This window comes from Anas platyrhynchos, chromosome 8 (assembly GCF_047663525.1).
Source record: "Anas platyrhynchos isolate ZD024472 breed Pekin duck chromosome 8, IASCAAS_PekinDuck_T2T, whole genome shotgun sequence".
NCBI classification, from domain to species: Eukaryota; Metazoa; Chordata; class Aves; order Anseriformes; family Anatidae; genus Anas; species Anas platyrhynchos.
Genome location: NC_092594.1, coordinates 30,688,348 through 30,816,549, shown reverse-complemented (window position 1 = coordinate 30,816,549; position 128,202 = coordinate 30,688,348). Strand labels below are relative to the sequence as shown.

Genomic DNA, 128,202 nt, shown 5'->3' with positions numbered 1-128,202 from the left:
CCAGCTGAAACCCAAACCGTGTTGCAGGTGACGTGGGCTTTGCCTTCTCTCAAGACAACACCATTGCTCAATGATCAAAAGTTGATTGGAAATGGAAACAAATCCACCTGGAAAAAAAAAATCAGACTTTTTTCCACCTCACATGCTTTGAAGCTGTTCCCTCTTCTATTATTTTCATCATTAATTGAAGTTATTGTTATTTTAGGAAACCTTTTGAAACGTGCCTTTTGGTGAGAAAATGTAGGGTCTGGCCAATAAAAGAATTACTACCGGGATTTCACATTTCATATTAAAAAGTCAACTCTAATTTCATTAAAAATACAATAATATAATTAATATTAAAATAGTTTCATAAAAAATAATTTTAAAATAGCTTTAATAATTTTTTTTTGGTATGTAAAACATCATAGACCTTCAGGTCATCGTGCTACGTGCTACAGTGTGGGATTTTTGCCACTCTCAGCCCCTGGCAAGCAGCACCAAAGGGACTTCTTCACTGTGGGGTCCGTTTGGACTGCCTGGCTCAGTGGGCTGTGCTGGACACATCCCCTCTGGCTTTGTCTCATTTGAAGTTCTCACTCTCATGTGGTTTGTGCTCAGCAAAGCAACCCATATTCTTCTTTCCCTGTGTGGAATATGAATGGCAAAATCCTCTGTGAACACAGTGGATGTTCAACCAAAGTGAGCAAAAGCATGACCAGCCCTGAGATTTTAGCGTGTGTAATAAGCCATACATAGAGTCAGAGCAGAGGTAGTCCAAAAGATGTTTTTGCCCCTTCCAAACCCTCACGGGGTCTCTTCCAAAGGCGCCAGGCTCCAGCCAGCCATCTCCACCAGCTCTCTCTTCCAAGAGGCCAGAGACACCTGTAGGAACTGATGCAGCAAGGATTGTCCATCTACAGACACCCCAGGAGATAACAGCATCCTCCTTAATTTATGCCACCTCCTGACTGTGAGCTCAGCCCCCACAGGGTCATTTGTATGGGCTGGGAGCTACAGCACACGCATGACCTGCAGCACAGCCTCACATGGCCACCAGCCCAGGCCCTTGACCAAAAAACCTAGGCTATGTTGGTGCCTTGAACTGCTTCTCTGTGGCTCTCAGGCATCTCCATTTTCTCCTCCTCCTTATTACACCAACTCTCCCCAAACACACCTTCCTTCATACTAAAGCCCAAGCCTTTACCAGGGTTTGGTATGAATACCATGGTTGGGCTCCTTCATCACCTCCGGCTTGGAGGATGCCAGTGAGGAAAGTGAGATCCCTGCCAGGGATGGGGACTGCCCGGCCAGGGATGCTCCTCTCGGTCCCTGGAGATGGGGGCCTGGGACACGGGGACACACAGGGAACAAGGGGCCAAGAGAATTGGACATGGCCTGGGAGAGTGCCCCACGGCCCGCCCCAAGCACGTCCACCCCGTCCCCACCTCAGCAAGCCGGAGATGAATTACTGGGGACAGCTGAGACGGGAGGCAAATGGCATTGCACTGAAGCCGAACAAGGCCTGTGACTGCACGCTGTGGGATCCTAAATATTTTGAGAGCAAAGGTCAGGAGAACAGGACACTCCTCAGCGGTGATTTTCCTCCCACCCCCGCCAGGCTGCAATGCCTGGAATGACCTCAGGCATTGGCCAGAGCCAGCGGTGGGGCACCAGGGCTGGTGGTACCCACGGGCAGGCCCTCAACCTCCACTACCAGCACCCAAAATGATGCCCACATGTATTTATGAAGGTCCCGATGCCGTGCAGCCCAAAGCCTGGAGAAAAGCACCCTCCGGCCGGCCACACCCTCAGCAGGAGGTGGTGGGAGCCGATCTGCCCCACCACGTCCCTGCAGCCTGCTGGCCAGGCCTCCAGCCACTGCCAAAATAAACACTCGGGCACGGCGGTGCTGACATTTGCTGTCCGACAGCAGGCACCAGGCGAAGGAGGCAGCCGCGGTATTTTCTGCAGGCTGGTCACGAGGCAGGAGACAAGCTGCTCGGCACAGGGTGTCCAGGATCACAGCCGTCCCCGTGACTTTGTGGCCATCCCCAGCACACTGCTGGCCACCTCCACACGGCTCTCAGTCCCCTCCGTGCCGCATGTGATGGCACCAGGTGTCTCCATGGGGCTGAGCATCTCTTGCCAGGCTTTGCCCTCCTCATGCTGGCACCTTCAAGGGAGCTGGCAGCTCCTTGCTGGCTCTTTGCGTGCTCAGGGGTAAAAAGGCATCTGGGGGGTGATTAAAGGGATGAAGAAGGTGATGGTGGGAGCCCCAAGGGCCCTGTGGAGGATGGGAGGGATAGGTCGATCAGCTCAGCAAGCAAAGTTTCTCTGCGGATTTGCTGCTGAGCTGTCAGGAGGATGAGCAAGGCCAGCTGGGCGGAGGGGAGGCAGGCCTGGCACTCCTTGTCTGCGCAGACGTCACCCCACAAGCTGCCTCACAGCTCCTGTCCTCCCACGCAGGCCAGAGATGAGCAAGGAGAAGATGCCAAGGTGCTCACATCCCAGCTGGCTGCAGAAACAGGCCACCACCAGATGTCCGATGGAGGAGCAGGGGACAGCACAGGGGACAGGGAGAGGTTCCTACAAGGACCCCCAGCCCAGGGTGCTGGCTGAAGCCGCAGCCTTTCTCCTACGTCCCAGTTCCCTACCCCCATCCTGGCTGGGAATTTGGGAACCAGGTAAGGTCTAATGGTGGAGCACCGGCATCCCTGGGATTTCCCCCGGAGGGATGGCTGGGGACACAGGGGAGTCCCCGGGAATGCGGTGCCAGTCGGTTTTGTTCTGGGAGAGAAGCCAGAGCTGAGCACAGCTGCCGAAACACGGGCTTTCCTCACGAGCAGGCTGCTGTCCACCGCCCCTGCCTGCTGCCAGGGGGAGATTTGCCACATCCACCTCAAAACCCCGCACATCAGGGAGAGGAACCTGCCACGGTCCCAAATGCCCAGGGTCTAATTACCCAGATAATTCAGCTTGGTGTGAAATCAAGGGGGCTATTTTGTGGTTATTGCACTGAACAGGTTAAGGCATCCAGAAACAACTTCATCGATTACTTGTTCTCCCTCGGAGTCAGGGGGCTGCACATTTTTGAGCTGAACTGAGCGTAAAACAAGTTGCAGCCAGTGACTTAAAAAGCACATCCTTATATTGACACTCAGAGAACACAGCAGAAATGGTCAGCACGCCTGGGGTGTAAAAGGGAAACTGAGACACGGAGCAACAAAGCATCACCCCAGGAACTGAGCACACCCCCACACCCCAGCCCCAGGATCACCCCAACACCCCTTCGGTGCCCATCCTGTCTCCAGCTCAGGGGGGCACAGGCGAGGAGGGCTGGGGGCACCGAGGGCACAGCCCTGGCACACAGCGGAACAGGCAAATGCCTTGAAGCCGCTGGATGCTTCTCGCAGCTGCAGAACAAATTCAATAACAATAACACGAGCGATGCCTTTTTAATAGGCGCGGGGTGAAAAGAACCCAGCGAGTCAATATTTGCGGACGAAAACAAAATAAGCCGAGCTGTTAGCGCAGAGGAATGCAAGGGAGGCCGGGATGCGGCCGGGGTAATTATTATTTCATCTGCCAGAGAGCCGTGGTCCTGCCCGGACACGGGGCAGGGGAGAGGCGAGGGCAGGCAGCTGGGGCAGAAAAGAGCAAATGTTTTCACTGCGGCAGCAGCAGGCGTGCGGCTGGGGATGGATGGCTCAGCGCTCCGTCTGCCGGAGGTTTAGCGCTGCCCTGGCCCAAGTATTTAATGTCAGCGGCTGGAATGTGCTTAACACAACATTTTACAAGGCAACATTAGTCAAGCATCTGCACTGACAGAGCGGGGCAACGATAAGGAGCCGGCGCATGGGAGCTGTGGGGGGACGGCTCCGGTTTCAGGCTCAGGGAGGGAGCGCGGTGACGGAGGGCAGAGCTGCGGAGCTGGTGCTGAGGGGGCACAGCGTGGGACACAGAGCCCTGAGGTCGGTTTGTCCCTCCTGCCAGGCATCATACGGGGTGGCAGTGCCATGCCGACAGCAGGGTCCCGCTTCCTTCACCCCCCAGGTACCGCATTTGCTGCCTCATGTTGTATGAGCTGGGAGCCTTCCTCCAAACCACCTGCAAGGTGGGATTTGGGGAACTGTCCCAAAGCCATTCCCTGTCACTCTATGGCCCTTGTTTGCAGGTGTAGCAGCTTGTGGCTGCCCCTGGGTACTAGGTGCAGGCAGGTGCTTTGTGCAGCTCAGGCTTTGTTCCTCTGCAGCAGGGGCTCTCCAGACCTGAGGCAGCACAAGAGCGGTGAAGGCAGCCCCAGTAAAGGAGTGTCTGCCCCTAAGCAGCGAGAGGGAGATGTGCCACAGCCTGGAAGTCTCCCAGAAACCGGGTTCGGGAACCATTAGTCAGCTTTGCCTGCGACCTGCAAACAGCACCACCCTCCATCTATTCCTGGAGCTATCCCTGTTCATTAGCCTTCTTGGCCCCCGGGCTTTAAAAAAAATCCCCCGGTGTCATGACTCCTTAATAAGATGTCATCTTCAGCCATGACAAACACGAGCGCTTGGTAAATAATAGCCCTGCCACGTAACGTCACGCCTCTCCCATCTGCCGGAGGATGGCTGCGCCTCTCACCCGCTCCCGGCTGCTCCTCCACGCCAGCCAAGCCAGCACTGCCCGGCCACAGCTCAGCCACCCACCACCTCCTTGGCCCCGGGCAGCTGCTGGGCTCCATCTGGGGGCAGGCAGGGGCTCGGGGGGCTCTGCTGGGGAGGAAATGTGCTTTGACACAGCTTGGACCCACACAGGGAGATTGTGAGCGTGCGTCCTGCAGCCACAGGGCTTCCTCTCCTTCTCCTCTGTCCTCTTGTTTTCTTTTCTCTATTTTTCTTTTTCTCTTCCTTTTTTTTTTCTTACTATCTTATTTTCCTTTCCTTTCCTTTCCTTTCCTTTCCTTTCCTTTCCTTTCCTTTCCTTTCCTTTCCTTTCCTTTCCTTTCCTTTCCTTTCCTTTCCTTTCCTTTCCTTTCCTTTCCTTTCCTTTCCTTTCCTTTCCTTTCCTTTCCTCTCTGTACCCACCTGCAAACCTGTCCCAGTGACCCAGAGCAGCCCTGCTGCCATGGGACTGAGCATCCCACACTGGTCAGCTGTTGGCCCTTAACTCCTGCTCCCCAAAAACCTGTGTCCCCTGAGCCATGGAGAGGAGACACCACTGCACCACTATTAAAAACTGACGTGCACTGATGGAAGCTGTCTCTAGGCAGGGGAGGGATTTCAGGACGCATAACGCCCTCCGCCAGAAGTGGCTGCAGACGCTGCCTCTACGAGATGTCTTCTTTTACCCCTCCCTCTCCTGTGAAACTTGGGTTACACCAAGTGCGTGAGGGACAGCGGGACATGGCATCGCTTCTTGCCGTGAAAACTAATAGGGCCGAGGCTGCTTTCATCGGGAGTGTAATCAGAGCCCCGGATAATGTTTTAAAAGGCACAGCAGCTTCAAGTGCAAGCAGGGATTTATTAGTGGAAACGAAACCAGGCTCGAGCCCTTGCGAGCCTTATTTTAAGAGCCTGGCCAAGAAGGGAGTGGGCTGGCGGCGTGGCTTTGCACCTGGGGGGCTAGCACAGCCTTGGCTGCCCCACTCAGCCTCACTGGGCTTCAGCTCTGCACCCACACGGGGTGAGAAGATCCCCCCCTGCTGCTGGGGGCACGCTTCTGTAAAAAGAAAGGGTCACTTCCAACCTCTGCAGTCCCCTTGGGGTCCCAGCAGGACTCAATGGGGTGGCCAAGGGGCCCCAAGGATCCCACAGGCTCAGAGAGCAGCTCTGGGACTTTCTGCAGCTCCAGCATCACCTCTACCTCTCTTTTGGAGAGAGGAGGAAACCTGCAAAGAAGCGAGCAGCTTTGCACAAAGCCTGTTGGAGGGGCTTTCCTGGCCTCAGGTGCCCCTGCCATCTGCGCACATAAGAAACCCTTCATAAGGTTCTCATTTCCTCTTTACCTTTTTTATATAGCCCATAATAAGATCCCTAATTTTAATGGACTGTATGGATCTCAGCAGCAGGGAAAGGCTCCAGCAGAGAGGCTTTAACCCTCAGTTTCATCACCATCAGCAGCTTGGCACAGGCAGGTGCTGGTGGGGTTCCTGCGGCCACCTCCACCCAGGCCCTCCCTGGCTGCCAGGAGATGCTCAATGTGGGTGCCCTGTGTAGTGCTGATGGGAACTTGCTCCTCTCCCTCAAATTCCTATGAAAAAGTGCAATAAAAATTGCGAATACATTGCCAAATCGGAGGCATTGGGTGTGTTGGGATGCAGGGGGAGCTGGGCTTGTTCAGCCAAAGATGAAGACGTGACCCTGGGGGACTGCAAGCGGTGTCCTGGCAGGGCACCAGGCCAGGTGTGGATATGTGTGCTTAAATCCACGGGGCAGAGGCAGGGCAGAGCCCAGCCCAGCCTGGAAGTGGTGCTGGTGTCCCTTGTGTGGGGCACAGCTCCCCCAGGATGCCAGCAGCCCAGCTGGGACCTCAGCGCACAGGAGCTGGTGGAGCCACAGTGCATTACGGCCAAGGACGGGGAGCAAAGGCAGGCAGCAGAGATGCAAGGAGCACGTGTCAGGGGATCTGGTCTGCCTGCTGACAGCTCCCTTCTCCCGGAGCTCCTGGACAGGAGACAAAACGTGATTTCTTGCTCCTTCCACTCAAAGGCGGCTGTGAAAGTCTGATTTATGCTGAACGCTCTGGAAAAGAAAAAAGCTTGGCTGTGGAACCAAGCACAGCTCCCAGCCAGGAAAACCTTGTATGGGATCAACACGTTTTAACCATGCAAATCGAATTTGGGTCCAAACAGAGCCCTGTTTCATGACTCCTGCCTCTCCCTTTCTTGCTGCATGGGGCCAGGCTGCCTCTTCCCCAGACAAGCCCCCACATCCACTCCCGGGGGCAGGGACACACGGGGATGCTGCAGACAACTCCTTTTGTCTTTTTTCTTTTCTTTCCTTTTCCAAGGTGCAGCCAAACGTGTCACAGCTCCATCTTTCACTGAGATGATTTCCAGCTGCTGAAATGCCCTGGATGAGGTCCACCTGCCCGGGAGCCTGTCACTGAGCAAGGTCTTGTGCCGTGCGACCCCAGCAGCACAGAGCAGTGCACCCAGGGGGCTCAGGAGGCCCAGGACCTGGTGTCCCTGCCAGAACCCCCCCTGAAGCACATCCCCAATGATCTGGCTCACAAGGCAGGTACAGCAGGGCCTGAATAAGCCCCTGATGCCCCTTGACACCCACCAGCATTCAAGGTGCACAGCGACAGAAGGCGTGGCAATGAACACAAGCTGCAGAAGGAGAAGATTTGTAGGCAGAGGGGAATGGAGAGGTGGGCACCTCCCTCCTTGGGGACATTTGGAACTTGGCTGCACAAAGCCCTGGGCAAGCTGACCCTAGCTGGCTCTGCTTTGAGGGTTGTTGGACCAGAGACCTTCAGAGGCTCCTTCCAACCTAAATCATCCTGTGCTCTATACCCACAGCACTACCCGAGACGCTCTTGCATCATCTGGAGTTCTACAAGCCTGCCCAGGTATCCTTCCTGCCTCTAAATCAGCAGGATCCTAATCTTCCCTCGTGATTTTATTCCTTAATTCGTTTACCATAATCCCATAGTATGCGGCTGGAGGAAAAGGAAACGACACAGCAAAGCAAACAGAGAAATGCAAGCAGTGCCCCTGAGAATAGTATATTACTCCTCTTCTTTCCTGTTTGCCTTCCTGCCGTTCCGCTTTCATGAGCATTTGTGGGATTTCATCCAAAGCTCCAGTATCTCCTCTCCAGCCGTGGCTGGTGATGGATGCTTAGAAAGAAAACATCAGAAACGGTGAGCCCAGAGCAATCCTTTCCCCACTGCGCCCTGGCAGCCACTGGCAGCCGTGGCTTCAAGGGCATCTGGCACTAAAAGCCGCCTCGTGTGCTTGGTGGTTACCCAGAGAGCCACCGGCTGGAAACCCCATCCCAACCCACCTCTCTTTTGGGGCTGAGAAGCTGCTGGTGGAGTGAGAGGCACAGCAGAGTGAGTTTTATGGGGTGCCCCGGGGAAAGGCATTTCCCTTCCCCTTGTGAAGTGGGCTGCGTGCTGGGAAGGGACCAGCATCACCGGAGCTCTGCCCACTGCTGCGGACGCAGAGCCCGAGGGGTTTGTGCCTCTTCTCCCCGTCCTCTTTTCTTTCCTGCAACCCCCGGTCCCACCCTGATCTCAGGAATTCACTAAGAAAAGCCATCTCGGAGGTAAAACCCAAACCCCTTCCCCTGCCAGGCAGCGCTGGGACGCCTCTCGGCAGCGCGGTGACTCAGCCCGAGCCTTTGTTCGCCCACAGAAGTGCCACGCGTCTCCGCCGCGCGTGTTCAAGTTGAAGAGCCCTTTGTAGGCAATTTATCCCCCCAAGCCAGAATGGGAGCGTTTTACACTTTGCTCTCCCATTGTGCTGCCGGGAGAGAGTTCCACACATGCACACGCGTGTGTACACACACACACACACGGGGCAGAGCCTGCAGGAGCAGCCAAGGGTGCTGAGCACCCTGTCCCCGAGCCAGGGTGCTGGGGGACGGGACGTGGGCACGCACGGTGAAGGGAGGCAGTGACATGCAGGGAGTCCTGGTTCTGGGGGGGCTGATGGAGATGCTCCAGGTGAGTGCTTGGTCCAACCCTGTGTGTGTCCATGCCATTCAGTCACAGTCATGTGTGCCAACAGAGTGGGCTGAAGTGAAGCTTGGCGGAGGAAAATAAACCCCACGCATGCTCACCACCACAGCCACTGGTGGAGCACGTGGTGGCCATGAGAATCCCCCTCCATGGCCTTTTTGGGTACACGGAGCTCATAGGGGAGCCGAGGATGCCTCCGTACCCCTGCTCTGACACGCGGGGCTGGCTTAGACCTCGGTGGAGCCTTGAGAAGAGGTAGAAATATGTATTTCCCCAATAATCTGAACACTTCAGCAAATGTTTTCCCTCAGTGGGACGTAGCTGTGGAATCTGGGGACCGTGGCTGCTGCCAGCCGATCTGAGAGCAGAGCGTGGGAAGCCAGGCCAAGTGCAACAACTGCCAGGACAAGAAAGGGATCTGGAGGGGTCCGGGGGTAGGAGAGGATTTTTTAATTTCTTTGTCTCTTTGATGTCGTTTCTTTATTAATATTTACATGTCAGACCCAGCAAAGCACACCTCCAGATCGCACACAGGATCTTTTCCTCCTTACTTGGGCAGCCGACCACGCGGGCCTGGCAGTTGTGCAAACCAAGAGGTGTGCCAAGCCCACCGCGCCGCCGGGAAGGAGAAAAAACTCCGGTTATTTGAAACACGTGTTCCAACAGAGGGGTTCGCCTCTCCCCTGCGCTGGGTGGAAAACCCTGCTGGAGTACCAGGCTAGCCCCAGCCCTGTACCACCCTGAGCCACCCATTGTCACCTGCACTGTCACCTCCACCACCACCCCCACCTCTGTTCCCCCTTTCTAATGCATTTACAAGGTTTCAGCCTGAATTTTTGAGGTTCTCAGTTTAGGATTAAACGCTGCATTCCCATCATGGTGCTTTGTGAGGGGATGGAGGGGAGCTCGGGACAGCAAAGGGCTCGGCCACCCGGCCCCTGAGCCCAGCCTGGCGTTGCCCCTGCAGCCCAAACCCCAGTGCCAGCCCTGCCTGGGACCCCCCCCCATCTCCCAGGGGATTTGGCAAGGTGATGTGTGCACCTCAGCTCGCAGCGAGGAGAGAGAGCAACGCGGGGCCGCGGGAGGTAACGGGAGCCAGGAGATCTTCCCGACTGCTCCGAGGGCAGAGCCAAGTCCTTCAAATGAAAGCTCTTGAGGGAGAAGAGAGGATCTTCCCTCGAGTGTCAGGCGCATTTCAGCACCTTATAAATACTGACGACCTCCCTCCTGGCTGCGTCCTCAGCCCCGCGCGGAGCTGAGCACCGCAGCTGGACTTGGCCAGGGGAAGGCAGGATCCAGCCTCAGGTGTGCGGGTGGCTTCAGAGCCTCCTCCTGCTGCCATCCCTTGGCTCAGCCGGCCCAGAGCAGCACAGCCCCAGGTTAACCCTGGCCCTTGCTCAGAGCTGAATAGGAAAGGGGATGAGGTGTCCCCAGTGGCCGGTGACCCCCACAGATTGGGGGGGCTTAAGGCTGGTCTCACCTTCGCCAAGAAACAGGAGGATTTTAGCAGCACCACCACCTCCTGCCAGCTGGGCTCACGGCTAGTAAAAGCGTCTGTGTTTAGAAAGGGAGTAAATAGAAAGCTCCTCGGGCTATTTGGCACACGGGTCGGGGAGAGGGGGTGAGCACAGGCATTTTCCTGAGCAGCCCCAATACCTCCGGCCTCCCCGCGGGGCTCTAGGAAGGAGAGGCACTTGCTGGTGGTGGTGCACATCCAGGCTGCATCCCCCGCCCTGCTCGGCCCTCCTGGCTCCTGGCACCTGCCAGGAAAGGTTAAACCTGGCTGAGAAATCCTAGCCTGCTTGTGAAGCACCTGGGACCAGTGCTGCTGGTTTCCACCGGGATCCAAGCCTGCCTTTCCCCTGGGTCCACCCCCCTTTTAAAGCTGGGGGATGCCCCAAAAGGTGTGCGAAGTTTGGGGGCTGCTGGATTGATCCCTTCCCTCCTGGGAAGGAAAGGGGCATCGTAGGAGGGAGGTGAGGGGAGTCAGATCCCACCTGGGAATCCTTTTGGATACCCCCGGGGTGGTTTTTGGGGTGGACCCAGCAGAGATCCCAAAACTGGGGGTGCCAGAGGGTGGCAGGGGGTGGTGGGATGTGACTCAGGGGGCGCAGACTGCAAGAATCCCCCGGGGGGGGGCATGGGCTGAGGCTGAGCACCCTGCCCATTCCCACGGACCGAAGATGGGCAGCGCTGCTGGATGGATTTGGAAAGGGGAGGGGGGGATCGCAGCCCCTGCGCCCTGATTCCTCCTTCCCAATATTACCGAGGGGTCAGGTTACACCAAACTAATGGGGAAGCAAGGCAAAATCGGGGGGGAAAAAATAGAAAAAAATACGAAGAGGGGAGCAAGGAGGGAGATTTCCAAGCCCTGTGCCAATGCCCCTGGCACAGTGATCGGCTGGGGACGAGGTTTGGGGTCGCTGCTCCCCGCTCCGGGCGCGGGGGTTTCTTAGGGCAAGTCTGCAAAAGCCATTAGGACTTTTGTGCCGGGGCACTAGAAAAGCAACGCAGACACCACTCACTTTTCTAAATAAACATTAGTCTTAAAAAGTTTGCACTGCTGACCCCCGCAGCTCTGATTACTTGTAATTCTCTGAACCATATTTTAAGACTTCAAACTCTTTTTTTTTTTTTTCCTTTTCTTTTTCTGCTGGGGAGGGGCGAGAGGATTTGGTCGGTTTTGCCCGCACCCGTGCCACAGATGTGCTGCTGGTGCTGCCTGCTCCGGGGGCGGGGGTCCTCCCTTTTTCTTTTTTTCTTCTTTTTTTTTTCTTTTTTTCCTTTTTTTTTTTTATTTTGGAAGGATTGAGACCACCTTCGCGATGCGGCTGCGGCGATGCTGAGCTCCCCTCGGGCTCCCCAGGAGGCTGCGGCCCCATCCCCGCCGGGCTGTGCCCCCCCGGCCGCCCCCAAACCCCCCCCCCCGGCACCCTTTTTCCCCCCTTTCCCCATACCCCCAAAGCAGCCACATCTCCTTGGCGCGGCGGAGGCAGCTGCAGCGAGGTATCATCAGTCTAATTGGAAGGGGTCACATGTTAAACCCTCGCTGTTGTTCGCGGTAATGTAGCTGTGTCCCTCGGTTGCACATTTCCTGATTTCTCTCAAACCAACCATTGTCACCAGGTTCACTCCACGAGGAGTGATCCGATGGGTTGCCACGGCAACTATAATGACATTAAAATAGAGGCGGCCACCGCCGCGGCGAGCAGCGGGGATGCGGCGCCCCCGGGGGCTCCTCTCCGAATCCCTCGACCCCCCCAGCTCCCAAAAAAAAAAAAAAATAATAATAATAAATGGGAGCAGTCCCGGCAAAAAAAAAAATAAACCCGCAGCGCTCCGGATGCCCCGAAAATCGTAGCGGTAACCCGCTGCCCCCCCCCCCGCCAGCGGAGCCGGGAGGGCGGTTTGGGTTTCCTTCAGCCTTCCCCTAGAAAGCGGCTGAATTAAAGCAAAATAAACCCGGTCGGAGCAAGGCGAAGAGTAAAGAAAATGGTACTCGGGGTTGTAATTTTTTTTTCCTTTTTTTTTTTTATTTCTTTTTTTTTTTCAGAGCAAACGGTACAAACGTGCCGGTGACCAAGCCCCCGCACGGCACCTGCGGGTCGGGTGGTGGGTGCCTCTCCCTCGGGCCAGCCCCGCTCTAAAACTCACTTTCTGCAACTTCTTTTTCAGGGAAACGATCGTTTCCAATCGTTTTGCCACGATCAGTTCCCTTCGGCGCTGCCTCGCCGCTTTTCCCCATTTTTCCCCCTCGAAAGCGGGGTGAGAGGAGCTGCCTAAAGAAGGCCCCGCGATCCCAACCAGCACAAGTCACCCGCACGTCCCCACAAATATTTCCCAGTTGTTCCGTCCCGGGCGCATCAACCAGCGCTGCGGCGAGCGGGCTGCGAGATAGGAGAAGGGAAATTCTGGGAAGAGCAGCTCCAACATCGCCTGCTTCTGGCGGGTGGTCCCGGTGCGGGTGTTTGGCGTGGAGGAGGATGCTCTCTGCTCCTCTGCTCCTCTGCTCCTCTGCTCCTCTTCCCTCCCCACCAGCAGCGCCCGGCCCCGGGATTTCAGCGCCGCTCCCCAGCCCCGAGCGTTTTTCCCCGGGCAGGAAGAAAGGAGAAGAGGAGAGAGCTCCGCTCCGAGCTGCGCTTTCATTTCCTCCGCCAACATGTGCCTGGCACCTGCCTGCGGTCGGGGGAGGGGGGCAAAACCCACCTCCGGGCAGCCCCCGGGTTAGTGGGGGGCGGTTTGGGGCCGGTATTTGCTTTTGCGGCTTTTGTTTTCCGCGGTGGTTTTCTCTGTCCCCGAAATCTGCAGCGTGCCCTGAGCTGGCAAGGAAAGAAAAAAAAAAAAAAAGAAAAGAAAAGAAAAGAAAAAAAGGGGAAAAATGGGAAAGGGGTCGGAGAGGGGGGGATTTGGGTGCAAACCTCCCCGGAGCCGTCGGGGCTGAGACCCCGAGAGGGGCTGCGGGGCCCGGAGCTCGGGGAATGCGGGCTCCGGGAGGACACCGCTCCTTAAGGGCTGCAGCCAGCTCCGGAGCTGCCTCCCTGGGCCAGAAATGGGCCAGAAATGCCCTCACGACCACCCGCCCCCCGAGCTGGAGGGCCGTCAGAAAGGTCCCTCCGAGCTGATCCTCTTGGCACAGGCTTATTGGAAGAGAGACACGGAGAGGGAGAGTGCCCGAGGGGAGGTGTGAGCCCTGCGTGGCAGGGGAAAAATGAAAATAAAATCGAATTTAGGAGGTGACAGAGAGGGAAAGGTGGGAAACGAAATTATCCTCCTTGGGAAAACGTGTCAGGCTTCTTCGGAGCAACTGCAGAAGGGAGGCCTTTCCACCAGGGTGGATAAATTTACTCGTGTCCCACATGACCGAGGGTGGGGGGACCTGGGAGGGGGGGTAGAGAAAGGTCATGGGACTGGGATTTGGGTTGTAAGTCACAGAGGAGACGTGGATTTCAGTGCCGGGATCCGCGTTAGGTGACTCGGGTTTTGCAAGAGGAACAATTAAACCCCCCAAAAAATTAAAAAAAAAAAGGGGGGGGGGGGAAGCAGCGGGAAAGGGCATTTAAAAATAACCCCAGGAAAATCTCGGGGGCTCAGCCGTGGGAAGGTGCCTTTAGGAACTGCAGCTTTGGGAGACCCCAGCCCAGGGAAGAGGTTGGGGCCCCCCCAACGCCAGCCAGGGCCGGCCGGGGGTGCTCGGCGCTGCTCATGGCCCCCCCAGCCCGGCCGAGCCGCAGTGCCCCCGCTGCTCCTCGTCCCCATCCTCCTGTCCCCTTGTCCCCGCCGGGCGGCCCAGGCAGCGCGGGGAGCGTGAGGTCCGCGGGGCAGGACCCTGGCATTTTTGGCCCCATCCCCAGATGGGGAATTTTTCCCTTCTCCACCAATTTTGTTTAAATTTAAAGCGGCGGTGGCGGCCCCCCCCCGTCCCCGGCACGCCTGGGGTCCGTCCCGCAGGGACACCGAGCGCGGAGCTGGCACCGCATTCCCTGCACCCGGGGATTTGTCCCCCGTTCCCTCTGCCAAGGGATGGGGGGCACAGGGTGGGAGAAATACGAAATCCTCCCCCCTGCTCCCGCTCCGGGCAGGGCGCAGCGCTGCTCCCTGGCAGCCCCGTGGGCAGGATCCGGCCGCCGGGGACCACGGGGGGGGCTGAGCCCGAAGCGCAGCGGCCACCCCGGTTCCCCGAGCTGAAACGAGATCGAAAGAGATCGATCGCTTCCTCCCGTCCCCTTCAAACAGGCACCGGCTCCTCGGAAAGGAGGCGAGGGGCCGGGTACAGCCACCCCGGGGGGACCTTTTCTGTCCCCGGGTAATCTCGTCCGGGGGAAGGAAAAAAAAATTCCCACGGATTTTGCAGGGAGTCCAGCTGGAAATAAGCACGGTCCTGTGCCCAGCACAAGACTTCGACTGCTGAGGAGTGATTTTGGTGGGGAAATGCGGGGATCGCTCAGGTTAAATGGGATTTTCGAGGAGTCTCTGCTCGCCTTCCTCTGCAGGAAAAGTAAAATGAAAATAAAAAAATTAAAGAAAAAAAAAAAAAAAAAGAAAGAAAGGAAAGAAAAAAAAAAAAAGTGGAATTTCTGGGAATTTTGCGGGAATGAAAGGAATCGCCGCTGTTGGTTTAGCACGTTTAAAATCCCCGGCACTAACGAATGAGGAATGTAATGTCACTTAAATGGCGAGTTAAAGCGGGGAAATCGAAATCTAATCGAAACGGACAGCGGCTGCCCCAAAAAGCGCTTCCCTGCCACCCTCCGCCTCGGAGCCCGAACCTCGCTATTCAGAAACGACCGGGGACGGGGAGAAAAAGCAGCAAACAACTAATTAGAAATATCGTGATGCGCCGACACGGAGCCTCCCCGGTAGGAACAGGGACGCCCAAACTCATTACACCGCTTTCGGCTCCCTCCCGACCCCTCGACGGGGAGCCGGCAGGTTTGAATTCGGTTTTTCGAGACCTGCTTTGGCACCCGGAGAGGAACATTTCTTTATTCACCACTCCTTGTACCCACACGGAGCTGGGCAGCGAGGTGCCCGCCGGGTCGTGCCTGGGAAAGGCCATCGGGGCCGCGCTCCGGGCTGCCCGGGGCCGCCTGCCCGGCAGAGCCGAGCCGAGCCGGGCCGGGCCGGGCCGGGAGAACCCGATCGCGGGCAGCGGGAGGGAGCAGCCCCGGCTCTGCCCCAGGGGACCGTCCATCCGAGGAGAGCATTAGGATGTGGATGATGAGGAAGGGTTGGAAACGTGCGATCAGACCCTGCGGGAATGGTTTTTTTTTCGCCCGTCCCGGCTCGCAGTGTCACCTGTTGCTGCCAAGGGCTTGGGGAACCGGGGTGCGCCTTATTTAATAGCACAACGCGATCTGGTGGGAGAGGAGCCGCCCGGGGGGCTGGTGCTGCCCGCAGCCCCCAGTGGCCCCCCACGGGCGCTCTCCCGGCCCGGGGACGCTGCCTCCCGCCCCCTCCTGCTCCCCCCCGCCGGTACAAGGAGCCAGGGGCCGGTCAATGGGAAGGACGGAGCCCGCGGGGAGGCTGCACCCGCACGGGAAAGCCCCGCAAAGGCGGCGTGGGGGGCAGCGCGGGTGGGAGGGAGAGCCGCGGGTGGGCTGGGGCGCGGGCGGCGGAGGTGAGGGCTGGGGACCCGAGCACAGCTTTGGAGGTCGCTTTTTTGGGGAAGCGGGAGGCACCTGGGACTTCTCCAGGGCTGTTTGCACTGCGTGTGGCCTGATGGCAAAAGCTGGTAGGGCCAAGGAAGGCACATATGCCCCGGGGGAACCGGCAGCCCGGGACAGGGTGCTGGGCTCTGGGCAGGAACTGGGCCACAATCCTGCAGGGCAGAGGAACCGCGGAGCCCGGGGGGTCCTCGCTGCTTTCTTCCCGGGGAAGAGGGGAGACCCCCCCGGTGCGGCTGGGCGGGCAATCCCCGGGGTCCGACGGGAGGGGGACAGAGCTGGAAAAACCCTGGGGAGAACGGCAAAGCGGCTCCCGATGACCACGAGATGAAGCTGGTGAGACTGGAGAGACTGAGGCAGAGAAAAGTAAAGAGGGAAAGAGGGAGGAAAGAAAAAGAAAGAGGGAAAGAGGAAAAGAGGAAAAGAGGAAAAGAGGGAGTAAGGGTGATAAACAGGAAAACAGAAAGGGAGGAAGAGAGAGAAACAAGAGAGGACAAAGTGAGAGATGAAGAAACGAAAAAAAAAGGAAAGAGAAATAGAATGAAAGAGAAATCAGTAAGTGAGAGGAAGAAGGAAAGAGAGAAAGAGAGAGAAAGAGAGAGAGGGAGAGAGAAAGGAAAGAAAGAGAGAGAGAGAGAGAAAGAGAGAAAGAAAAAAGAGAGAGAGAAAGAAAAAAGAGAAAGAGAAGAAAGAGAAAGAGAAGAAAGAGAGAAAGAGAGAGAGAGAGAGAGAGAGAGAAAGAAAGAAAGAAAGAAAGAAAGAAAGAAAGAAAGAAAGAAAGAAAGAAAGAAAGAAAGAAAGAAAGAAAGAAAGAAAGAAAGAAAGAAAGAAAGAAAGTAACATATAGAGAAAAAAAAAATGGAAAGAAAGAAAGAAAAACAACTAGAGGACAAGAATGAGGAAAGAGGAGGAAGAAAGAGAAGCGCGGTGCCCCCCGGTGCGGGCTCTCCCGGCCGCGGCCGCCCCACGCAGCGGCCCCGGCAGCGTCCCCTGGGCCGAGGGGCAGCCGGAGGGGCGAGCGCGGGGCCCGTCCCCACCGCAGGCATCTCCGGGCGTGTTCCGAAAGCACAGACTTCATTTCCAGGGCAATTTTGCTGCGGCTGAGTCGGCTGCTACAGCTTCTCCCGCCCTCCCCGTGTTGGAAACCGAGATTTTCTTAAAAACCTCGTTTCTCTGCTTTCTGAGCCGGGAAATGAAAGAAACGAAAGGGAGATGGGGAAGGGAAGAAGATGCTGGTGGCGGCTATTTCCCAAAGTTAGGAGGCGGGAAAGTGTTTTTAGGTCGGACGCCGGGGCACGGGGAGACTGGGTGTTATTATTAAATCTTAAATCCACCGTGAAAACGAGAGTTTCTCCGCAGTAACAGCGAAACGGCCCGGCCGGCAACGGAGAAAGCACCGAGCTAGGGGATGAGATGCTCTTAGTACTCAAAGGTAGTTTCTACAATCCAGGTTCATTTATTTTCATTCGGGGCTGCGAGGAACTCGAAAGAGAAAACCAAAAAAGCTACCGGGGAAAGGAATAGGATCTTGACCTTCCCTAATTCTGCCGATCGGCAGTGATGGAGAGCAGAAGGTGCCAGGGGAGGAGGCAGGAGGCGAGGGGACGAGGGGTCCCGGCACCCCGCACCCGGCGGCTCGGAGCCGGTCTCAACACGGGCTTGGCTGAGTGAAAAGAGAAAAAGAAATTGTCCCCCGTCCTGGCGGGAATATTCCGGGCCGGGATAGTTTTTTTCTGCCTAGATAATCAGAGGAGAGCCCCCTGATTTTTCCGCCCAGCCGTGCCCGCTCCATACTCTGCGCACACGCGGAAAGCTGCGGCGGGATGAACACGCGCAGAGCACCGCGGTTTCGCTACAAGCCCTTCGCAGGACGCACAGAAAGGAGAGGGAACACGTTAAAAATACATAAATAAATTCCTCGGATGTACGAGCAAGGCCGGCGAGAAAAGGGGGTGGGAGCCGCATCCCCCCCAAGCCCTGCTCGAGAACAGCGAGAAGGGGAGAAGGGAAAAACCCAAACTGGCGGCAAAGGATCGGGCCCTGCGGCCGGTGCGGAGCCTCTGCCGGCCAGGCTTTGCTTGGGTTTTTCACGGGCAAATATCCACCGAAAGCAACAGCAAGAACCGGAGGGATTCGCCTGCATCCTACGGAGGGGAGGGAAGGGAAATGCCAGGTCGCCTTTTTGGCCAGGGACCCCCAAAGCAGCGACTGCAAGAGCTAATTATTTTCCTTTCAGTGCTCGGTTATTGCTGGTGTCCTCCACGCCTCCCCCAGTAAATAAATAAAGCCCTCCTTTAGGCAGCGAGGCGTGAAAAATGATCCTCGCTGAACGCTTAAAAATAATGTCCCGTGAAGATCGGAGCTGCGGAGCCAGCCAGCCCCGTAATTAGGAGCCATTATCCGGCCTGCCTCGCCGAGGCAATATTTTCCCTGCACAACTGAGCCGAGCCGGGCGAAGAGTTCCCGGCCCCCCAGGAGCCGTCCCGGGCCCTTTCCTGCCGCCCCCGGCTCCGGGGGGAGCGTTTTTGGGGGAATTCCCATCGATGCCCCCCTCCCCGGCTCGCCACTCAAGGCAGATATTTGCAGGCGGCGTCGTTTTGTCAGGAAGGGGGGCACGCAACGAGCTCGGGTGCTTTTAGGGGAATTTAGGGAGGGGTGAAAAATAAACTAAAATCAAAACACCGCCTAAAGTTAGAGCCGCTTGGGGATGTCCCCCACCACTACCAAACAACGGCGCCGGCGCTTGCAGATCTCCCGCGGGCCCGGCAGAGCCAAGCCGAGCCCGGGGGGGTCCTCCCGGGGGTCTCCTGGTTCGGGGGGAGATGCCCCTGGACCCCCCTCCTCCCAGCTCAGCGCCCACCCTGGCCGGCGATCGCATCTCCCAAACCCGCAAATGGCTCCGCAGCGGCGGCGCCCGGGGAAGGTGTCCCAGCCCCAAAACCACCGAGCCCCCTCCCCGTCCGTGTGGGGCAGGGGGATCTCCGGGGAAACAGCGGTTCCCTGCCGAGAGCCTCCCCCCCCCCGGCTCCTCCAAAAGACGAGACCACCGGCTTGGAGGACCCCTGCGAGCCCTGCTTGGGCGAGCCGCGGAGTTTTCGTGCCCACGGGCGCCGGCTGCGATTTCTTATCCCCTTCCTCGCACCCCCGGCTCATCTTCCTCCCGCACACGCTCAGCGAACGAATAGGCCCCAAAAAAATAAATAAAGGGGAAAAAAAAATCGCTACTTTATATTAAAATGTGCCACCCCCGCCTCCAGCCGCACAGCAACCACCCAGCCTCAGTGCACATCGCTTTCTTCCCTCGGCTCCCGTCTCCTCAAAGCAGGCTCGGTTATTAAAGGAGGCTGAACAAAGATAGCCGAGAGCAGCTATCAGCGCATTTTAACTTCATCAAAGACTTCGGGGGAGAGGGAGAGGAGGGGTCTGGCACCTTCTAGTAATGAGCTTGTCAGGAACACCCCTGCCAGAGCAATTGAACAATTTGCGCGCAGCAAAAGAAAAGGAGCCGGGAGGGAGGGAGGAAGGGGAAATGCTACAAAAGCCCCTTCAATTTCCAACCATGTGCTTGGCAATCTGGAAAATAGATTCATTGGCCTCCTCTTTTCTCCCATGTCGAGTCTTGTAGCCCCTTTTGTAGGAGCTGGACATGAAAGGGAGACAACCAAGTGCCGGACACGAAGATCGCTTTTCAAAAGCAAATGTGTGTGAAGCGGAGATGTGAGACCGCTCGCTGCGGGGAGGCGGCACGCTCGGGAACAACATCAACAAACTGCGCGGAGCTTCGGGGTGGCACAGACAGGGGAAGGGGGAGAAAAAAGGAGGGGGGGAGAGAGAAAAGCAACGCCGCCCCCCCCCCCCTCCCACAACCGGCGCACACCGCCCGGCTCCTGCCTGCGCCCGGCGGGCCCCGCACCGAGCCCCGCAGCGGCTCCGTGCCCCGCTCCCCGCCTCGGACGGCTCCGCTTTGCTCTGCCTCCTTCTCCTCCAGCTCTCTCGCTCGCTGCTGGGGCTGAAAGGCCTCGGATTCGTTAGCTCGGGGTCCCTGCCAACAGCCAAACCGAACGGCGTTTGGTCCCTGTAAATAAATAAAAAAAAAAAAAAGGGGGGGGGGGAGCGCTTAAAGATGTTTATTTACTTTGTAAGTCGTTGCAAAATTTAGGCGGAGATCAAGTTGCATTCGGTCATTCAAATGCTGCAGGCCCGAGGGGGACGTGTGTACATGGAGGGGGGGGGGGGAATCCTCCAACTTCTTTTCTCCTGGGTCAACTTTTCCAAAGAAAATAAAGGGACGCGGAGCGGGGAGAGAAGGGGTTAGGAACCTTCCTCCCGGCCCCCACCGCCTCCCCCGGCAAAGGCATGGAAAGGAGCAGGGCTTCAGCGAGCAGCGGTGCGATGGGGGGGGAAACCAAAAAGCGACCAAAGAAATAAAACCAAATCCAAAATCTGGGGGGGGGGAGCCCTTCCTCGCCGCCCGCGGAGAGGGACCTAAAGCGGGACCCCCCCTTCGGCAGCCGGAGCAGCGAAACTCGCTGAATTTCGCCAAAACCTGGGAGCCCCTCGCTTCCCCGAGGCCCGAGCGGGGCTCTCGGCTCTCAGCGTGACAAAGGACATCGCAAAGAACCATTGGGATTTTTTTTTTTCATTTTTTCATTTTTTTTTTTTTTAACCAGGTCACAAACATTTATTAATTTACACCACCGGCGGACAAAATTCTGTTGCCTTTTCCACATCAAATTATTCACAGATTCTCTCAATAAAATAAGATATGACGGATGCACAACCAGTGAAGGGTAAACTGGACTCCGCTCATTAGCTCCCGAATAATCTATATACAAATAATTACCGATACACCAAAAACCCACGCGTGGAGGAGGTGGGAAAAGGGGGATAAGAAAAAAAAAAAAAAAAAAAAAAAAAAAAACAGTACGGGAATTCTCCTAACTTCCTGACGGATCAGATTTTCATTTAAACGTGCATTTGAATGTCTCATTGAAAAATAATTAAAAAAAAAAACGCAGTCCTGAGTTTCACCGACTTTTCTTTTCCTTAAAAATAAAGAAACCCTAAACAGTGCCTTTTAAAACCAAAGCTTCAAAGAAACTGCAAAATAAGATGGAGCCGTTCAAACGTTTTCCTTGAGAGAAGGGGCAGGAGGGACACCCCTGGCAAAGCCGCCAGGGAGAGGGGCTGAGGGCACCGAAAGCGGGCACGTCCCAAAGTCCCCCCGCGGGCTGCATCTGGGGACCTGGCAGAAAAGCCCCGCAGCTCTCAAAGAAAATATTTCGGACCCTAAAACCTTTCTTTTCTCACCCCCAGACCCCTTCTTCCCTCCCTCCCCCTGCAAGACGTTGCTCGCTCAGGTCCCAGCTTATGTTACGGCCACTTTCTGAATACGCTTTGGCGCTTGCGGGATGAAATATTGTTATTTTCCCCCTCCCGATTTTTCTTTTTCATTTTTCTTTCTCTTTTTTTTTTCTCCGAGGAAAGAGACACAAACAGATTTGGATGCCACAGAGCCTGGAAATAAAGTTAAAAAAAAAAAAAAAAAAAAGAGGAAATATTTCCTACCTTAAAACACAACAGGAGGAGGTTGGGGGGAAGGGGGAGAGCGGGGCAGAGGGAAGGGGAGCAGATTGGCGAGGAGAGCTGGGAAGGGGCCGTTTGGTTTGCGCCTCTCCCCCCCCCCCCCCCCCCACCTCCTCCCCTTCCCCTTTTCTCCTGGCCGGAGCCCGCTTTAAAAATGACAGCTGCTAAGGTTTGTGATTTTACTGGAAAAGTTCTGCGCGGGCTGCAGGAGCGGCTCGTGTGCCAGGCCGACCTGGGGCTGCGCCGGGGCCAAGGCGGGGCTGAGCATGGCCAGGACCGGCGCCGGGGGGCCCGCCTGGCCGGCGGGGTAGGGCGCGGCGGGCGCGGCGCTGGGGTTGGTGCTGGGCGGCGGGGGCACGGCCCCCCCGATGATGTTGTCTATGGAAAAAGAGGGCCGGGAGGGGTTACCGCCACCACCGCCGCCGCCACCGCCGCCGCCGCCACCCGTGCCACCGCCACCGGTGGGCGAGGGGTCCGGCTTGAGGGTCTGCAGCAGGGCGGCGGGCAGGGCGCTGGGGCTGAGCTGGGGGTGGTAGAAGGATTTCCTGCAGTTCAGCTCGCCGCCCAGGAACGAGGGCAGCCCCGAGGCGGCGGAGAAGACGGAGGCGGCGGGAGGCGGCGGAGCCGGTAACGGGCAGTGCGGAGCCGGGAAGGGGAAAGCGCCCGGGGCGCCGCCGCCGGCGGGGTGGTGGTGATGGGGCGGGGGGTAGCCCTGCAGCTGCAGGCCGTAGTTGTAGCCGTAGTGTCCGTAGGCGAAACCGGGCAGGAAAGCGGCGGGGTCGGCGGCCCCGGCCCGCAGCAGCAGCTCGGGGTGCGGCGGGTGCAGCTGCTGCTGCCGCTTGAAGCGCTTCCTCCGGCGCAGGAAGCTGCCGTTGTCGAACATGTCGGCGGACTCGGGGTCCAGCGTCCAGTAGTTGCCCTTGCCGGGGTTGCCGGGCTCCCGGGGGATCTTGACGAAGCAGTCGTTGAGCGAGAGGTTGTGGCGGATGCTGTTCTGCCAGGCGGGGAACTTCTCCCGGTAGTAGGGGAAGCGGCCGCTGATGAACTCGCAGATCTCGCTCAGCGTCAGCCGCTTCTTGGGGCTCTGCAGGATGGCCATGGTGATGAGGGCGATGTACGAGTAGGGCGGCTTCACCAGCGGGTTCTTCCCCCCGCCGCCGCCTCCTCCGCTGCCTCCCCCGCCGCCTCCCCCTCCGCCGCCGCCGCCGGCCGTCGCCTTGTCCCCGGGCGCGGTGCCGCGGGCGCACGCCGGCTCCGAGCCGCCGGCGGGGGACAGGCGCTCCGGGGACCCCCCCATGCGCCCCTTGGCGGCCCCGCTCCGCGGCAGGGCGAGCCCCAGCGGATCGCCCTCGTCCTCCTCGTCGTCCTCCTCGTCGTCGTCGTCGTCCTCCTCCTCCTCGTCCTCCTCGTCCTCGCTGTACTTGCCCCCGTCCTGGGGCGGGCCCACCACGTCGATATCCGCGTCCTCCACCTCGGAGAGCGGCTCTTCCTCCGGGGAGCGCTCGGACATGATCCCGCAGCCGCCGCCGCCTCCTCCGCTGCTGCTGCCCAAAGTCATTGTTGGGAGGCCGGGGAGGGAGGCCGGGCTCCCCCCCCCACCTAGCGGCGGTTCCCGGGATGGGCCCGGGGCCGTGCCGGAGGGGCTGCGGCCGCCGCCGGGACACCGAGCCCCGCTTCGCCGCCGCTCCGAGCCCCGCTTGGCCGCGCCGCCGCTGCTGGCGGGGCCCCGGCACGGCTGCGGGGTGGTGGCTGCCGAGGGAGGGGCGGCCGAAAAGGGGGAGGGGGGGGGGGAGAGACGCGGGGCAGGGGGAGGAGGAGGAGGGACGGGCCGGGACGCCCGGGGGCCGGGCAGGGAGCTGGAGAGCGGCGGTAATAAATAATAGCGATAATGATGATAAAAGGAGAGAGGGAGAGACGGGGGAAAGGGGGGGGAAAAAATAATCTGTGTGTGTAAAGTGGGGGGGGGGCGGCGGGTCTTTGGGAGGGCTGGGGGGGGCAGGGAGGGAGGGGAGGGGGGCGGGGGAAGAGGGAGGGGGGAGGGCAGAAGTTGGGAAGGCGGCTCCCCCCCTCCCCACCCCTCCCGAGCCGGGACCCGGTGGAAACGCTCCCACTCTGCGCCTCCTGCGAGCGCTCCCCAGGCCTTTATAGGGCCGCCCCGGCATCACGTGGAGCCCGCAGCCCCGGGGGGGGCCGCGAGGGGCTCCCGGCCCTGCCCGGACCCCCCCCCGGTGGGGATGCTTTCGAGGAAAGGCGCTGCCCGCCCCCCCCGGGACCCCGGTCACGGCTGGCCGGGATAGGGGCTGTGGGACGTAGAGCCCCCCCCGCCCCACACCTCCAGCCGTGCCGGAGGCTCGCAGGGTCCTTTAGGGCCGCCTCCCTCCCTCGCCCCCTCGACGGCTGCCCGCTCCCGGGGCTGGGGGCTGTGCCGCTGGGACCCTCTGGGGGGGACCACGAATGAATCTGGGGGTCCCCGCTCCCCTTCTCCTCGGTCTGACGTCAGAGACACGTCAGAGACACGTCACCGAGCACCCAGCACGCCGCCTCCCCCGGGGGGGTCGGGGGGAGATGCCGGGACCCGGCAGGTGCGAGGAGCAGCCCCCGGCGACCTCTCGCCCCGGGCGGTAGCCACGGGTGCCCGCAGGGTGCTGGGACGGTGCCCGAGCTCCGCAGCCCCTCCCGACGGGGGCTCCCCGGCCCGGTGCCGCTGTTCCCCCCAGGCACCCCGGGGGAGGGCAAACCCCCCCTTCCCATCCTTCTCCTCTTCCCCGGCCTCCCAAAGCCTCTCCGCTGCCTCCCTGCCTCCGCTCGCCCGAGCTGCAGCATCCCCATGAGGGCAAGGCCCCTGCGGCCACCCCTGGGGGTCACGGCCACTGTCACCCACCGGAGGGGACTTGGGGGGGGGGCGTGCCAGCCTCCTGTCCCCGTCTCGCACGGGGTGTTGCTCGAAGAGGCTCTGCGAGCACGGAGCCTCGCTGCTTTTTCGGGGGTCTCCGTCCCCCGGATTGGGGGGATGCGCGGGGAATTGAGAGAGGGGACAGGGCTGCCAAAAAGGGGATGCCAAAAAGTCCTTCGGGTACCACCTCGGAGGGGAGGAGGCCGGGTGGGTGCTCCGTTTTCTGCTCCTTCTTTCTGCCAGCAGCAACAGGCAGCTCCGTTCAGCCCTTGCAGCCGGGGGGCTGGTGGTTGAGGAGGGGGGGTCTGTGCCGCTCCGCCTCCCCCCCCCACCCCAAGGCCGCGCTCAGCACTGTGAGAATCTGCGGTGATGGATTGCCAGGCGCTGCTGTTAACAGGTGCGAGCATTTGGTGATAAAATCTCCAGCACTAATACCGGGGAGCCGGGCCAAACAGCTGCGCGGCCCCGCTTCCAAATGCCGGTCACAATTACTCAAAGCCTAACGACTCGGTGCGCCGGGGAACCCCCGCGAGCGGGCACCCGCACCCCTCCCGCACCCCTCCCGCACCCCTCCCGCAATCCTCCCGCTCCGGAGCCGCGGCCCCGGCCGCATCCTCCTCCCTCGCTGCGATCGGGGCAGGATTTCCCTGAACGGCCGGAGAAATCGGTGAAGAAGCGGGCGAAGCGGGCTGGGGGAGCTGCTTCCCCGAGTCCTTTCACTTTTATACCCTTCTCCAGCCGACAACCTGCACACGCATCCCCCTCTCCTCTCCACGCGTGTGTGCAAGCGGCTCTGTTCATCCTCTCTCAGCCAGCCCGGAGAAACGCTCCGGCTCCTCTCCATCTCTCCCACCGCCGCTGCTCAAGCTCCCCGTTAGCCAGCCCGGCGGCGAGGCGATGGGAAGAACAAATGGAAGAGGGGAGGGAAAAAAAAAAAAGCCGAGCCCGTTTCCATTTTTATTAAGTAAAATAATAGTTATGACTCCCCTACATAAACGAAAGTGTCATAAAAAATTCCGAAGCAGCTGCCAGAGATTTCGACCACACACACAAGCGGGCGATTGAATTTCCACTCGGTGCGTTTCGGGGCAGAAAGGAACCGCCGGGAGCTGCGCCTTGTGCCTCTGCGAGGGGAGGGCAGGGGACAGCGAAGGGACCAGAGGCTGGGGACAGCAAAAGGACCGGCGGCAGGGGACAGCGGGCACCGGGGACAGCGGCACCGCCACCCCCCGCGACCCCCGTGCCCCTCAGGGTGGCTGCCACCAAAGCGCCCTGCCCCGAGGCTGGCCCCGCCAGGAAAGCGGGGCTCGAAGCGAAACCAACGGGGGGGCTGTTCCGGGGCCCCCCCGCACCCTGCCCGGTCCCCATCCCCTCCCAGGAGGGCAGCTCCGGGGGCAGCCCCCGGGAAATGGGGGCTCGGGGGGAGCCGTGCGCCCCTGAGCGCCTCCGCGTCCACTCCGAAACTCCTCATGGGGCCGGGGGGGGTGCATTAAAGGGAGTTTTTTGGGGGATGCTACCGGTGCCTTGCACCGCTCCCCCCGGCCCGCCCCCCTCCGGCAAGGCGCATCCCGAGCCGCAGCCGCTCGGGGAGCAGCACGTCCCCAGCAGCCGCTCCTGAGCCTATTTCGGAGTGTTTTTAGGGGAAATGTGAGCCCCAGCTGAGGTGGGGGGGCCCAAAGCGAAGTGACAGCGGCAGAGCCCCCGTGCCCCCATCTGTCCCCATCTGCCAGCGGCTTCTGCTCGCCGAGCGGCCGCTAGCTGCGGCTTCGTCCCGCAAGATCGGCTGCAGAAACGAATCAAAACGAGAAAAAGTACCTAAAACCCAACCGCCCTGAAACGATTCGGGAAAGGGAAACCCTGGAGTGAACCACACCAGGCGGCCGGGTCCCATACGCACAGGCTGCCGGCCGTGCCGCCGGCCCTACAGACGGCCGCGGGTACCGGGGTCAGCGCTAATCCCGGGTCCACACACGGGGTGCGAAACGATGTGGGCTCCCGGAACAGCCCCACAACCGATCGACCCGAAAAGATCGGCTTTGCCATCTCCCCCCTGCTCCCAGCCGCGCAGGGGCAGGAGGGGAGCGTTTGTTCTTAAGGGGAATTTTTAATTTTTTTCTGCGCTCCTGTCTGGGATATTTCGTTACGGGCAGCCTCCCTTCCACCTCCCAGCCGCTTTAACCCGGCTCTGCGATACATTTCACGGGGAGCTGCGCCATCAAAAGTGACTGGCGGGGCTCAGGGTCTCCAAAAAGTCTCAATAGCGAAAAAAAATAAAATAAAAAGACGGGGGGCATCAGCCGAACAGCATTTTAATTTTAACCTTTAAGGGGACTTTCAAATCCCACCTGTCTGTCGGAGGTATTCCTATGCCCTCCACCTCCCTCGGGCAGGGGGCTCCGGGCCGGCCGCAGCCTCCCCAGGGGCTCCCCGTGTCCTCCCCGGGGGCTCCACGCCGCCCCCGAGCCCGGAGCCCCCCACATGCTGCAAAACGCCCCCCGACGAGGCACTGATTTTTTTTTTCCACGGGGAAAATCTCTGTCCCTGCCTGCCCAGCTGCTTTTTGCCCGAGGCTGGAGGGGAGGGAAGCAAGAAAGATGCCGCAGCAGCCCCCGGAGTTGGGGTTTATGGGGAGCAGAGCCCCCGGCCCCGCACCCTGCCCCCAGCTCCTCGCAGAGGACCGGCTGGGTTTGCGAGGCAGAGCCGTTGTTGTTTCCTCTGCCGGGCAGCATCTAAAGTCGTTTATTCTGATGAGAACCGCATCCACAAGTCCCCCAAGGCTCAGTGATGGATTTTCTGTATTACCTCGTTATCAAGCTCGGCTGACCTCTAACTTCTCTGAAAACACGAACAAGACAGACCTGCTGCTGCCTGGGCTGCCCCAGGGGGCTCTTTTTCCACTTATGTGATTTCCTTTGATATTATTTCTCTTCTTTCCATATCCAAGGCTCAGACCTTCAGTGCTCCCTGCAGTTCAGTCCCGTTTTTTGTTTTTTTTTTTTTTTTTCCAGCCCCTTATTGCCAGCTCCCAGTTTGCGGAGCTCACTCGGCTCGCCAGGAGCTCCTGGCACAGGCAGGTGGCTGGGAACGGTGGTGCCGGGTAGTGCAGGATGCACGAAATTCCCAGTTTGGAGACCACCGATGTCAAGTACCTTTAGCTGTCCCTGCAGCGTTCAAATGTTGGATATCTCTGCTTGGTTGACTTGCATTTTCAAACCCAGATGTCCCAAAATCCACACCAAAAAAGGCCAGGATTTCAGGTGAAGGTTTCCCCAGGTGTCCCCATGCTCAAGGCTGAACCTCCTCATCACACACACACACATTTAGGTACTGGGATCTAAGTTTAGGACCTCAGCTTTGGACGTGCAGTTCAACAGCTCTGCCTGCTGCTCCGTATTCATTACCGATCCCATCCCACATGGACCTGAAGCCCACCAGGCAAGCTCACATGCAGCTTAACACTCAACTGATTAACTCTGGCTTGGCGTAAGCTTTTTTTCATGCCGTTCTTCAGCAATCTGACATGAAAAGAGACACACACACACTTCCATGACTCAGAGGAAGGCAGTGATTTCAAGCCATAAAGCACCAGGTGCACTTTTGAGACTCACCAAATCCAGCTCTCCTGGTTGCCATAAAAAACACATTAGCCAAAGGCTGATGCATGTGGAAGGCAATTACGCTCTGGCACATGGCAACATGTACAGAACAGCCTGGTAACACTGCCTACCACACGAGGAAAAATATCCCTGTGAAAACAAGCCTGCTAAATCACTTCATTCTTCCCTGAATCCCCTGAAAATAAAAGGGAGGATTTGGGGGAGGAGGGGGACCCCTGAGGGAGGGAGTTTCCCAAATGTAGGTGCACCGTGCAAGACCTGATGTAAACGAATGGGTTCCTGCAGATGCAAGAAGCTGTGAGGAGGTCTCCTAGTCCAGGTTTCCACACCAGCACCTGACCATGCTCAGGTAGCTCCTGCTGCTGAGTGCTCTGCAGTCAGCAGCCCCAGTGCCTGCCTCACCCACCGGGTCCACAGAAGCCCACCTCTGCCATGAACGCCAGCTGAGGACCCTCAACATGGGGACAGGAGCAAGCAGAGAGAAGGTCTTCAAAGGAAGAAATTTCAGAGAAGGTGGAAGATTACTGAAACGTGGCTTGATTGGGAGAAAAAAAATGCTTGACTCTTTTTTTTTTTTTTATTCCTGCATGGAGTAAATGGCTGAGGATGGCATTCTTTGTGGCTGGAAGTATCCAGCAGTCTCCAGGTGGGGATGGTGTTGAGGTGACTCTTGTAAAAGATTAGTCCTGCACACACGTGCTGATATCTACAGATGTGCCTGCAAAGAGGCTTGTAGATATATTTTGCCTCTTGGCTTCAAATAAAACTGTGCTTCAGTCAGCTGGTGATTGTGATGTTCCCCCTGCACAGGAATAATGCCCAGGGTCCCTTTCCTCTACTCCCACCTCGGGAAGGAGCTGGATAAACAGCTGGAAAAAGTCTGTGACCTGAAGGCTGGTGAGGGAGGGGAAGTATCTCACTATCTCACCCAGTGCTGTGCAGAGAAGCAGAGGCAGAGCCAAACACCCTAACCCCTGGCCCCTCACCCAGCAGAGGACACCAGGTAGAAAAGAGGCTGTGAGGATGGTGAACATTTCATCTGGGTCAAATACCATTAAGCAAAAATACCAAGCTGGGAAGCACAAAAACAGCATCAGCTGAAGGTCTGCAGTGGGATGAATCTCCAGCACTTCCACACCTTCAGCTCTGGGAACCGAAGCTAAACCTTGCTTTGATGTGGGACTTTATGGCTGCGCCCGTGTGGCTGCAGGGGGCAGTTCTGCAGTCCTATAAAATAGGTGCACAGTAGGTAAAAGGGACGCGCCAGATAAAAGGGACGCACGCAAGAAACCCATCCCTGGCACTCTAGAGGGGCGTGAGCTTCTCCTGCACTTTTCTTGAAGCCACCAGAAGCACTCGCTGCCCTGAGCTGCACGGAGGATGCGAGAGGGGAAGCCTGTCAACGCGCAGATTAAAATTAATGCTCGTCCTGGCTGAGACGAGGGAGCTGCACCGCTCGGGTGGAAGATGCAGCACCAGGGAGTGCAGGAGGAAGGGCAGGGCTGGCGTTTCACCTCTGGGTTTGCATTTCTTGGATAGACCCGACCTGTGCGGGGTGGGTGCGCGGCGTTACCCAGCCAGCCGCATCCCACCGACGCTTAATTTGAAATTCCTTTGTTAAAAATTATTTTTATTACCATTTTCCAGACCTCGATGCCGAGTTCTGGCAGCAATACGGGGCCGGGAGGTGTCGGGGCACACCGTCTGCTCCCTGCTGCTGGGACGCGGGCAGGCTGAGCGCTGCGCCCGTGCTTCTGGCTCCCCAGCAGGCTGCCGGGGCTCCCTTCCCTCCCAGCGCAGAGATAAGCGTGCCACCTAGAGGAAATCCCCTTCACTGCCAGCACCGGCAGCTGAAAATTATCCAATAAAGAATAATTAACCTCTGGCTTGGGAGAAAATCCTCCTCCCGTGCCCTGCAGCAGCTCCGGGCTGCTGCGCAGGCACGTCGCGGAGGGATGGCGATGCACCGAGGTGCCCCAGTGAGCGCTGTGGGGCCAGTCCGTGGCTTCCCATATCCCATGCTCTGCCATCCCTGCCTCTGAGAAACAGGCTGCACGTACCACGGGGCGAGGGGACTGTATATATCATATAATGCCCTCCAGTGGCAGCTAGCAGCAGTCCCAAGCCCACAGGTGTGAAGGTGAAGGGGGACGGTGGCGGTGTCACCTCCTGGCCCAGCAGCTCCCACCCCGTGGGGCCCGGGCAGTGCTGGGGATGGAGCTGTGGCCCCACAGAGGGCAGATCCACGTCTGCACATTGTTCCTGAGAAAAATCTCCTTTGTGCTTGACTCGCCACGGGCACCCTCACCAACCCACCAGGCACCCGCGGGGCCAGAAGATGCAATGTGGGAGCAGGTGGGGCAGCAGGTGCCACAAACCTGGTGTCCTCTAGGATTTTTCCCTGCACCTCTCCTGCCCGCACTGCTCCTCACCACCTCGTGGCTGCTGTCCCAATGCTGGTGTCCCTGCGGCTGGGCACGGTGCTCGTACAGAGCAAAGGGCTTCACGGCACCACGCGGGAAGCTCGCGCGCTTTGCAGGCCTTTTATTTCCTGCCATGGCCGAGAGGAGCCTAGTTGTAATAAAAATCTGGGCTCCGATCCTACAAACACTTATGCCTAAGCTTAACTCTAAGCACGTGAGCCGTCAAAGGGGACTATTCATGTGCTTAAAATTTAAGCATGTGCTTAAGCGTCTGCAGGCCTGGAGTCTGTCAGTGCGGGGATTTGTGTGCTAAGCCCATATTCTGGGTCATTATCCTTTTCATGTCTTCTCTGGCATTTCAGAAGATGCTTCAAAGGGGAATTTTCAAGTTCTTCAATAAACTTTGCCTTCCCAAGCAGCCTGGATTCTTGCCTATTCTATGGGGCGATTCTCCTCCGCTGCACCCCCTCCCCCTGTCAGCGATAATCCTGTGCTATTTCATGCTTGGCCAGACAATTAAGCCCTCTTGCTGCTTGGCTCTGTCTTTGTTATGTATAATTGTTCCAAATAATTAGCCACTATTGCACGCTACTCTGAAACTACTTTGTATTGCAATTATACTTAGAGGGCGAGCATCAGCTGAGGGAGAACCCAAGCAGCAGACAGCCTGCAAAGAAAGGGCCGGGGGGAGACGGATGCGCGCCTAAAGCAGCACCGCAGGGCGGCCGAGGGTTGGGAATAGATAAATGGTGCTTGGGGATGGTCTGCAGATGGTGGGGTCTGTCCAGAGAGCTGAGGGTGGGCTGTGGGACCTCGTCCTGGGCGTCACCTGGCTGCCACCTCGTGGTGCTGGCTCTGGAGCAGCAGGTAACACTGCGGTGAGCGCGTTGGCCATCTCTGTGTGATGGGAATGCAAAGCTGCTCTGGGATGTTTAGGGGCTGGCAGCAAAATGGTCCCTACTTGTGTCTGTGGGTACTTTTGGGGGGTGAAACGTGTGGTTCCCAAGGGTCCGGCAGCTTTCTGTTTGCTCACCAGCAAGCTCGTCGCACAGTGGACAAGCACCAGGCGGGATGCTCAGAAGAGTTACACCTCCACGTGAAGCACCTTTTTTTAGATGAAAATGCTGTGGTGCAGCACGGGCACCTTATTATTACTCAGTCTCTGGTATTTCAAGCAGGGAACATCTGAGAAGGATATAACCAGGCACCTGGGTTGGTGTGAGCTGTGCTGGTCAGTTAATTCCTCTGCTGAAACCTGGGGCCTGCCCTGAGCAAGGGCACTTCAGCAGTCCCAGTGCACAGACTGTGTCCCGCAGCAAATACTTCGAAAAAGGGTAAAGGAGAGTGTATCCTGAGAGATCCTTTCCCAGATTTGATAAATGGTGCTTTGGGAGTTTCCCAACCTGACGTGTTTAGTGGTGACCCTCCCTGAGCAAACCCCATCTCCTCCTGGTCTCGGCCGTGCCCCAAACCCCAACGGGCCACACACGGAGCCCCCCCGTGTCCCCTTGCCCATTGTGGGGACGACGAGGACGATCCGGGTGCCCCCTGAGCCCCCCCGGTCGCCGGCCGGGAGCGGCTTCCCAGGGCTTTCCACTGGAGGTCAGTGTTGGCCCGAGCACGGCGGCTGCCACCCCGGCCACCTCGCCCCTGCCACCGCGGGGGACAGACCCCCTGTCCCCACAGCCGGCGCTGTGTCCCCTGTTCTACTTCGTTAGGAATTCACCATCGGCCGGCGGAGCACATTTCTGCTGGTCCCACTGCACTCATCACTCCATCACCGGGTGGCCCTAATGGCTGAGTCCTGACCTTTTGGTTCCTTTGGGTCCCTTTGGGTCCCTTTGGGTTCCTTTGGGTCCCTTTGGGACCAAAACTTCTGTCCGTCTCCAAGTGGTGCATGTGCACAGGACAAAGCATCACCTGGAATAAAACTTCCTTCTGATCTACAATTTCCAGCACCGGGACTGCCAGCGGACACCTGGCAGCATCCAGCCAGAACCCAACCCTACCGGAGGGACCGACCAATCCTCCAGGAAACGTGCTTCTAAAATTTCAGCTCATGTGTTTGTTTGCACCCAAGTGGAAAAACGCTATTTGTAGCTTGGGAATAGCACCTGAAAAGAGCACTCGGCGTTGCTTGTTTTAACCTGTGGGGAAGCAGCAGGAATTTGGGGCACGCATGAGACGAGCAGAACGCCGCCGTACGCAGGCACCCGCGGCAGCCTGGCCAGATCTCCCCGGGCAGCTGCTGTTTCTGAGAGAAAAAATGCTTTAGCTGTCAATGGGAGCAAAGCTTGGGTACAAGGCTCCCAACATCCAGGCTGAGCGACCTGAATCCTGCCCAATTTACCACGGCATCCTCCGAGAAGCCATCTGCCCGGATCTCCAGACAAACCTCTCTGGCACATCTGATCCCAAAGGACCACGCTCATTCCACCATGGAGAAGAGCAAACAAAGTTTAGCCTCTGGCTTTCTGGAGTAAGATGAGGACGGCTCTGACTGCCACTACTTAATATCACCTGAACTCTCCGGCTGCTGCTAAATAAAGAGGGGAGGATTTCAAAGGAGACTTGGTTTCACAGCCAAAATCTGGGTGATAATTGCTCCCGTTTCATTCAAAATCCCTCTTATTCACTGAGTAGGGACACTGAAAAGACACTAAAACAGACAAAGGGCGCAGGTATAAACTTTACAAAGCTTAAAACTACTCTGTCCCAGCAAGGCTTATGCTTTACATGACACTTTAATCCTACTCATTTGCTAGATTCACCCTAACTGTAAACAAAGCTTTGAAACGAAAGCTTAAGAGCCTAGTTGGGATACATTAAGTTAACCAAGAAGACACTCTTAAGGCATTAGTTTAATGACAATCCCAATACGAGTGCCAGAGGTTTGTGCATGTGGGGATTAATATCTGTAGGGAGAAGAAAAGGGGTTTGTTCCCCGTGCTTTCAGCCTCTTTGGCAACACAGGGCCCACTGCCTGCTGCCTGCAGGCGATCCGACAGCATTGAAAACCTTTTCTGACACCCACTGCTCACCCTGCAAGGCTCTGGGGGGACTGGGTTGGAGCAGGGGGCCAGATATCCTAGCACCAAGCCCGGGGAGCTTCAGCATCACCTGCCCACCCCCGCCACCCAGCACCCATTCCCTTTTGCACCAGTGCCGGGCTGTGCCCCGCTGTGCGCCGCGTACAGGACAGCACTTTGCAGGCTTTCTGGAGGTAAAAAATCTCTACCCATAGACAGCTTTTATAGAAAGCAGAAATATTTTCAGGGGAAAAGTTTTCTCACCCAGCCCTTTCCGAGCAGGGCTATCAGTAAGCGAGAAGCACAGAAGCTGCTGCTGGGAGCAGCGGGGGAGCTGAAAGGAGAAACCAGACAAAGCAGGAGCAGACCAGAGCCAGGAGGTTTTTACAGACAGGTGAATCCCCATTTTTAAGGAGACCGAGAAAAGAAAAGCCCCGACAGTGCCCTGCACACAGCTTTTGGTCACAGACAGCAGTCGGGGGATGAGATGCTCGGGTCTGCACCGCCACCCCAGTGACACCCAGCTCCTCCTTAAGGGCTGTGGGAACCGCTCTGCTTCAGAGCACTCCCTGCAGTGATGGGGGAAATCAGTTGCTTTTACCTGGAGGGTGTTTAGACAAGAAAAGCTGAATCCAGCAACCAGTGGTGGGGAGTCCTGCCTCCTAGCCTGGCTGAGCACTCTGGCTGGACGGTCCTATAAATAAAGAGCACCAGGCTGGGCAGTGAACAGACTGGGATTTTAATCGATTTTGTGCCTAGGAAGGAAAGCTACAATCTCCTAACCTGATGTGCTAAACCAGAGGTTTACCTGCAAGGGATTTCGGGGAGGGAAGACACGCTCCCTGCTACACAGATGGAAACCATCGGGTCCAGCAAGAACAGCGTGGGCAAACCTCTCAGCTCCCTCGTGATGACTGCAACCATCGCACAGCTCGGCAGTGGTTAGTTCCCATTCATTTTTTTATAAATCATAGTAAAATAGCTTTAAAAAGCATCACTAAAAATGTAGGACGAGGTGGTGTCAGACAGCAGCACAAGTCTGCCTTCCCCCGGTCACAGGAGCAATGGGTTTCCTCCAGGGAAGGCCTGGCTGGGGCCAGAGGAACAGCAGCACTGGACATGTTGGAAGAAAAAGCTTTATTTTAAAAAAGTCCTTTCTAACAATAAAAGTCATTTTTAAAAATAGTAAAAAGAAGTAGTCAGGGTGAGTTTTTTTCTTTTTTTTTTTCCTACGGGGAAGGAAAGGGTAAGCATCTTAAATATTCATTTAAAATCCAGTGAATTGCTTTAGTAGTGGGATTTTTTTTTTTTTTGGTAGCTCATTCCAGTTCTGGAGGAGGCACCCAGGGAAGAGAGGAAAAAGCCTCGTTTTGGGACATTTTCTGCTCTCTGGGTTCCTGCCTGTCCCACCACGCACTGAGCTCCTGGGCAAGCTCTGCCTCACCCGGGGTGCTGCGGGGTGCCCTGCTCCACCCGGGCACAGCCGGGTGAGAAACAGACACCCCCGGGCACGGAGAGCATCACTGCCAGGAGAGAACACGGCAGCAAAATCCATCCCCTTCTCTCCAGTTAAAAACCAGCTGGGAAAGAGAGGAGTTTGGCCCCCTGCACCGTGCACGGGGCTTTGTGTCCATGCACAGCCAAAGACCGGGACCCCCCCACCCCACCCAGCCGATCCCACGACAGGGCAGTGTCCGTGTGTCCAGCCGTGCCCACGGCCACCTCGGGGCACCCGTCCGTGCTCCCCCAGCCCCATCACATGTACCGCTCGAGGCCGGCGGGGAAATTGGGCTGCCTGACATAGGCGTTGCTGGAGCCAAACTGGCCGAGGGGCGACGTGGTGGGGAGCCCCAGGAGCTGCTCGCTGTGCTCGGCGCAGGCTGTGGGGCGCATGGCGGGCAGGGTCAGCCTGTTGGGAGCCCCATAGAGCTGCGGGCTGCCGGGTGAATACCCGCCCTGCCCCACGGGCAGGTGAGGAGGTGAGGCAGCGTAGGGGTAAGGCAAGGTGTTGGGGCCAGGCCGGCCCAGCAAGCCGGGGCTGACGGGCTGAGGCTGGAAGCAGGGAGGCTCGGAGGCGCCGGCGGAGCAGCTGGGGGCCAGCTCAGCCCCGGATAAACCCAACGAGGGGTGGCCCAGCTCGGCAGGCGGCGAGGGCTGCAGGGCCTGCTGCCCGCTGATGAGGCTGTCGATGCTGAACATCCTGGGGTGCTGCGCCTGCGGGGCTGCTCCGGCCCCGTAAGGATGGAAAACGGCACCAGAGAGCTGGGGGCCGTAGCCGGGCGAGCAGAGGGCATTGGGGTAGGGAGCAGCGGGTGCCACGGGGCGGGCGGCGGGCGGCGGGGTGAAGGCGCTGGAGTTCTGCATGTAGCCGGGGTAGGTGGTGATGTCGGTGCGCTTGAAGCGCTTCCTCCGGCGCAGGAAGCTGCCGTTGTCGAACATGTCCTCGGCCGCCGGGTCCAGCGTCCAGTAGTTGCCCTTGCCCGGGTGGCCGGGCTCGCGGGGGATCTTGACGAAGCAGTCGTTGAGGGTGAGGTTGTGGCGGATGCTGTTCTGCCACTTCTTGGGGTTCTCCCGGTAGAAGGGGAAGCGCTCGGTGATGAACTTGTAGATGCCCCCCAGGGTCAGCTTCCTCTCGGCGGCGTTGGCGATGGCCATGGCGATGAGGGCGATGTAGGAGTAGGGGGGCTTGCCCCGCTGCACCGGCCTCTTTCTCCGGCGACCCCCGGCTGGTGGCGGAGGCTCCTCGGGGGGCAGAGGAGGAGGAAGAGGAGCTGGGGGGCTGCCCCCGCCGCCCCTCGGCTCCGGCTTCACCGGGGGCGCCTGGCAGGCTGGGGGCGACCCCCGGGGGGGCCCGGGGGAGCCGGGGCTGGCGGCGGGGCTGGGGGCCGGCAGCGTGCACATGCCTCGCAGGCAGGGGAAGCCGGCCGCGGTCATATACGGCCGGAGGGATGGGGGGCAAGGGGGGGGGCTGCGGGAGAAAAAGCCCCCCCCGAGGGCTGGGGGAGAGGGAGGGGAAGGGGAAGGGGAGAGGGGGCAGGCGCCGCGGCAGCTCCCGGCGATGGGGAGCCGGGCCCCGAGCTGCTTTGCAATATATAGGGCGGCCGCCCCCCTGCCCACCCCCGGGGGCGTGCGGAGCCCGGCCCGGCCCAGCCGAGCCCTCCGATGGAAAGGGGGGGGGGGGGAGAGCCCGGGACCTGTCTCCCACGGGCAAACCCCCCCGGCCCCTCGCTGGGGCCGTCTTTGGCAGCGAGGCCCCCGGGGGAAACCCGCTCCCCAGCGGGCTGCGCCATCCGCCCGGGCGCTCGCTCGGTTTTCCCGAGCTGGGGGGGAAATTAAACGGAGCCCCGGTGGCCAGACCCAGGGCGAGTTTTATCCCACGGCCGGCCGCCAGCAGCAGAGCAGGTAAGGCTGCCCCCCAGCCCCCCCGCTGCCCGGATTTCGTTGAGTTCTTCCCTGGGAAAAGCGCTCCGAGGCGGCCAGGGCGCAGCGATGGAGAGAGCCGGGGCTGCTCTGCATCAAACCCTCCGGTTAGTCACTGTGCAGCCTCCTGGGTAAGGGAACCAAGCTTTTATTTTGTGTTTTATTTCGTTTCCCCGTGGGAGAGTGGAAAGGGATGCGCAGAGCTCGGGGCTGCCCGCAGGTACGAGGGCTGCGGGGCAGGGATGGCATTTGGGAGACAGACAGGGGAAAGAGGGGGCTCTCCATCACCGAGGCTGAAGGTGGCACTCAGGAAGCCCTGCTGGGTGGCAGATGGTGGCAGATCCCTCCTATCCTGTGAGTAGTAAAAGTCACAGCCTTCAACTTCGTAATTTGATTAAAAGCATTTCCTAGAAGACAGCAGGACAAAAGCCTTTTTCCACAGAGGCACGGAGATGTGGCTCGGATCGCACCATCATCTTCCTCTCCTTTTTGAAATAAAAAGCCACTAATCTTTTTAAAATAAGATTCTCCATCCCATCTTCCTTAAGCATCTCCTAGTGGTTTTATTTTACAGTTCAAGCAAGAATTCATTGCCCGGTTTATTTCCCACTGTCACTTGTTCCCTCACTTGTGTCTGCGTCTGCTTTTGTTCTTATTTTCTCTGCAGATGTTCCTGGTTCATCTTCTGCCCTCGCCAGGGCTCAGGCAGGGCAGCGCGGGCTCTGGCAGAGCTGTGCTGGGTCCAGTCCTGGTCAGCCACTGGGCGTGCTGGGGTAAGCTGCCTCAGTTTCCCTTCTTCCAAACATGAGCAAGAAGAGGGGCAACTCAGGGGACAGAACTGTGCCTTTCTGCAAAGCAAGAGCATGGCAGGGATCCTTAATTCCCTTGGGAGAACAGGGGGAAAAGGACAAATACTCTAAATGCACACTCCTGGAGCAGTAAAGTTGAGTGTGTATCTGAGTGTCGGACACTTCGTGACGCACAGGCTGAGGATCTGACTTGTCCAGGCACTGAAGAAGGTGAGAAGCCCACGAAGGCTAAGGGAGTCATTCAAACCATTCCGTGAAGAACAAAGAAAATTACCCCCGGGGGCTGGAGGGGGGTGGAAACCTTCAGCTTTGCAAGCATGACTTTTTTTCTTTAATGCAGACACAAAGATTTTTGTGTATATTGATTTAGTGAGAAGCAGTTTGGAAGGGAAAAAGTTAAGGGGTGTAAAGAAGGAACAGCTTTTCTCAGTTAGACTCACAAGCAATTATTATCATTTTTTTTTAGGTGGTCTAAACATCAGAAAAATAATGGGAAATGAAAAACCCACACTGGCTGGGGCTGGAGCTACCTGAGATGACATAAAGGAGAAGAGGTCTCATCTGCACAGCAGGAGATGAAGGCTCACCCTTGTCCAAGGCCCTGCTCCTTTGTAACGCTGGGAACCCCGGGAGAAGCCCTGGCCCTGTCTCGGGCTCGGGGCTGGCCGAGGCTCCAGGTGCTGAGCAGTTACTGGGAAGCTGTTGGGAGCGTTCAGACAGCTCCCAGCCTCGCAGGGGTAGGAGCTGGGTGGTGGAGTAGGTGTGACAGACGGACAGAGCAGGACAGAGGTGGGCAGGAACCAGACCGAGCCCTACTGCTGAACGAGGAAAGCCAACACAGACAGACAAATTCCCACCTATGCTTCCTCACTCCACGTGCTCTTTCTGCCCTAGTCATTTTATAAAAAGCTGGAAGGCTGTAATAAAAACAGCTACCACAAGCGAGACCTGTCTCTCTCTTTAAAACAAGGCAATGCAGAAGGAGTAAGTCAAGTTTGCTAAGCATGTGCAAGCTTTGCCAGCATCTGCTGCCTGCTCCGTCCTTGGCACCGTAACGGGACCCTGGGGAAGGGAGGATAGGACCCCACCCAGCAGCAGCCAGCGGAGCAGGTGAGCAGCCCAACGCATCCTCCAGCCCCTGAGCTATGTTCCGATGATACGTGGCCTCCCAACGGGGCTCAAACCTGCCCCGAAATACCCCTATCAGCTACCACCAACCACACACACGCGGATGTCCTGTGCTGGAAGCCACACAAGCACCGGCTGTGCAGTTCTCCCAGACACAGAAGGAGGTGACAACAGCGAGCGAGCACTTCTCGTGGACTAACTCAGCCACCAGGGTATTTGTAGGTAACGGCGCAGCAACACCCAGGCAAATCATTTCCTCACTAACAGGATGGGTATGGTACAGGCAAAGCATTTACCAAACTGGGGAAAAACTTCCAAAGAACGGAACTTGTAAACCCTTCTTCACCCTCGTGGTGAAGTTTTTTTCCACTTCAACTATTTAAGATTTTCTGCTCAGAATTATATTTCATATAAAAATTGAAGATTTCTTTCATTCCTACAGGAATAAAGGGGAAGAAAGAAAAATAAATGCTTTTCTCCTGTTTTCTGTTTACAAAAAAATAGTACCCTTAACAGAAGTATCTGTTTAAACTTGAGGGAAAATGTAAAAGATTCTAAAAGACTTTGAAAACCATGACTGGGACAAAGCTTGGTTTGGAGTTTTAGAGCTTTGGCTTTTAAAAACTTTGGTGTGTTTATGGTTTGTTCATTCAAAGACAAATACCAACATTTGTGATAATCAATATTTAATTTTCCTTTTTCCTGGAAAAAGGAAAATGCCCCAGCTCCATACCTCATGTCCAAAAAACCCAAGCCAAAGAAGGGGACAGGCAGGAGGGCCATGCTGAGCTGTGCCTCACCCTGCTGGCTCTGCTGCCCTTCCCATTACCCTTAGTCAAAAGAGGCGGTGGAACAAACCGTGACACAAATTCCTGAGGACAACCCCTGCGAGAGCAGATCTTTACAAGGAGCCTTGCTCTCCGACTTTCCAACCACCTCCTTAACAGCCATCCCTTCCCAGCAGAACCCAGGTGCGCACCATCCAGGTTTCTCCGGGGGATGCGAGGTAGGCAATTAAAGCTCAGCGCCCTGCAGGGCTGTTTCATGAGGCTCACACAGAACCGTAGTGTTTTCACCATGTAAACAGGCAGCAGGTCCGTGGGAGAACCTGGCCCACCAGGTCTGCTGAAAGCTTCTGCAAACAAGCCTCTGCTGCTGCCCCAGCACTTGCTGGCTGTCATGCAAGAGGCAAGTTTGCTGTACAGTCTGCATCCCATCCCAAACCCACCGAGGCTTGCATTTTTCAGTCAAATCAAGGGACTGACGCCCAAACGCTGCACATCAGGGCTCCCAGGCAAGGATTTCACTGCAAAAGTTTCCTTTTCCCTCATCCTTCCTTTACCCTCCTCTAACTGCTGGACTGATTAGCTGCAAGCCCAGGCAGACAGGTAAAATCCCACCTCGCTAGCTCACTGCCAATTCTTCTTCCTCTGTTTAATGCTCCTGCCAGGAGCGATTCCATTCACTCCAAACACAATAGCCTTTTCCCTCCCCTTAGGCCAGGAGCACACCTCTGCCGTGGAAAATTTCCCTGTCTTATACCTCCGATGCGATCTGCCTGCAGCCAGCCTGGCAGGTTGGCTTCTTTCACACTGCTTAAAATGCTTGTGAAACAAAAGCCCTTTAATCCCTCCTGGCTGGGCCAGGCACCTCTGTCAGTCCCCTCCTGGTAGTGCAGGAGGAGGGATCTCAGCTGGAGGTGCGGGGTGCCCAGGAGCTGGTGGCTGGAAGCTGGGTAGGATTTGGGGATGGAGCTGGGAGCATGTCCCAGCAAGGGTGCAGAGCTGAGGCCTCATGTTGATGATGATCTGGGGGGAAGAAGAGCAGAGATCCTCCAACCAGCCCCATATGCTTGCCTGGAGAAGTTTTCAAGGCCCACAGAGCTATTGGGGAGCCAAGGGCTGGCAGCCAAGCACGATACCTCTGCTGGGCACCCTAAAGTCTGGCAAGAGAAGAAGCAAGTCCAGGAGCAAGGCACCTGCCCTTGTGTTCCCCAACGCCTCTTCCCAGCTCTCCTGCCCCAAATGGGGACATCTCAGCACACGTCTGTGCTGGTGCAGAAAAAGGCTGGCTGGAGGGGAGACAACACAGCTCAGGTTGTAGAGACCTCGGATCTCTGACTCCGCAAGTGTCCAGTGACTAAAATTTCATACAGTGACTTCAAAGTGCGTATGGTGAAAGAAGAGGATCTCCAGCCACAACAGGCCCATGCTCATCACGTAATTTCCTCAGGATAAGGGAAGAGAGATGATTCAGACTCAGATCAGACTGGACAGGCATGAATCAGAGTGTTATCACACATTGCTCCTAGCCAAAGCTAGCCTTGCCCTGTGCCACCTGGGGCTGGCAGAAGCAACCCAGAAACCTTTTTATTTGGGTGGCTCACAAGGATTCAATCAGCTCCTTCCCACCTACCGCTTCCAAAGCACCTGTGGGCAGCAGGGTCCTCCAGCTGAGATGGGAATCTGTATCACACCAGTGTTGGATGCAGGTGGGCAGCTGGCACCAGCACCCAGATTTGGGTTGCTTCTGTCAGCACCGAGTGCCCCTAGCTCTGGGGTAGCTGCTCAGGAGGCCCACACCACACTGCTTTTGCTCCTGCCCCGGCCCTGTCCCGCTGGGTGATGGGGCCGTGGTGGATACAGCTGCATCCCGGCTCACCAAGCTATGGGCTTGGCTAAATTGCTTCTGCTTGGGTGAGAAACAGGTGATGCCAGGCAGCCTTGGCCTCTTTGCTGGAGCTCCAAGCTCACCCCTCTTTCTGGTGGCTTTTTGCCTTCACACATGCTTTTCCCCAACCTGCTTTTCCTGCTCCCAGCCCTCATCCCATGCGCTCTGACTCAGGTCACTGCTTTGCCCAGCTGGCATCAGGAAATCCCCTTGGCCCACGCAGGGTTGGCACCCAGACCAGTTCCGAGGCCTCCTTCCCAGGGCTGCTAATCGTGTTTTCATCACAGGTTTCTCCGAGGGGGAAGGATTTGTTCACACTTCATTGTTCTTCCCTTACGCGTGAGCACTGCGATCCTCCACACGCAGCCCAGAGGGCAAAGGCAGAGCTTGCACTGCTGACGGTGCTGAAAGCAGACAGATGGCAAAAGCTCCCTGCTCCTTTTCAAGCCAGCCTCAAGAATTTGGCTGCCTGAACAACCAGCCCAAGGAGTTTGGGGTCCGGGTGTGCCAGGAACACAGCCCAGTGCTGCCCGGACCCCTTGCAGGCAGCAGGGGCAGGCAGTGGGCACAGCAGACGCCGGAGCCATCTCCAAGGACTCTCAGTGGCCACTAGCCAAGAGCTGGCATTGGGCTAATTGCATCAAAATTCATTAGGTTACTTACTGCCTGCGTTCCCAAGTGGCTGGAGAGGGATGCCAGCAAGCCGCGACGCGTGCCGTGGCTGTGGGCACCACCTCCCCATGGATGGTGCCAGGACTTCAGGGAGGCTCTGCCTCCTTCCCCGCTGTTTTTCCCCTCCGTGCTCTCCAGTCACCAGCTTGGCAGCCCCACGCACAGCAACCACAGCGACACCCGGGATAGGACCCAGCCAGGACACAAAGTCACCATTAACCTCGTGTATCTGGGGAGCTCCCCCTCAAACCATCTGGGGAACAGGATGGGAAGGAGACAAAAGATTTAGGAAACCAGTGGAGAATATTTTTTCAGGTGGAAGACCTTCGCTCAGCTACACAGGAGAAACACATCACAACCAGGACGGGCTCACGGCTGCTGGCCATCGCTCAGCAGCATCACTTGGAGAAGAAGGATTAGAAACACAAGAGGAAAGCTTGGTTTTATGCCCAGGGCTCCAGCACCGTGCCTGCTCCCTCCTACCTGCTGCAGCATCGTATTGAAAAGGGAGATAATGTCCACCACCTGCCTCACAGCTGCATTAACTCATTAACCCATACAGACAAAGGGAAGCGCTCAGAGCATGGAGAGCATCACTGCCTGATGCCAGCACCACTGAACGACACCCAAATTCTTGCAAACAACAGGCAAAAAACCTACCAGCAGTTATCCCTTGGCCTGGCAGCCTGGACCAGGACTTGGGGAAGCAGCAGCAGAGCACGGCGAGGCACCGCTGCCAGCCCACACCAAGAGAAAAGCAGCAGCCACATCACCATCGGCCTGGGTTTCACGTGTCACTGATCAACTCAGGTTTTAATTACGCCCCAATATCCCCCTGTCTCCTGAAACACAAAGCTCTCAGCCAGGCAGCTCCTGCCAGCCCAAGCTTCATAAAGAGCAGCCAGTGACCACGGCAGCCCAACCTTCGAGCCAGATGCTAACAGCTTTGGACAAGTGTGGGATTTTTACACCCCTATCTGCGGGGAAATCTGATGTTTAGTGCCCTGACTGCGAGCAGGTCACCCTTAAACCCCTGAACATCCCAGGCAAAAATAAAAAAAGGAAAAAGAAAAAAAAAAAAAAAAAAGAAAAAAAAGCAGCGCCGGAGGGGAATTGTACTGGCTCTAATCCCTTCTGCCATTCTGCATATTCATGGAACATTGTCATAACACATCAGCGGGACAAAAGGTCTGTCGGCACCTCCTCCTCATGCCTTTGATAAAGCACGAGACAAATGCTGAGTAAACACTTGGAATCCATTCACTGCCCCATTCTCATCGGGATGAGAAAGTCCTCCTCTTTCTTGCAGGCCCAGAGCTGCTCAGCCTAATAAAGTACGGCCCACGGGCTGTGAAAAGAGAGGCCTATGGATGATGAAAACATGGATTATCTCATTTCACCCTCCTTGTATCAGACCCTGCTCACATTCTGAGTGCACTTGGTCTGACACGCAATTACACACGGAAAAAAAAAAATATTAAAAAAAAAGGCCAGGGGGAGAGGGTATTTGGAGAACAGGGGAACTGTCCATAAAATTTCACAGATGACCTTTCCCTAGTGGGAAAGTGATTTGTTCCTGCCCCGTGACCCAGCCCAGCCATCGCCAGGACTTTTCACATCGACATCAGCACTTTCCTAAACGATGCAGCTCCGGACAAGAGAAGAAAGAACACCCAAAACAGAGGTTTGCAGGTCACTTCAAGGCCTGAGAGCCCAGAAAGCCCACGGGATGCTGCCAAACACGGGATGCTGGAGCAGATGTCCCCTGCTCAAAGCCAACCAGCTCCACATTTACACGAGCATGGATCCACCGCTGCTCTCACCACACAGATAGACAGAGGGACCAGAGCCACCTCTGCAGATGACCAATAACCCCCAGAAATCAGCAAGGAGGAGTTCCTTACCTTTAGATGACTTGGCCAGGATTACTCAGGACATCAGTTGCCAAAATCTCCACCAGACATTTCCAACACCAACGACAGCTGCCTCTGTTGCCCAAATTTCTGGAGGCTTGAGCAAAAACCCCTGCAATAAAACAAACAAACAAAAAAGCTTAAATAACCTCAAACAGGGCAAGGAACTGGCTGTTTTGAAAGTAATCATCTGGAAGAAATATTTTCCATATAAATGCCATTCTTTATTTGGAAGAATACAGGCAGTTTTCAGTATGAAAGTTATGAACACCATAATACAAATATATCTATAACAGAAAACAAGAAATAGATTATGCATTGCTGTCAAATGATCAAGAAACAACAAACAGACTGCTGCTTAATGAGGGCCTCTTCTCTTTTAAAGAAGTGCCTTGTAAACCTGCCCACTCACTGAAGGATGAGGGAGCTGGCTGTAAATGGTGTATTCAACACTTTTGTCTCTGCAAAACCCTAAAGTTCATTTGTCTTGCAAACAACAGGCAAAAAACAAACTACCAGCAGTGATCCCTTGGTCTGGCACATTACCCGTGAACGCTGCAATTCAAGTTTTTATGCATTTTACAAGGTGTTTGTTACCAAACACCTCGGAGGACTCACGAGTCACTCGCTGGACTGGGTGGCGAAGCCCTGAGCCAACAGCTCCCGATGCCATAAGAAGAAATTTGCCAGTGGTGTTATGCCCAGATCCTCCCAGATTACTTAGTCACATAACTCCCAGTCATTTCCAAATGATCTCAACCGTCCTTGGGAGCTGAGCCTCGGAGCTCAGCGCTGGGCGTTTCTCACCGGCAGAAGGCTCTGGGCAGCTCCTCTGCCTGCCCAGCCAGGGCCCCAGCCTGCATGGTTTTGGGGCTCTGAATTCAACCACATTGGTGATAAACATGGGGTTTGAGCGAGCCAAAATAGCCACTAATCTCCTTTTTCTTATGCTGCCGTGTCTGACAAACACGTCACCCAGGGGCTGCCCAAAGGATGCTCAGTGCTTTGCAGGGCAGGGCACTTCACCTGTCTCACTTCTCAGCATGCAATTTGGCTCCGCCACCCTCAAGAGCTCCCAGCCCCAGGGAAGGGTCAGAATTTGGCCCTGAAGATCGATGGGGATTTATTTATTTTTTATTTTTCCATCCGTCGAGGCAGGTTTGGTACCTGCCACGTCCTGTCAGCAGCGCCGGGGTTAGCGCATCAAGCCTTAAATCGACAGCGTTCCTCTGAAAACCCGATAAGTAATTGGGGGATCTGCTAATAGGGCTTGTCAAAATCAATTGGGGTTAAACACCTTTAGCTACAATAACAGCCACCTGACCCCGGGCTCCAGAAACCGCTGCTCGGAGGGACCCCGGGGGGCAACTCCTGGCTTCCCACTGCTTTGGGGCAGATAAAAGAGCAGACGATGCAGGGCTGGGTAATCCATTCAGCCTGGTGCACTGAAGTGACAGCTCCCAGAGTTTCTGCAGAGCTGATCCCTGCTGGGAATCGCGCTCAGGGGGAGGAATCTGCCCGACCAGATCTGGGTGACCAGAGTTTTCTTAAATTCAATTGCCTGAAGGAGAAGGCAAATAGCGTTTAAGCGGAGGAAAGTGCCTTAAAACCACATCGTTGATACAATGGTGATACAGCCCACTCTGCCGACGCCTGAAATGATAATATTTTTTTTCTTAAATAAATAGCTCAGCAGTACGAGCCCAGCCCCCTGGTGCAGGGAGGCTGCAGCGGCCGCACTGCCAAAGGGCTCCATGCTGGGCTCACTGCTGAGGCTGGGCCAGCTCCGGACAGACAGACAGCGGTGCTCACACCATGCTGAGCACCTCAGATCCCCCCAGGGGATCCCCACAGCACAAGGAAAGTGTTTCCCAGCCTTGCAGCTCCCTGCAGCACACACGTTAGATCTGCTGTGCTCCGGCTCCTGCCCGCGGCTCCAGCAGCGTTGGATGAACCAAGGGGGGGTGACGGCTCCTGGATAAACCAGCAGAGCTCAGGCATCACAGCAATATGGAATAAAAGAGCTTGTTCTGGCCTACACGGGTTTATGGGAATGCCAGGACACCTGGACTGTCACCAGCACAGGGTGAGCAGTGCCATGGATTCAGCCCAAAGAGCAGCTGAGGAAAACATGGGGAAGAGCAGGGACATGGGGAGAAGCAACACTCGTTCCTCCCCAGGGATGGGATGCAGCTTCAACTACCCATGCACATTGAGTGTTAGTGGTCTACCAGCCCAAAGAAAGAAATTCGTGCTCTTCCCACATCCAGGATCATCTCCACTGCAGCCCAAGGATGCTGCTGGCCTGCACAGAGCAGCACTGGAGGCTGCAGGGCAGATGAAATCAATCTGCTGGGACGGCTTCCTTCCCTGGAGGACATCCAAGGGGACCCAATGTGCCCCTTTCACCTGGGCTCGTTTTTTCACCAAAAACCCAAGAGATATTAAACAAAGGAAACTCAGAGTGAGCTGAAAGACTCCACATGGCTCCCCTTTAGCCCTACCCTCAGGAGCCTGATGTCTAAGGCAAGCCTAAAACAACTGTCATCGGCCGGGGGGCGCCTTGTCCCGCGGAGCAGCGGCTGGTGCCACTGAGGAGGCATTCAGTCTAAATTAACTCTAGCCCTAATACCTGAGCAAACATTTTCAGCTCGAGACTTAATATCCCTGGACATGTCTGCTGTCTCCCAGGTGAATCCCCAGATAAACAAGGTCAGCTCAGCTCTAATGCGGCCGTAAAAGGCTGTCAGTCAGCCCAGGGGGTCTGCTCGCAAGGTCAAAGGAGTTCTGAAAGGCGCTGGGGCCAGACCCGCCCCGCCACTCATTTTAAGTGCAGGAAGGTTTGTTTTCTCCTTACAATGTCAGGTATCCCAAATTCAGGATTAGATGTCAGCCACCACAACGCTGCTCTTTCAAAAGCAATAAGAAAATAAACATGTGCACGCACACAACCCCAGCTAATTCCATGCACTGCGCCCACCTGCAGCTGGGAGGTGGAGAGAACCCCTTCGGTGGGTCCTACACACCGTGTTCCCGGCACAAAAGAACCCCAAAAGCAGCATCCCTCAGTCAAAACACACGTTTATGGTACCTCCACCAGAATAATCCGCTGCACCGGTCAGTTTGTGGCCAGTTTATCCCTTTTGGGGTGGAACTGACATTGTTCTTCAGCAGCCCTCCTCCTCTCCCTGTTTGTTCAGCTCTCCTAAGGGATTTTGGCAACTCCTAGCAGCCCCTTGCATCTCAGCCAGGGGAGCGGGGCAGGTTGCCCACTGTGTGACCAGCTGCTGTGCCCTGGGACCTCCTAGGAGCTGGTGGCACCGGGCGGTGTCAAACCAGACCCATGGAAATGTGATATGAGAAAGTCTCGGGATCCATCTAAGCAATGCTTTACAGACACAAAAAATATATATAAGTGGAGGTGAACGTGCAAGAGAATCCATCTCCCACGTCACCTTATGCTGGGCCCACACGGCGGTGCCCACAGCGAAGAGCAGGGGGGTTTCAGCCTCTCTCGGGAGGGAAGGATGGGGAGCAGGAGCTGCCCTGGCCTCTTGGAAAGAAAAAGAAAGACAAATGAGCTCCTTGGAGGGGGAATTATTTGACTACACACAAAGAAGCGAACCTGAAGAGACTTGTGCCAGGAATGCCTGCAGCGAGACAGGCTGCTGACTGACAGCAGCAGCCTCCCTCCACTTCAGGCAGTGCAGCAGAGAGTAGGAAAGATGTGATCTTCTCCGTACCTAAACATCCCCATGTGCAGAGGGAGGTGTGGTGTCCCCATCCTCTGCCTGCTGTTCAGCTCACCTTGTTGTGCTCTGGCCATCTATGGACACAAATGGACGAGGAGGACTTTGCTGCAGCATCTCAAAGACATTTATCAACGTCCAGCCCCAAGCAACCTCAGCAGGGGTGCCCCAAGCCACACAGAGGACCCAGCCCATAGCACTAGAGGCAGGTAACCTCTGCCTCTTTGAGGCATCTTTGCTCCCTGAGGTTGTCAAAACAACCTCTACACCTGCAGAGCATCTCTAGGTTTGGTCCTAAGTGGCTATTTCAACACAGCATGCGCACAACTGGGGAAAGCATCTCAGCCATCGAGTGATTTGTGGGGAGAAATCATCCAAGTGGCTGAATATTCAGGTGTGACTGTGCAAAGCCATGGCTCTCAAGTCAAACTAGATTAAGAAATGGCCATCCTTGATGCCTGCAGCTCTGTGTTCACTGCCGCAGCCCCAGAAGGGATCAGTTTCTAACCTGGACCATGTGGTTATTCAGCTAACCACACAGCCTGATAAAACAGTCACAACTGCACAGCATAAGGGATGTCAAATTGTGGCATAGCCGAAAGCAGCTGGGCCAGGAATGGCTTTTTTCAGACGAAACAAGTGAATTGACATTGTACTTAAAACAAAACTGAGTTGACACCATTGGCTGTCTGTCCTGGAGCAAACTTTCCAAGTGGTATCTCCTGGTGAAAGAAACCAAGAAACCTCCAGAAAGCAAGCAAACAACAAAATCCTACTGAACATTAAGGATGACAATCCCTCATAGGCAAGGCTACAGCATTTCCCCAGAAAGCTCCTCCTCTGTGCTGTCCATCACAGGAACATTCCACAGGGAGTTAATAATATCCCAAGTCACTGCCCCCCCACCAAAGAAAAATAAAAAAATAAAATTCAAGGCAAATAAATCATTTCAAAACAAACAAACAAAAAAAAAGTCACTGTCCTTAAACATCCTCAATATTTCAAATTTCACTTTGTTTCGACATTCCTAAAACAGTGTTTTTTCAACAATTAAACCATTAATCTTTTTTTCAGATCCATTCGTGACTCTATCTAGATACATTTATCTGCCTGAGCTCAAAGCCAAGGAGCAAGCAGGCATTTCTTTTTCCTGCTCCTTGAAGACAATACTGTCACAGCATTTGCTGCAACTTCCCTCCCAGGCTATGAATGCATTCAGACATTAGGCTTTCCTCACGTTGCAGCTCAGCCTAAAATATGATTCTCAGTTTCATCCCATGACATCATGCTCTCAAGATCCCCCAAAACCTACCAATCTAACTAAAAATCACTTCTCATTGAAGGCTGTGAGAAATTCTCTCTCCCAGACTGCCCCAGAGAGGCCTCGGGAGCTGCTGTCACCAGCTCCCTGCTCTGCTGGAGATGGTCACATCCGCTGCAGGACAGGAGCGGCCCTCCCAGCCACCTGCTTTTCATCCTAATTTTAAGGTTAAACTGTTCTTGAAGTCTACAGGGCGATAGTCTGCCAGACACCGGGATGCAGGGGCTTAGTTGGATGCATGCCTGTCTCTGTGCCCCTGGGCTTGGCAATGGTATCCTCTCCCACTGCCTCATCCCCACTTGTCCATCAGAGCCCTTACTCATTCCAACAGCATCTTACGTGTAGGGGCGGCTCCTTCCTCGCCTCGCCTCACTTCTCCACTCTTGGTGAGTTTCGGCTGAACCAAGGTCCCCTCTCCAGCAAAGGCGCTGGAGCTCATCCTGATGCACTGCAGCGGTAGGGAAGCTTTGGCCAAGGACCAATTCCCTTCCCTTTCCCAAAAGATGTCATCCCCATCCCAGAGCATAGCATGATGGATGTTTTCACCACTATCAACAAACGCAACACACAATGCAACACAAATGTGCTCACAGTTTAGAGAGCGTGTTCCTCCCCTCCCCTTCTGCCTTGCCTGCTGGAATTCAGAGATGGCCAACAACTATTAAACACATCAATATAAATGTTAGTAGATTGCTTCTAATAGGAAACAAAAATGTTTTGAGCAAAGCTAATTGCCGGGAAATAAGGTCGTTCCAATATTTCAGCGGGGGGTTATAAATCTCTTGGTTCCTGCCTCCTCCCAGCCTTAAGGTTTTACAGATGTTGCTGTCAGAAGGAGAAGAATGATTTCAGATGCTTGCTTCCACTTCACATTAAAAAAAAATTTACATGCATGCAGTAAATTGCATGGCGAATTTTCTTTCTTCAAGGAAAACGCTCAAATCACAGCAAACAAATTATAGAAAATCTGCATTGGGACTCCTAAAATCCTGTAATGGTACAAAATGCTCAACACATCAACAACTGTCAAACTTTAACATATAATTCAACTTGGCCAGTCCCACTGACTAACCAAATGCTTCTTCCAGCCCTCTGCTTCTTCTCACCCCTCTCCCCCAGCAGGTCTGTGCTGGGGGCAGAGGGACCCCATGGGGTTATAAGGAGCCAGTGCTGGTCCTTCCTGGGCTGGAAGAGGAGGAGAAGGCACTGGGCAGCCATGGAAGAGAGCTGTTGCTTTTGCAAAACCCTAATCTAGATCCACATCAAAATGTTCAAGAGGACAGAGAGAATGAAGAAGTTACAAGAGGAAGGTTAGGGAAGAAGAGAGCATCCATCTTTGCACAGGCTGCTCAGAGGAGTTAACCATTTCCTTGGGAAACAGCCTCCTGTTCGCCCCATTCACCAACAGGGTCACCCAGCGTCCTTCCCTTTGCACAGAAAGGCCTCTGAGCTCCTGGGAGCCCCAAAAAGCCCACCACAGGCACCCGTCAAATGAGGACCTGAGCAGGCCTCAGAGGCCCAGGCCTGGCACTGCCACGGCAGGAGCCACTTTGGCTCACGTCATGGCAGAGATGTGCATGTAATAACACACCGATTGCTCAGCTTCAGCTCCCTGAAGCTCATTTCGACCCTGCTGGGCACCACTGTCACACACTGCAGTAATTTAACGTGACCTTTATCCTAGCCCAGTGCAATCCCTTCACTCTCCTTTAACTTCACTTCACTTACCTAACTCCTCAATGCCACCCGAAGGGCAGGAGGGCTCTGCCTCCTCCCCATGTCCACCACGTGCCCTGGGTCTCAGGGACATCTCTCTGAGGCACCAGGCTTGCCCCAAACACATCTAACACGAGCCAAGGGCCAGGACATCTCACAAGAGGCACACTTTATTTTTCCAACCCAGCAGAAGCCGTGCCTCCCCTGCTGAGATGCCTGGAGCCAGCTCTGAAGACCGTGGGCCTGTTCCAGATTTACACTCTTTTTCCTCAAGCTCAGAGATCGCTGCCGAGCTATCTCTCATCCTGCTTTTGGCACCTTCTTGTATTTTAAGCTCTAGTCATACCCTCCAAACCCCACGTCCAGGGAAGAGAGCATCCAGTTCAGCTCCCTTTGCAATCTCAGGACAGCAGCACGACTTCCCCCACCACGGCGGGGTTACTGCTTGGATCTGATTTCAGCAAAACCCACATGGCACCCTTAAAAAAAACAAAAATAAAATAAACCAAGCCAGAAATAACTAGCTGGGACGGGAGAGCTGATATCCAACATTTCTCTTATTTAAGCAGAGGGAATGAGTAGAGGGAATTGAGTCTCCCAGGAGAGGAGCATGGGTGAAGGAACAAGCCCGTGCCCACCTTCTTGCTGCAGGCACAGGGCTGAGCTGTGGTGAGGCAGAGGCCACACGGGGCCATATTCATGCAGCCCACGTAGCTGTGCTTCTCGATCCCTGCCACACAGCTGGGGGCTGCCTTTCAACCAGCTGCACCTGGGACCGAGCTGCATTTGGAGAAGAGAAAGATGCCAGGACAGCCCGAGGCCGGACGGGCCCCTTCAAGGGCAGATGCCAGCACAGGGTCCCCACAGAGAAGCTCAGCCCCAGGGAAGCCCAGGCCCCGTGCCAGGTCCCCGCAGAGAAACCACAGGGCTGCCAGGTGTGCACCCCGGGGTGCCCATTTCGGGACGGCTCCTCGGCCCCAACCATAAATACCAGCCCTGACCACACGGTCCCCAGCGGCTCGCTGCGTTCTTCCAGTGGCTGTGCCAAGACAAGCCGACGTGAGGCTCCGTAATCGGCGGTTTGTTGGTCCCCTGGGGCCAGTGAAAGCCCAGATTAGACTTTACAGCTGACTCAAACGCACAAGCAACCGGGATCTGCTCGGGCCACAAGCGGCTGCGGAATGATTTAGGAGATGGGCCCTTGGAGCTGCCAATTATTTATCTAGTTGATGACTCAGACAAGCAGTTTTACTGGCCAAGCCGTGGGGAAAAACATATGGAACTAATCAGGTCGCGCTGAAAAGAAAAGATCAAATTAATATAAAGTAAATTGAATGATGCACACGATAGCAAACCTGATTTTTCCTTCCAAATAGGCACCATATCTAAAGACTTCTTTGTTGCTTATTATTCCTTTTGCTTCTAAGAGGCAACACATGGCAGCAGAAGTCCTTTCTGTAAGCACAACAAAACAATCTCTTCACAAAGAGAAGCGATGGCTGTTTATTCAGCAGGCCCCTTCTAGTCACGACATTGCCATCTTAAAATCAGAATGTCATTGAGAGAAACAAGAAACCAACGCGTTTTTGTGATTACCCCAGAAATGCACCAACTTTGGTGTTAAACCAATACAAACGTGTTGATGAGCAGGCTTTGCACTAACAGGTACCCTGAGCTGTTGCCTGTTAAGTAGGCTAAGGAGGAGACAGGGTGCTATGGGAGTTTAAGGTTAACTGAGATATTTGGGGTCCCCTCTCTTTTATGCCCCAGGAAACCTGGATGCCCTTGGGAAAGTCACTTCAGCTCAACCAGCAGGAGCTGGATGCCAAAATCCTATGGAGATGCAAGGTTTAGGATCTCGTGGACTCTGGGACCGCCTCACCGCATAGCAAGGTCTGGAGCTCTCTGCTCACCCAGCCAGGTGAGCATATACAGATAAAAAAATAATGATTTTTTTCCTTAAAAAAATCACAGGGTTTGCTGAAATCCCCTTTCCTGACAGACATCACCACCCCTCAGTACACCGTCACAGAGACTCCCACCCACATCGCTGCCTCCTCCCTGGCACGCAGTCCCCGATAACATCAAGCCAAGGCTGCCCTGTCCTCCCTGGGCCAGCAAACCAGATTTTCTGAGTGACCTGCCCAGGTCACCTCTCATCAGCCTCATTGCTCTTCCTCTCCGCAAGTCGCCAGGTATTGTCCGGAGCCAGACAGTTCCCCCCCTCCTCATTTCCACCCAAATTCTGACCACGTCAGTACTGGAGCCATCCCTTTCACACACCCTCCAGGGATTTATCCCCCCTTATGGCATCAGCTCGCTCTGAAACCTGCCCTTCCAACCTGCCCTTCCTGTTTGTGTTTTCTTCCCCACCGCTGCCCTTTGATTGATTTGTTTAAAGACATCAGGTGGGCTGTGGTCTGAGGCCAAAAATGACCAGACCAGCTCAGCAGGTAGAGGTCCCAGCTGCAAGAGTTTATTTCATCCCTGGCAGAGGGCTTACCCCACCTGAGATGTACATCTTGCACCACAGCAACCCAATGCTCTCAGACACGCTACTGCTGGCCCACCCCCATGATCTTCCTAGCAGCTGAGCTTTTATTACTTCTGATGAGTATTTCAAGCAGTTTCACAGCTGTGCTTCCTACTGGAGAGCAGCAAGAGACCACTTTCCACCACCATCCAGCCCGAAGCAATGCTCTTGCCCAGGAGGTGGGGGGCGACCTCAGGGCTCCTCCTGCCCATGAAGCAAGGAGGGGACCTACAGTGGCCTCAACGGGCATATTCACAGACCTACAGCCCTTCCTGCCTCCCCTGCTTCCACTACAATAACCCTCTCATGGGAACGTGCCTTCACCTGGATCATAAAGCAGAGACCAGGCCAATACTAAAGACAGTGGGAGAGAACACACCTTAAAATAGAGCAATGACCTCATGCAGATTCCCAGAGACTTTTTGCTTTTATTAAGCAAGAGAGACAAGCAGCATTCAGGCCAACTTAAAAGATTGAGCAGCATGATGACAGCTCCCATTTCAGGGGAGAAAGGCAGAGGGAGAGGGGATTTGGATCCAGACTAAATCCTTGCGGCGGGTACCCATCAGCACGCACCCAAAGGTCACGCAGGGGAGGTAGCTCCTTTAAATAATAGGGCAGTTTGGGACTTTTTTCACCTTTGGAAACATTTTTAATTTATTTTGGCTGTGCTTCACCCCTGAAGACCTCATGGGATGCCTCTAGCATCACCCCTAAAGGAGCAGGTTTGGGGACTGTTGGTGTCCATATACGAAGGCAGAGTTGTGCAGGGCCCAAATGGGGATCCCACATCTCCAGGGAACCTGTCCCCCAAACAGGGGCTCACCTGCCACAGGCACCACCTAGCAGTGTCCTGGGAAGCATTCCCAGGTAGGGCACAGCGAGAGGACCAAAGCTGGAGAGAGTCAGTTTGGTTTTGTGTTGCGCTGGTTTTGGGTTCCCTCTCTCCCTTTAATCGAAGCTCCTAAAAATAAGGGATGACATGGAAATCTGAGTCTGCTTTAAAAAGAAAAAAACAACTTTTCTACTCATTGTGGTTATTGGACAGAGACAAACAAACCAGAAAAAAAGGGGAGGGGGGGAAATCAGAAAGCAAAGACAAAACCAAGCCCCAGCTGATTTCTAACCTAATTTTGTGTTCTCGCAGCGCCTGGCAGGCTTCTTAGTCACGCAGACTTTGTGGCACTGGAGTCCCCTCGAGTGCCACCAAGCTCCTCAGCCAGCCAGGGGCTTTGAGATGCTCGCTGTGTAGGGAAGGGGTGCCCCAGGCAGGACAGGCAGCCTGTGCCAGCTGCAGATCTCTGTCTTAAGGGACAAAAGTTTTACACTCTATGACACCCAACAAAACACAAGGAAAGAACTCAGCCATACCTTCCCGGCACTGCAAACCCCCCTAGCACCTTGCCTCTGGACAGCCCAGCAGCACTGAGAGCTTCACCCACAAGCAAAGCAAAGCAAAACAAAACAAAGCAGTGACAACCAAACCCAGAGCACTCACCTCTGCTCCTTCCCTGGATCCCAAAGCACAGGCTGCAGGAACAGCCCTGCCCTACCAGGACACCAAAACCTGGGCTCCTATATGCAATTTCACACCACCTTCAGGGAAACCTGCCAGCAAGTCCCTGTCCTCACCACAGAGCCCTGGGCACCTGGGCTGGAACCAATTAAAGCAATTAGTAGCTCATCAGGGTCACCTTGGGGTTTTTGCCAAAGATCTTACCCTTTTGGGACCCTTCAGCATCTCCTTGGCTGCTCTGGGGGGCTCTCACCTCCCCACTTTTATCCCTTTCTTTTCCCCAGAGCTCATATTGTTATGGGACCGTGTAGTTCTGAGAGGGGACAGCAGGATAGATAAGGCAGGAGCTAATTAATTGCTCCTGATGGAAAAGTGACAACAAAGCTAATTAAGGCTCTTAATATGCCTCCTGCCTACCATGGTTAGCTGCTGTGGTGACCCTGTGCGTACTGGGATGGCAGAAACCTACCTGCTCTCCCCTTAGGACTCAAAATCTCCCTTCCCCTCAGTAATTTCTGTCACACTGACAGTTAATGGATGAGTCATTTTTCAACTAATTTTCAAAATGAAGGTTATCACCTTTTCTTATTACTATTAAGGTCATTTGTGCCTTATTTTAATTAAGTGATGTTCTTATTAACTTTTAAAGACACGTGTTATCTGAAGCATAATTATCTAGCCTTTTATTGTGCAGCAGAGCTGGACACAAGTACTGCAGGATGTCACATCCCACAAGGGGAAGGAGAATCCCAGGCTGGTTTTGGTTCTGACTCTGCCTGCAATTGTGTTAACTTGTTCTCGAGGCACTTCTCTTCCAACACGAAGCAGTGCCCTAAGAACACTGCACTGACAGGTCCTAAAGCACAGATCCTAAAGCAGGCTCATCCTGAAACTGCAGCGTGGGGCAGCGATGGCAGGATGGTCAGCAGGTCCTGAGCTGTTCTGTAAGCAATTAGCAACTAGCTTTTGTCAAGAACTATCATTGAACAGCCAAAACAGTGCAAGTTTTGGCTGCGTAGCTACACATTTTCCTCTAAAATTGTCCTGTGGAAGGGAACCAGGTGCTTAGCACTCGGCTTTTCCCAGCAGCTTCACCTCTGGTGCTCCCCGTGCCAGCTCTCACTTCTCAGAGAAGTCTCTCCATCAGCCTGGGATGGAGACACCAGGAACAGTTTCCAGGACACCAGGTATATGACTCTTTCACTCATGGAAAGATCTCACCCAAGACAAGCTCAAAAAGTTCCATAGTTGTTTCAGGACGGGAATGACAAACCTATCACGAACCTGGTGGCACAGAACATCCGCAGTAATTTAATTGGCACCACCTAGTTTTTCTCATTAGATGCAATTAAATAAACTGACAAAAAAGCCTGATGATGTTCACTGTTGCCACGTTACCAATATAGCAGATTTCTCTGCAACAAAACACCATCCCAAAATATGTTTCCTTATGGGATTTTTTTTTTTCAAGTTACACTATCAGAAAGAAAAAAAAAAAAAAAAGCTTTTTAAAAAAACTAAGTCTTTCAATGCACGGGGAATACTGCACAGCTTATGAACGACACTTGCAATCCGCGTCCTGTTCTCGGTGAACCTTGCACCCCTCCTTGTGGCACATTTAAGCAATTGCCTTGCGAGCACAATCCCACCTCCAGGAGGCTGTGGGGCCGCTTCCCAAAAAAGCAAAGCTAAACGCCCGAGACAGGCTTTCACGTCTGGCTCCAAGCATCGTCCTCTCCAGGTTGTGAACGTCTACGAGCTGGAGATATAAACAACTCTCCCTCTCACTAAGAGTCAAATACAAGCATGTTTCAAACATAATTAAACTGGAGGGTGTAGATGTGTGTGACACATTGGAACAGTTAAACTATCCAATCTTAATGTTTGTTTAAAGGTTACTTTTGGATGAAAGCTGGTTATAGAATAAATAACAGATGCTGAAGGCATCCATTATGTATTTTTGCAATTAGCAGAAAATCTTGGTACTTTTCTTAAGGAACATACATAATTTTGTGGGATGTTTATTGCTGGAAGCAATCTGCTCTTGCTGGCAGGAACAGCATCCAAGAGCCCAGGGAAGCTTCACAAGAAGTCACACATGGTGAGCCAAATGCAGTGCTCGCTTCAGGAACAAGCATTTCAAATGCCGAGCTCTGTGTCACAAGGAAGCGGTCAAATGCACTTTCTTTCCACAGAAAACTTTAAATGAAAAAGAATACGGTAAAATTACCCCTATGTCTATTTTCCATGGACATTCTGATTAGCCAGCAAAAATGTGGCTGCTGATTACACTTTCATTTGTGAAATGCATCCAGGATGTTTCATGACATCGTTGTCTCCTGTGCCCAAGGGCTCCTCTAACGCTCCAGCAACCATCTCCCCTCTTGGGGTAGGGAGGTGCTTTGCTGCTGGGAAAGTTTGTCCATCCAGGGTGAGTGGCCTGGAAAGAAAAATGGAAGTAGACAAGCCACTACAACACCCACAGAACATCTCCCTCCCAAAGGAAATGTGTGTGTGTGGAGTACAAGGCAGGGCCAGCAGCTGAGCTTTGTTCTGTGCCAGTCCTCCCCTGAAAAAAGGCACTGATGATTTCCATCATAGCAAACGTAACCCCAGGAGGTATTCGGATGACAAGAGGTATTTGGGTTAGAACATATCATTGGAATATTTGGTAATCACAGCGGGGGACTTCAGCTGGATCTCGCTTCGAAGACAACAGTGGCAATGCCCCAAGCAGCAACCTGAAGAGACAGCTCCATGAAGAGGCCACCACACATTAATTTGATTCTCCAAGTACCTTGACAGATTCTGGTAATCCCTGAAGTCCCCCATGATAGACTGAGCTTCATTCCAAAGACTTGATCCAATTGAGAAGTCATCCCAAAATACCTTTTCACATCTCACAGCACTGAACGAAAACGTGTGCTGAGCACAGACGTTTAGTTTTGTGCAAAGGGATCCGCTTTATAAGATACCATTTCCATATACCATCGTATATCATCATACTTACCCTGAGAGCTGCCCAGCAATCCCGCAGTCTTTGCTGTTTCTTACCATAAAGGAACTGCATTGTGCTAAAAAGCCCTCCAGAATAAAACAGATAATATCTTTTGGGATGGCGCCTTGCATTTTCCAAGAGTTGTCTCGCTGCAGCGGGCTATTACATGAAACTAAACCAAACCCTCCTATTTGTAAATTAGAAAGAAAAAGCACAACTCAAACTGTTATTTGGTTTAGCATTGAATGTTTTGCACAGTACTTAAGGAGCATTTTAGACAAAAGCAAGCTTTCTGCCAAATATTTGAGGGGGAAGAGAAGATTTCTCTTTTGCTGTCTGAATACAGTTATAAACCAGGATGACAAAATAGCCTGGCACCGCTGCTCGCAGCGAAACGAGCTGTGCATCTAGCTCTTCACAAGAATGGCTCAATTTGTCTTCATTCTGCTCATTTTAGAATCTACAGCTTTACCCCAAGGTAAATTCCTGCCCCTGTAACTCCTGAAATTCAAGGTGGCAGAGAACAAGCGGAGACAGCCAACTTCTAGGCAGGGAGCGCATTTTGTATGAATTTCTATCCAGCATAATTGTGAAAAGATGAGCTAGAGTAAATCCAAGCATCGCTGCCGCACAGAACAGATAGGTATCTAAAGCCGGAGTCTGATTAGTAGAGCAGAATTGACTGAGCTTCCTTAAGTATCTTTACTCCCCTCCTCAATCATCTCACTTGCTTCCATCGAAGCATGACAGGTCACTGCTAGTTCAGTGTCTACTGACTGAGGTTTTTTCATGCAGCTGCTGCTAAGCATTGTGCTGAAGCAAGATGGGCACATCTGATCTCACAGGAGAAAAGAGCACAGGTACTATAAAGATTTTCTACAGTTAAAAAATAGCACAACACGCTTTATTATCAGTTTTGTAACAGATTATGCACCAAGCTTGCTGGCAGAAACAGCAGTAGGCTGGTGGTACTTAAAGATTTTGCTGCTTTTGCAAGGAACAGAGATTGGTAAGAGCACCCCTTCGCCATCCCAAAGAGTATCTGCAATTCAGAAAGGTAAGGAAAAGACATTAAAAGGCAGAAAGCAAAGAGGATAGAGAATACTTCAGCTGAGCAGATTAACAGACTCAATAAAGACATCTATTGTTACCAACAAATACTCTACAGACCACAGGCTGAAAACCACCATCTTAAACTAAGCAATCCATGAAAAATAGCTGAGAGCAGCAGGATTAAATTCATCTATGCTCCCGTATCTCCACTGGAAGATTTGTAAAGGTCTGCAGATCAAAAGAGGGTGAGAGCTGCTGCTCTATGCAATCCAAAGTCTTAATATTTTTGTTGCTGTCTCCTTTGTTACCCGATTAGCTGAATCATCTTTGCATCGTCTTGCAGTTTTCACTATTAGCCAGCCGTTAGTCCAGGGATCTTCAGGCTACAGCAAGCACACAGCCCCATGCAACCAGCCTCGAAGCAGTAATCTGCTCTGCTCTTCTTCAGCGTGTCAGCCCCACCTGAGCAGAAGGCCAACCGAGCAGCCACAGATCGCAGCTTTCAGAGACATCTGCTTCACAACAGGGACCGAACTGGTACTGAACTTCAAACTAAGCAGGAAAGTAGCCCACTAAGCCGTAACTTTCCTAACTGCTGGCAGCTTTGAAACTGCCAACAGATAACAACAGTTGGCAGCTCCAGACTGAGCCAATTTTTTTTTTCCCCCATTTTAACTCTCCCATTCTCCTCAATTGAGCCTGGGCAGCAGCACACGGATTTCCCTGCTGTTTTGCATAAGATCTTGGAATTCCCTCACAAACCACCTCTTTTTATTAAGGACAAATGTTGTCAGTAGGGAATATCTTATACTGCAGCAATCCTATGCTCCGTGCTTGCAGTCTTCTCCACACCACTCTCTTCTGCCCCACTCCCCTGACAAATCAGCACCTTTCTGGCAAGGATTTTCAGTTCACCTCTCCTACCTATGGGAGAGGAAAGCTTGCTTTGGGACAAGCTACCAGAGTCTTACCCTTGTCGGTCTGTCCCCTAGGAGACTCCACATCCTCAGAGTAAGCTTTCAGCAACAGTTTTTAAAATAACATTTGGTTACACAGTTTTACCAGCAGAAAGCTACCTACACGGGTTGGAAAATTCCCTGCTTTTCCCGTTCCTTTCAGGCCAGCTGTGCAAATCTTTCCAGAGTAAGGTTTCAAGTTCAACATGTTGTTTACTGGAAACCTACATGTGAATAAACAACTCATTTGTGACAAACCTCTCTGTGAAATATGAAGACTTAAAATAAGCCTGGCAACCTCTCCACTTTTTTTTGTGTTTGTCTTTAAAAAAAAAAAATATGCTGCACCAATCCTGCTTCCACCGATATCCAAAACAGTTTTCAGTTTGTCTATCTTGAAGGGCAACCATGACCAGTGTCCAAAAGCAAGTTCTTAACTGATGCATCTAGACTAAAAGTACCCTAAATGGAAGAAAAGCTCCTTTAAGAACACAATCTCCAGCAAAGCACATAAACTTGTGATGCAGAGTAGCAGAAAAGCATCCAAGAAGTCAGTGATTGAGCAAGGAAGCAAGGGAAATCAAAAAAAAATAATCTCTAACAGTAGCCACACAATAGGATCAGGTTTCCTGGTCCACTTCCCAAGCCCCATTTCTTTCACAGACATTCCAAACGAATTATTGCTGCAGAACTGTAAGAATGTAGTAACTTGACAAACCTATATAATCAAGAAAAGGTCAAGAAATCAAGAAAGATTAGGGAAATGCCTGCGGAGTTCTCATCTCTTCAGGACTTCAGTTCTGATGCTGAAAGCTGAACCTTTATAGACATATCCGTGTGTGTTTGTCCATGCAAGATATATGAAGTGTACATATATATTGTTTTTCATAAATATGTACAGAGAAATTAAGCCAAGCACTCCTATTAAGCCACAGAACAAAGTTTATTCAATCTTCTCAAATTCTGTGTACAGTTTTGCTGCTAAGTGGGCACAACACATTGGCATATTACCTTTAATCTTCATTTCAATTTTAAATCCAACTTGAAAGATTTTGTAACATTTAATGGCATCTTCAATAAATAAAAGGACAAAAATAACTAGTCTTTGTACAGACATTACAATCCACTCCAAATTCAGTATTGCCAAAACATTTGTCTTTAAAAATAAAAAACAACAAAAAGAAATAACTTGCTCTAAAGGGTTTTTTGTTTGTTTTAGCACTTAAATACATAGAAAAGTATACGATGAGAAAAAACAGATATTCTATCCTCAGCAGAATTTGTAAGAGCCAGTAACTTAGAAACAAAGATAATTAAATCTCTAAGGAGATTAAAGAATCCTGCTTGAAGTCTTGAAAAACGTCCTGATTTTAGCCTTCACATCAGAAGTGTAGTTTCACTGGGTCCTATCCTATGTCAGCATACTTATACAATAAGAATTACATTCCATGATTTATTTATTTATTTTAAAGGAAAATTCATAAAGCAAAAGCATTAGCCTCCCATACTAACAGAAGTAATCATGGTCCATATATTCTGCAATAGTAAACAGGTATTTGTGCTCAGTCCTTTGTTTGAACTACCACCATACTGGAAAAGATCCTGTAGTTTACCCTTTATTTCTGTATCCACCTCTTCCCAGTCCAACAGTAGCAGGAACCTCAGTAAAATGAGTATTCATGCAAATACAAACCTGCCTGCACACATCAGAGCACAGGATGAGGACCAACAAAACTAATTCTAATTAGAACTTGGCTTAATTTAAAGCTTTCTAAATATAGGAAGTCAGCAATAAAGAAAAGCTGAATCCTCAAATTTTCTAACTGCAATTCCCTGTAATTTGCAGCCCATCACAAACCAATAGTAATGTCAGTTAATGTAGCAAGAAGAATCCTATCACTAAAATTAGTTAAAACACCCATCCTCAAGCCTTCTTGGGGCTTCTTCAGTGAAAGCTCAGGGTGTGCAAGGAATGCATGGTTGGGCCCATATGCATGCTAGTCTTATGGGGGGAGGTTACTTTAAACAGAAGGTAGAATTACATCACATCTGTACAAACACTTAAAATACCGTTTTTCAGCTAGTTATCTGCTTCTCCCAACTATTATTGCTGCTGACTATACTAATGCAAGAGAATGTGATAAAGCAGGACCCAATCTGTTTAAGAGAATGGGACTTTTTCTGCAGATATTTTCCCTTCAGCTGACCACATAATAACAAAAGTGCAATCATTTACAAACTTTTCAAAGCAACTATTAAAATTATATACTTTTAGGGAAACAAATTTATAAGTTTAACCATAAAAATATTTCCCCAAGTAATAAACCTCAAAGCATTCAGTAACACAGTATTTCAGTAATTATAATACAGGAAATCCCTTCCACTTGTTACAAAAGACAGAACTATTAGAAGATTTTGCTTAATGTACACTATTTAAGAGTTTCACACCTTGTGAAGGTCATGCCATAATTAAGAACTAAACTATCATTCAAAGCAAATGAGAATGGAAAACTGACCTGACTTTGAAATGATATTCTCAACTTTTTGGAAACGAAGACAAGGCAAAGCCCAGGGTCGTGTTATCCAGATAGTCAGGAACTTACAAGACAGTTTACACCCAGAATCATAAGACAGCACCATTTTCCATAAACTACTTTGTATGTCTATTGCTGAACAGCATATTAAATAGTTTTGTGAGAACTGCTAAAACAGATTCTCATACTAACTGTAGTTTTACTTACAGAATACACGTTTGGGGGCAACAGGGAACTCTGTGACAAAAATTATACTCTGAAAAAAATGTTTCCTCAAATTGGTCCAAACATCCGAAAGACAAACATGGGCACACAGGTCCCTCATTGCTTAATGTTGTTGTTTAGTTGATCCTTAAGACAGGTGCATGACAACAAAGAAGGGCCACCCATGACAGGCACAGAACTGTGACAGTATAGTCTCTTCAGAGATGTGTTTTAACTGATTTTGCCACATGAGCAACTGAACTCATACTAATGGAGAACCCTGAAACTTGTATACTTTAGCCACAAGAAATTATTTCCTATCAAAAAAAACAGATACGTTTGTAATTAACTGCTTTTTCAATCATCAATCAATATGTGAAAAACAATAAAAAACCTTTTAAAACAATTACAAAGAGTGGACTGCAGTAGCAGCTATTCAAGCAAGATTCAAGCACAAGTTTAAACGAACTTTCAAGCTGGGAATTAGCCTTCTTTGTCAAAAATTTGTACAACTTTTTCAAAAACCTAAAAAGAGAGAGATGAAAACGTTATTAATTTTATGAAGTGTTAGGTAAACAGTCACTTCAAGTTAATCCAGCACACAATAATTGATAGTATTTAAAGATGTTTTTCTTAGAATTTTCATAGTGATTCTTCAATAGAAAAATTGGCACCAACACTGGGAAAGCGGGACATAAGAACAATAATAAATATTTCAGAAAAGCGAGATCTCATGAAAGTGAAAAAGCCAAGAAACTGTTGAACACAGAAACAATAAAAATCTTTTTAGTCCGGCTCATGTTCAAGCAGAACAAATTGATTTCTTGGTTATTCCTATCTCAATTAGTTCTTTACAAGTCAAAATGAAAGTTCCACAACCTCCTTCAGTAATAAACTCATTCAGAAATCACTGCCTAATTAGCTTCACTGACCATACATACAAACAAGAAGAATGCCATAAATATGTAGTCCGCCCACTGCCATCCCCATGTTTTCAGGCTTACATACTTACTTCATCAACAGATTTAGAGGCATCCACTTTTCTGACTTTTCCCATTCTCTCATATAAGTCTATTATAGGCTTAGTAGACTGCAGATATGTATGAATTCTAGGAGAAAGCAAAGAATGCATTTATTTACATAATAACATTAAAACAGAAGAGAACTGAAAAGTTTTGGATATAGTACCTTTTTTCCAGACTCTCCCGATTATCATCACTTCTACCACTGCTCTTGCCTCTTTCAAGACAGCGACCAATACATATCTACAAAAGACATCAAAAGGATGATCATAACCGCAAACACAATGTGCTTACCTGAAAAGCAGGAGCAAAACAAAATAAATTATGAATTAGTAACAAATCTAGATAGTCCAGACATACAAAATATTGTCCGGATCAGATGTATGTAAGCCAGATATCACATAGGGAGTTAAGATTATTCCACAGAAAAAGGATGACAGCTTTGACAGCTTTACATTTCACCAGTTTATTAAGATGCGAGTTCTTAAAATGGAATTAGGGTCAGTGGAAGCAAAAGCAACATCAAGTTCTGTGGTGTGAATAAGACTCCAACTTGAGACATTTAAAGAAGAAAATATCTGATTTTCATGGATGTGTTCTGATCTGAAAAGCACAATGTCAGACTAGACTACCAATATATGCTTACACTGAAAAAGAGTCAGTGTGTTGTCTCAAGAATTTAAGTAAGACGACACGTTAATTTATTCAAAGTTATACTATTTTTACTTGGCATTGCCATAAGAAGATTTAAAAAGCAAAGTCTCAGTAAAAATTATAAAACCATACTCAAAGGCTGCCCGTTGAACTGTTAGTTTTGAAGCCTAAAGTAAAGTAAGCAATGCTGACACGTGTATACCTCATGAGTATATTTACCTTACGCATGCAAGAGGACAACAGTTAGGTGATTTTTTTTTTCCTACAAAGTACATCTATAGTAAAAATTAGAATCTCAAAATCAACACACCCCCAGTGAAAGTTTTCACTTAACCTTTTATTTTCTTTATTAAGCAGAAAAATAGACCCACACTTGTTGAGACTAAAAAACATTGCAATTAAGAAAAAAATAGCAACATTTCTTAGAAAATTGGGGGAAAGGGAGAAAGCCAGATTAAGATGTTATTTTACTATCAGTTTTTAATCCCTCAAGGGCACTGTCATATTAAAGAGACAGCACATCATGGCATTTGTTTAATTAATATAATGTATCATTGTCAAAAAGCCCTTATAATTAATGACTTGCTGAATACAATTTTGATTATGAAGTATCCTACAGCACAGCTCACAACTATGAAAATTAAGACTTACGCTGTCAGCACTTTAGAATTAAAGCAAACATTGCTACCAAACAAGTAGACTGAAATCTTTAAGAGTAAACAGAGCAATGTTTTTTGAACATGAATCAAATGATTGTTTAATACATTTAAAGCTTTTATAAACGCTCCAGAATGCAATTCTTTGAAGTGCTTCTTCAGTAAAATTTATTTGCAGACGATTGTACCAAGTGTAATTACTCACTTGCTATTGCAAAAGCCTGCAGTTCTTCATCTGCAGAAACAAGTTGCCAAAATGCCTGAAACTCACAAATCAAGTTTTCCTTCTACTCCAACACCAGTCCCTTGATATTGAAAGATTCACTACCCAACTGAGTTTTATCGTTCTGCAGTGAATCTCACAATACAGCAAGAAAAGAAGTTAGGCTAACACACTTCATTACCTCGTTGTCGCAATCAAAAAACAGAACAAAAGAAACATCCGCCTTTCCATCCATAGTCTTATTCCAGCCTTGAAGATTATCTTCATTTCTGGGAAATCCATCAATCAAGAACTTGTTCTTCTGGGAATTAGCAGCCATTGTTTGATCCATAGCCTGCCAGAAGAGAATTCAATTCAAGATCCCCTGCACATGCAATTATCTAGCAACTTACTCAATCACCCCCAAAGTGTTCATATGGCAAATTAATAAGTATTTCTCTTAGAGTTATTGCAGATTTACAGAGTGGTTTTTTTTTTTTGTGTGTGTCACCTTCAATGTGTTCTATTTATTTCACTGATGCAACAATAGAGCCTCCTCTTGAACTGAATGCACCATTTCATAAAGCTCAGTATCTCAAACTTTTAAAGCTGGGCTTGTTTGTTATATTCTGCAATATTGTGTAACAGCACATACCAGTGTAAGATGCCAAACTGTCCCTGGTCTAGAATTAAGTCTAATGGAAAAAACTCCAGAGAAAATTAGTTGCATGAGCAACAGAAGCTTTTTCTGTCACAAAGGAGATGCTCTGATTATTTTCCTGGACATCTAAATAAGGATGAACACTGGAGTTTCTCCTTCCATAGGAACATTAGCAGGTGCTCTTCCCCTTTCCTTCACCTGGCTGTCTATTTTGTTAAAACTTACAAAAACTTAATAATTTTAATGCCTTCACCCTACACTCTCACATGACTGATCTGACCACTAAGCCCTACAGCGTGCTAAGGGAAGTGAGAAATACACAATTTCATTTGTTTCCCTAGAAGAACACAAAAAGAAAAATTTAAATTCTCACAGATCCCTAGGTATCAGAGGCCATCACCCACTGCCTCCCAGCCAGCAGCATGACTAATTGCTGAGAGAAGCACAGCATGCAGTGTGCACCTGTGTCTGCTATTCCATACAGCTCATACTACATTGGAAAACAGGCAGTTCTTGAAGAACACTGCCACTGCTTTGTCACTTAGTCTGCAAGAGTGAGCTAGAAAGGAAATAGCCCTTTCCTCACCCTCTTCAACAAGCTGATTGTTATTTCAACTGGTACGATTTCTCCCTCCTTAATGTAGTTCTCAATGAGTTCTCCATACTGTGAGCCCGGCCTTTTTCGTTCATCTCGAAGGAGGTCGCCAGCAGAAAGGTGCGTGTAGCCGTATTTCTGAAACATGCAAAAAACAGGCAGATGCCCTTGAATTAGTACACATGCAAGGTTACATCAGTCAACACTATCAGTGACATTTATCCTTGTACTACAACAGAAAAATATCAGAAATAGCAGCTTGCTAGTGGCAGATCTGTTCCATCTTCAGGACGCACTGAAAGCACAGCAAGAGAGATTCTTGGGCTAAATGGTTCACATGGCCTTGGTCAGATATTCGCATCCTGTTTTCAAAGGTAATGTCCCATTTGGAAATGAGAAAGTCTCAAAGTGCCCGAGGCACTTCTTGAAACATTACACTGTGCATGAGACATTTAACAAGCACCAAACTTGATAGAAGCTACACCTCATCCAACACAATTCCAGTACCTCACTTCTCCACATGATAAAGCCAGATTTGACCTACTGACTGATGGCCTTTTCAAAATTTTAAGACTGTCTTTCACTGCTAGGTTTACACAACGGGTAAATCAAAAAAAAAAAAAAAGCACATAAACCAATTCCTGCTTCTTTGCAGCTGGAGGCATGCTTTAAGCACAGCAGCGTCCTTATTTTCTAGTTGTAGGTCTGACAGCAACTTCCTCCTCTGTCTTGGTCGCATCACTTATAACTGCATCTAAGGGTGCAGGTGCACAGATGCCTTGAACCAACAGAAAGCACTGCTGCCAGCAAACAGTCCTGCCCACACGCTGCTCCAAACCCAGCCCTGCACACCTGCCCTGTGTTCGTCCTTCCCCAGGAAGGAGGTGATCAAAACTCAGAGGGCTGCCCTTGTGGGAGGCTCAGATGTGGGCTGTGAGCAGATTAATCAGTCCATGGGAGATCTTACCAAAGAGAAACGTGTTGTTATAAGGGAAAATTCAGATCACAAAACAATCACTTGCTCAGCTCATTTAGCATCAGAAGAAAACTAACCAAGTGTACTCCTTGAACAAATATAGTCCTTAAAAACAGATGTAAAGACATCTCTTTAACGAATGCTTAAGCTAAACGGGCAATAAAGACACCTCCTGGGCGATTACCTAAGCTATCTATACACCCAAGACAGAGTACACCTATACATACTTATCCTGAAGTTTTTGCTACAAAACAAAAGCAGCAGCAAATTACTTCAGGGTTATCAGCTCGGCTGCAGCAACATCTGAAGCAAATTTCAAAAATGGTGCCTGAGCAGCATAATAATGTGCCTAAATGCTTTTTCAGGCTGTGAACTTGGGATTTAAAAACTTGGCTACTGGACTAAGTACAACAGAAATATTACACAACCCACTAAGTGGCTTTAAAAACATTTCAGTTGCTTTCCAATTTCACCCACAAAAGCGTGGAAAGTTAGTTCTGCATAGTCATAATTTAAGAAGGGATATAATTACCTAAATCTCCAAAACTCTACACATCTGGAAAGAAAAGGAAACAAGATTTTGCTTTAAGTAACTGTGAACAAAAACCTCCACAAATATCTTCTGTAAGCTCTCTGTACTCCTGCTTTCATGTGCATTGCATTTGGACATGCCTATTTAACTGCAAATCTACATATTAACTATGGACTACAGAAGCCGTAAACCCAAGTAAATCTTTTCTCTTAAGCACGAAACCTTACTCTGCTGAACCCCAAATTAACATGCAGTCCTTGGTGAAGTAAAGAACGATGATGTTTTTCACATTAAGTTTCTACGAAGAAGAAAACAGGAGGAAAAATATAATCCCTTCTGTTTTAGAGGATTACCAAACCATTTAATTTTCCTTGGCATGTCCCTTTTCATGCATGAAAAGAAACTTGAGTCAGACAATTTTTGGAATTCTCTGTCCTTTGCAGCAGCAAACTAAATTATTTTTTAACGGCTGAACGGGAAAGTAAAAGATAGAAGTGTTTTAAAGTGCTGCTGTATAAATAGAGTTGTTTTAGATAATAGTAAATTGTCTTCTGGAGTAACCTTCAGAACGGATTAACCAGGCAATAAGGAAAACAAACTTCTCCTTCAGTGGCAAAACATCTATTTGTTAACTGCTCTGAGCGCAAGAGCCAAAGACAACATGTCAGTTTAAACAACACAAACAAGCACAGAGAAAGGCCTGACTGCGAGTCTATACGCAGCAGGCTGCAGGGACGTGGTGCTCATGCTGCTCTTGCCAGTTTTAATCAAGCCATGTGCCCAGGACACAAAGTTTTCTTTCATCTTTGGCGAGACAAACCCTCAGCAAGTGTCCTGAAGCAGACAAAACTTTAACTTTCCCCAAGAGCTCGCAAAAGAGACTGTAATGTTACTGCACCACCAGGCTAAATGCTCTCACGCCTTGCAAGTTCACATTGTGCCAGCACTTTCCAGCAGCGCCAAGCCCATCGCGATGCAATCCCCAGGATGGAACCTGTTGCAACCACTTCTCTGAAATCAGAAAGAGAGGGCTGTGACTTCCAAACAATGAAAAAGCAGTTCCTCCAATTCTCCCAGAAGAATGCATACATTCTTTTAGAGTAGATCCATAACATTAGCTGACGGCTGAAAGGTCGGCTTAAAATAGCAACCAGGTTAAACAAACAAAAAAATAAAATACTTGGATGCCATGCACCTAAGATCTGGACAGACTTCTAGACCTTGGAAAATAAACAATTCACTATTCTAAAACATTTCATAGATAATGTTTTCCACTATGCTAGCTAACAGGCACGCCCTTCTAGAAGAAAAAAAAAAAAAAGAAGAAATCATCAAAGAGCTACCATATAAGCTGCTCTCATTGTTTTCAAAACTGTTTTCACATTTGGAGAACCATGACCCCAGTCTCTAACAGAAAATCTGTTTTCAGTGTAGATACCTTCCTCCCTTGCTTTCGAAAAGCAGACTGAAGTGGAAAGGCAAGTTCAAGTTTCTAGCAATCCCACCTGAGAGGTGTTACTTAGAACAGCCCTTAACAGTGCTCTGCAAGAGAGCGAAGCACAGCTTGCTTGTTCATCGCACAAAGGCTTGGGAAATCAGGCTCCACTCAGCAGGGCGAACTGGGACGCACAATCTGGATGTGCCACATCTCCAAATGAAACCCCAAGCCTGCTGCCTCTCCAGAACGCCCTTCTCTTCCCTGTACCACTGCCACTTGATCTGTCATCTGCCAGCCAGGATCTGCAACATCCGCCTGCAGCCAGCACAAGCCTTACGTTGTGTTTGCTGAAAGGCGAGTAGATTCACATGAACTGCAAACGAGAGCAGAGGGCTCGTATCCGTGACACACCTGAACGTGGCAGAGCTCAGCCTGGCCGCTCCCTCAGCATAGTAAGAAGGAACCAGGAGCGTGGATCAGCTGCTGCTGGGACCCCATGCTGGAGCTTTCACGGAGCACGAGGTTTGCTTCTGATTCAGCCCCGTGTGGTCCAGCAGCACACCTCTCTGCTACACAGTTTGGAAGTTCCTTGAGTGCGCAGAAGCCAAGAAAGAAGCTAGAGCAACACAAATTACTGCTCTGACCTTGAATCCTATCTTGGCTTATCGTTGTTAATCTGCAAATGAAAGTCAAAGGGCTGAACAAATAAAAACCAAACTTTTATTGCCCTAGTTCTGGCCTGTCATATCTTCTGGCAACTTTCAGTTGCTTCGTAAGGTTGCCCATTTTCTCAGATAGCCTCTTCAAGAGCTAGTAAAGAAATAAAAATAGAACCGTGTAAAGCATGCAGCCTTCATGGTGTGGGGTTTGGGGTTTGTTTGTTTTGCTTAAACCTAAAAAAGTCTTGTCTGCCCCGTTGGCAATCTACACATAGAAACAGAACTTTGAGGTATAAATCATCATGCAGTAGCAGCCCTTCTGTCTGCATATTCCAGTAAAAAAATTAAAAAAAGATTTCCCTAGCTAGAGATATATTCTTGCTTCTGGGGGAAAACAAAACAAAACACAAGGCAAAACAAAACAAAAAGCACAAAACCCACACTAATAAAAACAAAACACACAAAGGAGATCCCACTGATAGCGCCTCTGGGGAAGTGGGGGGCAAACAGAACACCCCAGTGCTTCAGGAACGCAGAGCTGAACAAAAGACACCCAGGATGGCTGGGAAAGTCCTAAATTCAATGCCCAGCGAGCGAGCCTGGGTTCTGTAAAATGGAAGCATATAGGGATTTTTTTTTTTTTTGAGGGGGGTTAAATGATCTCTCACCATGTTTCACAACAGCGCCACGGTTCAGAAATATGAACTGACATTCCAGCAAACAATCATGAGAACTCGGAGCTAACTGGACTACCAGTACGTGGCACTCTTGGAAGGGATTTTAAAAACTGAGTTTAGAGCAAACAACTTTGAAAACGATTTTATTTCAAGAAAGTTACCGCTGTCTCTCTGCAGACTTCCAGAGGACAATTAACACATGACAGCAAAAAACTAAATCTGCTACTGCTGCTTCCAGAGGAAGTTTCTGATACACTGCCTTCTTCTTTGCAGTTTTCTTCTCCCCAGAGAATCTCTATCACACATCCCAAAACAACTTAGCACCTTTTCCCCCTTGGATTCTAATTTACGATCTTGCAGAAAGAAGAGGCTCAGCATCCCACCTTGTGGGCTGAATTTTAAACACAAATATCCAGCTTAGGGCTGCGGTGGGAATTAATTACATTTGGCGTATGCACAGAGGGGTGTTTTGCATACCCCAAATCCCTGCAGAGTCACCTTGCCAAAAAAACAAAGAGACAACAACAAAAACAGCTGACATCTTGCTTGAAATTAAGACAGATTATTTAGTTATTCTTTTTTCCCCTCTCCCAAAGGATCTTTGTGTTTCAGGCAAAGGTTGTAAAAATTTAAAGTTTAAGTTAATGAAATCATATTTTGTGCAGATTTGAGGAATTAGGTATTTTTTCCTTGACTGTACCATAACTACTTCATTAGCAAAGTTCAAAAGTCAGTAATAAAACATTCATTTTGTCCTATATACACATAATGACCTCGCAATCACAAAAGATAAACGCTGTGGAAAGTATGAAGGTTACATCTCAAGAACATGCACTCAGATGCCTTCATCTACCTGCTCCAACAGCTGCCCCACAGAGAGCCCTGCAACATCCCAGCGATGCTGAACGCTACCTCAGGCAGCCGTGGAAGGCTGTGGGAGTTAATCTGCAGGGCGGGGAGAGAGCAGGCACTTAAGAGGGAATTCTGCTTCATCCCCTCCCAAATAGGAGGAATAGAGCAGCATTTCTACTGAATTTACATTTCAGTGACAATTCTGTGAGCCTAGGGAATACACGCACAAGTCTCCCCTCCGTATCAGAGGAAACCAGCCTCCTTCAGCTGTCTCTTCAAACCTTATCTGCAAAGATAAAGAAACCTAATCACTTACCTGCTGCTCTCTTTTGTACACTGTGTCAATACCCATTTTCACTTGCTATTACAAATTCTTCCCTCAAATCACTTCCCCGTTTTAGTCCAAACTTGATACAAATACACGCCCGGTCCGTAATGAGGGGCTGCGATCTGAACAGCCACGATGCAGGCTGGTACTTAGGAAATCCACATCTTACCTGTAATGACTGATGGCTATCTCCCTTCTCTGGGAGGGAGAAACACAGTCAGCAAAGCAATTACAACACTTTTTGAGAAATTGTTCCCAGGTAGTACTTAATGCCAGCTCCACAAACCACCTACAGGAGCTTGTGGTTTTGAATAAAGTCATTTGAAGCTAAAAATCATATGGGGTCACACCTCAGCAGAGAGAGGCCTCTCCACGTGACGTGCTCCGTCCCACATCTCCAGCATGTACAGCAACTGAGAAGTATTTATAGTTCATACTGACTTTTTGTTGAGCACAAACTCCAGGTTTAGAGCAAGATACGGGATCGGATTCGTTCCTAACATAAACTAATATTAATCAGCCCATTTATACAACAAAGATGAATGAGGTTTATTATTACTTAGCTGCAGCCCCTTTTCTCTGCGGCAAGCTGCCAACGGGGTTTAAAATCCAAACAAAAATACACTTTCAACCTGAAGGCAGCACTGAGTGCATAAAGGCCATTCAACTGCCTGCATTAGGGCTCTCTGGGGGGCTGTGAGGGCCAGGCCAATGGTGTGAGCTTAAAAAAATCTGGTGCTCAACAGAGCCTTGATTGCATTTCATCCATACTTCCCTGTTCATGCTCTCTCTTTCTGAAGTTTTCCAGCAGACTCCCCCAAGCCCAGCCCTCACTGGAGCCACCCCAGACCTTCCCTCCCTCAAGGCTTAGCCAGCAACTCCCGCAGAGTTGCCCAAGGGAGTGGGAGAGCCAGACACTGCTGTCAGCAGCCCCTTGTGCTTCCTGCAGTCAGCCCACTGCACAGGCCGTCAGTAACTTCTTTCCACGCAGCAAACAGGATTAGCAGAATTAAAGCAAGTTCCCATTTATTAGCTTTTGGGCTTCTCTTTCTAGGCTTAGAAAGAAAATAAATACAGTACAAGCAAAGTTAGTTTTCCGTTTTTAGCTGCGACTACAATTAGGGTAGCAGTGATTCATTTGAATCCTTCCTCCTGAAGTGGTCTTTATCCAATTAGCGTAGCCTATCAAGCCAGAGGCATTCATACTTCTGAACACAGGGCAGCAGCCACAGGAGGTTCTTCAGCCCTGAGGCTATGCTAATGGTTTGGCGAAAGCCATTAATGACAGCCTAAAAAATTTCCCTACAGTTTAAGCTCATTTGTTTGCTACGTTCCAGGGACTGAATTTGACCTTACCAAAACGGCTTTATGAGCGCTACAAACCTTTCATCCCACCGCTTAATTTAAGGAATAAGCCAGCTTGAAGAGTCCATAATTTGAGGTTAAAATCCTTCAGAACTGAAGTCTGAATGGCATTTTTCAGTCTGCACCAAATTTGCCTAACACAGTTATAGGTACCAAGGACTGGGATGTGATGGCAGCACACAGAAACTGCAACAGCACTGCCAGGGCATCGCCAGAACTGAAGACACATTAAATGTGCCTGTGCTGGGATTTTTGGTTGGGTGCTTTGTCCTTTTTCCCTCCACAATCAGCAGATTCAGAAATACGGGCATTACTACAGTTCTGTCATTGTTTTTCTTTGGGGCACGGATAGACCTTGATCCTTCGAGGCTTTCCATGAAAAAAAAAATAAAATGCATGTGCTCAGGGAACAAAAATATCTCAAAGCCAACACGCACGTCTGGAAGCATCAACTACTTCTGTAATTACCCACCTGAGCACTACGTAATTACAATCTGATTGTTTGTTTTTTAGGCGGAGAATATTGCACTGTGCAAGAGTCACCCTTTCCTCTTCAGCATCTGTTCTACCTCAAAGGACTGTAAAAATGCATTTGGAAGAAGACAAACGTGAAGAGCAGAGCCGAACGCCTCGTCATGCTGTGCCACCAGCCTGGGGCTCTTTGAAATAAGAGGAGACGAGGTTAGCTCCTGGGGGGCCAGGACACGTTCTGACCTCTACCATAGCATAGCACCGAGCCAAATTTCAACCGTGGGCGCTACCCGAGGTGGCAGAGGGCCAAACGGCCAGCCCCTGCCACGTCTCCCCGCCGGCCGGGCCGTGCCCAGCACCACAGCCCCGGCCCCAGCACCCAGCCCAGCCCGCCCTCAGGAATGGGGGGGGGGGGGGGTGCAGCCTACAACCCCCAGCGTGCCCCGCGGCCTCGCCCGCAGGAGCCCCCCGCAGCCGTGCCGCGGGGCACGCTGGGAAATGTAGTTCCCCCCTCCCCCAGAGCCCACCGCCCTCACCTCGACGATGCGAGCGCACTGCGTCCCCTTGCCCGCCCCGGGCCCGCCGAGGACGAAGACGACGACGGGCTTCATGAGGAGGAGGAGGCGGCGGCGGCGGAGCAGCAGCAGGACAGCGGCGGCGGCGGGGCGGCGACCGAGCGGAGAGCGGCGGCGGCGGCAGCCGAGACCGGGGGCGGCTGAGGGCGGCTGGCGGGCGGTGCGAGGCTGAGGCGGAGCCGGCGCTGAGGTGGCCCCGCCGCGGGGAAAGCGCTTCCGGGCGCCTCAGCGCCCCGCAGCACCCGGCGTGCCCCGCGCGGCCCGAGCTGCCGGTAGCCGCCGGTGGGGGCAGCAGGCCGCGCTCCGCCAGGCCCGGCCCCCAACATGGCGCCCGTCGCCATGGCAACTCCGCCGCGCCGCAGTGCGCATGCGCGCGCCCCTTCCCCGACCGTTTCTTCGCCCGTTTTTAAATCCCCCCCGCCCTGCGCGCGCGCGCTGGCGGTTGGCTCGGCGGGGAGGGGGCGCGCCGCGATGTGGAGGGAGGCGGCGCCGCCCATTGGCTGGCGGAGGGCGGAGGGGGCGGGAGCGCGGCCGGTTGTGCCTTCCCATTGGCTGGCGGCGGGCGCGGGGCGAGCGGCGGGAGCGACAGCGGCTCCCCTCAGGCAGCGCCCTCAGGGCCGGCGGCGGACCCCGGCCCGCAGGTAACGAGGGGGGCTCCGGGGCAACAATTTGGTGTTTTTCCTTAACTAATTATTTATTTGCTCCTTCTGAAAAACGATAATTGAACGTGGGGCTGAACTCGGCGCTTTACTTTGTCTCTTTGCCGTCTTCCCAGCGCTGTCTCAGGATGGTTCCCTTCAGCTTCCCGCTGGCCAGGTGCGCGCTCTGGGACCCGGCGCCCATGGGTGAGGCCGTGGGGTCGCACATCGCCTACTACAGGTACGGAGAGGCCTTTTTAGGCAGCTGGTGGCTGACATGAGAATTACGCGATTCAAAGCTTCGTTATCTTCTGTATATAGTGTATAAAAAACACAAAGGAGAAAGAACCAACCGGTGTGTTTGCAATAAGCACATAGGGGTTTTTCATTGAAAAGAGTTAAGGGTTTAAGAAGTTTCTCTTTCTGTGGGGTAATTGCAGTCAGGTGGGTTGGAGGTACCTTCGTCTAAACTACAATTGCGTTCGGTTCGCTTCCTACATGGAAAGGTGCAGAAGTAACTGCGTGCTTGTAGCTTTCTTTAACCTGCTTTTCCTTATCTCTAAGTATCCAAAGGAAAGTATTTTTTTTTTTTTGGCAAACTGAATGTAGATAGCATGCTTCAAGTAAAACTTGAAGCTCTTTTGCTTGCTTCAGAAATCAGGGTTCAAATACCAAAAGTTTTTATTTATTTATTTATTTATTTATTTATTTATTTATTTATTTATTGTTAGAATGAGTCTGGAGGAACATCTTGAAGCACTTGTGAACTTGTAGGGCGGGATATTCCAAACCTGACTTTTAAAATTAACAGAGAGCAAAAATTGATCTTTATTACTTAGGACAATTTTCATACAGATATATCTACAGCAAGATCTTCAATATTCACGCAAGTATATGAAGGTCATTGTGACAGGAGAAGGATATAACCCATTTACTTCATATATGGGTAATCGTGGTAAAGAGGTGGGCATCCCTTACACACAGGTCAGAGCAGCTTTCACATCTCCTTTCCACATAGTGCTTTGTGAGTTTAAATTTAAATCACCAAGTTTTAGCCAAGTTTAAAATTAATTACTTTAATTTTTATGAAGGCACTTCTCTAATCTTGATAAGAGGATATGAGTCATCTTCACAGTGTTCACATAAATCAGTAGCTTCTCTTTGAACTTTCTCCAAGTCAATATCAGATAAGCTATGATGAGCTAAATAATGTTGATGTACTTACTAAACCAAATTCCAAACTTTTTAGCATTTTACCTTTTTTTAATGATATTATGTGATTTTATAAGTTACATAATTCTTCTCCTGACATTGTTGTGGCTTTGAGCTCAGGCTGCTGTAGGTTTTAAATCCGCATTTAATGCAGGGCTAAAATGATAGGGCACCCTGTCAAACTTAGTTAAACTTTGTGGTTTATTTACTCTCTAGATTTATGAAACTTGAATTCTGTGTTTTAGCCTTAATGTTTCTAACTTGTACACCTTATATTAAAATAATTCACTAGCATGCATCTTAGTTCTATAACAATGTTGCTCTTCAGCTGAAAAGGCTCTTCTCTCTTCTTGTTATTTATTCTCCAGGGGAAAAAAATGTTTCCACTCTGACCTTAGTTTGCAGGATTAATCAAGCCAAAATATTTTTGTTAAGATAATCGTATAAAGCATTCTGTGAATCTATTCTAGTTAAAGTGTGTTCTTGAATGTGAATGATTGGGGTGATGCACAGAACAAGAGATAAAATCCCATGAATATTTTATGCAGTATTACTAACTTTTATCTTTTTGCTGTTTAGAGCTTTGGGCTGCTTCTGTATATTTTCTTTTTAAAGGAGGATAAAAGATCCGTAAGCTAGCACAATAAAGCACGTTAAAAAAAAATTTGTGCTTTAAACTTGCTTGTTGTCTCTCTTTAGAAATCCAAAATTATTTCTGATGGAGAAAACCTTGCGACTGGCCTATCGCCATGCTAAGCAGAGTGAAAAGAAATTATTTGCCTGTTTTTTACTTGGGACTCTTGCAGTGGATGAAGGTAACTTTAAATATCAAGTAGACAGCCAATAGCAGTCGGTTGAATAAGCCTTTATCAAGGAGCCTGAGTTGTTGCTCTTGGACTCTTTTTGTTTATTTTCAAGATGGGGAAGGCATAAAGCTAACAATAGACCGTTTTGATCCTGGCCGAGAAGTTGCTGGTGGATCGGGCAAAGTTCCAACTGCATCTCTTCCTGGAGACTTTTTGATTCGGTGTACAGTTAATGCCTGGGGACCTTCTTCAGGCAGCATTATAGTCCACAGTGCTGAAGATATCAGCTTGGCTTTTAAGGTAGGCAGCTGCTGGCAGCTTTTGGGTTTCTTAATAAATTGCCATCTAGGCAGGAGATTGGACTATGTACAGGTCTTAATTTCCAACCCCACCAATTTAAAACAAAACTAGAAAAGTAGTGCCTGGAGGAAAAGTACTTAGTTGGTTGAGTGTCACTGAAAAGCACACTGAAAACTACTCAGAATCAGTGGTCTTCACAGAAGTTCAGGGATTATGCTTTCTGTTATCTTCGACTAAAATCTTGCTGTCTCACCAGAAGTTTTCAGCTGGTCTGACCATGAAAAAGAGCAAGATGACTGTGATAGAAGCACACTTATTTAAACAAGCAAGAACAGCTTTTTCTTTCAAATCTATCACAAGTGAGTTGCGGTATTTGCATTAAAGTTCATTAAAAGTATTGCTAAGCAAGTGACTTGCAAGAAAACCTGTAAAGGCTGTGTAGGCTGGTAGGTATAGCTGAAATGTGTAAACTATTCTGTGCTCTGTGGATAAATAATCCAGAAAAAAACACCTATTTCTGTAATCATTTGCCTGTAGTTACTGCAGTGATACATTCAGCTATGTATTTTTTCATACAAATAGCACTTTACATTGGTTTTCTCATGGTGATACATCCGCATGTCAAAATATAAATTTCTTGAATGCACATAGGAAAGCTTCAATGGTCCACTTTGAGCCTTCTAGTTGCTGTTAATTTATTAATTTAAGTATCCCCAGGTTTCTGAATATATTATAAAGCAAGGCTAGCAAATGCATTTAAGATGTGTTTAATTTCAAATATATTTTACATTATTATTCATTATATTCAGTATAGCCATGAGCTTTGGAGGCATGGCTTATCTTTTTTTATACGGTGCCTACTGCAGCACTGGCTAATGAATAATTTGAGTTGTTACTGCAGTAAAAATGGAATCGTAGTAGTAATATGAAGACAACTTTGTATAGTTTAACTTTTTTTCTTTCCTTTACTTGTAGGATCTGCAGCACAGCCTGTGCAGTAAAGATTCACTGGACCTGTCTAAACTGCTGACTGTTAGAGCTCACATTGTTTTCACAGAAAACCTGGATAATCTAAATTTCAGTTTTCACTGGGCTTCTATTACCGCAGCAAATATCTTGGAATACACCCCTGTGAAATCTGTCCCAATTATTCCCACAGCCCTAGCAAGAAATTTGAATGGTCCTATGAATATTGCACAAGTGCAAGGAACTTATAAATGCGGGTAAGTAAAGGATGATGCTAAAACTCCTTAAGTGGCCTGTATGCCTTAGAAGAGGAAGGTAGGAGGCATCTCAGTGCTTTGCTTTTTAATAAAGTAACTGACATGAAAAGAACACGATTTCTGGTACCTAGAAAAACAGTACATTATAAACAAGCAGGAAATGGGATCAGGTGAAAACCTTAAGTCATTCAACTAGAAGCTCTTGCTTTTGACCTCAGTAGAAGTACCTTCCTGCTGGGGCAGGCTGAGGCACGTCTGGTCAACAAAACTGCTACAAACAGCATCCAGCTTGTGTAACGATAGCAGTGCTGGCCCTAGAATGAATATCAGATGAACGTGAACAAAAGCTCTTTCTGTTAACCGTGCTTATAAAGATGGTGTTGGGGAATAGTCATTCTGACTGGTAACTGCTTTAATAGGATGAACTAAGCATAGAGCAGGAAAATAATCTGAAGCAACTGAATGCCATTTTATTTGGTGAGAGACCTTGTGAATGCCTTCCTGACAGTTATTCAAATTTAATGTGACTTGCACTTCTAGATTCATTGTAACTACCAGAATATTAAGCAAATGTGCTTGATAATTTTTTGATTGACACAGGGAATTAGTGAAAAGCAGTAAGTATGGAGAAAGAATGGGTTTGATTTTTTTTTTTTTTTTTTTTCTCAGACTTCCTTCTTGCAGTACTTTCTAAACTTTCATCATTCTTTTCAGGATTTTTCTGAAAGACTGACTTCCAAAATATTAATAGTACTAATGGTGATGATAATAAAACAAACAACAACAAAAAAAACACAACTTCTGCTTTGTTTCAGCTACCTTACTATGGACCAGACGAGAAAACTACTTTTGCTGCTTGAGTCTGATCCGAAGGCATATGCTCTGCCATTAGTTGGAGTGTAAGTGTAGATTCATAAACATAGATGTGTGTTAATAAATAGATAGATATCTATTAATATATTAATACACAAACTGGTTTGAGTGGTATTTGAGGGAATATGTAGTGGAAACTTGTTAATGTAGCGGTCTCTAATCGGATATTTCTTCTTACTTGTAGTTGGCTGAGTGGAGTTACTCATATCAGTAGTCCTCAAGTTTGGGCATGCTGCCTGCGATACTTATTCAGTTCTTCAATTCAAGAAAGGCAAGTCACTTGTCTACAAAACATAGAAACTATGGGATGCCTAAAAACGTATCCCACAGCAATGTGTGGTAAATAAAAAATTCGAGGATATTTGGGGGAATTCTGTGATGTATGTGTTGTATAGGAGGTGGGTCTGTCTTTTTTAGTTGTTCTTCCTGGTTTTGACTTCTGCCTCAAATCTCTTGAAAACTATAACTGAAGCGTTAGCGAGCTGGGCCAATATCCCAAAGAAAGAAGAAGGTAAATATTTACTGTCATTAAGGTCACTGCATTCTTCAGTTTAAATAAGATCTGGCAAGCAGGAAACACTTACATAAGGAGTGGTGTGTTTAGCTGTTAGGTTTTTTTGAACTTTTCTTATGGGTGCTTTCTGGCATGTGGTTTCTCCCCGCTTGTATCTAACCAACACATTGAAGCACACAGATTTGCAGCTAGTTCTGTCTTGTAATGACTTCCTGCTAAGTAGTCTATTTTTGTAGTTTTTTGCATTCTGATTTTTCTTCAGTGTCATGTTAGTAAATAATCATCCCTCGTTTTCTATATCTTTTCACCTGTAATATTGGCCAAGTTCTATTTTATATGGAAGCTGGAAGGAGGGAGTTCAGGTCTTTATAGTTTTAAAATGTTCTTCTGGTAAATTAAACTTTGGAATATGCAGTATATGCATAAGAATTTCTTATGCTGTTATTCATACTTGCTTTTAAATTACAAAATGAAAACACATTTGGTGAACAGATGTTTGTAATTACTGAATAGACTTTTTTCCTTAAGCAATTTAAAGACACACAAATGCAGATAAGACCCCAATTAGATTATTAGATTTGGCAGTCAAGTTAGATGCTTGACTCTCATTAACTTTCACTGATTCTGTCTTGGAAGTGGATTAGGTTGATTTGATGAACCATGCAAAGAGAATTAACCTCTGTAGGCTAACTGTTCAATCTGTACATCATATATTTTTAACTCTTAAGTTGTGAGAATCGTTTTAAAGTTGTATGGGAATGTGGGTTTTGAGTGTCTTGTTCTTACTGCTTTCTCTATCCCAGATAGAACTGGACAGAATAAAATAAAATTGTTCTGAAAGCAGCAGTACCTTTTTCCTGGAAATGCACGTTGTTTTCTTTATCCTTGATCTTACTTCTGTGCTAATATTGACTGCTGTGTCACACTGTCCCCTATCCATATAAAAAACAAAACCCACCAAACAAAAAACACCTTCAGTATACCTTTTCTTTAAAAAATCTGTTTTTAATATTGATGAGCATTTTTGGAATTCTGAGGAATGATGCATGCTACGTGTCTTTATAATCTCTTCTATTGAATTATGAAAAAAAAAAAACCACTATAATTTTTATAATGTTTTCTTCTATACTATTACTGAAGACTTCTAGGATTTCATTTAAAGTACTAAGTGATCCTGAAGGGTTGAGCTAGAAAGTATAAAAATTATTCTCACTGTTTCTCTACTTTGCTTTGATTCTTGCATATGGCATCAGTTGTAAGTCCCTCTGTGTTCTGTCTATGGCTCAGTACCACTCAAAATACAGTAAGTCACCAGACTGATAAATTGTTTGATTATTTGCCCAATATATTGAGAACCTAATGGTCTTCTTCCTGTTTCTTATTTTTTTAAGATATGTACTTTTTTTTTCTGTTTTAGGGTTTTCTCAGAATCTGGGAGGTTTCTCGTTGTGCTTTATTCATTGACACACAAAGATCCAGAGTTTTATGAGTGTGTTCCATGCCGTGGACAGACTGAATTAGGGTTTCAGCTGTTAACTTGCAATGAAACTGTACACCTCTTTAAAGTAAGTGGCTTGGCTCCTTACTGCATCATGGTAGATTAAAAAAATCAACTTTAGTGTAAGTACTTAAAGGAGGGGTCACTATAATGTGACCCAAATGAAACTGCAGCATTTAAAAATGATGTAGCTGTTTAAAGTTAGATGTGGGTTTGTTGGTTGTTTTTTTTTATTATTATTTTTTTCCCAGTGATTTATTGTAATTTGTGTCTCAGAGTGAGAGCACCACCCAAGTCAGGAATTGCTCACTTTTCCAGTGGCATTTAAGAGTCTGTCTTTTAAAAAATAGCATGCTGTGTTGGAATTTGCTAGTGTTCTTTCTTATTCTGATTTCCTGTAGCATTTGTTAATTTGGTATACTGTGCTGGATGCTTCCTGACTGCTGTGGGTGATGCATGTTTGTATTTTCTTTCTGGAGAGCAAAGCTAAGAATGCAAAATGGAGTTCAGTGGCTGCTAACCTGCAGAGCTCTTCCTGTGATGCAGTAACGAAGCAATTCCATCTTTTTGCAAAGTAACCGTTTGAAAGAATGGGATGCTGAGTCTGGGGAAAAATTAAAAGGTTTGCAGAAATCCTAGGAATATCGTTTTTTTTTTTAAATGTTTTCCTGGGTGTGTGCAGAACCTGAGGCTGAGTTGTTCATTTGCTCAGTACATGCTTCTGGGCTCTGGTAGAAAAGCAGTTAATGTTACGTGTCCTGTGCTGTTCTACTGTGTGCTTTCTCCAGAAAAAGCTTTCTGCAGATGGCAAAACTTCAGTAACAGAGCCTTGCTTCTGTTGTTTCCAGGATTTTCCTAGATGTATGTGAATCAGCATAGAACAGTTACTGTTTCTTCTGATGGTAAAGGCTTGTGGAAGAGCATCTAAGCAGTTACAGCAAGGAAGCATCTGCTCATGGCTATAAATAGGCCAACTACTTTACAGAGTAGCAGGGGGAACAGCGTTAAACAGGAAGGGAAGCTGCCTGCCTCCTTGTAGTGGTAAAAGAACTGAGAATTGAAAGTAAAGGCCAAGCAACAAATAATCAGATATAAACTTCCTTAAAACTATGTCTTTGGGAGCAGTACCTCAGTAATCAAAAGTTGAAATCTGCGTGCTTCACAAATACATAAAATTCCATTTCAGAATGTTGAACCTTCGGACAAGATCCCTATCCAGTTTGAGTTGAGTGCAGAAAACCAAAACGCAGAAACTGAGTTCTTCAGCAGAATCTGCAAGAAACTTCCTATTAGAAGGTAAATCTTTCAGATGTCAGCTGTGCACAAAAATCAGATATTTTTCAGATGAGATTTTTTGATCTCTGCTGTGCAGGATGGCAGGCTAGCTCTGACTACAGTGATGATCCTGCATTAAAATCTGAATGGGTTTGTGTTTTTTCATAGAGTTTATGTTCAAGTAAGGTGGTTAAGCTGACTCTATAGCCAGAGAAAAATACTAATAGTTCTACTCTTCTTACTAGTAGTTGTAATTTATACAGCAGATATTCCTACAAATGTTTCTTTACTGATGGAGCTTAGTATTTTCATTGTATTAAGTTTTCCATGTCCTTTGATCCAAATCTCTAGCTGAAATCTACTTAAGTTGGTAAAAACTCAGTTTTGCTTCTGACTTTTCAGAGCTGAAACCTAGATAGGTTGAAACTTAGATTTTTGGGACTTATATATAACCTGACTTATCCATCAAATTTTTGGTTATCTGTGGCTGTAAGACAGCCTTCAATCTCCTTTAAACAATCTTTGCTTTATTACTTTCTGTTTTTCTAACATAAATCACTGCTTCACTGTTAGAATGTCACTTAAATACTGTGGAGAGAGAGGATTAGTATCTTTTTTTTTTTTTTTTTAATTGCCCAAAAGCAGCAAATGCATTTTCATTGCTTGGTCCCAGAGCTGTTTTCCATGTGAACTCCCTGGCTAACCAGGGAGGTGTATAACTATTTCTAGGAAAAAATGATGCTGGTATTTCACTGTAGACTGCACAGTGGCAAACATGAAGATTCATATTAGTGCTACCAAAACAGACAAGTAAAGATTTCTGTTTGACTAATGATGTTTGTTAGTCCTCCCCACGGCTGTTCACCTAGTAAGCTGTCTGCAAGTGATCACGACTCTGGTGTGGAAGATGAGGATTTATCCCCAAGACCCATTCCAAGTCCACACCCAGTGAGTCAACAGGTAACTAAATAAATAATTGCTCTGGGCATCTCAGATTTTAGAAGATACTTCAAGCAGCGAAGCTCATTGTAAGGGGGTCAGAGAATGTAAAGCTTCTATCTCAAAGTGCTAGCAGGAGGAAAACAAAACTGAAGTGGACTGAGAGTCTTAGCTCTGTTGCTAGTCAGCCTGCCTTTGTGCCAGGGCTATAGGCACCAATTCCTGCATATGCTAGCATTTGGGAACAGAGATAGTAGGTTCTAATTAAGGACTCTGTCTAATATTACATGGAATAGCCATGGTGTCTGAGGTTAAGAAGGGTGCTGCAAACTCCCTTTCTTGTATATTTCTGGGTTAAAACATATATAATGTTTTTTTATTATTATTTTTTTTTAATTCAAGTGTGTACAAATATAATGAAATACCTGCAACAGAACATATCTGATAATCCACAACTGTCACATCCTTCTTGACCTCCTTATGCGGTCTGTTACGTACTGGGTCTAACAATAATAAGAGGGAATATGTAGCCTGTCTCTGGAAGGGGAAGGATTCATACTCCGGATTGATATAGAGCTTTTGTTTCATAGACATGGCTATTATGATATGAGAAAGCAGTACTGCTGTATAAGAATTATCCTGGAGATCTTTTTTTCTTATATCTGGATTCTCTAAGCTTTAAAAAGGTATTCCATATACAGTAGATTTGGAGCTAGTAACAGACAAATACTGGATCTAAATGGAAAAACTGTCTTGGAGAAACACTAGGAAAATTCTGCATGTGAAGAGCAGAAAGCTCACTTTAAAATGTTGTCTTAAACTTGCTTGTGTAATTGTCTTCAGGTTACCAAGATCTTTCCTTCAGTTCCTGAACTGTCCCTTGTTTTGGATGGGAGCTTCATGGAATCGGGACAGTTGCCTAAGCCTGTGGGAACTTCAAGTGCTAAAAGTCTACCTCGAGTGCTACATCAGCCTATTAAAAAGAAATGGTGCTTGGGATCTATGTATTACCCCAGCCAGTACTCTGACGACAAACAAAACTTGCCTGATAATGTAGGAGATCCCTCTTTGAGGCAATTACCAAACCATTTGAATCAGAAAATTCCACCTTCAAGGCCTTCCAGGGGCAAGCAAGCTCAACTCCAGCAGCAGTTGCACTGTAAGAATGCCTGTCCTCAATCAAGAAAAAGTTCTGGATCTTCTCCTTCGACTCCTTGTAGTGGGCCTTCCCCAGAGGCATCTGAGCATCAACCCAGAAGGCCACCACAAAGGTTTGCATTAAATCCCGATGGAGCTGCACAGCAGGGAGAGCCTCCAGTTCGAAGAACCTCAGTGTCCAGTTCCAGGCAACTTCCTGCTGTTACACAGCCAGTCCTCTACAACTCTGCTTTTCCACCACAGAGCTGCAGAAGGCCACCAGAACTGCAGATGCCAGTTCAAGTTCCACCTTGCTGTCCAACCAGCGCATGCAACTGTCAGTTTCCTGCTTCTGTCCAATATAATCCAATAAACTCCTGGCAAGGAACTGGTAAAATGAGCCCCAAGCATGGAGCAGAAGTCCTGTCAGAGATGGCTCAGCAAAATCCATGTACAGTGCTCCATCAAAATATCATTTGTCCAAATATTTGCTGCAATCCAGGATATACCACAAGTAACCCCATAAGCATGGGATGCCATGGGAAAATGGGGAACTGTTCTCTTGAAAATAGCTTGTTGCATGGGATAAGACCGCCTTCAAGTGCAGGCCCTTCTAGTCCACAGTTTTGTGGAGCCCACTCACCATGCCTGCACGCGCCTGCTTCTAAAGCAGGATCAGATAATGGGATGATGGGACTATCTCCAGATGCTTACAGGGTTCTTACAGAACAAGACAGACAACTCAAATTACTTCAAGCCCAGGTTTGTTGAAATGTCTGCCTTCTCCTCTGCCCTCTTGGTGGTTATGCTTTGATAGTTTCCCTACCAGAGGAATTAAACTAAGTGTTTGTTCTCATGAGGACAAGAAAGCTCGTCATACCACGTCTGGTTTGGAGGTGGAATTAGCACTGCTAATTGATGTCACTTAAAACAATGGAAACTTTTGACTTTGCTAATTAAGCTTTGTATTTATTTTTGTCATAATTCCAAAACATGAAGGTTTCTTTCCCTTTCAGCAGACTTTTATAATGCAAATTGATGTGACTTCTATATAAATACTTATATATGTATACATGCTTTTATATATATATATATATATATATATATGCTTTTCTATGTTAAAAATTTGTGTATATATATGTGTGTGTATCCAGGCTAGAGACAGACTATAGACTTTGGCATTAACGTAAGCATACAGGTGAAGCACAGAACATTGTCATGTGTTACTTCACCCACCTTTAAAGCCTACAGCTTCCTGAGCTGTTGAGACTCTTGATTAGAAAACTTTAACAGTCTGTTTGCAGCAAACTGGCAAGATTCATCAGGTGTTTGTTGCTGGGCTGGAAAATTGGGTTTTACTGGACTCACTAAGTTTTGTTTTGATACCAAGTCAAGTTCCTTGAAAGTACCTACCTCGAGTTACACTTCTGCAGGGTGTGATGAATTGATGGGAATAGTACAATTGTAGGCAATACATATTTTTCCTGCCTAAACCAGAAAATTTAAGCTGAAATCTGCTATAGATACAGTTCCTGCTTGTAAAATCAAGCTCTTGAAATATGAAGGAGGGAAACCACTCCGTATGGTATAAATACTTTGGAGTTGTGAATTAATCAACAAACAGTGGATAGAAATACTGGAGTAAAGATTGCCTGGGCAACCCTAATTTTATCATTTAAGTGCTTATATTTGTGATTTAATACATAGCTGGTTTAACACAGTGTAGGGACAGTTGGCATATTAAAAGCTTGGCTGGTAAGTGAGCAATAGGCTTTGTATATGAATGAAGGGGACAGAAAATACTTCCAACAAGTGTGGTATGAATAAGCTTTCGTCAAGTTTTCTTGGTGTAGTTCTGCCAGCATGCATAAAACCTCTTATTTGTTAGCTCTGCCAGTGTCAAAATTGATGTTTTGATTTATGCTGCATGCACGGCTGAGAACTGGGATGTTAATCAGACTTCTGTGGCAACACATCCTGGATTTGAATCCAGACCTTAGAGGATCCAAATTTAATAATTCATTTCTGCCTCTTTACTATATTTTCCTGTACAAATGATACCATTCTGATAACTGTTACAGATCCAACGCTTATTGGAAGCACAGGCTCGTCAGGCTTGTTCCTCCGAAACAGCCTCATCTAGCAATGCTCAGCAGCCTGAGAAGCAAGGGGAACTTGTTACTATGGAAACTCAACCCTCACCAGCTTTGCCCATGAGAAAAAGTGTGAGCATTGCTGTGAGCACAGGTAACACTTTATTCCTTAAGAACAGACTGGCATTGCTTTTTCTGGATATTTCTGTAATTTTGTCTGTAGAGAGAAGGGAATGTATGGCAGAAATGTTGAATGCTGACAAACGTATGCCTAGATACCAAAACCAGCCAAGTTTGGTTTGTTTGTGTTTGTGAGTTTGGGCTGGAGTTACTTTAGTCTTTGGGCTGCAAAGACTGTGATTGCCATCACTGGAGGAGTTATTTTTCCAATAGCTTTAGCAAGGTCTTATATTTTTAATTATGATTTGTTGTAAGAAAATATCCACATCTTTTTTATTATTATTAATACACTATTTAGAAAAGCAGTAACTATTATCCTATCTGGTGTTCTATTAAATACAATATTGATAGCATGCCTTCTGTAATTCATGGAGGTCTGTGCGTAGAGGGGAGACTGCATTCTTTTTAATTTTAGCAAATTATGCAGGTGTAACTGTAAGGTTACATATTAACGTATCAGTTCCTGTTTAATCCATAGAAAAATCTTGGTTATTGTAGGAATTTGGTAAATTTTCCAACAGGTTCAAGGGCAGTACAATAAACACTTCAATACAACCATTTATTTTCTTCAAGTATGTTTTGGGAGCATACTTTGTAACGTAGCACTTGAACAACGTTTTGGCAACTCCTATCTGTTCTAAACCTTAAATCAGTTTTGAAATGGTGAAAAAAACCTGAATGTGAGCAAATTATTGCTCTAGCTTTACGAAACCAATCGGTCTCAAAAGATAGTAATGACTTTCCTAAATGGGTAAAAATCTTATTCTTCTCTTCTAGGTGCTAGCTTATTTTGGGATGCACCCTCAGAAAAACAGGATGACTCCATACCACAAGGAAAGAAAGAGGATGCAGAGATTTCTAAGGAAGACATAAACATTTCAATTAATGCTGAGCAAGATGCAAGTAATACAAGTATTGCTTCTTCTTTAAAGGTGGTTGACATGCCCAGCTTTGTAGACAGTATTCATCTTGTGGAAGAAGGAGCTAATCAGAATACTCTCCAGTAAGTAACCAGAAATATCTCCTGTTCACTTAAGCTGAACTACCTTGAAGAAGTTACTACTTTTTGTAATTTTTCATAATTCTTTTTCAAGAATTATGAAAATGGTCACCTGACTTCAGTTGTGTTCCTTCCCTTCTTTGTTTGTTTGTTTGTTAGTTTGTTTTTAATTATGCTTTGAATTGTACGGCTTGCCAAAACACAGTTGTCTTCAGAGTTTGTATTTATCAGTCATACACATTTAGCTGGCTTACCTATCAGCAAGAGCTGATGGCAAGAGCATTTAGCTTGGAAAAGCACGTACGCTGCTGGCAGCATTCCCTTTCTTACCTTAACTCCTGAGCAGAAAGGGGACACTGCCGTAGTTATTTGCTTTCCTACAGTGATTTTTCCTTTTCAGCATTCAGAACCATTTCCGTTCTGAGAGGCTTATGATTATGTGACTGATTATGATATGTCCTCTGAATTTCTCCACATTTTGCACCTAATTACATTGCGTATGCAAGTGCCACATTCATTGATATTAACTACATTATTTTTAAGGTCAGATTCTTCAAGTAGCAATAACTAATCTCAGTCTAATTTAGAAATATTTTTAGTTATCTATATGGATGTTATTTTCACACAGGGAACAGCTCAACAATTTGACACTTAATAATCTAATATTCCCTGAGTATAAAAAGCCAAAGGAGGGGGAGTATCCTTCCAGTTAAATTAGGTTTCTAAAATAATCATATTGGGAAAGATGGATGATGATAATTAGGCCAAAATTTAAATGTTCATAGTACTTGATTACAATATTATCTACAAATACGTAACACTACCAGTGATGTTACTGATTCGAATCACTGTTTTCAATATCATATTTTAAAGAAATGCCATCTGAAGTTTCTCTTCAACTTGGGTACATAAATCTGTGAAATTGTTTTCTAAGTGTCTTATGGCAGGAACACAGAGTATCACTCAGACTTCTTTGAAGAGGAGGGGGACATTTTTGGGACTGATAAATAATTGTTAGTATAACAGTAACTGATAACCTACATTGACTATCTAGTATGTCACGTGATTTAAATCTTATCACTTTCAACACAGGCAATTGATCGTTTAGGTTCTGAAATTCCATTATCTTACACTTGTCTCTTGAGAAGAGACGGGAAGGGGAAGGAGGGTCACTTAACGATCTCTTTGGGATGATAGTACTATTGATGTGTCTGGTCTCAAAAGGTTTATGCAATGTACACACCAGACAGCAGCGGATGCAGAGCATCGTTTAACTCATTCTAGAATATTACCCTTTTTATCTGTAAACTTCAGGGCAGATTATGATTTCTTTTACTTTTGTTGTTATAGAGAAACATTTCAACTAGGAGTGTTTGTTCTCAGTTCATGATATTTGGTCTGCATTCTGTATGTATGTACTTAGAACTCTTTGAGAAGTTCTTCCAATGTGGTCTTTAAACTTCAACAGGACTTTTTTTTAAAACCAAGGTGAATAAATGGTAACAAAAGATACCTTCTGAATTAGTAATGTTTCAGAACATATGGAAAATATGACTCATAAAGGCTTTAAGTGTCCATAAAGATATTGAAAATGTAAGACTAACTCCAAAATTTTAATGACTTATTTTATCTGCTTTAAGGGTAAGTCAGTGACAATGAGTTTTAACAAATCCCGAGAAGCCAATACTGATTGTAAATCATCATTTGAAAAACTATTGAGGCTGCTGTAGTCTTACCCTGCAGGCTGTGTTTCTTCAGTCCTCAAAAGGCTTTTGCTCCTTTTTGCAGTCATTTTCTTTCAAAGTTTCAGGCAGAAGACAACCAAGAAACATTAGACTTTATCTCCAGTGGTCTGTTTTCTCCTTTTCTGGTATTCGTAGACAGGCACCGGTAGCGATGCCTTTTGTTTTCTGTTTCAAAGAAATATATCTGCTTATGTCAATGGTTTCTTTCAGAAATGAAAATGTTTCCCAAGCACTTATTCACAATTCATCCTTGCAAGAAAGTGCAAGCATGTGCTTACAGGAAGAGCCAACAGAGGGAGCCAGCAACCATGTGGTGGTAACAAGTGAGCAAAACCTGGAGCCACCCACCTCCTTGTTGCCCCGGTGTCCATCGCAGGATCAGAAGCTCTACCAGCACTTGCTGGTAATTCATTGAAATTTCATATTCAAATCTGAATGCAACAGAATTCTTCTGTGCATACATGGAGTACTGTCTACTGCCTGATATATAATTCTGTAGTTAAAAGATTATATCAGTTAACTTTTCCCAATTAACGCCCTTTAAAATAGCACAGCACTTTACCCTCAAGTCTCTTCAAGGATGGAGGCTTTAATCTTGAAGCAGAATGTCATGTTTAAATTCAGCACAGACTCTAACAGAAAGCTTACAGAAATGTAAGGTAGCACGGTGTTCCTGTACACTGACGTGAGTTTATGTGATCGCATCTAAACCGAATCTGAGTTTGGCTTGTCTGTCAAACAAGCTGTTAGCCCATCTAGTTGTGTAGTAAATTACAAAAGAACAAAACAGTTTGCTTTCGTGACAACTCCTGCATGTCATGATAATTTTGGCAATGTGGTCCCTTCCCTGCCCCATTTTTTCTCTAGGGCCAAGTAAACCATCTCTTAAAGTCCTCAGAAGAGCAAGATCACTTGCCAGTAAAAACAGGATTTGTTAATGATGGTCCTAAGTATCAGAGTGGTGATGATGCAACAGAACAGGACTCGGAGGCTGACACGGGAGTGGTGGATAAAGAGAGTGTGATTAGCGCTACGCTCAAGCAACTGAGGAGTCTTGGAGTGACAATTGAATCGCCCAGCAAAATGAAGAAAAATACACACAAAGTGGAGAATGCCAGGTAAAATACTGGTTATGTTGAGTAGTAACTTCTAGACCTACCAAGACTGAGTCCAGGTGTCTGGCTATGTCAGGGCTGACCCAAAGTTAAAATGTATCATTAAGAGCTGCATTTCTGGAGAAGTGTGAGGCATGGGTCTTGTTCATGTGGCTGCTTATGGATAGGGCTGACTGCCTGATACACCTCTACTTTCATCCTTATTGTCTTCTTAATACTATTGTGTAAGTGTTAGGTAAACCAAAACTCAGTCTCCTAATTAATCTTCTCTTCAGCTGTTTATCAAAAGCTATTTCCAGTCATACAGTTTCTGAGCTCTATTCTGTCATTTTCACTTTAATTTCATCAGATACTTTTCCAGAATTTCTTTGCTTCCTTCTTGGCTGCAGTTTGTTGGTGTTCTTCTAGTCCATAATATGCTGATAAGTGAACCTGTAAGACAAAATGAGAATTCTTGATTTTTTTTCTTCAAAGCTGGGGCAGGGGATGGGATTCTTCTTTCTGCCACATTCATGGTTGATAAATAATTCTGAGCAAAGGTCTCCAGCTCAATAGAGAAAGAAACAACTCCATAGCCTGATTTCTGGTGGTGCATTTGGTAATTTCTCATTTGCTGATGAAAGTCGACAATAGCTCAAATCTGCTTTAGAAAACAATCAGCTCTGAAATCTGTTAGAGGTTGGTTCTTCCTGGTAGCAGGGCTGTGGTCAGTATTGAATCAGAAAGGAATGTCATCATTTCTCCAAGACGCTGTTTGAACACTGTCAGCATGACTGGCTGGAGAGCTGCTCTGCAGGACATGCAGGATGTCTGGCCTCAGCACTGAGCAGCCTGCTCAAGCTGTGGTGCTCAGGAGGAAGGAGAAATCAATGCGGAGAGCAAAATGAAATGATCAGATTATACTGTGAAATGCATATTTCTTTTCCTGTAACGCTAAACTAACTTTTTGCTGCTTTATTTCAGCATCCTGGCATGCATAAATCCCGAAGCAGTGATTCCTGGACTAAATTACATGTCGTTTGCCAATGTCAGCATGTATGGCTTAACTCCCAACGTAGTTGATCTGAGCATGGAAGCAAACGCTATAGCACTCAAGTATCTCAGTGAAAATCAGTTATCTAGACTTTCTCTCAGTCGCTCAGGCCCAAATCCTCCTCCCGATTTCTCTTTCCAAGACGCCTCACATGCAAATGTGGACAAGAGCATGGTGGGCCTTAGCCTAATTTCACCAAACAATATGTCCTTTGCCACCAAGAAGTACATGAAACGATACGGACTGATACAGGGCAACGACAGTAGTGAGGATGAAGAGGAACTGCACGTTCAAGGTGGCAGCTGTGGCACTGACAAAAGTGAAAACGCGCTGCACAACTGCACCCCTGTGTCGGATGGCTTCAACCACTGGACTCAATTATCCAAACGAATTGATGAAGGACTCCCTGCTCATCTGAAAAGTCGCAGCAGAGAGCTGACTGCTAATGCTCCTCTGCCAGAATTAAACGGTCCTATGATAAGAAACATTACAAATGATTTTTTTCCTCCCAGAGCAGAACAAGCAAATGAAAACTCGGTTGAGATTTTGAAGGATTTAAAATCAAACCACAGATTGTTACCTGGGAAGGTTGAATTCACTGAACAACCTGGCAGGAAATATGAAGGAGACATTAAAGTTTTCCCTGGAAATCTGCATACTTCAGCCCTTGAAACATTACACCAGTCACACAGCATGAACTCGGTTGGCACCATTCTTGATGTAAAACAACTCAGGCAACTGCCAAAGTTGTTCTGAACATCTCCAGAGATAACTGGCAGATGCTGTTTCAAATCGAAGTGGGACCCCTCTGTAAAAGACTGCAGGAAACCAAGGATTAAGCTGTCTTTTATGAGGTCTCTTTGTTGTAGCAACATTAAAATTTGCAGAACTGAGCTTTCAGCCCAGTTTGAGAGCCACCTCTAGATGTCTGGTCGAGTCAGTGCTGGTCAGCATTGAAGTATGTTTGCACTCGTGTTTACAGTTAAGCATAATTTTAAAGTATCCAGGAGGTGAATCAACTTGAAGCCTTAATGAAGCTTTAATAATGATGCTTATTTAAATGCTCTTCTGTTGAATTTTTTAACTACTGACTTTTACGTGTTTGTGCCAATTGTGAGCCATCGCTGTGGTGTGGCAGAGCAGGGGCAGCAGGGCTAAAGCACTAACTTCTAGAAGTCTGAAACGTTTGGATTCCTGTGTGTGGGGTTGCGCTGGGTGGGAAGGGAACTATAACCATGGTTTTACTTTGCATAAAGTTATTTTGAATTCAGACAGGAAGGCACATGTAACAGACTCTGTATCATGAAATTTTATAAGGAAATCGGGGAAAACTAGCACTTTCATAACTTTTGTGATTTTTTTTTTTCTGAATGAATGTTTTCTATTTATTTAATAACTACGAATTGCTCATAAAGGTCAAATATTTCATTAAAAAAATAAAAAATCTCCAGTTGTTTGGTGTAGCCTTCATTTAAGACATTTGTTAATTCCTGGTCACTGTTGAGAATGGCTGAAGAAGTATGAGGATGTCACCTGGTAATAACTCTTCAGGAATCCCAGTGTTAGGTGGGAGGGTAAGCAAAATAAATAAATTATTCCTCATTAACACAGATCAGTCTGAAAGCTTTACAGCGTATTATTGGGATTGCTATTACGGGATTATGGAAACTGAGGAATTCAGCTACTGATTTTCTGTTCAGACTCGGAATTCTGTACAAATGTTTAGGTGTAATAGGTACTCCTGGGATTGTGGTGCTGGTTGCGTTCCTCCTGGCTCAGGAAGCCCCAGGTGCCCAGCGCTGGCTTTGACAGCTCAGCTTCCTCTGGCAAGTCCTAAGGACGTGGCTCCACCAGCGTCACTGCAGCTAACGCGGCTCCCTTCTGACCTCCTGGTCTTGGAAATGAGGCCGTGGCGGTGGAAGTTGCAATTTATTCCAGTTCCCACCATCCGTAACAGGGAGGACGGGGCCGAATGACATAGTGCCATCTGTTTTCTCCCTGGCTGTGGTGCATCAGCACGCTTCGGGCTTAATGGGAGTGTGAACAAACTTTGTTTTTATGATGGCATTGTCTCAACACGAGTTCAGCCTACGGTGCTGACCTCGTCTTTCCTGCTCAAAGGGTGTTAAAACAGAAATTAAAGCAACCTCCACCAAAGTCCCAGGCTTTTCCCGTTCAGAGCTGAAGGGCTGGGGTGGCTCTGTTAGTTTATGGCATGTTTGATTATAGACTAATTGCTAATTAATTTATTACAGTAAGAGTTCCAGCACCTACCGCCTTTATGGGCTAAGAATCAGGCTTGAATTAAGCCACTATTTTTTTCAGAGCAAAGCTGAGCTGCCTGGGTATAGAGAGAGGAAGGCGGCGGCTTCACGCTGTGTCAGAATTTCTCCTCGCAGCAGCCTCTTCCATCACCAAGACTATTCGCTTCCTTTCAGGAAAGCTGCTACTACTTTTCCGTGCCGGGAAGAAGGGGAGGCTTTCCCACTCTGAAGCGCTACTGGGTCAGGCGCAAGCTTACAATCCGGCAGCCTGGTTTCTGCTGAAGTAGCCAAAAAATAGTTAATGTTTTTGGACATTCCACTGGGATGAATGAGGCAATTCATACCTCTGAGCTATTGTTGTAGGGTTTTGTTCTTTGTTTCCTATTGTAAAATGTCTGGAAACACAGGAAGATGACAGTTGTATTGGTTAATATTTTGAAGACTTTCTTCAAATGCTTGCAGGCGAGGAGCAATTTGAAAACAAAAGCCTCGCTGCTTGCACGCAGCTCGGGACGAGGGTGTGGTATTAAATTAAGTTACGCAAATCGTGTATGATCCTGGACAGCGAGCTGAGCCACTGAAATGTTCAGTTACTGGCCGAAAAAAATAAACCACCCTTCCCTAAAACCGCTTTTCCTTTCGCGGTGTAGGGCTGGGAGGTTTTGGGATGCCTGCTGCCTGCTTCCCAAAGCACCCGCTGCAGCTCCGGGTCCAAATCCCCGCAATTTGCTGGGTTTGCTCTGAGCCCCGGGATGTGCAGCGGGGAGGGGGCAGCCCCTTAGAGCTGTTATTTTCCCTGTTATTTCCCTCTCCCCTTCATCCTAGCAAAACCCAAACACCTCCAGGTTTTGCTGCGCAGCTCCTGGCCCTCCTCGAAGCCCGGCAGGTGCCGGGGGGCTCGGGGGAGACCCGGGGGGGCTCCGCTCGCAGCCGGGCCGGAGGAGGCAATGCTCCCCCCGGGTCTGGGGGCCCAGAAGATGCTCGGCTTCCTAATCTGCGCGGCCCAGCCCCGGCTGTTCTATCTTTAACGCTTCCTGTTGGTTAGAGGAGCCGGCTTGCAAATGCTCGTGTTTCCTGGCTGGAGGCACGGCGGGCTCCCCGCTTGTCGTGACCGACCCTGCCCGGCAGCCTCACGCACCGTGCCGGCAGCGTGCCGGCTCCCCGCATCGTGCCGGCTCCCTCTATCGTGCCGGCTCCCTTGTATATCGTGACAGCAACCCCCCCCTACCATACCGTGACGGCCTCCGCCACCCGAGCTCATCCCCCGGGGCGGGTGGATGGAGGGGTGGAGGGGAAGGTGGGGGGGGGGGGTGCCGGGGCGAAACCTCTCCCACGGCCGCATCCAGAGCGGGAGGCTGAGGGGAAGGAGTGAAAGGAAGAAAAACAGCCCCGCGATTTCCCGCACCCCCCCGGCCGGGGCCGTGCAGGTGGCGGGCACACAATAGCGACCCCGCCGCCCCCCGGCCCCCGCCGCCCCCCGGCAGGTGCGGCCGCTCCGGGCTCCGGCCCCGGGGTCCCCGCAGAAAGGATCGGGGCCCTTCCCGTTACGCCTCCGTCCCCGGTCCCGGCCCCCCCGTTCCTCATTTTCAGCGATTTCGTTGATTTTCCGCCGCCCGCCTCCCCCAGCGCATGGAGAGCCGCCCGTCCCCGACGGGGCGCGCTGCCGGTGCCGAGCCCCGCGCACCCCCGGGGCTCCTTCCCCCCCTCCCCGAGCCCTTCTCCTCGGGGCTTGGCACAAATCCCCGCCGCTCACATCCCAAATTTCCCAAGGCCGAGCTCCCCCCGGCTTCCCCATCCCCATCCGCCAGCATTAAGAAGGAGCCGGCCCCAATTTTAGCCAAGACACGGAGGGGAGAAAGGTGGGGACGGGGCCACTGCTCTCCAAAACGTCTCCTCTCCGCGTGCTTTATTTACCTCCTCTTGTCCCAGAGCAGCCCACACCCCTTCCCTCTCTCTCTCAGCATCTCCAACAATTTATTTTGGCTCATTAAATTTAATTAAGAACGGAGTAGGTGTTCCATATTTAATCAAAAAAAAAAAAAAATGCAGGGGCATAATAACCTCCAAGAGGACTAAAATAAAGAATTGCTATTCAGATGCGGGCAGGCACAGCGCAATTTTTTATTACTCCTTTTTTTTTTTTTTTTTTCCTCCCAGTGTCTTTTTAAGAGCATCTAAGCACACACACATAAAAAGCTAGAAGGCATGCATTCCGGAGTTATTCCTATGCATATCCCTGCAATAATTTTCCGCTTTCCTTCGATAAAATTGCCAAATAATAATGAATCATTTCATAAATAATGGGTTTAGAAGCTTATCAGGGCAGGCGGGCCACTGCTGGGGTTTTATCTCTCTCGGCCACATTGCAGTAGTGTTCCGCTCTCCATACTAAATAGGAAACTGGACGTGATGTGGAATTAGAGCCTACCCAGCTGAAGCCACCCAACACTTACTACAAATATAGCCGCGCCGCGTAGGCCACAAAATGGCTCCACTCACTTTTCCCAATGAAAAGCAAATGGTGAGTGGGGAGGGATCCGGCCCTACAGCTGGGCCGGGGCCGCTTGGGAAGGTTTTGGGGGTTTGGATTTATTTGTGGGGTGCTCGGGGGCTTCTGCACCGTGCCAGGGACAAGCGAGGGGGGAGGAAAGAAAAGAAAAGCTCGGCTTTTCCGCGGTTGTGTGTATTTTTTTTTTTAATCGTTTTGTTCTTCTTTGATGCGGGTGGGTGAGGAGGGCAGCAGCCTTCCCTGTGAATTTGGGGTGCGAGCCCCCCGCGCCCCCCCGGCTGCCGCAGCAAGGAGCGGGGGCTCCGCACCCCCCGGGCCCGCTGCCCCCGGCCTCTCCGGGGGGGCCCGGCCGACGGATGGGGCCTTTTTCCCCCCACACCACCCCGTTCCCTTTTCCCCCACCGTTTTGGGGTGATTTTCCCCAAAAAGCATAAAGGGAGAGGTGCGTTTTGGGGCTGGAAATTTCCTGCCGATCCGCGGCTGGAAAACAAAAGGAGTTTGAAGAGCAGAAACGAGCGGGCGGGGAATTAATGCCCCCCCCCCCCCCCCCCCCGCCCGGCTCCATTTTCTCGATGCAATTCCACCCCAACGAACGCGAAACGCCGGATTTTTTTGCTGTCATTTTTAATTTTTCTTTATTTATCGCTTTGTTTCTGATTTTCGTTTTTAACGAAAACGGGAGGCGAGGCCGCCGGGCTTGCTTTATTTCGTTGCTTAACGAAAGGAAAAGCTCCCTGCTCGCCATCCCGGTGCCGGGGCGGGGGGGGGGAACGGCGCTCGCCTTCCTGTTGATCCGCAGCGGGGCCGGGCGGGCAGCGCGGCCTCTCCCGGTCCCCATCCCGCTCCCGGTCCTTATCCCGGTCCCTGTCCCCATCCCGATCCCGGTCCCTGTCCCCCCGCACCTGCCACCCGCCGCTCCTTGCGAGCCCACGGGCATAAAACCACCCCCGGCCCCGTTTGGGATTTCCTCCCAGGGAAACCGGGCTCTTAACGTGTCCCAAAACCCACCCAATTCATCCCAAATATCGTGCTGATTTTTCCTCCGTTTTTATATTACACCTATTTTATTTTTCTTATTTTTATTTCTTATTTTTTCCCCGCCGAGGCCGGGTGCGGCTGCCCGCCCGGGGGTGCCGTCCCCTCCCTGCACCCCTCTCCCCGCCGGGCTCCGGCTCTCCCCCGACCCCACGAGATCCACCCTCTCCTCTTTTTCTCCCCCCCCCTCCTCCTTTCTCTTCCTCCCAGGATTTAGCAGTTTTATCCCGATGCGGGTGTCCTTCCTCTCTGTAAAGTCGTAAGTACCTTGAGGTGGGAGGAGTAAATTCAGCCTGACACCGAGAGCGCTTTTGTTGAAACAGGAGAGACTTGCGGTGTCCCTACTTAAATATGACACATGTGAGTAATCTCTTCCCATACAATATCGGAATCGGCAATTAGATTTTCTTTCGAGAGGGCTGGCGGGGAGGGGGCTGGAGGGAAGGCAGAAAGCTCGTGCTTTGGGTTGATATTTATTTTATTTTATTTGGAGATGGAGAGATATGGAGGGGGAAAAAAAATAATGTTTTCTCTCTCAATTGGGGTTGAATCAGCCCAAAGGAAACGAAAAAAAAAAAATAATAATGCCCCACGCCAAAGCTGCAAGAAGGTCGGGGACGGGACGCGCGGTGCCGCAGCTCGGCGAAACCCGTTATTTATGGGGAAAAAAAAAAAACAACGAGGAGGGTGTATGGGGGCGAAGCAGCGCGGAACCGGTCGCGATATGGCTCCCCGCCCTCGGCTCGGGGTGCCCTGTCGCGACAGGAGTCGTTGGAGGGGCGGCAGCAGACAATGCCGGGGGGGGGAAGGCAGCGCCTCGCAGGGCGCCTGGCCCCTTCCTCCTTCCTGCCTCCCCGGCCAGGGGGGATTCGCTCCCCGCTGCCTGCCCTTAACCCGCTCCCCCCCCAAATCGCCACGCCAGCTTTGTTTCCGTCTTCAAAATGAACGATTATTAAAAAAAATAATAATAATAATACAGACAGACGGGAAAAAAAATAAATAAATAAGGAGATGTCGCCGTGCAGGCCGGGCCGCGGTGTGTCCGGCCCTAGTGGCAGAGCCCGCGGGCAGAAATCCCCCAAAAAGGCAGAAATCCCCCCAAAATAGGGGGAGCGAACCTCACACCGCCCGTTTTGGCCGCGCAGCTCCCCAAATCCTGCGCCCCTCCCGCCCCGGGCGGGGCCCCCTCCGCGCGGCACGGCGCGGGTCTGCGAGGCGGGGGAGGGGGCAGAACGACAGCCCCGATTATATGGGGTTTTTGGGGGGCAAAAGGGGGGTCCTGGGGTGTGTGCGGGGCCGGGGCGCTCCGTGACGTCAGAGCCATGCATCGCTGCGTGGGGCCGGGGCGCTCCGTGACGTCAGAGCGCAGCATCCTTGCGCGCCGTCGGGGCGGGATTAGGGGACCCCCCTTTTACCCCTTTTCCCCCCATTTTTCCCTTTCCCCTTGTGCCCCTCCTTTCCCCTTGCCCCACTCCTTTTTTCCCTTGACCCTAATTTATTTGTTTTCCTCGCCTCCCTTCCTTTCCCCCTTGCCCCTCCTTTTTCCCCCGGTCCCCCCCATTTTCCTCTACCCCCCCCTCCCCTCCCCAAGGGGCCTCTCTCACCGCCGCCTCTCCCCGCAGGACGATGGACAGGCCGCCCGCCCCGCCGCCCCCCAGTGACCCCCGCGATGCCCGCCCCCCCCGGCGGCACGACTCGGAAGCGGAGCCCACGACCGAGCCCGACGGCAGCCGGGGGGGCATGGAGGCGCCGCCGGAGCCCCAGCTGCTGCTCAATGGGGCGGCCAAGGAGGCGGGCCGGCCCTCCCCCGGGCCCCCCGCCGCCGCCGCCGTGCCCGTCATCGAGCTGGTGCGCCGGGGGGGCTCCCTGGACATAAAAAGCCGGGAGGCGGCGGGGGAGGCGATGCAGAGAGCGCCGGGCTCCGAGCCGTGCCGAGCCGCCGAAGCCGCCTGCGAAGCCCGCATGGTGCAGCTGAGCCCCCCCGCGCTCCCGCTGCAGCCCCCCGGCAGGGCCATGCTCTACAACCTGGGGCAGCCGCTGGGAGCCATCGGCAGGTTCGTGCCCCCCCCAGCTTGCGCCCCTATTTCTCTTCTGGGGGGGGTCCCATGCAGCGGTTCCCCCCAGGGGAGCCCCCCGAGGCTGGGGAGGGAGGGATGGAGAAAGGGAAGGGGGGGGCTCGGCTTAGTCATCGCGGGTTTGCCTGCTGGTAACTTCGCAAGAAAGAGGGGGGAAAAAAAAATCTAAACGAAAAACTCGTTCCTCGAAAACAGCAAAAAAAAATCCACGGCAGAAATACCGCAGGCAGAGCAGCCATTCGGGCGGTTTTGCGGGGGGGGAGGAAAAGGATCTGATAAATGCTTTCAAGAACTGGGGTGCCCCCCGGGGATAAATGCGGGGTACAGAGACTGGTCCCAGGGCTGTGGGGCCGGAGGGGAGCCCCCTTTCCTCCCCGTGCGACCGCACGCGGGTGCGCCCCGACGGGGCGTACGGCGCCGGCTGCTGGGGGGGCTGTGACCAGCGACCCCCCTGCCCGGCCCGGCTGCGTGTCCCGGCTCCGTGCAGCCCCTTCCTCCCTCCTCACGCCCCGGGCTGGGCTTCGTGAGCCTCGGGCATCCCCCGGGAGCCGGGAGCTGCTGGTTTCTCTCACCGCCTCCTCTGCTTCTCGTTTGCAGCGGGTTTTTCGGCGAGCCCGACTCCTTCTCCATGTACGGCGGCAACCGGGTGAAGAGGAGGCCCTCGCCCTACGAGATGGAGATCAACGACGGTGAGCACCGGGGGGGCCGCTCCTGTCTGGGGGGCAGCGGCTGGACGGGGGGGAGGATCCCCTGCAGGGTGCCCCCTGCCCCGGGTAAGGCTCCGCGCAGAGCCCGGGGCTGGTGACCCAGCAGCAGCGTGTGCCGTGGGGGTTTAATTCAGCAAAGAGGTCTGTGGTTAATTCAGCCTGTGGTTAATTACCCTGCCTAATTACTCCCCTACCCCGCAGATCGCTTTGAGGTTCGGTCCGAAGGGAGCCGCTGTGCTCGTCTTTGTTGGAGCGCGGGGGCTGGATCGGGCCAGTGCAGTGCCCGGCTCTGCGTGCAAAGCCTGGCAGCCACCAGCCTTCAACAGGCAGAGCTCAGCAAGGTCCGAGCTACCCCCAAAATTGCCGGGGAGCAGAGGGGTAAGGGGTGCGGGGTCAGCACCGCAATCATCCCGCAGCTGCCGGCACCATGCTGCAGCCCTGCTAAGGTCCCCTGCCCGGTCCTGGGGGGTCCCAAGGAGCGGGGATCCCCTTTGTGCTGGGGGAAAGGTGGCAAGGGAAAGGCAGGGCAGGATCCGGCCAGCTGGGCTGGGCAGCCAGCGGGGCTTGCAGCAGCCCGCGTGGAGCAGGAGGATGCACGCACACAAGGATGCTTGCACAAACGGGCTGGGTGTGCGAGGCTGACACATCCACCTGCCTGCGGGTCGCCTTCTCTCTAGCAAATGTAAATGCTGTGTGTCAGCCGATGGACAATTCGCCATCCTTCCCTCCAGCTCCCTGTCCCCTTCTTCCCAATCCCAAATCAGACAAATCATAATCCACATCACTAAAATGACACAGTGCAGAATAATGGGCTCGCTGTGTTATCTGCGTTCATTGCTGCTTCTGTCCCCTTCCAGCTTTCCTTCCTCTTCCATCTGTCCAGCACATTCAGCCCATCCATCCTGGTGCAGGAGCTGTGTCCCCAGGTGGCTCAGCCCCGCACCACAACCTCGTTTTGTTGGGTTTGGGCAGAGGCTGAGTGCTTGCGGTGAGGTCCCTCAAATCCCGGTGCCTGCTTCGCCCTCCGGTGCCGTTATTAAATTAGGCGTTAGGGACTGCAGAGATGTTTGGTTGTAACCGAGTTGTTGGCTCTGTGCTCACCAGGTAATGCAGGTCTGTCGTTTGGGCCTGATCCTGCAGATTCTGGCTCGTGGATTTGCAGCGAGGAGGTTTTGGTGCTGAGCATATGGGGAATGGGGACAGCAGCGTGCAGTGACTGTGCCACACTTACAAAACAGATCTACACAGAGGCATAAATGTAAAAAATGTAAAAAAGCCCTATCTGTGAGAATATTCTGTAGCTTTGGAAGCTCATCTTTCTGCTATTTTTTTTTCTCAGATTTGTAATTGCAATTAAAAAAGCATCGATCAATCAATTGGAACAAAATCCAGGCAGAAATTCTCAGCCAACCGCTTGGATTAATTATGAGGCGAGCTCCTTCATGAGAAATGAATCTCTTCCATTTTATTACAGCTATGGGGCATTTTAAATTTCTGCACTGCTTGACACGCTTTGACCAAAGCCTGGGCTCCTTTTAAAATACGTGTTTAATTCAGTTACTGGCCTTGATGTGGGATCAAAAATTGTGGTGGTGCCAGAATTTATGTTAGAGTCTTGAGCTTGTTTTGAGTGCCCCCAGATGAAATGAAGATGGTTTTCTGTCTCACTTCAAAATTTTAGGAACAGGAGCCTCTTAGCAGGCAGCCTTCAGTGAATGAGATGCAGGTTTGATGCCTGTGAAGAATGAGACTTTTTGAAAATTAACATTATCCACATTATTTTTTTCTCATACTCTATGTTCCTAAAAAGATTTTAAGCCGCATCTCCTTCTAGATGCAAGGCTGTTTGCTTGGTTTTGTCTGGGAAGAGCGTTGTAGTGTAGGAATTGTTGCACCCCTATAGGAGATGGCAGCATGTTCTCCAGCAGAGCTGAGTCCTGCAGGTGGTTGAGGTCCCCTCGGTCCCCACCACCTTCCCCATCACCCTGGGGCACAGAGGGCAAGAGACTTCTCCCTTCCCTGAGCTGTTGCACATTAATTCATTTGAAAGGCATTTACGTGCTGCTTGAGAGGGGAAAATTGGCTTTACTAAGGCATGAAACTGGGATCTTAGCAGCTGGAGATGAGTTTCTCCCTGCCGCCTGCCTCTGCGGTCTGTGGGGACTTCCCTGCTCCTCCTGAGCAGGCAGCAAGGGGCAGGGAGTCCTTTGGGTGCCCACATGCTGGAGAAGCCGACAGCTTTACCCTCCTTGGATGAGTGTCCCCATGCAGACCCTACGACCAGGAGCACTTCGTGTGACTGCTGGGCAAGTGTCTCCCAGGGCTACAGGGCAGAGACCTTAGGGCACGGCCATCGATGGGTTGTTTGCAAGCCTTTGCTTCTTACTTTGGGATGGTTTTCTTTGTCTGTCATGCTTCCTGCTCCTACAGTGGATTCTGCCATGGTCTTTCTTCCATAGTTTGTTATGTTTTATATATATATATATATATATATATATATATATATATATATATATATATATAAAATGCATTTTATATATATATAATGCATTACGGCATTGCTACTCCTGTAGCACTGTACTGTTGGGCTGATTTTTGCTCTGGGTTTCCCCTAGCAATGCCTAGGTCATGCCAGCAGGAATTACCCTGATGAGCTGAAAGGAGAACTGACATTTTGGGCATCCATCCTGTGCTACATGTCCCTTCAGGAATATGGCAGTGAAATTCACATGTAACCGAGCCAAATAGACACCCCTGGTGATCGAGGGTCCCTTCTCCAATTAGTGTCTGATAGGGAGCCCTCGCCCTGCGGTGCAGAGACAGCAGGTGGTCCTTGGGTCAGCTGCAAAACTTCATCCTCCACCCATGGTCACTCTTGCAGCAAGGGCTCTGCTTTCACCCTGTGTGACATTGGGTCGAATCCTGCCACCCCACAGCACGAACCAGCTCCATGGTCTCTGCCAGCCCTTGGTCCTGGTGGCATCAGGGGCAGGAGGGAAATCTCTGGGTCTTAGTCCTGTTAAAGCCTCTGCTCCTGCAGATGCCTCTGTCCCACTGGTGTGTCCTTAAGAGACTTTTGAGATGGAAAATAAAACCATCTGGTGACTTAGCCTCTTAATAGGACTTTTTTGTTACTGAAATACCCTAAAAATACACCAGCTTTCTGCGCAGGTCACGGCCTGAGCCTTTCTCCTTGGAGAGCTAAATTTAGGCATCTCAGAAGGCATCTAAAAAGATGCTACTCAACTTTTCCCTTCCACTGGACCGAAGAAAATTATGGCTATTGTGCCTCCTCAGGTAGCTTCCAGTTAGCTGGAAACTCCTGCCTCCCTGCCTTGCCAACGTGACTAAAATAAATTGGTTAATTTGGGAAACAGCAGCTTACTCTCTGAAGCATTTAATGACTTGGTAAGGGTCAGTCCTAATTGTGCACCATTGCACTTGCAGGTCCTCACACGAAAGTGGTTCGCCGCATCTTTACCAACAGCCGGGAGAGGTGGAGGCAGCAGAACGTGAACGGAGCCTTCGCCGAGCTCCGCAAGCTCATCCCCACTCACCCGCCCGACAAAAAGCTGAGCAAGAACGAGATCCTGCGCCTGGCCATGAAATACATCAACTTCCTGGCCAAGCTGCTCAACGACCAGGAGGAAGAAGGAAACCAAAGGGGCAAAGGGAACAAAGACTCGGGGATCGTCCAGGAAGACCTCCTGCAGGATATGTTGTCTCCTAACTCCAGCTGTGGGAGCTCTTTAGATGGCGCGGCGAGCCCGGACAGCTTCACGGAAGAGCACGAGGCGCTGGACTCGAAGCACACGCGGGGCCTGCACCACGCCATCCTCCCCGTAGAAGGCAACGCGCAGCGGTGATGACCCCCACGGCGCTCCCCGAGCGCGAAGGGGGAGGCGAGACCCGGGCGGGTGGGATTTTGGGACGCTCTGCCCTGGGGCTCGGGCTCCCCGTCCTCCTGGCCCAGGACGGGGCGGGCGGCGCGTTGGCCGAGAGCAAGGCCCGACGGGACAGACGCTCGGCGTTTAGGTACGGGACCGTACGAAGAAGAAAAGCTTTGAAGTCGTCTTCGTTGTACATATCGCTCGCGGCGTGACTCTGAGGAGGGGAGGGCGACGCAGCCAGCGCCTCTCCGGCACTTCGAGGGTTTTTCAGACCGCTTGATGGCCACTTAAGCAGTCACCCAGCTGGGCCAGGAGACACCGAACTCCTCTTTCTCTCCAGCCGAGGCCGTGGACGTGGCACTGGAGGCCGCAGGGAGCTGCGGGCATTGCTGCCTTTCCCCAGGAGCGCGTGTGGCTTCTCAGAGCCAGGGCCATGGGGGCCTCTTGTCCGAGAGCTTTTGACTGTACCTTTTTAAAGAGGTGAAAATGCCCTCAGCAAAAGAACTATTAAAAGGATTGAGACTTTTTCTTTTTCTCCTCTTCTTCTTCTTTTTATTTTTTTTTCTCTGCCTTTCCCTTCTGCCCAGCTCTGGATTGTTTGGGGTGTTGTATTTATGACGTGGGATTACTTCTGTTTAATGCCGTCACACAGTGTCCACTGAACAAAAGGTACAAGGGTGTTCTCTGCTCGCCACCGCCCTCCGTGTCCCCGATTCCTCTGCTGGTAACGCAGCAGGCGAGGTCCCGAGGTGGTCTCCTTGAGCTTCCCCGGCGCTTTCTGTAGGGCAGAGCTCCTCTCGAGGAAGATGAATGTCAGGATTGGTAAGGAGAGAAAACGTCGCCTCCCATTGAACCAGGGACTTTTTTGGATTGAAAAAAGCCAAGGGAATCAATGATGCACCAGCAGCGTGCGTGTACATAGGGTTGTAAAAGGGTTTTGGTGGTATGCTTTGAATTTTTTTTGGTTTTGTTGTGTGAAAGTGATGGTCGTGCGCCCGTGCCGGTGCCCACAGGCTGGGCGCAAGGAGGCATTCGGAGGCCCTTGCCTGGGTGAGGCTGTTAGGAGGCCGCAGCCTTCCAAATTTCCTTGCATAGGGTGAGTGCTAACAGCACCGTTGGGGTTAGCCTCCAAACCAATAGCTTAGGTGGTTGCAGAACTGAGGGTCGTGATGGACCCGATATTCTGATCCCTGCCCCGGGTGGGTGTTTGGGAAGCAGAGGCCAGGCACTGGTGCTGTGGGGTGCCCCCCTCTCAGCCCAATCTCTCCCTGTGCTCCAAGGCCCAGAAATTGCCACATTACCATAAAAAACACACATCCTCCGTAAGGGAAAGAGCCCTCTGAGCAGGGATGCTTTCCATCACACTAATTCCTCCTCAGAGGTGCTGAGGTACAAGGGAACACAGGATTTGTGCGTGTGCCTGCCAGCATGCTCACGGCGTAGCCTGGTTGTTTCTATCCTCACTTGTTTTTAGGGTCTTTTTGTAAATAATAAGCATCAGGCTGACTTTTCCCACCCTGGGGCAAGCGCGTTAAGTGGGATGTGTTCCCCACCAAGGGCTCCAAGCTCAAACAGGGGTTTCCAGCATAGCCCCAAATCCTCAGAAATTGGCAGCTTCCCACGTTGTATATTGGGGAAAAAGAGGAAAATGCCCTCTGGGGTCCAGACCACTCGTGCCAGGGGGTGCTGGAGTGATGCTGAGCGGTTACCGGTGTCCCTGGTACTGGGGCAGGAGAGGAGGGCAGCGGGGATGGGCAGGGGGCCCAGGGGCTGGCAAGGGTCTCCTGGGACACTGCCACCAGCACCGGCCCCCCGGGAAGGGAGAGGGATGCTGTCACACGGGTCAAGCAGTTCTCAGTTTTCAGCTTTTGAAATAACCCTGGGTCTTACTTTTTATTGAACTACTGCAAGAAAAATCACCGACACTCCGAAATTCCTCATTCCCCACAATTTTATTTTATTTTTTTCCTCCCTTTTCGGTAGCTGAACAGTTGACAGAATGGTACAACCTCCTCGCCACCCACACCCACCCGCACGCACGCCTGCCTCCAGCCTCGTAGCAGGGCGCGCCGTAGTCCTCCCGGGGTATGTACAGTCGTACTTTAATTGTGATTTGAATGGTACATTTCCTCCACCCACCTCCCCTCCTGCCTGCTTCATGTCTTGGTGTGTGGAACATCGCCACGTTTCTGTTCGAGACGGCACTTTGGGTCAATGTCGTACCGTGTGATTGAATTCTCTCCTTGCCATGATTTTTCTTCCAGCCCCGTCCCTCTCTCTGCCGCCCTCCCCTTGGGTTTCTGCATTTTTTCTGCAGAAACGAAGTGACCAGACCTGGTACCCTGATTCTCAACCCACTGTGGATGTGCTATTTAGAAAACACATTTGTTGTAATGTGTCTGTATATATAAATATATATATATAATGAATATATCGAGAATATTTCTAAATAAAGTTTTACAAAGCAGCCTCCACTCGCTCTCCTCTCTCCCCTCTCCTTGCTCTCACCCACCGGTATTTCAGCTCCGTGTGCTACAGGACAGCCCATGCCCGGCCACCAAAAGCCATCTGTGGCCAGCAAAGCCCTTGCAAAACAATTTACCCGTCCCGACAGGGCGGGAGGCCGGGGCGGGCGGCAGGAAGGAAGACGCACTGTGGAGCAATCCCCTGCCGCGGGCCGAGCGGGCACAGCAGGACTGCTGTGAGTTATTTGCAGGTCCCCCAAAGTCCCCAGCTGGTGGCCTTGCCCCTCTTTTGGGGCTGGGGCTGCTGGGGGCAATGCTGCTGTTTTCAGTCCCCGGCAGCGTTTGGCTGTGTCTTAATAGGCGGTGACAGCAATTCCTCTTTTTCAAAGAAACAAATAAAAACAAAACAGAAAAACAAGAAGTGGTTGTCACGGCCATGTGCAGAAATGCTAAAAAGCTGGTGAGCTGGTGACGTTAATCATATATATATAATGTTTATAGGGCTTATATATAATATTTATAGGGCTACCTGGTGCATTGAAGATGTGTGTGCAGCTGCAGCGCGCTGTGGCCAACACCACTCCTATGACAAGGAGCAGGTGAACAAAACCACTGCTGGTATTCCTTGGCCTGAATTTCCATGACTTCTGGAGTCACAAACTATTTCCACGTGCTCTTTTAGAGCATCCCTCGCTTTTTCAAAGCATCCCCCAGAGCCGAGCTGCTACAAAGCCCGGCAGGCTCAGCACAGCCCCATGGTGGGTGCGGGACGGGCGTTGGGCTGCAGCAGGGTGTTTATCTGCTGTCGTCCCATCACCGCTGCACAGATGTGTCAACCCCGTCCAGGAAGGAGCCGATAGCCCTCATGCCGTTTATCTCTCCCTCCCACGTCCCAGCCTGCTCCCTCCCTCCTGCCGCCAGGACAGGTCTCCCTCCACCTCCGCCTTCTGCTTATTTTTTTAAATGAAAGCAGCCCGCTGGGTCACGCAGCCCTCGCCGGCAGCACGATGTTTTATTTGGGACACACACACTCAAGGTGAGGGTTTAAAACCTCTCCCTGCACACATACATTTAACACAGGGCTCTACAAAAAAGGCTGGGGGGGTGATGCCGCCCACTCACCAACGTGTGTCGCTCCTGACGGACCCTCTCTGAAAGCTGCTCTTGCTTCTGTCTCCTGATGGAAAATTTAATTCTTTTTCCATCAATCCATATTTTTTGTTAGACAAAAGTCTTGCCTTGCAGGTGGTGGTGAACACTGCCCTGACTCCAAGCATTTTCCAAAATGACCGGGGTCCCCCCACCTCCTGCGTAAGTTTGGTGTTAGAACCACACAGTCACACGAGTCCAAATATAAGGGAAAAGAAAACAAGCTGCTTTTATCCTCTGTGTTTTTTAGGGCCCGGTCTTGCACAAAAATGATGTCTGCAGGGATGGGGGTAATTTTGTGGGTGAATTTGCCCCCAGCTGGTCAGGGCACGTGGAGGAGCCTGGGGCTCATTGCTTTGGCCACCAGATGCAGCTAGCTGGTTACACACCGCTTCGGGAGCGATGGGGATTTTGATCTGCCTCACGCTGTGGGGAATTTTCAGGCAAAAAGTGGTTTCCTCATAAACCAGAAGCAAAAGCGTTTAAAGGCATTGTGCTCAGGCACATTTCTAACGTGACGTGTGGGCACCCAGTGGCAGAAAATCCCCCTGAGACTGCACTCATGAGGTGGCTGGGGCAGAGATGAAACTGGGGAGAGAGAAAGGATGGGAAAGTGGCACCAGTTAGAGAAAATTGAATTAAATTTGAGAGAGAAGGTGGGAGAGTCATGCTTTTTGCAGCCAGTGAAACACGAAAATTTGTGCCTTTTGTCACCAAAAATTTGAGCTTTTATTTTCCAGCCTCGTTATCTGGTTTTAATTACAGCCTTCCTGGAAAAGCCATGCACCACGGCAGCCCGAAGTGGGAGCAACACCGCCAAAAAAAAAAAAAAAAAAGCAAGCACCTGCTTTATAAAGGGGCTTCCCACATTTGTCAATTAAAATATGCTCATAGGAACATCAGGACCCACACGTTCCCACCCGTGCAGGCGATGAGAAAGCTTCACCCCTTCATCACTGCGGGCATCGACAAGAGGAGGCAGTAATTTATGGCCGGCGGGGCTGCTCAATGCACTGCTCGTCCCATGGGGCTGCCGGGGCTCAGCCCCACTGGCAACAGGCTCGGCCCTGGTGTTCCCACCGCTGCACAAAGGCCGCAGGTGCCCAGGGGACACGGTGCTGTCACGGGCAGCCCGGAGATGAGCCCAGCATATGCAGCGATTACGTTTGTCCTCCTCCCATCCCTTTTCTGCATCCCTGGTTCTCATGCCTCTCCTCTGCTGCTTGCTTCCCAGTTTTTCCGCTTTTACACCCAAACGTTGCTTTGGGTTTGCTGAGTTTCCACCATACAGGGTGAGGCTCAGGGTGATGGCCAACCCCAAAAAGGCTGGAGGTGGCTGGGGATAGATGGGGATGCTCCAAGACACGCAGGGGGACCTCACATCGGGGGTCCAGCCATCACCTTCAGATTCATCCCCCCTTGCACACATTCATTTTCCCCTGCTCCCGGAGCTATTCTGAGACGCCCCAGTGACCTTTCCGGGGAACAATTTACTATTGTGTTTGGGTGAAGCCCGGCCTCTATTTTTACACTCTGTTTTGCTGATGCGGGCGAAGGGAGCGAGACGGGAATCCAGCAGGAAATGGGAGGGAGCGTCTGGAGCACAGGGAAATCTGCTGGGGCACTTTGAAGTGCCGGGACCAGGGTTAGGGCCGAGCTGGGGCTGTGAGAGTCCAGGAGGGTTTTGCTCCCATCCCTCCGTCCAGCCCCGCACGGTGTTGGGAGCAGTGGGAGCACCACGGGAGATGGGACCAGGCCCTGCCACGGAGGGGTTTTGGCAGAAAGAGGCCAAAGAAAGTGGTGGTGGGCTGACAGTGTGGAAAGCGAAAGGAGCATGGCATCGCCTTGCGAGGTGGCTGCGGGAACAATGGGAGGAGGTGGCTTCCAGAAGGGCCTGCGGGAGGCGAGGGGATTTGCCAGGAAAGCCACGGCACAGGCACGAGGAGCAGGGACGGGGACGGGGCGCCTGGTGCTGAGCATCCCTGGTGGTGCTGCGTGACACCTGGAGGCTGCAGGGCCTCGGGCATGGTGCAGCCGAGCTGGGAGCTGCCCAAACGCAGCACCCTGAGGTGGGCTCGGCGGGTGGGGGCCCCAAAACTGCCCTGTCTGCCCCATGTTATGGGTGCAGAGGGGCTGGGGGGCACAGAGCTGCTCGGGGCTGGCCCGAAGCCCACCGAAACGAGAAACAGACCCTCTGTAATTAACCAGAGGGAGCAGCCAAGCCCCCACCATGTCCCATTTTGGGAACAAGGGCACGGACCCAGCCGCACCCCCCCCCCCAAAACCCCCGCGGCCGGCAGGGAGCGCTGCGGGGCCGGCCCGGGGCTGCGGGCTCCTCCTGCGGGCTGCCTCCTCCGGCCCCTGCCCCTGCCTCTTTTTGCCCTTGCCGCCTTCTTCCCTCCTTTTCTTTACCCTTTTATTTTCCCTTTTTCTTTTTCCCTATTTTCCCTTTGCCCCCATTGCCCCTGTTCCCTATTCTTTTCCCTTTTCCTATATGCCCTTTTCCATTTTCCCTATATTTTCCCTATTTTTCCCTTTCCCTTTTTCCTATTTACCCTATTTCCCCGTTTACCTATTTACCTTATTTTCCATTTTTCTTATTTTCCATTTTCCCTATTTTCCCTTTTACCTGTTTACCTTACTTTCCCCTTGTCTTATTTTTGCTTTTCCCTATTTTCCCTTTTCCTTATTTTCCACCTTTCCTATTTTCCCTTCTCCCTTTTCCCTATTTACCCTATTTTCCCTTTTTCCTGTTTCCACTGTTCTCCCTTTTTCCTATTTCTCCTATTCTCCATTTTCCCATTTCCATTCCCCTTTTCCTTTTCTTTTTTTTTTCTTTTTCCCTTTTTTTTCCCCTATTTTCCCTTCCATTCCAATCTCTTTTCCTTTTCCGTTCTTTTCCCTTCTTTTCCCTTCTCTCTTCCCTTCCCCTCTCCGCCGTGCTTTTGGCAGCACCCTGTGAAGGCTTGTCGTGCTTCCAGGTGGAAGCTGCAGTGGCTGTGTCAATGCCCTGCTATTAACCCACTTTAATTAATCGCCCTCCCAGCCGTGGAAATGGCCCCTTCTCCTCCATCCCAGGCCAAGGCATCTCCCAGGAGCCTTCACCTTTTGTCCTTGAGCCCTTTCGGGGCTGCGTTTGAGGGCAGGGCTGCTCCCAGCACCGGGAGCAGGTGACGTGATTTTCCCCATCTCCGCTACCCGCACCTGTTTGCTTGGGTCGCAGCCAGAAAACTGACTTCATGTTTGATTTTTTTTTTTTTTTTTTTTCTTCTTGATTTTGCAGCCAGCCAAATGCTCCTGCCTGCTGCAGAACCCAGGGTGGATCAGCCAGGCCAAATCCTGCCCCTGTGTTATGGTAATCGCGGCTGCCACCCAGCAGATGCGGGCTGCTGAAATAATGAGGCTGTTCAGCAGACACGGAGGAGGAGAGGGGAGCTTTTGTCTGGCACTTGCCGGGGTTGGAGTACACTTGTCGAGCAACAACTGGAGCTCGTTGAAAAGAAGTGGAGGTTATTAGATGCGTTTCGCTCGCTGCCGATGGCCCCGTTATTTTTTTTTTCCCTTCAGATGCCAGGAGGAGGCTCTGGTGCTGGGAAGGAGGAGGAGGGAGATGCCACCTGAAATTGTGCTTCTTTTGCTGAGGGTGAGGGAAATGAATCGGGCTGGAGGCAGCTGGCAGGGCTCTGGCAGCTTGGACCCCATGTTTCAAGGATGCTCTATCTTCCCCAGGGTAACTGGGGCCAGGAAAATGATCAGATGGGTTGTGTGTCTGACCATCCATCCCACTATCTGCCCCGCTATCTCTCCCTCTGTCTCGATGCACATTTCTCTAACCCTCTCCCTCTGATCTGAAAAAAGGCAGCGATCCCCGTCAGAAGCCAGGAATAAAACAAATATCTTCCCTCCCCAATTCAGGTAGCTCCTCATAAATCTTCCCAGCTTCAGCCCGGTCTCCTAGGACTCCTGGGGCAGTCGGGAACCTATTTAATCAGCCTGGACCATCAGCGCAGTTTGTCGCTCCCCGGTTGCAGAAAGGCCCTTTGAACCCTTTGTGTCTTTATTGAATTATCCCCGCATCCCCTGGCGATTTAACCAGCCTGGCCTATTCTGCACGCTGCCTCCCGGGTTAATAACCCACCGAAGTCTCGCTGCAGGCACAGAGGGACGGGGAGCATCGCTGCCCCTCTGCCAAGCCGCTTATCGCCGCATCTTCCCACGTCTCCTGGCTGGGCGCTCCCACGCGCTGCACATTTCCATGAAAAGACACAAAATGGCACGGCCAGAGAGAAGGGCTGGGAGCCAGCATCAAGATCGTTCCAGGGAAAGGCCTGCCTGGGGCTGGGAGAAGAAAAGTAAAACTTTTGGGAGCCTCAGCAAGGGCTGGGGTGGGAAAAATCACAAGTCCCCCTGGATGCAGGGGTCATTTTTAGCACAGTTTAGTGCGCTGTCATTTTTAGCTAAAAAGGACCCAGATATCCTGGGTACCCAGGTGGTATCTCTGCTGAGGGGTGCTGGCTTCTGGCAGAGGTTTCCTGTGCTGGCCCAGCCCTTGGGAGCGTGGTGCTCTGTGCTGCTCAGGATCTGGCCTCCTGGAAGCAAACAGAGAGCTGTCCAAATCCAGGAGCTCTCCTTCCACCAACCTGAACTGGTTTTCAGCCAGAGAAATACCGAAGCATCCCCTTCAACAGGCAGGTTTCTCTCTTAGGCTGCACTGAAGTTTCCCTGGGGATGGTTTCTGCCTGTCCCAGTGTCCCCAGCAGCCTCCCAGCCACCGATTGTGGTGAGGAGCAGCCAGACCTTCGCCTCGTCCCCTCCCAGCTCTGGCCACAGGGGCTGGTGATCTCCATCCGAAGGGTGCTGCTCGCCAGGCACCACAACTTAGTATGGACCACCATCAAAACAGGAGAAGCAACCTAATCTACGAGTGCATTAGGGTGTCAGAAAACAATAATCCAAGAAGGAAACACATTATCTGGCCTTGTTACTTTACAAAGTAATTTAAATTAATTTTTCCCTAGAGTGGTTAGGGAGCACTGCAACTTGCCCTTGTCTATTCTCTCCGGCTAATGAAGCTTTACCAGAGACTGCTCGTGAATTCCTATTAAGACCTCATCTTAGAGGTTACAGGGCAAAGCAATTTCTGCTCCCGGGAAAGATGCCTATGAATTTGTAATTGTAAGTCCGTGTTTGATAGGGATTAGCATCTGAAAGGGGTAGAGTGGTGGGTAGCAGAGAAAACATTATTTCAATTAGCAGAAGAAAAGCAACTTAACATCTGATTATAGTTTACACTTCTAATTTTCTCCCAGTCTGGCATCTGGGATAATTATTTCCTGAAGCCATCCGCACCCACCGAGCCAGCCAGCTTTTTCCTTCTCCTCCTGGTCATCTTGGCTGCGAGTGACATGGGAATGGCCGAGGAGCTGGGTTTTCTCTTTCTGCTCTTCTCCCAGTCAGTGGCCGGCCTCCTGGAATTTGGGGATGGAGGGGGGCTGCTGTGCAAGCCAGGCTGAAAGGAGATGAGATGTTTCTCTTCACACCGAGGAGGTGCAGGACGTGGAGGATGGGGCTTTGCTCAATGGGCAGGGTGGTGGCCAGCAGCATGGCATGGGGCTGGTGCCTGGCACTCCCAGCTGAAAAAACGTGCAATTTGGAAAGCTTTTGGGGAGCCCTCTGGGGAGAGCACAGGGTCACAGCCTTCCCTCTTCATCTGGCAAAGAAAGAGGGAAGGTGTCCTTTGAGGGATACATTTCTGTACTCAGAAATTCAATCCAATTCCAATCATCCAATTTCTCCCCAGTTTACAAAGGCTGGGGGACTTGGCCCTGGCAACAACCCACAGTCCTGCTCCTTTTTCCTGACTGATTGGCCTTCTATTTCCTAATGATGATGCAATCAGTTGTCAGATGGGAGATTCCTCGTGAGGAGGCTTGTTGTTATTTAAGGAAGATCACGAAATCCATCCTTAATGAAAGGACAGGAGAAAACCCTTCCACCAAGTTACACTGGAGCCTGAGATTATCATTTTTATGGGTTTCCAATCTTTCCTGCCTTATCAGCCAATGCAGCTGGAGGCTTCAAAAACCCTCCCAGCTTGCTGCTGATTTTATGGGACGAAGATTAGAGATGATCAGATAGTGAATTATTCATTCCACTTGATATGGCGGGGCAGGGGGGAATATCCAAGCACGAGCCAGCTCCCTTCTCCCTCCCTGAGCACCTTGTGGTGGGATCCCGGCTATCAGCCGCCCCAGTAGCACGGTGGCAGTGCTCTGAAATGAGCAGGGGTGCACAAAGACGAGGGGGAATCGATAACGTGTGTCCTTCCAGCAGCAGTAGGGAAGATCGGGTGGTTGTTTTCTTAGCCTAATGTCTCCAGCTTGGGGGGATGAGGTTACTGGGGACGTGTTTTCAGAGCCCCAGCAGGCGCTGAGCCTCCTTTGCTCTGTGGGCCCAGGACCTCTCAGAGGGTGAATCCTGGCAAACAGGCAGCTGGGGAGAGGAGGGAGCCAGATTTATATTGGATATAAGGGAGAAAGGTTTCGTGATGAGGGTGGTGAGGGACTGGAACAGCTGCCCAGAGAAGCTGCGGATGGCCCATCACCAGAAGTGTGCAAAGCTGGGCTGGAGGGGGCTTTGAGCAGCCTGGTCTGGGGGGAGACATCCCTGCCCGTGGCAGTGGGAAGGACTGGATGGGCTTTAAGGGCAGACGGTGGGGGCCGCCAGGTTGGTCCGCCACTGAGTAACCAGTGGGTGAAATAGCTCACTCATTGCGGCAGGCAAGTCCTGCCAACATTGTCCTGCCTGGCCCTGCACAGGAGGCCAGGCAGCATGGGAGGAGGGGGGGGTAATCCATGAAACCCCCCTGCAAGTGTCCGTTTCGGCCCCTGCTGATCGAAGGCTTGCACTCAGAGCCATGCCATCTGCAGCGGGGTTTGCACCAGGAGCTCCACCTGAGATCACGAAGCCACTGGCAATAGGAAACTGGGGAGTTCTGGGGCAGGCTGGGAATATTTTTTGATGGAAAATGTCAAAAAAATACCCAAACAAATAAAAAAAATGGGGCTTGTTTGTTTATTTTTTTTTTCTTTTCTTTTTGGAGCAACCATTTAAACATGAATTCAATGATTTGATTTTTTAAAGGAACAATGTGATCTTTTCTTCAGGCTGTTCAGGCTTGCTCTTACCTGTTTTGTTTCTTAATTTGTTTGTCTCTTTCTGATGAAGTGGGAGGAGATGGGGAGGACGAAGGAGGGAAGGAAGGAGGGAGGGAGGAAGGAAGTGAAGGAGAAAGGCAAATAACCTCCATCCAAACACGGAGCCCCACAAACGTTTTTGAAGAGGAACTGGCATCTGCACCCTGAGCCATATCACCCAGGAACACATTTTAGGCTCAGGAATGCGCTCTGAGCAAACGTTCATTTTGGCTTAAAAAAAAAGACATAATTTCTTTGGGGGGGGAAAAAATGACAAATTTTGGAGGATATCAGCATGAATCCCAAAATACCAAGACCTGGCTGTGCAGGAGGGTTGTTGTATGGGCAGCAGCTCACAGGAGGCCCTAGGAGAGAGCCTAACGGGAACGTGCAGCTCCTTGTCTCTGCACCTCGCGTGCTTCCACTGCCAGGGTTATAAAGGGACAAAGCAGGTGGAAAATTATTTGCTGAAATTTTTGACTTGGCCCCTGCGTTAAGCCCACCGCCACTAAAGCTGCTTGCAGTTTCTCATCCCCCCGGGGCAGACTGAGCGATATGCAGCCCTGATGCTTTGAGCCACAATGGTGCATACCTCCCTAATGGCTGCCATGGGCTCAGCAGATGCCTTGGAGCTTTGTAAGCTTTGAGATAAGCAAAGGAATCATTCCCTGGCCTCATGACCAAGGACAGACCAAGAGCACTTCCTTAAGTGTCTTACAAACGGGGGAACGTGTGATGGTGAAGTGGGTTTTGCTCCTAAGGAGGGAGCTGACAGCGAGAGCCCCACCTAGCAGCCCTGCCTTCACCTCTTGGTCTGCCATGCCCCCTATTTTGGGAGACATCCCTACCCGTGGAAAATCCCCCTGAAATCCCTGGGGCTGGGCTGGGCAGGGGTGATGAGATGTCCTGGAGTAAGGGTGGAGGAGGGATAAGGAAACCCCACGAGCTCTGCTGTGACTGCAGGGTGGGTAGCAATTAGCAGGGGGTGTCTCAGGCACCGAAGTTTCTAAAGGCAGCAGCAGGGCGGGGTGCTACAGGGCTTCTGCTGCTAAGGGCTTCTGCTCCAGACAGGTTTATTTTTATTTTTATTTATTTATTTATTTATTTTTATTTTTATTTATTTGCCAGGGTTTTGCTAAGAGACAAGCGACACGCAGTCAGCAGCGATCACAATCTCTGCACGTTTCCCTGGAACGGGAGACACGCCAAGTCCTTGGGAAACCAAAGTTCACTCTCATTATTATTTCTTCGTAAGCCAGCTCATCCCTTTTGATTCACAGCGGGATTGCTTTCACAGGACCTTGCTATGGGCGGGTCCCGGTTATCCCACGTCCTTCCCAGGTGCACGGGGACAGTCCCCACCTCGGAGAGTCCCTCCCTTGCTTCTTGCAAGAGACGTCAGCAGGGTTAGCAGGAGGCTTACCCGCGCTGCACGTGGGGATCAGGGCATGGCAAGGTGCCCAAAGGAATGGTGAGAGAGCTGGGAGATGGTTTTCAAGCCAGCTCCAGCCCATTTCCAGCATAAATAACATTGCTTTTAGGTCCAGGGGGAAAAGGAGGGATGGAGAGGGGAAATCCTGCAGGTGTGCAGGCACGGAGGGGGATGCTCACACCCAGCTCGTGGGAGGGCTGGGAGATGCAGCGAAAGGAATGACGGTGACACCGCTGGCTCCCAGTTCCAAAATTCCCTTGGGGAGTAACCAGGATTGAGCAGCCACAAAGCCAAGCAGCTCCAACTCTTCCTGCAGGCTGACCTGCCAGCTGCCCGCAGCCTGCATGCGTTGGGAAGCTGCTGGGCTCCTGCACCAGCCCCAGCCCCAGCCCCACGCCTTCCAGCCCTCAGCAGCAGCCATGCTGCTTCCTCGTGTGTTTCTGCCTCTTCTGGTGTCAGGAGAAATCTGGAAACAGTCCCGCAGGCTCAATAAAACCAGCGCTGTGTTTGTGATGTTTGACAGCCTCCCGTTTAACAAGGCACGGGGCAGGGGAGGCAGCAAGCAGCAGCTTTAATACAAGGAGATTTCTAAACCACAAATGTGTTTTCCTAGGTTGTTTATGGCACTTGCTGAAAGGAACAGAAGCAGTTCTTTCTCTTTGCACCCCTCTTTCTTGGGATGAGCAGCGAAATGAGGGGGTCCATGTCGGGATGGGGAGGCTCCTCCAGCCTCCCAGCCGCAGGAGGGTGGTTGGGGGTCCCAGGCAGGGCCCTGCTCGGTGGCAGGGAGGGAAGGGGGAGAGGGGAGCAGGGTCGGAGGAGTCTCAGCTCTCAGCCCGCAAGCCCCAGGCGTGATCGGCAGAGATTTGCGGCTCGGGGCGGTGCTGCTTCCTCCTGCGCCCATGCAAATGTCGGCTGGGCGGCTCGGCTCCCTTCCAAGCCCGGAGGGGATCGTCAGGTTCAAGTCGCCTTGCCCCCAAATTCCCCGGCAGCCTTGGCTCTGGGGCGGCAAAAAAAAAATAAATAAAGAAAGACAGAAGAAAAAAAAAAAAAAAAAAAAAGAGCCACCTCCTCCGCCCCCCCCCATCCTCAAGCCCTCCCCTTCCCGGGGCAGGGGTTTGAATAGCCAGGTGTGAGCATCAGCCTCCCTGTTAATGAGTTTGATAATTTACCCGGCTCATTCCTGCGGGAGGGAGGGCTCCGAGCGCAGCGCGGCTCTTCCCCGGCGAGCAGGGGCCGCTCCGCAAATCCCCGCACCGCAAATCCCCGCACCGCACCGCAGCCCCGCACCGTCCCCGCACCATGCCGGCCCTGGGGCTCGTCGCCCTCGGGCTCCTCCTGGTGCTGGAGCCCGCAAGCTGCCAGCAAGGTAAGAGCCGGCAGCCCCCCTGCTGCCCCCCGCCCGGGGAAACTGAGGCACGGGGAGCGCGCTGGGGAGGCTGCGGGGACAGGGGGCACCCCCGGGAGAGTTTTCTGGGAATGGGAAAAACGCCTCAGAAATGGGAAAAATCCCTTTAGGGAGCTCACAGGCTCGCTGCTCGCTTCACCTGGCTCTGGAGGTGCCGACAGGAGCTCAGCTCTCCAGGTTAGGCGGCGACAGAGCGGCTCTGATTTATCCCCGCAGCACCGCGCGCTCTGAGGCGAGCAGCGTGTTGTCTTAAGGCTTTTTTTTAATTATTATTATTTTTTCCTTATTTCTCGCTCTTGACCCCGGGAAAGCATTCCGTGGGGTTGCTTTTCCTTCTCATTCCAAGAGCTCGCAGGTTTTCCTGTAGTTTTGATCTCTGGTGAGGTGGCAGGGGGAGATATTTCCCTCCGCAAATTGGGCTTCCGCTCCCTTCCCCAAGGCTTTAGAGAGAAACTTCCTATTGCTATGACATTATTTTCATGAAACGCAGGGGAAGACTTGTCTGACACTACAAATAATCAGGAGTAATTAAAACTAATGTGATCCTGCCAAAGCACTGGAAAACTCCCTCCCCCTTTCTCCTCCTGATGCCCCAGCCTTGACCCCTCTTCCTGTATTTGTTTACCAACTTGCGAAGGATTTAACAGCGTGGGGTCTCCACCGTCAGCAGGATTGAAAGTTTTGCTGTTGCTTTGAAAGAAAAAAAAAAAAAAGCCTTTAATGAGGACTCGGAGCCTGGCACAACTTTCTCAGACATAGCAAAACTCAGAGCACAGCCGATGCTTTCCAAGCACTCAGGGAAGATGCACCAGAAGTTGTCTGTGTCTGAAGACAAGACTGAGAATGGAAATGGAGTTACGGTGTGCACCAGGGCGTATTTTGGCATCAATGCTTTCCTCGATCTCAGCTGGAGCTGCAAAGGGATGGGCACACGCCTGTCAGGGAGTGCAGAGGCTACGCCCCATGTTGGTTATTTGGCTCAGGAGTTCTTGTTTGCTGTAGAACAACCCACCGGAGGTGGTCAGGTGCCCTGGGAGGGATGGCTCTCTTAAAAAATTGTCAGGGAAGGCAAGTGAGAGTCATCCGTCCTGCCTGCCATCCCTCCCAGGCCAAAGTGTGTGCTCCAGCCCGCGGCGGTGCCAGGCAGGGCTCCCATCTATGCACTCACTCCCTGATAAGATCTCACCAACCCCTGGGCGCAGACACTTGTCTCTGCCTGACTCCCAACCCTTCCCCTGTATGGATTTGTGCAGCCCCTGCCCCACGGGGATATTTCAGCCTGCAGCAGAGGCACCCCAGGGCTCACCCACATTGCTGGGCTCTCTGCCTCTGCTTTGGTTTAGGATCTGGGTCCCTGCTAGGTTCATGAAATCTCAAAATAGTGGGAAGAGGCCCCTGGGGGTCACTGCTCCAACCCCTGCTCAGGCAGGGCCACCCAGAGCAGGGTGCCCAGGACCACGTCCAGATTTGAAGACCTCCGAGGAGGAGACCCCACAACCTCTCTGGGCAGCCTCACCTGCACAGCACAGAAGAGCTTCCTGATGGTCAGATGGAAATTCAAACCCAGGTTGACCTTGAACTCCTTTAACCCCAGCAGCGAACTCATCCTGGGCTGGACCTGGACCTCCCTTCCTGGGCTCGGACTGGAAACCATGGTCCCAGCAGGAAAAATAAAACACAAATAATAAATAAATCTGGCTGAGAAAACAGCCAAGGACAGAGCGAGGGAGGAAACAAAGCTGATCAGGCCTCAGGGTGGGGGTAAAAGGTGTCTTTGGGGGTGTTTGACAGGGCAGGAGATGTTCCTGCCCACCAGATCGTGCAGGTGGGGACCGAGCCCTGCTCTTTCCCCTGCCACCATCCCCACACCACGGGCACCAGCAGCCCACGGGTTTGAGGGGATTGCAGGCGAAGCACACTGCTGACACAAGAGGGAATTTCCGCCTGAATTCCTCCCAGCTGAGATTTGGCCCCGGGACCTTGCAGTAAACACGCTGCGGTGTCTGTGAGGGGAGGGAGGGTGAGAGCCGCTGCTGGGGCTGCTGGCACCCACTGCTCCATCACGGGGTCACTGCTCCCCAAAACCTGCAGGCGGTGAGCCAGCAGCCTCCTGAAACACAGCACGGGTGGGAGAGTTCGGGTCTGTATTCATATTATTTAAACAAAAGCCCCTTGGGGTAGGTATTCAAGGAGCTGAGCCCAAAGCAGAGCCGGGAGGCGGGATGGCAGCCGGCAGCAGAGGTGGCGTGTGGCTGCCTGGATGATTGGTTTGCAAACACAGGTTGCACAGCGCCTTTATTGCCTCTGGTGAGGACTGTTTGCAGCTTAGAGCAGGGATCTGTCTGGACAAAGTGTTCAGCCAGCGAGAGGCTCTGGTGTCGGGCCGAAGTGGCTGTGCTGGGGCTGGGGACACGGCGGCAGAGGCGGTGACGTGGGGGGAGTGTTTGGGGCTGGCTGCCTCCGCCAGCCCCATCCACACATGCCAGGGTTTCCTTTGTGGGTGAGGAGCTGAGGAAGAAGAAAAGCCTAGCCTGGGTGAAGCTGTAATTAAATCCTGAAGGGATGTAACTGTGCTGATGAGCTCTGCTTTTGGTGCTGGTGCTGACACCGAGGATGGTGCTCAGGCTGGGGCTGGGTATGTCTGGGTGCTCCCTTGTGCAGCAGCCCCCAAGAATTGAGGAGCAGCCATCCCAGCAAGGACTGAGACAAGGCTTCCTCCTCTTTCTGTCCTGCCCTGGAGTTTCTCCTGTTTGCAGGAACACGTCTCGCAGCCATCCCACCCGTGGCCAGGTCACCGCTTGGGCATGGCCACAGAAGAATGACTCCGTGTTCTCCCGACGCTCCTGCGAGCGCACGTGTTGAGCCAGACTCCACGTGAGCAGCACCAGCGCGAGACGAGGGGCTGCAGGTCAGGGCTCCAGCTGCTCCTCATCCTCCTCCAGGAGCTTCGTGTGCCCGCAGGCAGCTCGGGCAAAGACTGGAAAAAGACTGGAGGCAGGGGGGGCTCGGTTATGTCCCCTGGGGTGACAGGGATGCCGCAGCTCCCCGCCGCCCCCCCCGGCCCGCCGCCAGCCCCGCCTGGCTTTTGTGCCGTTGGCTGTTGCTCTGAACCGCTCGGCCTTCAATTTCCCGTCGTAAATCAGTTTGCTGCTCTGGAAACTTGCTGAACGGCGGATTTTACCCAAATCCACGGCGGCAGCGGTTTGCTGCGAGAGTGACAACGGAATTTTACAGCGTCACTGCTGTCACTTACCGCCCCGGGCGGTGTTTGGAAAACAAGCCAGGAGCGATGCCTGGGGCATGTGTGCTCTGAGCCATTTGCTGGAACCCCTCTGCCTGTTATTTTGGGCAAACAGCCTCCTGCTGCGCTGTGCCACCAGTCCCAGGGGCATCTACATCCCTCCTTTGCTCTCTGTACATACATGAAAAGACACAAGAGGTCCCAAATCTGCAAGGCACCGAGCTCTGCATGCAAGTACCGGGGAGATTGATGCTATTTGCACCCCATGCTGGCACAGGCAGACACATAAACCCGCTCTGGGCTAGCAGCAGTGCCCTCTGCTCAGCTTTGTAGGGTTGAACTCTTGGCTGGACATTGATGGAGAAGCTCGGCCCAGCAGGCAAAGCACACGCACGCATTTCATATCACTCCTGTCCTTGTTTTTCCCTGCAGCCAGGGGTAAACTCCAGCCGTGGTCGCAAGGTGTCATCGCAGCGGTGGTGTTCCTGGTGCTGGTGGCGATCGTCTTCGTGGTCAACAGGTTCTGGTGTAACAAGAAGAGGTGAGCGCTGGGCCCGGGGATGCTCGGGGCTGGCATCCAGCACCTCTGTCACCGTGCTGGTGCTGGCAGCACCACAATCATGGCACAAAAACAAGCATTTTGGGGGGTGAAAACAAGCCCCAAATGTTTTAATTGGTGAAGCAGACTGAGCCAAGGCAGGAGAGGAGCCGGCAGCAGAGCGAGGCGGCCGAGCAGCCCCGGTCCCAGGGCAGCGATGTGGACTTGACCCGTGGTGGAGGCGGCACGGGGCGGGCACCTCCTGCTCGCTGCGTGCTGAGCTCGCTCAGCTGACCCCTGCCTCGCTCGGTTGCAGGAACTCGATCTTGAACCCGAGCCCAAAGTCAGCAAGGGACAAGGACTGAACGTGCCCAGCAGCCTGCGTCCCGGTGGGTTTGGCACCAGTCCCTGCCACCCTGTGTCTCCCCTGTGCCCATCAGCCCAGGCCAGGCTGCTCCTTCCCAGCCTGGAGGCCCCAGCGGCAGGGTTGGGGGCAGCCGGGGGAGGCAGCAAGGGGTGAACCCGCAGGCTCTGGGCTGAGACTGAGCACACGTTTGCTGTGGGATGGCTCCTTTGGGGAGCTGGGCAGCCTCACGCCCAGGAGGAAGATGCTCAGCGGTGCTCACAGGGGGCCGTGCACACACGGGGACGTGCACACACACATGCACACACCCTTCTGCACCAGGGCTGGGGCGGAGGCACGGCCCCCGCTTATCTGCCTGGGTCGCTTCTGACTGCGGGTGATTATTTTGCAACGGATTACACAGAAGGCAACTGGAAAAACCAGTCAGCAGGAGAAAACAACCCCGCTGTGTGCCAGATACGGTGACCCCGGTGCCGGGAGCACCCCGTGGGGCTTGTGGCTGGGGTTCCCCGGCAGTGCCTCCACCCCGAGAGGCAAATGTGAGCTGTGGCTCTTGGCACTCAGGGTATGGGCACAGCCCTGAAAAGCCGCCCAGGTGGCTCAGCCTCTGCTGTCCCACATCCTTCTGGGTGCCGTCAGAGCCACCAAGAGCCATGGGTTTGGCTGCTCTTCTCTTGACCTGCTAAGGGGCTCTTTCCTCTCCCCCTGCAGGAGGGATAACGTTGAGTCAGGGGTGACCACAGGGGGCAAGGAGGAGGCTGTCACGTCCAACGGGCACGAAGGGACATACGCGAGCACCGCAAATGACTTCAGGTGAGGGACGTGCTCAGGAACCCCCTCCCTGTGGCTCCTGGGCTCACGCAGAGCCATGGCCTCTGCCCTCCTCTGGGTCTCCCACCCCATGCACCTGGTTTTGGGGTTTTTGTCCTTCCCAGGGGGAAGCAGAAGGTGGTGAAGGACGGCAGTGCCCGCCCTGCTCACCACCTCCTGGGGCTGCCGTGGCACAGCCTCATCCAGCCACAGCTTTGGAGGCGAGCTAACAGCCTGTGCTTCTCCCCCCACCCCAGGTCCAAGGAGAGCACGCACGCCTACGAGAACACGCTGGAGCTGGAGGAGAGGGTGGTGACCACCGCCATGTAGCAGCGTCCCCCTGTCCCATTTTCCTTTCTCCACCCCTCGCCCTGCCTCCCGTGGCCACGCCGGGACCCTTTTCCCCGATGTCCCCCCGCACGGAGCCTGTCCCAGCCCTGCCATCTCCGTCCCTTTCTCCCCACCACGTCCCGGCTGCAGGACCTGCTGCTCTGCCCCCCTGCCAGCCCCACCGGGGCGCTGTGGGGCCGCTGACCTGATCTGGACATGCACGGGGGTCCTTGTGGGGTGTGTGGGATCCCCTTTTCCCCCCCACACACACATCCCCAGCTGCCCTCGGGGAAGCTGGCGATCCAGAACCCGCTCTCGTCTCACCATCTCACCCTCCTTTCTACGAGCAAAGGCCCTACAGCACGTGTCTTCGTTTCAGAACAAATCTCCTCCCCTGTACATATCTTCCCTGCCAGCAATAAAGAGGATTGCCGTGCATGCGGGGTCATTTCCCTGATCACCCGCAGGACTCTCTGGCATCTCGCAGCGCTCCCAGCCTCCGGGCGCTTCGGGGAAGGTGGTGCAGGGTGGGAAGGGTGCTCAGACAGGGGCCAGCACCCCGTGATCCCCTGGGTAGGATCTGTTCCTTATTTCCTAGCTCAGATGAAGCCCAAACCACTTTTTCCTGCGTTGATGTGTCAACAAAGGGTTGAAAAAGGAGATGGACTTTTATTTCGCTCGGTGTAGGGGAGGCAAGCATCACCCCCTGCCATTCCTGAGGTGGGGAAACTGAGGCACGGAGCCAGCCCAGCACTTCCCAGTGCTGCTCGCTGGGTGAAGAGCACAGCTCCCCGAATCCCACCATCCGCAGGGTGCAGACCTGCAGCAAACTGGGAACCATTTCCAGGCTGGGCACGAAGCACTCGCTCCCCCTGCGTTGCCAGGCAGTGGCTGTGGGGCTGCTCTGCCTCCAGCCTCTCCCCCCCAGGCCGTTTGTTCATTAACCCGGCTCCCTCCTGCCGAAGGGATGGGGTTTTCTGCAGCAGGGACGGTGCCTGGGAAGCGCTCACAGGGGTGCCACCGCTTCCACGCGTGTGCTGCTGAGCACTGCAAGCTCCTGCCCCGTGGCCAAGGCTTCCTGCAGGTGACACTCGATGTCCCTGCTGGGGAAGGCTCTGGGCACTGAGAAACCAGGCACTGCCCCGTGCCTGGGGGTACAGACACGGGGCTGGAAGTGAGCCCCCTCAGCTCGCCCCCTGGTCAAGGCTGCTCCCCTGGCTTTTCTTTCACGGGTGCCAAACTGCGTGGCTTTGACAAACAAGATCCCCAGGGTTCGCCGGTAATGATTTGCTCAGCAGAATTTGCCGAGGATTACTCATTTCGCCTGCCCGCTGCGTCAGCACTCCGGCTTGCGGCTGGGGGGTGTGGCGAGAGGATGGGCACCCATTAATTTTTACCTCCCGGTTGCAAAAGAAGTTATAAACAGCATCCTTATAATGAGTAACGAGCTCGTTCCCTGCCTCGTGCGCACCCCGAATGAGCCATCCCCGGGTTTGGGGCAGGTGACGTGGGGTCGGTGCTCAGCATCCCCTGCCCTTCGTGGCCGTGGGTGCTCCAGGAGAGGGTTGGGGCTTTTGGACAAGGCCAAGCAGCCTCCAAAGAACAAAAGGGAACGAGCAGGAATGAAATTTATTGTTGGAAAAATCTTAATTAGATTTGAAGCCCCAAAGGGAGAAAAGTGAGGTATTATCTGACACTGCTAATGAGTGTTAAGGGTCTATTGTTGGATTTCTTGTTTACCTTTCTGTGCTGGCTGATACGGCCTGGATCCTCGCCTGTACTGCCATAATTAGGATATCTCATCTCCTGCTGATAGGGCTGGGGATGCTGCTTAAAGCACAATGCTGCCGCATCCCTCCCTGGCAGAAGAGCATGGTTGGGAAGATGACTTCTCCAGGTGTCCCAGCACCCAGCCCATGAGCTGGGGCTGCCCTCCAGGGCCACCAGCAGCACCTGATGGTCCCCAGGTGATTCCCTGATCTCCTTGAGCTTGGTGAGGCTCCCCACCTGCACAGGGTTAAGATGTTTCTGCTCCAGCATCATCCACAACCCTGGAGCAGCGCGGGCAGGTGGAGACCCACCCGTCCCTTGCTGCCCATGCACAGCCTGATGGGGAGAGCTGCAGGAAACCACCAGCAAAGGAAGGTTAGTGCTGTATAACCCTGAGGATACGTAAATTATTCCAAGGTGGTTTAATTAAAGACTTGCTGTGTGCAGGTGAGCTGCTGCTGGAAGGAAGGCCAGCTCCACCCTTGGCCCCATGCAGCATACCCTGGGGTTTACATGCCCCTATTGGGCTCCTCAGCACCCAGGCGATGGGATTTGGCCCTGCAGAGGCAAAAAGAGAGCCTGGCACCCCCGGTGGGAGCGGGGTGAAGCTGGCAGAGGCTGTGGGCATGCGGAGGGGACTGTCACAGCCCCTTGGGATGGAGCCCGGTGGCACCGGAGCGGCCGGTCCAGGTGGAGCTGGGAGAGCAGGATGGATGTGTGTGGGCAAGGGGGCTGCGAAGTTTTTGGTCTCGATTCAAGCCCCTGAAAGCCAGAAGTAAAATACCATCCATTGTTGGTTTATACACCCGTAGTAGCCAAACAAACATCCCCGGAGCCGGTTCTTATCACTTTATTACACCTGCTAGAGTGAATAGATTAAAGAGGACGGGGGAGGGGGGAGAAAGCAGAAGAATCCAGCAGAAAAACCGGGTTTTGGGATTGTTAATTATTCTCTGGGGTCTCTAATCTTTAACTGGCAAACAGCATCACTAACTGTCTTAAAGCCCCTCCTGGAACATCCTGATAATAAGCCATCTGCATGAAGGCACCCCGTTATCTGCCCTCCTCCAGCCGTCTGTGACATGGCTGGAGCGGGAGATAATGAATGTGCGGCGTGTAATAACGACACGTCATTCATGATTATCGGCCTGATACCCAACCTTTTAGCTCCATTGTTTGTGCTTCAAGAAAAAAAAAAAAAAAAAAGAAAGAAAAAGGGAAAGAAGAAAAGGGGGATTTGAGGTGCTGCGTGCGCAGCCTGGGGTCTCCGAAGCGTCTCCGTGCCAAAGGGGCTGGCTCTGGAGGCATCTCCCCAAGGGTTTGTGGTACCCTGCAAGGAATTGCCCGGCCATTGGCAGCTGCTGTAGCTATGGTGATGGAGGGAGTGAGATGAGGCAGTGCAGAAATGTCACCGCCCAGCAGGGAGGCATTTTGGGGCCAAGGCTTGGCGATGAGGTCCCCGTCACCCGGCACTGCTGGCTCCTCGTGGTGCTTTCGGTGCCCTCGGAGCTGTTTAGGCTCTGCAGCAGAGGTTATCTCACACTGCTTGACACGCTGCTGTCCAGAAGCTGCCAGCATTTGTAGGTGGGAGGGCTGTCTGGGTCACTTGGTTTAATTGGGATAAGCTGAAATGTAGGATCTTCTCCTGGCTGTGACAGCCCCGTGATGCAGTGGCAGGGTGACACCTTCCCCCAGAGCCTGCGTCCTTGTGCGGACAAATTGCACACCTGGGCTAAGCGTGCTTCTGTCCAGGCTGGGACTCTGAAATCTCTGGTTCTGGCTCCTTCAATTATTGTCAGAATCTCCTGGAGTAATGACTTGGGGTTTGCATCAAAAGTGGAGGTAATTCTGCCTCTTTCCTGAGTAGATTTCCCACTGCTTTTCTTCCAAGGGGGGTGTCTGATGGATGTGGTTGGGCTTCAGCCATTCAGGAGAGCCAGGAGGAGCCTGGCAAGCCAAAGAGGTGATCAGTGGGGTGATTCTGAGCAGCTCATCACCTCTGTAGGGATGCTGCAGGGACATCCTGGAGTGCCAGCTAGTTTCCTTCCCAACCAAGGAGGCTGGGCCAGGTCTCTCTGGCTCCCCAGGCTCACTGCCTGCATGGCCAGCAGAGCTGCGAGGCACCTCTCGTGTTCCCTCATCTGTGATCGAATTGTCTGACGCGCAAGGAAGGTGGCAGAGCAACACCAGCAAACTGTTCCCATGCAAACAAACCTTGTGCGCCCTGCAAACAACCACCAGCTCCAGCAGTCAGACCCTCAAGGACCGGGGTTTTTTATCCTTTCAAACAGCTGCTTAGCAGGGCATCCAGGAGAGGAGAGGAACCTTGCCTCCAGCTGCCTTGCACCATAAACACCAGCCACACCTTGCGAGGGGATGCACAGCATCCCGACCCTTTAGATGATGTCCCAACCAAGGTCCGGATCCATCCCTTGAGCCCCCCGTGCCTCAGTTTCCCCCGCTGCCTGCTGAGTGTGGGGCAGTGGCAGCTCTCCCTGGCCCCCAGCCCTAATCTCCTAATCCCCCACAGAGGGCACAGGCGGCTCCTCCGAAGCCAAAGTGGAAGAAGAAAAAAAAAAAAAAAAAAAAAAAAAAAAAGGAGGATTTGGGGTTTCCGCATCTCCCACTGCCACCTAGCGATGCAGCGCGGCCCCGCAGCTCCCCAGGAGCTGGGCACGGCCCCTGCCCTGCTGCTGCCGGTGGGGACACCAACCTGTCCCCGTGTTTTATTGTCTCGCCACCACCTCCGTTTTTTGTCATCGCCATCGCTGTTTGTGGGGGAATTTTCCTTCTGCTGCATTCAGAGCCGGGCTGTTGTGGTTATTTCCTTACCGCAAGACACCGACATGCCCCAGGGCGAGGGCTCGGTGACCCGTGGTGTGGTGTGGGTGTGAGCGGCCTTCTCGGGGACAAAAACCTCCTCGGCAGCCTTTGTGGCTTGGGAAAACACAACGGCAGGGCTGCACCTTCCTGGGCTGTGGGACAGGGGCAGAGCAAGGGGCACAGCCCTGCCTCTGGCTGCTGGCCTCATCCTGCCCCCAGGTGTAAAGGGAGCTGAAGGCACGCTCTGGGAGCACCTCTGCGCGGCTTTCTTCTTGTTTGGGGGAGGACAAGCCTACGCACACACAGATTTGAGTGTTTTTTCCAGGTTATCTGGCTCCCGAGCACCCTCAGCTTGAGGAAGTTCAGCGTGCGGTCAGAAAAACCTGCTGGCCTGCGTGTCTGT

The 128,202-nt window shown here is 51.3% G+C and overlaps 6 protein-coding genes across 9 annotated transcripts; 3 read left to right on the top strand and 3 right to left on the bottom strand.

Annotated features, from left to right (window-relative positions):
• Positions 1-19,921: 19,921 nt before the first annotated feature.
• Positions 19,922-23,190, bottom strand: FOXD2 (forkhead box D2). The gene is given in 3 exon segments (XM_027463066.3): positions 19,922-22,065; positions 22,067-22,104; positions 22,107-23,190. Coding segments are annotated over 3 exon segments (1,407 nt in total). The 5' UTR covers positions 22,954-23,190; the 3' UTR covers positions 19,922-21,543.
• An 11,381-nt stretch (positions 23,191-34,571) lies between these two features.
• Positions 34,572-36,951, bottom strand: FOXE3 (forkhead box E3). The gene has a single exon (XM_072041429.1). It carries the CDS (start codon positions 36,289-36,291, stop codon positions 35,113-35,115), a length of 1,179 nt encoding a protein of 392 aa, XP_071897530.1. The 5' UTR covers positions 36,292-36,951; the 3' UTR covers positions 34,572-35,112.
• A 358-nt stretch (positions 36,952-37,309) lies between these two features.
• Positions 37,310-74,524, bottom strand: CMPK1 (cytidine/uridine monophosphate kinase 1). Of its 3 annotated transcripts, none has more exons than XM_072041430.1 (7): positions 74,174-74,524; positions 66,331-66,477; positions 65,286-65,438; positions 63,738-63,814; positions 63,562-63,658; positions 43,961-44,081; positions 37,310-37,625 (listed from the first exon to the last, which is right to left on the bottom strand). In XM_072041430.1, the coding sequence occupies exons 1-6, from the start codon at positions 74,246-74,248 to the stop codon at positions 43,986-43,988; spliced, it is 645 nt and encodes a 214-aa protein (XP_071897531.1). In that variant the 5' UTR covers positions 74,249-74,524; the 3' UTR covers positions 37,310-37,625; positions 43,961-43,985. The 3 variants fall into 3 exon arrangements, with proteins under 3 accessions (XP_071897531.1, XP_071897532.1, XP_027318610.1); XM_072041431.1 differs by having other exon boundaries at positions 37,310-37,572; XM_027462809.3 differs by lacking the exons at positions 37,310-37,625; positions 43,961-44,081 and adding an exon at positions 61,584-63,074 and having other exon boundaries at positions 74,174-74,517.
• Positions 74,525-74,622: 98 nt separating this feature from the next.
• Positions 74,623-93,239, top strand: STIL (STIL centriolar assembly protein). Its single transcript, XM_027462807.3, has 16 exons — positions 74,623-74,853; positions 74,988-75,091; positions 76,762-76,877; positions 76,981-77,168; positions 78,144-78,391; positions 79,207-79,290; positions 79,449-79,535; positions 81,196-81,343; positions 82,463-82,572; positions 83,397-83,511; positions 84,334-85,389; positions 86,709-86,874; positions 87,678-87,903; positions 89,856-90,048; positions 90,513-90,763; positions 91,724-93,239. The coding sequence occupies exons 2-16, from the start codon at positions 75,000-75,002 to the stop codon at positions 92,547-92,549; spliced, it is 3,906 nt and encodes a 1,301-aa protein (XP_027318608.3). The 5' UTR covers positions 74,623-74,853; positions 74,988-74,999; the 3' UTR covers positions 92,550-93,239.
• A 3,150-nt stretch (positions 93,240-96,389) lies between these two features.
• On the top strand, positions 96,390-104,800 carry TAL1 (TAL bHLH transcription factor 1, erythroid differentiation factor). Of its 2 annotated transcripts, XM_038183150.2 has the most exons (5): positions 96,399-96,578; positions 97,812-97,961; positions 99,224-99,655; positions 100,274-100,365; positions 103,831-104,800. In XM_038183150.2, coding segments are annotated over exons 2-5 (945 nt in total). In that variant the 5' UTR covers positions 96,399-96,578; positions 97,812-97,959; the 3' UTR covers positions 104,250-104,800. The 2 variants fall into 2 exon arrangements, with proteins under 2 accessions (XP_038039077.1, XP_038039078.1); XM_038183149.2 differs by lacking the exon at positions 97,812-97,961 and having other exon boundaries at positions 96,390-96,578.
• A 12,862-nt stretch (positions 104,801-117,662) lies between these two features.
• PDZK1IP1 (PDZK1 interacting protein 1) lies at positions 117,663-123,644 on the top strand. The gene is made up of 4 exons (XM_027463525.3): positions 117,663-117,884; positions 121,597-121,705; positions 122,778-122,879; positions 123,134-123,644. The coding sequence occupies exons 1-4, from the start codon at positions 117,818-117,820 to the stop codon at positions 123,204-123,206; spliced, it is 351 nt and encodes a 116-aa protein (XP_027319326.1). The 5' UTR covers positions 117,663-117,817; the 3' UTR covers positions 123,207-123,644.
• Positions 123,645-128,202: the final 4,558 nt, after the last annotated feature.

Excerpts from the sequence above, each read along its gene's own strand:
- PDZK1IP1 (XM_027463525.3), top strand. The coding sequence starts at position 117,818 with ATGCCGGCCCTGGGGCTCGTCGCCCTCGGGCTCCTCCTGGTGCTGGAG. Across the intron at positions 121,706-122,777 it reads TTCTGGTGTAACAAGAAGAG|GAGGGATAACGTTGAGTCAG; the intron begins GTGAGCGCTGGG and ends CTCCCCCTGCAG. Across the intron at positions 122,880-123,133 it reads AGCACCGCAAATGACTTCAG|GTCCAAGGAGAGCACGCACG; the intron begins GTGAGGGACGTG and ends CCCCCACCCCAG.
- STIL (XM_027462807.3), top strand. The coding sequence starts at position 75,000 with ATGGTTCCCTTCAGCTTCCCGCTGGCCAGGTGCGCGCTCTGGGACCCG. Across the intron at positions 90,049-90,512 it reads AGCTCTACCAGCACTTGCTG|GGCCAAGTAAACCATCTCTT; the intron begins GTAATTCATTGA and ends TTTTTTCTCTAG. Across the intron at positions 90,764-91,723 it reads CACAAAGTGGAGAATGCCAG|CATCCTGGCATGCATAAATC; the intron begins GTAAAATACTGG and ends GCTTTATTTCAG.
- FOXE3 (XM_072041429.1), bottom strand. The coding sequence starts at position 36,291 with ATGACCGCGGCCGGCTTCCCCTGCCTGCGAGGCATGTGCACGCTGCCG.
- TAL1 (XM_038183149.2), top strand. Across the intron at positions 99,656-100,273 it reads CCGCTGGGAGCCATCGGCAG|CGGGTTTTTCGGCGAGCCCG; the intron begins GTTCGTGCCCCC and ends TCTCGTTTGCAG. Across the intron at positions 100,366-103,830 it reads CGAGATGGAGATCAACGACG|GTCCTCACACGAAAGTGGTT; the intron begins GTGAGCACCGGG and ends TTGCACTTGCAG.
- CMPK1 (XM_072041430.1), bottom strand. The coding sequence starts at position 74,248 with ATGAAGCCCGTCGTCGTCTTCGTCCTCGGCGGGCCCGGGGCGGGCAAG. Across the intron at positions 66,478-74,173 it reads AGTGCGCTCGCATCGTCGAG|AAATACGGCTACACGCACCT; the intron begins GTGAGGGCGGTG and ends TGCATGTTTCAG. Across the intron at positions 65,439-66,330 it reads CAATCAGCTTGTTGAAGAGG|GCTATGGATCAAACAATGGC; the intron begins GTGAGGAAAGGG and ends CTCTTCTGGCAG.